Source organism: Plectrocnemia conspersa, unplaced genomic scaffold (assembly GCF_051122295.1).
Source record: "Plectrocnemia conspersa isolate PC_06_02 unplaced genomic scaffold, ASM5112229v1 ptg000002l, whole genome shotgun sequence".
NCBI classification, from domain to species: Eukaryota; Metazoa; Arthropoda; class Insecta; order Trichoptera; family Polycentropodidae; genus Plectrocnemia; species Plectrocnemia conspersa.
This window is the reverse complement of record NW_028277166.1, coordinates 8479281-8623459: the sequence shown is the minus strand read 5'-3', so window position 1 is coordinate 8623459 and position 144179 is coordinate 8479281. Positions and strand designations below refer to the sequence as shown.

The window sequence follows — 144179 nt, the reverse complement described above, 5'->3', positions numbered from 1 at the left end:
ACTACCATGCTAGTAATAATATAAAATATATGACATATTGTGACAATTTTGTAGAAGATGAAGAGATGCCAATCTACGTGTTTAATCCTCTACAGTACATCCATCAATTTTGTTCTTCGGTTGTCGTTTAAATTTAATTTATGGATTACATTAGTAGTAATAGTGTGTTCAATGTTTACTCTTGATAAGAGTCTTATTGTTTTTTAATTATTTTTCAGAAGCAATGATGGAACAATTTGATGACCTATATGGCTACAACATAGAATTGGTATATATAAACAAAGAGTTAATCTTCTCATGTTGAAGTCACTGTCAGCAAGTATTATCTTTTTATAAAGAACATACTACATAAGTTTGATGTAACTGAATATCTTAAATTTGGCTATTCAGAAAGAGGAATTATGGCACAGAACAAAAATTGTACATATTTTGCCACATCGGAATTAAAAATAACCCACTCTTAGATATTTTGGCTATCGATTATTCCAGGTATGCAATCACATATTTATAATCATTGTAAAATGTCGTTTATTAGATAACATCCAAGAAACTATACATTTATAAGCTGTCCGACAGCGCCGATTTGATCGACATTAACTTTCAATCCTCACATACTAAGGATATATTACACGTCCATGTTTAAAACATAACTGGTTAATTTAAAATTCTTAAAATCTAACGTATATATGTATTAAATCGGAAAGCAATGATGATGTTAATGTAATATAAAAGTAAAACTCACTTTTCGGCCTCGGAGCCCGGCGACGGGATTTCAAAATTTGAAGATTTCATTACAAAGATTGTTTTATGATTGTTTATCTAATTTAATCAATGTATTCTTCTTATCCTCAACACATTATGTTAATATTTAATTTTCATAGTTATAACACACCTAGTTAATTTGCAATCCGATTATTTATAAAAGCAAAAACTCACTTTTAGGCCTCGGAGCCCGTCGCCGGGAATTCAAAATTTGAAAATTTCATTACGAAGATTATTTTATGATTGTTTATCTAGTTTAATCAATGTATTCTTCGAATCCTCAACGCATTATGTGTATATTTCATTTTTATTCAGTCAAATGACGAATTAATGAAAATTATTGTCGCGTAGCAAAATTTTATTATTAAATAATAATTATTTAAAAGTGTTGTCACGGTACTATCTATTTGAATTTGAATGCTTATTTTTCATTGGTCGACGCTATTTGAATATTTGAATGCTTATTTTTGATTGGTCGAAACAACAGAACGCATTACCGGCGGCTCGAAAATCAATCGGAGCAAATTCAATTTTTATTTTTATTTTGATTTATTATTATAATTCCTTTGTTTACGTGTATTGTTACACACCGTTAATACAAAGCGATACGATTTACAGAGTAGATAATTGAACGGAGAATGTTTCGTTTAAAGTTATGCGCGTCCGGAAGCGACGACGGCTTAGAACAATTATATATAAGATTAAAAAATCTACTGTCAGACTTGAAATTGTAATTAAAGTAAAAAACATTACATATGGGATTCGAACTTGAGTCTTTCGGGAATTAGTTACTGACTGATACCATTGAAAGAAGGAATAGCGTAGACCGTAACGTTTCAGACTAGTAACTCTTAGGTTGCGCGTTCGAGCCCCGGCAGCGGCACTCAAATTTTTATTTAAAAAATGCTGCAGTGACATATATTGATTACAAAAATTGTATAGTATATAATTATTAATACAGATTTACAGATTTTCAGTCTGGTCGTTATTACTTACTTGTATGTATTCATTATATTCGATTGACTTACTAAGTTGGTGCAGATTTACCCATTTTAACGCATTGGGCTTACGCCTGTTAGGTAACAATGGAAGATTTAATAATATAAAAAAAATTTTGTGCATCCCAAATAAATACAGTGTTCAAAATTATGTTATTGATATCATTAAAATATATTTAATTTATTCCTACAAGATTTTTACTAATTGTGATATAAAATAATGAGAAAACTTATATTATATTTATATTTGTTAATAACAGGTACAATTTCAGTTTTCTAAAAGTATTTATTCCATTATATTTCAAATATATTTTTTTAATATTAAAAAAAAATATATATGTTCGTTGGTTCAAACAAAAAGCTCCCATGAGTCTCATAACTGCAAAATGCAAATAAAACGATTATATGATATTAATAAAATGTACGTAGCGCTTTTTACGACTCTTTTCTGCAGACTTTATCTACTATGTACTCTATATGTATAAAAAAACTTTTTCCGAGAGGGGAAAAGGGAAAATAAATTTGCTCTGAAGCGAAGATAGCCGCGCCAAATTAAAAGTCTATCATAATTTGTATGTCGAACTAAGTGGAATGGTCTGAAAAAAGTCACCCTCACCCTCAGCGTGTGCAGAATTGAATATAAAAAAAATCATAGAGAATAAGGCGGATCTAAAGTGAAAGTCTCCCCCGCCGAAAAAATCAAACGTCAGGGGTGGATGGTAGAAAAAAATGGCAGCAGCAAAAAACTTTCACCCCTCGGAAAAATATGAAAAGGACTTGATAGAGTTGACATAACATTACCTATGCCACCCCCACTCACCCTCAGTAAAATGCACCTTAAGGGGGAAAATAGTACCTTCCATGATGCCAACGAAAAGCCACTCCCTTTTCGTAGTGAATTTTTCCCGCATGGTAATAAAAAACGCGAGAGGTAGCCGATCTGTCGATGTAGAATGACGGAAAATGTATGGGAGGGTAAGGGTGCTTATGTCGTTTTGCTTTCAGGGCGAGTTGGACTTAAAACGTTTTAAAATGGCGAATAAAAAATCGACGCCGCGTTTGGTGGGTAGGTTGGTAGTGGGGGCCGGAAGAGCGACGCGATTGGCTGCTGCCGCCACGTGAGCGACAAGGAGGAAATTGCGGAAAGCGAACAGCACTATGGCCGAACGATGTTTCTGGGAGTCGTTACGCAGAAATTTTTATTTTTTATTTTAAAACAATAATAGATCTTTACCCATAAAACCATTTTCTCTGGTAAATATTATAACTTATTGCTTAGGAAAAACACTGCTACATAGTAAGTCGCCTACAATTTAAAAAGTATTAAAACATCAGAATGCGTTAAATGAAGTATATAAAAAATTAACATATACTAAGTAGTTAGTGAGATACAAAACTAAAATCAAAATCTGTGTATCACTAATATATTTAATTAATTATCAACTAATACTATACCTTACAATTAATAAATTTTATTAAATTATTTATTACAAAATATATCCGTGAAATTAGGAAAATCTAGGAAAACTTAATCGGTGGCGATGATCAATCAAAATTTTAATAAAATAATAATCACTTATTTTGTTCTCCCAGACACGATATAAATTGAGTTCATATGAGATTTGAGTCATCATAATTAGGATGACATAAAAATAACGAGCATACAGATTATTTCATATAGAAATGTATAAAGTATAACTATTTGCCAAGAGTAAATCTATTCATCGACCTTTATAATACTTTAAATTTATTAATATAATTATTACACGAATTTTAGATGAACTTGTAAAATAAATTAATTTTACAGCGCTTTTTATTCTACTACTACTTATTCAAATAAACTAATTAAATTTTTAAGGAAAATTTTATTGCTTCAGTCTTCACAAAGCACGGTTATAAATTTATTTGTGTTAGAAGTTGTATGAATTATTTGCAGCTTCTAATTAAAATCTTCTGAATTACATACTCAAAAAAAAACAAATATGTTTAAGTTGTTTTATTTCGTAGTATTAGTACTCGTACTCAAAAAACGTACTCAAAAAAATATATGTTATGAGAGCAACTATTAGAAGGCTATTTATAAGTTTCATAATTTGAACGGTCATTTTAGCCATAAATTTATTATAAGTTTAATAACTAAGCCAAAACTAATTGATCATGTAGTTTATCTTTGAGCTTTACGAATGCCTTATAAAAATTTTTAATAATAAAAAAGTCAATTCAAGTTCTTTCATTGTATTATTATAATGACACAACACTATTTTAATATACAAAGTAATATCATATGTTTAGATATGATTTGTTTATGCAAACTCAGCAAATGTATGTTTTAAAATAATTTATTACAAAGGTATATAAATATTTAAATTTTTTAAATACAATCAACGCCTTTTTCACCTTTTAAATTTAATCTATATTTCATATTTTTTTATTTATTATTTTATTGTAAAAGTTTGTAAATTTATATTCTGGATTATTTAGGTTTTAAGAATTTTATAATAAAATAGAAATACCATTTTTTTGAAAATCAGTCTTCATATTTAAAACGCCTTATGAATTTTGAATGCTATAAAAATTATATAAAATAATATTCTGTATAATTTTTATACGTCCTTCAAAAACATATATTTTCTAAATAAAAAAAACAACACTGAAATCATGCAAGTAAGTGCTGCATAAGCTAACCCTTAATATATTTGTTTTATATTATGCGATCTGAACTATGTGTTTAAATTTTATTCGTAAAAATAAAATTTATAATTTTAATTTTTTCTGAGAAGATACCGTTTTACAAAAAAATAATATGCAACCAGATGTTGAACATAATTTATAAAAATGCTGCTAAATGTGATGCCATAGTTTGTGGCAATCGCGATCGACCAGTCGACCGCGAAACTATTTGTGATCGCCCGCGTTTTAATATGATATATAATATCTCGTGCTTATACTTTTTTCTAAACAAAATAATAGTTTTAATCCTAAAATAAATTAAATAAATATAATAATAATAATACTGGATTATTTCTATTTATTTTTTTACTTAAAAAAATAAACAACACAATAAAATTTTATATAACGGACTTTTACTGTACTTAAATCAAAGTTTTAAGATGCATGATACCTTTTTATGAAATTAGGTTATTGTAAATAATTATTATTAAAATTAAAAAAAATCCTTAGAGTTCAAAATTTTATAACTTGTCTCTAGTATTGTTATAACATATACATAATATAATTACTTTAGCATTACGCACTTATTATTTTTAGTTTTCAAAAATCATTTCCAATTACTGACCTAGCACGGCCATTGTTTTCTCAATGATCATTGGACAAACCTTCAATTTCAAGATTTTTTTTTAAATATATATATTATTACGAATTTTATTTAATTAAACAAATTAAGTATACGAGAGTTTCTCATACTTAACAATGCAAATTTTAATTTTAAATATAATACCCTGCTCTGTGTTCTTACCGCGAGCAATCCACTGCCAGAGGGGCAACCGAAATGCAAATGTTTGTAAGCACGAAGCGTATTTTTTTTCACCGTTCGTACGCTGCAAGCACTTGATAGTTATTTATTGCGGTTTCGCAATTAAACCCATACACACATGATATATGTACCAATGCTTATAATATGGCAGTAGTACCAATACACTTTTTTCGCTAATCACGCCACCTCCGACCGCATTAAAAATGCATTTGGCTCCGTTACTTTTACGGCACGCGACTTATCACGGCCGGAGATTGTAACGTCGCGTGCTATATAATATTATAATACAAAACTTAACGATATTGTGCCGTTAAGAGGTTAAGACGTATGCGTTTTCAAACAGCTAAACAACAAGCCGACACGGTAATTGCAGAGGTTCAGTACCGCATTGTAATGATTGCGGAAAGGTTTCGAAATTCTGGCGATTGCGATTTTATGGTTGCTTAATCGACGGGTTGCATTGCCACGGTGATTTATGGTTATCATGGCAAAAGATCGCTTTGGGGAAAATTGTTCAGGAAAGTCAAGGATTGGGTGATTAAATCTTATGAGTTTTAATGTGGTTGGTATAAAATTTTCAAGCCAATTATAGACATGAACGATATTCAGAAAGTTGAGAGACATGCCTTGTGTTACTTGATTGCCAACAGTGCTATTTCAGAGTTAGTTTCAGTGTATTGCTTCTTTGGATACATTCACGAAATGTGTCCACGCATTATAAAAAAAACGGTCATAACAGTCACTCCAGCAATCGATAACCCAAGGGTAAAAGAACAATAGTATTGTGCGCAAGATAAAATTTTCGATTTTTTTCTAATTATTGAATATTTTTTTAACTGTACTTATAGATGATTATGGTCTCGAGACTGATGTGGTCCGTGTAATATTTCCAATTATTAACAAAAATGTTTGATCACGTGATCTATCTTGTAACTTTACTTTTGAGACGTGTTTCACTTTGTTTAAACTGCTGGTAAATGGCAAATTTTTCAGGTGGTTGATATTTTTAAAGGACTATTCCTTATTGTCAAAAATATGTTTCGAATCTAAAAAACATACGGTAATAATTTTCGTTATAATGTGCTAGAACGGGGTAAATCTGTAGTAACTGGGTTAGTCAATTAGATATATTGAATATTTACATGTAAGTATTTAACCACCAGAATTTTTAGTCTGGAAATCGAATTAATTAAAAATTATTTTGTGTAATTTAATTTATAATCAAAAAATCATAATTATTTTTATTTATAATGTCATAAAAAACGATTATATCACAAAATACACGTAATTAAGACTTAGTATATATACAGATTAAGTATCATATGGCATTTAAAAATTTATATAAATATTTTTATAATTAAAAATAAAAAGTAGCTTTTAATAAAATGACACATCATTTTTCTTATTCTATGTAATTTATTCAGCATTATATTATATAAGATAGTATCAAAATATCAAAATTAAATAATGTAAATAAATCATTTTTAATTTATTATAGGTATAGTATTATTGCATCCGGTCTTCGCACAAATTTTCGACAATTACACGTATCCCTCTGCGGTTTAAATTACACATTGCATAAAAATACAATAACAATTCTCGAAGGAATACATTAAAAATAATCACAAGGCACTATATCAAAATAAAATAAGTACACGACACCAATTAAACAATTCCAAATTCAGTGAACAATTTCCCGGAAAATGTATAACTAAGTTTTGAATTTCATTAATTATGTTTTGATAATATAATTCTTTCCAATTTTATAGATAAAACACGAATTTATGATTAATCCCATTATAAAAGTTAGCACAAGGATCATTGGAAAAGAGTATCGAGTGTGCGCTAATGGGTTTGTTAAACAGTTTGACAGCAGCGAGATTGCTTTCAAAATTTCTTGCAATTTATTCTAAGATCGCAGATTAAATTCTTTTTACTTATTTCAATATTAATTTCAAGACGATTAGCATACTTATAATTTTATATTATTTTAATTTACATATATTTTTTATGCATTTTTTATTATGTGGTATTGGGATAAACACGGTGCACATGTTTTGATATTAAGACACTTAAATTGCGATCACGTTTCTAGTATTAACGTTAATGCATTAATGTCAAGATATTCATCACGGACAGGTGTTAGTGTCGCTCGACTGTTAAGAAATTGTTTGATGAGAGAAACCTTGTAGATTCGTTTGCCTCATAATTTGCATAGACGACATAGCAGATGTGTATGCAAATTTTATATAATAGGAGATAAAAAAATAGTTTAATGCTCACCTGCCCCCCCTCAGAATGCGCTAATTCGCACCTTTGCAAAAAACATAAGATACTTTCAATTGAGAACTTTGCTAATTAATCGTAATTAATCGACGATAATTTGCACTTTGCGGACGTCGAAATATTGTATCAAGGTCATGCGAATACTTTAAAATGTATATTAATAAATAAATTACACGATTATAATGTATAATTATTAGAGGTATCTGCAGTAAATTATATCATTTATTATTAAATAAATAAACAGTGTTTTAATTTGCATTAAAAAGTCACCAATTTCTGAATCAAAGAGTAATGAAACCAAAAATTTTCAGGTCCGATTAAGAAGTAATGAAAATACCTGTTTATTGAATTCCAATATGCTTCAAAATTTTAGTCTTCAATCGCAAGAATAAAACAATATGTTTCCTTGAAAAGTAAGTTAGTACTATTTGAAGTAGTAGAAACAGTAGAAACAATATATTAATTCATGAATACCCACAGAGGTTCTGGTTAAATTTGGATAATGGCAGCCCTCTACTGTGTTAGCCTGCTAGAATGCTTTCAAAATATCAATAATTAAAGAAACCCTGGCGTCAGACTAAAAACATGAATGCGCTATTCTTTCTGCTCTGATAAACAACCCAAAATCAACTGTTTGGCGTGGCTCAAAACAAATGATAATCCTGGCACTTGACAAAGGAAGGGCTTTCTCAGAAGTAAGTAATCAAAATTCCTTTATACATTATTAATTACGTTTTATTATTTTTCAGTTTTAAAGTGATTCTGAAAAACATTAGAAAGTAGTTTATAATTTAGTACCAAGAAACGTTGTTATCTTGTTTGCCAAATGGTCGCCACAGGTTTATTTGGTTTACTACAATTATTTAATACTGGCAAGAAGTTAATAAAAATTGGTAAGAAATCAACACCAAGACCTGCAGAGTATAGTCTCCGCATATGTTATACAAACATGTCCAATTCTCTTGCACGACAATGCACGACCACACATCTCTTAATTAATTTCCTAAACATTATACAACTAGCATTCACTATACTTATCATATCTTGCTTACAGATCAATACTTGTATGTAGTATATATAATTATCTCGATAATTTCTTACACAGTGAATTTCGAAATTTTATTAATTTCATTACTCTGGAATTTTATACACTTGTTTGCGAATTCACCAAATTTTTTTCTCATAAACTTTATCCTAAACTAATTACTAATCGCTTCTGTCTAACCTATAATCTCAAACTATTTTTTCCTGTAGATCTCTTCTATATTATTTATTAGCAATTTATATATATTTATATATCAAAATATACGATTTCCTATAGTTAAAATATAATAACCTTTAAGTCAAAAGGCTAAATACATAGTGATTATAAAAAATAAGTATAGCAACTTTTAAAACAGCCCAGGTATTTTCCGGAGCAACCAATTGAAGCTTTTTAAACGAGAAAAAAATATCTCCGTTAATTTTCCATTTTTCCTTTTGGTCTCGTTTTCTTTACCGTTTTCACGGGAAATTAATCTTTCATCATAAACCCTCGCTAATGAGGGGTGTGCTATGACGAGAGATTGGAGCATCCCTCTAAAAATCATTTTTAATCATACACACACAGACTTGTTTAACATCTTATACATTAAAATACAGATGTTTTAACACATTTACAAAAATTGTATATGTGAAATAATAATATCTAACTTAGCCCCTTTTAATTAAGTAGGAATATTGTAATATAAAAAAGGAACCGCTGCGGTGGAAAATGGAGCCCGGGGCGACCTTCGAAGGGTACATTTCTTTTGTTTTGCGGCCCATTGCTCCGGAAAATCACGCATGGATCCTTATTTTTGCAATGTTCAAAAAATTTATAAATAGATTCACCCAAATTAGCCGTCATTTTATTTAATGTAGGGGAGAACAAATTAAAGAAGGGTTGAACATAACAATTAGAAAATCTTTAATAATGATGCCAAGGAATATGTTTATGTAATAGAGAAACTTTTTAATAGTTTTAAAAATACATATTCAAAGAATAAATATTACAATTAGCAATATTGCATTATTTAAGTGAATAAGTTGATACATAATAATAATAAAAAAAAATCATAATCTTACATATGAATATTGTGAATATTATTTTGGAACAAGTCAAATCTTAAAATATAATAATAAAATTCTAATAATAAGGTTTTACAGCTCATAGAAAATATCGTATGGATATAAAAAATAATCTTCAGACTTTTTCAATATATCTAGAAGGAAAAAATCATAATCAATCAAAAATTATATAAAAAATATTTTTTTTTATTTTACCTATGAATTTGTTAAAAAAATAATATTTTTATTTTAGATTTCTCACAAAAAAATTATAGTTCTTTACAGTTTATTACTTTAACACAGCCAATACGTTATTAGTAAGAACAATATTATTTTGTTTGTAATATAACATATTTAAGGACAGAATAGCGTAGACCGTAACGTCTCAGACTAGTAATTCCGAGGTTACGGGCTCGAGGCCCGGCAGCGGCACTCGAATTTTTATTTATAAAAATTCGCTAATATTAATCTATTGATTATAAATTGTATAGCACATAATTAATAATAATTAATAATGTAGATAGTCACTATATTATAATTAATAATACTTAATTGTAAGTAGTTAATGTCTGATTGACTTACTCAGTTTGATACAGATTTGCCCGTTGTAATGCATTGCGCTTACGCCTGTAAGGTTACGGCGGAAAATTTATTAAAAATAAATATTATAATTTTCTTTTAATTCGAAATCAATATCATTCATATTTTTATCAGTAACTATGTATTTAGCTTCGTTAAAATGTGAATATATTCTCACTTGCTAATTCCGCAATTTTTGTGAAATTATCAATGAAAGTTACTTTATTGTAGATTTAAATTTTATATTTTAGAATTTTAAATTATGCACGAAAACCTTTATTCGAATGATAATTTTAATACATATTTAATAAATGTAAGTTTTGATTTATTATAATATATAATTCAGAATGACAACAGGAACATACATTTAGATTAAATAATTAAAATAATATTTATCAACCTATATATAGAATTTATTTTAATATGATAAACTTTCTGATTATAGAAAAATCAATTTAAAAAGCAATTTCAGTATGTCTTTGGTGCCACGAAAATTGAGCGAGGGGTTCGCTTCATCTTGTGCAATACACGCACACTTGTGTATGACTCGAGATTAAGATTTCATACACGTAAAATAGCTTGTTATATCAAAGATAAATAAGAAAAACGCCGAGAAAATATTCCATGGTTATGTCTTGATTAACATTTTCCGACAGGGAAATGAAGCCAATCAAGGAAGGGGAACACAATAGAGCGAAAAACCTCTTCAGGTACTTTCCTCAATTTATCCACCCATTGTTATACACTTGCCGTTTGTTCATCATACTTTTGTTATAAAAAATGTATATTTATATACATATATAGAGATAAAATATTATTTATTTAGGCAATCTAAAACGAATGCAATCTTGCCCCATCGCAAATGCGAATCTAGTTAGGAAGGGTTGGTTTATGCAATTTCCCAACTCATCAAAAATTAATCACGTTTCACGTATTCCATATTAAAATATTGCGCATATACATATTCTCTTTAATATGAAATGGGTAACACATTTTCGAGACAGATTTTGTTAAAAGTTTTCTTTTTATTTTCCGTCGTGACCAAAGCAAACTTTCTTCGCCCTAAACTTTTATTATTATAATTCTCCCGCTGTGGGTTCATTTAAATTCAAATATATTTGCAAACTCTCACTAAACCGGGGATATCAAACAATTTTATCTTTTCGTTTTTTCTCTTTCAAAGCCCCCGTGTTACTTAAACCTTTTATGGCTTATTTAAAAAATGTTTTTATATTTAACACAGCATTTATATACATTTAATATTTAACTTCAGATTAACTAATAACACATAAATATTTATCCAAGCTATTAAAAATCACCTCGGTAGTTAATCCATAATATTTTATTATGATATAATTTTAAATGTCTAATTAATTTGCTAATCAAAATTAGGGTATAACATTTTTAATAAAATATGAAAAAAATATGTAATTTAATTTTTTTAATAACTATAAATCAAAATTAAAAAATCTTTGGAACAGAATTAATTAAAAAAAAATAGCAAAACATATGTTATTTTGGTTAAATGACTTGCAAAAATGTATTATTGAATAATTAAATTAAATATAAATATTATTACTTACATATTTATTTTATAATGTATTTTATTAAAATACTAAATAATATTTTAGAATAAAAAAATATTAGAAAAAAAATTATGAATATATTTTCTCATTGTCTAAAAAAATATTTATAAATAAATCAATCAAGTTTATTATATATTTGTACATTTTAAAAAGTCATCGAACTATTAGAATGGGCACATAAGTAATTTAAAAATAATATTAGCTTTAGATAAAATAAAAAATCATTGATGTTACAGTAAATATAAGTACCCTAAATAAATTAAGTAAATTGAAGCGTTTTTCGGTAAGGCAAAAGAGGTGCAATAAAAAATAGTATTTATAAACTGCATATAATAAATTTAATTTAATAGAAATATCGTGAGAAATATTTACTTTAAACATTGCCGAAATATAATTTAGTAATTAATATTTTTTATTTGAATATATATATAGTATGTATGTTTTATATTTTAATTAACATTTTATACCTAAGATTAATCGTACACAAAATAACTATAAATCTGTTTATTAAGATACTAAATAAATAAAAATACAGTTTCAGAACTTGCGCTTCATAAATTATACCGATAAGAGAAGACGCGATTCCTTGACAGAGAACAAGGAAAAAATATGGAGAAAATCATAATCTGAAATCCATCCGAAAGCAGATCTCATTATGATGGCAGAGTCCGTGAGTACGATGATTTATATTTAAATAGCATATTTAATATTAAATAAAATTTATTTTTCCAACATGTTTAAGATGTTTCGTTGTCGTAATAAAAAAAAACTCATAAAATATGAGTTTTTAATCATATTTAAATATACATGTTGACCCAAAAACCTGGCTTCGTACAAAATAATAATATTATTAAAAAAATATTTTAATCTACCTTGTGAACCATTAATATTACATAATCATATAAAATATTTTTTTATAAAGATTATATACTTTATTCAATGATACAATATATACCAGAATTTTCGAAAAGTAAAGATACAAGGCTAAAAAAAATAAAAATAACACACCAGTTGCAATAACGTTGTGTTTAAAGCGTGCGCTTAAAATTGCTGTTTTAATACAAAAATGTGTGGTTTGTTTAGTTATCTGTTTTTTTATATGCAAAAGGAGATAGCTGCTGAAATTTATTTCAGTTTATGTAATGCATTCAAAGCAGGAAAAAGTTACGTTCATAACGAATATATGAGTTAAATTAGTTGTGATTGATAAAATGTTGTTTAGTGATTTGTTATGCATGCTCTCGATATCCATCTTCTTGTTTTTGGGCTTAAAACAAAAACGTTCATAAAAAATACAGGCGGAAGCCATCCAATGTCGCTTATAAATTAATTCGTAAAATTGAAGAAAAAGTAGATTTTGACAAGCGTTAAACGATCGATATTTTTTATAAATAAGATCAGAAAGTGTTTGGAACTGTTTATAAATTAAACTCCCAGGATCATATTATTCATTGAAATATACAGTGAATATAATAAAAATTAATATATTTGTGTTCTAAAGACAATCCCAAAAAATTGCTATTATCCAAATATCTCTTGTAGATTAAAATTTAAGCTTGCTGCATAGGAAATTGCTTTTTTTTTAAATTAATTTGGTGGTTTTGGTTATTTTTTATATACATTGAGTCTCTGGTTAAAATATGGTTAATAATTTACTAAAAGCATTATTAGCATTCAAGTTTTTAAATTTATTTTTTAATACATAATATAAAAAAAAATTTGTAGCATCAATACCACAGTAAAATTCAAAGATATTCTAGACCTCTAACATTTGTACAATTTTATTGCAAACAGCTGGCATACCCATTGCAATCGTACTGTAAAATTTAGATTAAAAATTAATTTAAAAATCTTCGATAACTTTAATAGTTCATGACAAATAGGTCATTTCGAGCAACCTGTATATATTTTTAGTGTTGGTCGTGCAAGTCTCTCCCCTTTAGAGCCACAAGTTTTCCCTTTTCCCTTATCCGGACTAGGGGAGGGTTCACTCCCGCGACGAGGGTGCACAGCCCTCCCCCTCTAAACGAAAAGAATGTCGCCATGGCAACCGGCCATTTCACCAGAGGGAGAGGGTGATCGCCCGTTCAGGATTTTTATCATAAAAATATACACTGAATACAGTCTGTTCGGCGAGACGTGGATCGAGAAAATATTTGGTAAATATATATAATAAAAAATAATTAATATATTAATAAAGGCTATTTCGGGACTTCAGAAAAAATATTAATATATTTATGTTTATTTAATATAAACTAAAATTAAATAAATTTAAATATCAAATGACATAATATATTTTAGATAAATGGTTCTTAATTTTTGGTTTTTAATGTTTGAAAACATATTTTAAAAATTGTGATAATAAACTTACTAAAATTTAAAAATGGGTGTCGCTTTACAAGATTGTACCTAAATCTATACTACAGAACAGAGAACAGTTCGAATGGCTAAGTCCTCTTCAGCAGTCTTTTCAAGTTGTACACGTTGAGGAGATTGCTGCCTCGATGTTGACGTGCTGTTGGAGCCTTGTTTCGTGTTTAGCAGCAAACGTTTTATACATATAGACACATAGGCCAAGATGTATTTCTTTATTGCGAACATACTACGGAGCATTCACAATGTTTAGTTTCACTTTATTTTAATTTCGCACTGTTTGGCACATTCCCAGAGATATATGCCGTAGACCAAAACTGTTTTCAGTATTTGATGATATATCTTGACTTTGTTGTATATTAATAATTAAGAGTTTCTTTTCATAAACCAATATAGCTTTCTATATTTTATTTTAAGTTCTTCTTTTTTATTTGTATATGTTACTTCCATACCAGTTTGGTGTCCAAGGTATCTATCTGTATTTTCAAATGAGATAGTATTACCATTTATGATTTTTTTAAATTATTTTTTATTAGTGAAATTAGGGAATTTTAATTCATTCAACTTTATTATCCATTTTTTGCTCCAACTTGTGATCCTTACAGCAGTGTGTTGTAGTTTTTCGGTAGTATTCGCTACTTCTTACTCCACTGACAAGATTGCTGTATCATCTGCAAATGTTGCAATTGTAACAAATCATACGTTATACAACAAATAAGGTATCGGACCTAGAATACTTCCTTGTAGGACCCAGCTCTTATTTCTCTGAATTTAGAATATTCGTTATTTTATTTAATTTCTAATAATCTGTTGGAAATGTACGATTCAAGTTATTCTACATATTCCTTCTGTAGTATGCTAATTAATTTTAAAATAAGCCTATGTACCATATTCCAATAAAAGCTTGAGCAATATCTGAGAAAGTAGCTGAAAAAATATATTTTTCTTTTAGCACTTTTCTTTTTTTTTCTGTATCATGGGCTTAATTTTTTTCAACAGGAGTTTTTTTCATTGAATGTTTTTCCTGACTTGAGAATCATTATTACTTTTGCTATTTTCCAGGCTCTGGGCTCGTGTTTTAATCTAAACACTGCGTTAATTAAATAAGTTAGTTAAATTATTAATAATAAGTAATAAAGTTATTTTATATAAAATAATATATTTTAATGAAGCTATCATCGAACGCATTATAATATTCACTTCTTTGACATCGCAAGACGCCGTCGTCTGCGGGGGTGCGTCATTTTAGTAGTTCTTTTTATTTTTAAGGGGATTTGACGGGGGTGCAAGTTCAACCCCTTGGCGGTGGTGGCGGAGGTGAAAGCAAAAGAGTGGAATCGCAGAACCAGGCTAGTATCGGTTTTCAGGGCGAGAGAACGGCCGTTGGGGTGGTTCGTTAGGGCTGAGTTAGGGGGTGAGTAAGGGGCACCGCCCCTATGGAATGGCCGCTGCGGGAGATCGTAGGGTAAACGGCATTTTATTTCAGCAAATAAAGCTCAATTTTATATATATTAAACGTCGATTTTTTCACCGTCTTAATTGGCACACTGAAAAAAACGCACCAATTAATATGATCTTATTATTATAATTAAAACGATGATCATAAGTTTAATATTATTATTAATAATAAACTAATTGTTATAATATGTATATATTACATCAAAATTAGTATGCATTAAAATGCGTGCTTCTGAACACGTGTTATGTTTGTTAAATAAATTATAATAAAATTCACTTTGGAGGTATTAAAAGTTCAAGTTTGAAACTTTGCAAAAGTTCACTACTATGTAGTAAGTAATTTCATTACTCAATAGCGCATATGATTTGCATTCTGAATAATTTTGCAAAACTAGCTGTATTTTATTGTATACGTAACGTACATATTATACTTGTTTAATTTATTCTGAATAATATTATAAATTATTTATTTTATCTTAGCATGTCATAGTAATATATAATTTATTTAGTATCCTGGTTCACAGCATATTTTAATTAATGTTTCTATTAAATATTTTATTATTTACGTATGTATATGTTAAATTAGATAAACGCCTAATGAAGATCATAAATTAAATAAAACATATTTATATAGTAAATTTAACTATTTTAGTTTAAAATGTTCATTGATTTTTTATTTTAAGCTCGTAGCAAATATTTTAATGTAATAGCTAAAAAATCTTTGACCCTTTAATATAGAATAATCAATGATTCACATCGAGCAATATTGCAATATATTTATTTGTTATTTTTTTAAAGATTTTTTAGCATGGAATGTTGATTAGCACGCAGGTATGTAGACCAAATTACTAGCTTATTATCTCACCGTTTTGTATAGCCAATAAAATAGACCAAAGATTCGCAATATTTGTTTATATAAAAATATGTAAATTATTTTATGTAATGTATATTTATCTGTTATTGCTTTTATATGTAATTTTAATTTGTAACACAAATTTATATTTATTTATAATAAATGATTAGCAATCTTTTAATGACGTCTCTTATTTCACCGACAAATCAAAATAATTTGCAAAATAATATAGGAATATATTGTATTAATTACAGATTCACAAATAAAAAATATAATATTTTGCTTATATAATTAAGGTGCAGTATTTAATTTTCAACGTACGAAATAAGGAAATTAAATGATAAGATTTACCAAATAGGAGAATAACAGTATAATTAAAAAAATATAGTTAAAATTGCAGTTATTTTGATATTTATTTTACGATTTTTTAAGCCGTTTGTTAAAAATAAAATTTATAATAAATTAAATAATTAAAAATAGTCTTTTAATATGTGGTTTTCGTGTATTTATAACTTTTTTTAAGATGTGATTTTTATATATTATTTATAACTTTTTTAAAAAATTTGAAAGATAAGATTGAGAATTAAGAATTTAGTGTATCAAAAGAAATCTGTATTTTTTTACTAAATTACTAATGATTTGTAAAGCTTAAATATAAATTTTATTTAGAGATATATTTGAAAAGTATAAAGCTATGAAAAAAAAAAGAAAATTGTTTACGTATCATCAAAAAAACTTGTATTTGAATATACAGTTTTTGTGAAAAACTGCTACAGAAAAGTAATAGAAAAATTAAATATAAATTATTTTTAGCGTAGTTGTATGAGTCATAACCATTGCAATTGTCATATAAACTATTTTAAAACTATATGTTTTTCTAAATATACGTTATTTTTAACTATTTAAATATCGAAAAGTAAACGTACAATATTCACATATATTCTTACAGTTATAAAGAATCAAAAAATACGGTTTCAATAATGAATAATGGTTCTTAAACTTAAATTCGTTTAATGCTATAACATCAACTATTCAAACAAATCTGTACAAAGTTGCAATTTAATTAGTAAGTTTAGTTTTAATTCGATCTGCTGCGGAAAAACTACAGTTCAAATATTTATTACTGTAATGATTTTTTTAAACAGATTTAATATTAAACCTAATTTGTATTGATTTAAAAAACAAAAAAATCAATACCAGCCATTGAGAAAGTCCACAGCTGCACAAGATTAATAGAAAAAATGAGTAATTTCTGAAATTTCGACAAATACTAAATATTTTTTAATAATATTTCGTTTGTCGGCTCTTATTGGTTATGGGCATGACCGCATGACTTATAAATAACATAATGATAAGAAGATATATTTTTCAAAACAAAAAAGGCACAAATGAGCTGTAAATAGTACAACGATACATAGAAAAAAAATACTACCTGCGTTGTTTTAATACGCAAAAACTAAAGAAATAATTCACAATTCTGTTTTTATAGCTGAAAATTTATTTCAGTATTTATAGATATTAAAAAAATTGAAAAAATCCACTACAAATATAAACGAATAGTTTGACAAATGTTCGAAAATCTAATAGTTAAAAATATGTGATTATATTCTGTATTCGAATATTAAAATATTTGGATTAGATTGTATTAGTTTATATTTTCTTTAATTGTATTGCTTTATAATATTGTTTTTGATACTATTAAAAAATAAATTATATATAATTTATATTTATATTTTCGATCTTTTTCGATTAGTCACAGAACGTAAAATTTACTTAGGAATTTCGGGCACCCGTATTTATTCTCGAAATGTAGAGGAAATATTCAAACTACGTTGCTACTTTACTTTGTGAATATTTTGAACAAAAAGAGATAAAAAACAAGATTTAATTTCGCCGAAATCTGCAAGTTTCCATATGGAGCAATTTATTGTTATCTGATTATTATTCTAGTTCTTAGATTGTCAAAGCAAAGATTATTAGAGTAGTTGAGAAAAACGCAAACAATTTCTCGCAATTCAAATACTTCTGACATATAATAAATGCTTATAAGAATGCATTCACATTTTCAAACATCTGGCACAGATGCACCCTTTTTATGCAGCGGTTGTAAGATATTTAAAAATATTGCTATTTCGGGATTCTAATCCTAAGAGGTGGATTTTGTCAGAATAACGCAGTTGGAAGCTAGTGAGAATTTTATTAGATTATATTACATATTACAACAGACTATGAATGGCGAGATGTTTTCTCCGAATAGTGGTGGAGTTCTGGTTGGTGTGACTGCCTTCTACTCATTGCTTGCTCACCAATCAGCGATTTTTTGATGCAACATTTGCTTTTTGTATATTATCCAAAGTTGAATTGTGTAACGGAAATTTTGTGGCCTTACGGTGCTATTTGTCTTCCGGTGTTTCGTAGCAAAGAAACATTCATATATATATTTTAAATCTAGTCGTAACGAGAGCCTTTGTGTGATCGCGCTATTGTCTAGTAAATTATTTATCAATAAGGATAAATCCTTATTGATAAATAATTACTTTTGGTCAGAGTAATTTACGCGAGTTTCAAGATCTCCTACAAACGAGTGCAGTATGGTCCGAACAGCTACAAATTAATTTTCCAGCAAAAAAGCTCAACAAATAAAAAAAATGGTAAAATCTTTAAAAATAATTTTTGAAAAGAAACACATGACTATCGGAGAAAAAACAATTTTTTTTTGGGTTGAATTACATTATTAACTCATTTTTTTGTAATGTCATATTGCTTATTTTATAATTTCAATACGTACATATTGCTTATTTATATTACATTTATTGAAAAAAAATTAATCCAACAAAAATTAAAATCCAACGTGATTTTTTTTTTGAAGAAAAAGATGCTCTTTGACTCAGTTTTATGTGATTGTTAAATAAAAAACTTTTAAAGGGAGGGAATCATATTTTTTATAATGCTTGATACACCAATTTAACATGATTTATCTTTACTTTTTCATGTAACATTAATAATTGATTCCATTTTTATCAATGAAAAATACAATGGAAGATGAACTTATTTATTTTATATAATTGTATCTCAAAGGCTTAGTATTTTTAAAACGACTGTTCTGCACATTACAACGATTCAATTTCTAGCAATGGAACATTGATAGAAAAAGCTTAAATTGGTATAAAATTTTCGAAATAATAATTCTTATTTTACATTTAAAAATGGTATTTGTGTTTCTTTACACTACAGCACTTATTGCATTTGCATAATATGTTTATAATTTAATCTGTTTAGAAAGAGTATTGCACATTCGATGTTTCAACTGAATCATTCTATGTATTAGCTATTGTATGATATATACACATGTATAAGGATTTATGTTTTAATTTATTCTTTTTACTATTCTTAAAAAAAATCTATGCGGTCATAATTATATCGCCCAGGCCAGATGTTCTCGTCGCGCATTTGACCCTTTAACGATACTGCGACGCACCCAAAAATCGCACAATGGACCCACCCGTCGAAAAGAATGCGCCAATGAAAATAATAAGCGCTATTTAAATCACATTCCCTGACCCTTCGATGGCCCATAAAGGAGAGCGGATCACCCAAAGGGCACCGTAAACAAACGACCCCGCATTAAAAACCCATTGAAATCGCGCAGCCGAGAGGAAAATGGAAGAGTTCCTGTGTCCCAGGATGTGTTGTTGTTGTTCAACGGACACACACTCGTCGCCCATAATAAATAAAACAATGTGGTACTCTGATGGGTCTTTATCTACGAGCTCCCGTGTATGTGTTGTTTTGTTACGCTAGTTTGCGTTCGTGCGTGAATTTCATCAACCCGCGGTAAACATCAGCATCTAACGTCGTGTCTATTGTGACTATTTTTATTTATTGCACCAAGATAAAATGTGCATTGTGTATTGTATACCTATAAGTTCTTTGTATTACTTACTAAAAAAAAACGGTGTGTAGAATCGGATATTTATTTAACATTGAACCTATCAATTTTCTACTTTGTATGAACGGTGTATAACAATACACGTAAACAAAGGAAATCTATTTAATTATAATTAATAAAAATAAAAATAGTGTTGGCACGATGATTTTGGAGCCTCCGCTAATGTATTCTTTTGTTGTCGATCAATGAAAAATAAGCATTTAAATATAAAGCAAGATGGCTGACAGTAACCTGACAACCGTTTTAAATAATTATTATTTATTAGTAAAATTTTGCTACGCGACAATAATTTTTATTAATTCGTCATGTGTGTGATTTGACTGAATATAAATAATTGGATTACAAATTAACAAGGTATGTTATAACTATGAAAATTAAATATAGACATAATGTGTGTAAGGATTATAAGAATACATTGATTAAACTAGATAAACAATCTTCAAATTTCGAATTCCCGTCGACGGGCTCCGAGGCCGAAAAGTGAGTTTTTCCTTTTATAATACATAAACATTATCATTGCTTCCGATTTAATGCACGTATACGTTAGATTTGACTGAACCAGGTACGATTTAAACGTGAGCATGTAATATATACTTAGTACGTATGAAGATTGATGTCAATGTCGATCAAGCGGTATAAATGCTAATTATACTTTTTATTATAAAAAAGATTATAAAAATCTAAGAAAACCTAATCTTTGATAATCGATCGGAATCAGAATTTTATAAAAATAACTAATTGCGATTTCAGACATAAGTCTAACCGTGTCATTACCGCTTTTTCCTGTGGGGGGGGGGAGGGGTAAAATTTGGTCATTAAGTGGTGGTTTTTTTCAATTTCATTAAGATTCCTAGTATTTCATTGTGGCCAAATTCAATGGGTTCCCTGTTTAGAAGACTTTTTATAACAAAATAACGATAAGTGAGAATCGAATGAAGTATATAAAAACCGAATTTTGACCAATAAGAGAGCGTAAAAAACAATTATTCCTTCTCAAAAGTAAAAAATTCGCGTCAAAAGCCATCAAATTGTGTCGATACCATCGCAGTGAAAGCATTCGCTAGCGAGCGTTCCCACTGCAACGGCACTGACACGATTTTATTGCTTTTGGCGTGAATTTTTTACTTCTGAAAAGGAGAAACTGTTTTTTGCGCCCTCCTATTGACCAAAATTCGGTTTGAATACACTTTGACCAATACTCTCATATCAGGTAGCTAGTATATTTTTAAAACATAGTGTAATATAGAAGTGCAGGCAAACTATGGAGAAATATGCAAAATTCGACGTGTCTGTACTTTTTCTTCCCATAAGAGTTAAATTAGCTTAGTTTGTATTTTAGACTTTACTTCATTAAAGTAATAAAATTATAATTAGTTTAAGAACTTTTATTAGGTTAAGTTGGATGTGTTTAATTTGTGTAGGTTAGGTTTGGGTTTGAACAGCAAATGTACGTTTCGCAACTGTCAAATTGAGTTTCATAGACATCTTAGAGCAGCATATTAGCGCCTATCAGTTAAATTATATTTTCTACGAATGAAAATAAAATTTCACCGAAAAATACACATTCAGTGTAACATTTATACATCACATGTGAATAAATAACGATAAGTATATAAATGTAGTATACATTACTACGTATGGAAAAGTTAAAATCAAATTATTTTACTAACACCTTCCAGATAAATTATATTTTCAATGGTAAAAATATATATCTACTGGTGAAAATATATTTTACATTACAAATATAATTTTACAGAAATGTCATATTTAAAAAAAATATTTCCGCGATATAGTTTTAGATTTTTTTTCAGGGATAACCTGAGAATTTCTGGTTGAGAATCAAAAATGTCATTTACACTTTTTTAATATTTCTATTTCAATTGAGTACGAAGTAGCGTAGTCCGAAACGTATTAGACTAGTAACTCCGAAGTTGCAGGTTCGAGCCCCGGCAGCGGCACTCTAATTTATATTTATAAAAAAATGTGCTATTATTAAAAAACGGCCCCAGCTGCAGTGACATTTATTGATTATAAATTGTATAGATGTCACCGATTCCAAGACTTTAAGTCTGGTGGTTAATATTTACTAGTAGGTATTCATTATGTTTGATTGACTTACTCTGTTTGTACAGATTTGCCAGATGTAACGTATTGGGCTTACGCCTGTTAGGTTAAAACGGAAGATTTAATAATAAATAAATTTAATTAAACGAGGTGCGTTTTTCTGACCAAATTCAATGAAGGAGGGGGGCAAATTCCCCCCCCCCCCCCCGCGTCGCCCTACCAAATGCATTCTAACATACGTTTAGAACCCAAGTTTTCAGGTATAAATTACCGTCTTATAACACTGGTCGACCGTACGTTTTTTAAAATTAGGTTCTTTATTTATTTAACATATATTTTTAGACACAATATTTTTAATAACTGAGAATACTTATTTTATGTAGTTTTGTTCATAACAAATAGCATTAGATTTTAGATACATTTTTTTTAATAAAAAAAGCTCCCAGGAGTCTCATTTTCACACCTAACTACAAAATGAAAGTAAAATGATTAGCATATAGCAGTAATTTGATAATATCAATTGTAGCACTAAAAGCTATACTATATAGCAATAAAAACTGTAAGCTATTTAATAGATTTAAAATCAATGTATAAATTTACTTTTAAAATGAATTAATATATATTTGTGCCAAAAATATTTATGTTAAGTTAGGAAATTAATAAATTAAACTTCAAATTGAATTAAATAAATATGGAAAATATTACTTGACATCTATGAATTTAAAGTGAATATTATATAAAATTATAATAATGTAACATTAAATTCCACCACCTATTGGCCAAATAGCTTACTTTAAGATTTATATGAAAATCTATAGATGTCTCAAACTTGCACAAATATATATTTATTTATACAAGCCATCAACAGATGTCTTAAAATTTAGTTTGAAACTTGACTAAATATTATTTTCAAAATTTCAATAGATGCTGCTATCCATTACAAATTATTTTATTAAAAAATAATATAATTATTATACCTTACTAGCAATGCAATTAGCATTAGATAATTTAAAATTAATTGATTCAAATGAGGTTGCAAATTTTTAGATGATATTTGAAATAGGTCAATAAGTTTGCTTCATATTTATAGAATATTGATTTGTAATACAGCCATATAATAGCAGATACTATCAAAGTTTCAAAATCTGTCCATTCACACAGCCTGTTGAGCCTTCCGACAGCGCCGGCGCTGTCTATACAAAATAGGCTATACGTACATCAAACAAGTACGGAAACGGCACCTTTCAGAGCCGCTTCAGTGCATATAGAGTTTATATTCAGTGGCTACAGCTCCGAACGTCACTCATGCACATCGGAAAACCGCACAGGTCAATCCCGCACAAGGAAAACCGGGAAATCCAATCTGGGCCGTGGGCAACCCGGATGCAACCCGAGCTAGATGCACCCAATGCGCATGACGGTGAAAATTTTCATCCGGGGAAAACGCATCTAACGACTGGCTGAAAATTTTGCTCGTTTCGCGTCAAATCTGAGCGATTCAGATCTGATTTTGCGGCCGAAAACGGCGAGTGATTCACTATTATGTATAAGTGTTAAAAATACAGAGGCGCGTCGCGTAATTTATGGAACACAGTTGTTATTTCGTTTGTGAGACTTTTTTGCGGTTGTAACCTTTATAAATATATCGCCTGAGACGCCGATGTGATTATTTATAACCGTGTTCTACTGTATGTGTGAACAGATCGTATATTTGATAGTCATAATCGAACAATATGGATGATGCGCAATAAGGGTGTGACTATTATAGACCGACGCATTTACTTATATATGTATTCTTCCTATATATTGTAAATATAAATACTATTGCATTAAACAGACTTTATTAGGTTATTAAAAGTAGCTCAATGATTTCTAGATTGGTGTTCATTGTGTTGTATAAGACAAAGTGAATCAACAAGTAGGGCTTTTGAAAGTAGCTCAAATTAATTTCAATATATTGTGTTATTCTGTTCATTAGATTATATAATTAACGAACTGTAAAATATCACTTTAAGAAGTAGCTGAATTATCACAAAATTGTGAGTGTGCGAAGACAAGATCGTGCTCACTGTGTTGTATAATATAAAACAGACTAAAGCAACAAGTGGCTGTTTTTAAAAGTAGCCCATTTTCACTATATATCTAAATAAATATACAAAAATTACTTTTGATCCAATTAACTATAATGTGTTAAGCAACTAGTGGGTTCATAATATTGTATAATTTATCGGAGTGAAGCTATAAGTGGCGCATATAAATATAATCAATATAATGGTCACTGTTATTAAAGATTATTGTATTTTAGTTTGCCTTATTTTATATGTAAGTATTATAATATTTCTACCTAAAATCGTACATCAATTTTTGTCATCAATAAAATAAATTTATTTATAAAATTAGCTTTGAAATATTTGATTGTTTAATCATATCCTGATGATACTGTACATGTTTATCTTACTCGTGTTTTCAATTTTTTTCATATCGTTTTTTATCTACTTCTTGCTCGAAACGCTCGAGATGCTAAAATTGAACAAAGTCTCATTTATATTTTAAGTAATCTAACATGCTCATTTGTATATGCATCAAAATCGTTTACTCAGCTCGTTTTTATAGACGTAGACCTATACACTTGCGACTTGTATGGAGAATGCTTTTATTTCCTCTCGCGCGATACGATTTTGAACCTGAAGAAGTTCCCTTGTATTTAACTTAAAATGCTCTTTTAGTTTCATATATATTAAAATATGCTCATTACTTTTGAGGTTATGATATATTTTTCGTATCGATTCAACAGACGTAGACCTTGTTACTTCAGGTTTTGGTGTCGCTATTTTCTCTTTTTTTACTTGGTGCAAGAATTTGAACCTCCTCCAATTCATTTTTAAAACTTGACTTAAATCACAATGACCATCATGGAAGTTATTTGGTTAGTACTCCATCAGTTGCTTCATTATATATTAGGGTATTTTCTAGTGCCATTTTATATTTTATGTTGGGAAAAAACAATTCAAACTATTATTGGGATCGAAATAATACGTGCACATGATAGATTTATTAAGAGATTATTCAATGTACATAGCGTATAGATATTAAAAATAAGTATTTTACTTATATTCATTATTGATATCGAATTTATAATTCGCTTTTCAATATGTTTTTTAGTGTGTTACAATATTATTCGTATTTTTGATATTTCTGACGGATAGATTCACATATATGAGAAAAGCAAAATGATCAAAAAGCTTATGTATATGTTCATTCTGTGGTACGAGCTATTGATTTTTTGAAGTACATGTCAACGCTTCAGATGGGCATTTTGCGTGTCTGCAATTTAACTGACAGCAGCTTAACTTTAAATTCAAATCATGGATGTTACTTGTAGTAAAATGTAGTAAAAATCACTAAAAAATCAACTAAATAAACTGAATTGTATATCTTGTTAATATTAAATTTTTATTATTGTGCAACATTTTTCCAGAATCCAAGTGCAGTTTTTTTATTGCCTTGTCTGGAATAAAAAATTAAGTTGTTTCGAAGATCGGGTTGAATTATAGATTTTGGAGTTGTAGCTGGACCAGGGATGACGTAAAGTGGGAAGCGGCTGCTTTCTCGGTCTTATTATTCCCTGTCAATGGGCATAGCTCCACTTGGTGCTAGTTCGAATAAGTTCTATTGTTTTCCAAAAGGAAGATATCGGGTGAAAGTTCCGTATGAAGTGCTGACGAAAGTGAAGTATATGCACAACGAATACGTCTGCCTAAAATATTGTATTGCTCGCCCACTAATGAGACGATGGCCAATTACGAAGATTTTTCTGTTTGTTATTGAAACATTTGTGTTGCATAATTGTTGAATTATAAACCAATTATGCAACACAAATGTAATCTAGCTCTTGTCATTTTGCTTTCAATATGGTTTTCAATGGAATACATGTTTTTTTTGTTTAAAATCAATCATTTCTCTTATCCAATCCCTCTATTGACTTTTTGCTTATTGCGCTTTTAACGCGTAATATGTAACATTTTTATCTCATGATCAATAGATAGCAACGTCTCTATGAAGGGGAGAGGACAAATCTGCAACCAAGTCCGCAAGGGTGGTTCAATCTTCCTAGAGTTTATAGTGAGCTCTTAGTTTCTAAAACTCACTGGAAGAAAAATGCCCCACAATATAATTATATTTTCCTTCAATTGTTATGCATAAACTGAATCAATGGATGTTTTGCCTTTTATTTTTAAATCAATATTATGTTTTGACTTGTGTTGTCGCCTTATATGTAAAAATCTGACGGAGCAAGATCTACAGTATATGACGGTTGCTTAAATATATTATTTTTTTATTTATTTAATTTTTTTATTGCAACAATAATGCCACGTGTATTATGCAAAAGACAGCCCTTTTTTATTATGTCAGGTCTGTCTTTTTACAGGACAGGATTTATTTATTTTAATTGTTAAATATAATATACGTTATTTATTAAAAAGCATTACATTGTTTAAATAATTTTATCGGTAAACCTAACTTGTTTAATACCCATATTTGTATTATAAAAACACATATTATTAAAGTTGCTGTCATCTTAGCTTAAAACCATTCCATTGTAATGCAGATGGTTGTTTGATTCAATAATCTCCATAGTTTTTAACGAGAATTAGTATTAATTATGACTTAAAACCTTTCATCATCAGCCTTTCAAGACAACCTGGTTTATTAATAAATAATAATTAGATTGGAATTTAAGTTTATTGAATTTTAGTTGCATCTCTACCATACACATTAAAAATGTTTTTAGGTGAAAATTTTTTTACTCTCATTACAAAATCGAGGTCTCTATATTATTCTCTGACTATCATATATTTTACCTCTCGCATGTTAAAGATATATTTGTCATGTATTAACAATGAAACTCAAAAGTAAATCAATACTTTCACAAAAAAATATATTATATATTTTAATAGTAAAATTATCTTAAAAAGCAAATATAAAAGTATCATATTTTTTCTATATTAATAGAAACCTATTAATGAATTGTTAATCTCAACAATAATAGTATTCATGATATAGATTCTGATGATCATAATATCGAATTCATTTTTTGCTCTTATTTTTTTTTTAATAAATGGTATTTGTTATATATGATGAAAGGTTTATTATTTAATTTGATCCTTTTAACTAACGCATGTTTGCTTCATCTATTAAATCCTTTAGTAAAACCTGATATTTCAGTTTTGTTTTTACAAAAAACTGTTCTAATATAAATTTATTTTATTTTACAACAAATATGATACATAAATAGAGCGATTGTCCCATTCTATAGAATAAGTATTATATACTATATATTATATATATGAATGTATGTATTATTAAGATAACAAATATGTATGCGTCCAGAACGAATCAAAATATTACGGTGGTTCAACTTAAAAAAGCCAGAAAGCTAGTATATTATATATTTGAAGAGGCGTTTCTATACTCTTTACCAATGACCTTACACAGGTGTCAGGGTATTAACCAATTTTTATTTTATGTATTATATGTTATCATATACACCTAAATATAATTATAATATATTGTACCAATATAAATTGATATTTGTAACGAAAGTTTGAAAGATCTACTTCAAAATGACTATTAAAAGCGACAGTGAGCGTTTCTTGTAAACTTATGTAAAAAGTTTAGAATTGTTAATGTTTGTATATCAATACGATATTTAACTATTCGTTATATAATTAGATAATTCTGCAAGAGATTTATTTATGATCTTTGCACACAAATAGTTATAAATGAATGTGTTTAAATACTCCATCATGAAATATTGATTCTATTATATATTGAACACTACAAGTGACACTTGTGAGAAGTAGTGCTCTTTATAAGTACACTAAAAACTTATAGTGATCAGTAAAGACACTTATTCACTACATAATATTAAACGTGTTCGAAGTTTTAAATACCCAGTGGCATTATTTATATATAACTAACCGTGTAATTTAAGATGATGGAATATGTGTAAAGATGGCCAGAAGCGATTTCATCACTTAGACGTACATGCGTCACTCTTAACTGTTCCTACTCTGAAACTTACACTTATAAGGTCGGTATTGCTCTACAAATAATAAAGACATATAATAAATTAGTCTTTTTGGGTAACAACTAGTTCCACGATATTGTGAAAATAATATAAATATTGTGTATGTGCATAAATGTAAACAGTTTACATGTATACGTGCCATAGTGTGAACAGTATAAAAATCTCTGATAGTTTGGCTAAAAAGACGATTAACCAAAATACGAGTTTGATTTCTATGACTCATGTCATGGAGTGATAAATATTGGGAATGTATTTACCATTAATGGCAATGTCTCAATTTATTAGATACTTTTGAAAAAAATCTGATATGTAAAATAAATTTATTAACAAGGTGACCTCTCTGAAATATGCATTATTAATTAATTGTTGATGTTCAGATAGCTCTGTTATTCTAATGGTAGTGATTAAAATATGAAGTCGTTCTCAGAAAAAATATGATATGATATGATTATGCATATGATTCTACATGTCTCGTTTCTTAACACTTGGTTTTTTTTTTTGCTGAACTGTAAATTAATTTTTTTAATTTACTTCTTAGAGTAAAATCTCTGTTACATAAAAGAAAACTATATACTATATATGAGAATATAAATCATTATTTTACTAGCATATTATATTTGTGTTTTCTGATATTGACTTTTCATTGTATAATATTTTGCTTCAGCTTTAACCTTACGTTCTAACGTTATCTTACTGTCACAAAAACTTTCCATTGGCTCGCTATTTTTTGAAACTTTCTAATAAACTTTCATCATTATAATGTTGTTATTTGGAATAAATAGAGTCATAAAAACTACTCTATATTTTACATATATATCTAAAATAATAAATTTCGATTTCTGAGTATCTCATGTCACACCTCCGTTAAAAAGTTTATGTCATTTATATTTATAGTATATATACATATGTGCGATTGATCCGACAAAAAAGCAGGCATTAACGTGGTGCAGAAATTAATTTGTTAAAGTGAGTGGCACTTACTGTTAAGTATATTTTATTTTTATTCGCTATACTATAATTAAAAAAAAATATACAACGTTATATTACTAAAAGCTATTACAAGTAGAGTTGATTTTCTGGCTGTCCAATTAGAAAAATAAATAACGAATATATTATTGAAAAATTAATTATTTATAACACAATATTGTTTGGTAAGCATCTTGGGTTCAAATTTGTACTTAGTTTTGTAAACTAAATTTTAATTCTACGTTTAATATTCTGGCAATAAAAGATAGTATTACGAAATAAAAAATTACTTGTGAAGTTATGTAATATTTTTTTTCTGGTACGTTTTGTGTCTGTAAGCGCACTTTCGTTACTTCGTCACTTATGGTGTATAACAGATTTTGTTTGTGAGTTTTGTGGTTTTTTCAGATATCCATCACATTTTTCTGTGATTAAAAATTAAATATAGTTAATTATCTACTATGTTGAAACTTAAATAATTCATGCAATCACTGCTAAAAATAATTTTAAAATATGAAAAAAATGTAAAAGAATGCTATTAAACTATACCATAAATTTGCTACTAAATCTCACATATCCAAGATATCAAGTGATCCTAAGAAAACATTTCAATATAAATTGAAGAATTTACAGAATGGTATAATTAATTTCTTTTGTGCTTTTTTTTAGTATGATATGAAACAGGTCGTCTATACTATTTTATAAATTTAATTTGTCGACATTTTTCAACGCTTACCACTTTTTACCAGAACTAGAAAAGATCTAGTATTGATAAATAATCTTCGAAATTATGTTATTATATGAACATTTGTTTGAATTTTTTTTTGATAGAAAACAAGAAATAAAAAGGACATTTTGTGTTGCCGTTAATTAAAATCAACTAAACACTTCGAAAGTCATGTTAACAAAACATTATATATGTTTTAAATGTTATATTTACGTTCTGTCTATGTTTACTTGGTTTTTTCAACATTTCGCCAAAAATACTTTTTGAAAGTAATACTAAACAAAAATTCAAGAAAAACTGTAGTTGGACAAGACATTTGATGTTGACATTAATTTGAATTGAAAAATTACTTCTAAAATAAAAAATAATACATATTTTAAGTTATTCAACGCAAGTTTTCTGGAATTCTCTCAATATTTGGCAAGAAATATTTTTCAGCATCATCATAAAATAATTTAAAACGCGTCGTATAATACTGATTCTGAGCCATAGTAAACTTGTGTAACAAAATTAATTTTCCTGGATAAATATGGGCTGCAGAACTGCAGCTCTCCCAGTAAAAAAATAATGTTTTTGTTATAAATATTTTTATGTCAACTTAACTCATTTAATAATTTTAGCCTAATATTTTATTTTGGTTTTGTCATGAATATTTTGTTCAATCTTTGAGCCCTTTCAATGCAAATTTTTACGAACCGACACTGTAATTAATATGTATACACTCTGACATTAGATTCTAATGTTAAAGTGTACACACTACACTACACATAGTATGATTCTAAAATTAAAATTTGTTAAAGAAGCAGTTAGAACCCGCTGCTCTATATAATAAACAATGTACGTATGTCATTAAAATCCTAAATATATTACATTTAATTGAAAACGATCGATCTTCTTTTATGTATTTCTATTAATATTATTATTATATATCGTATGTCTCAATAAATATGAAATTAAAAATATTTTTTAGAGACGGATTCATATGTATTAGAAGCATTTATAAATGGAGGTAATTTTTAAAGTCACTCGAATAATAATACTAATATTAATATATACTAAATCAATTGAGCGAAGCTTTACTGTAATTACACTCCGAATCAACAAGTACGAGCTTAAAGCCCCCACGCAAGAAGTTGATTTAATTTGATAAACATAGCGTGGGGAGGTTGTTCGCATCGTAACATAAATACCGCGATATGTTCTTATCTTTAAAAATAATGCCGCACCTACATATGTATGTGTGCGTCCAAAACAAACCGTAGTATGCGCCTAAAGCTCGCCGCGGGGAAAGCTCTACGCTACGACGGAGCTTTGGGTGGGGGCGAGCTTTTCGCAGAGTTTCCGCGAGTTGAGCGAGTCAGTTTCGTCGCGACCATGGCTGAGGTCGCGTCGCTCGGCCATGGCAAAGCGCGCAGCATGTCGATTTGCGCGGCGGGATCTTCAAGCATGGAGGCCATAGCTGGTGCCGCTGCCCCTCGGCGCCGGCGCCCCGCCGCCAGGTCGCAGTCCGCGAGGGCCCCGGCCGGTAGGCCCTCGCGGCGCCGCCCCCCGAACACGCTGGCTCCTGTGGCCCCTACGGCCCCAGCTAGGTACAGCAGTGAGCCGAGGCTATCTGAGGCGGAGACTCCGCCCCCGGTGAGGCGCCAGGCCTCGGCCAGGAGGCGCCCGCAGCACTCTCCGGCGCATAGACGATCCACGGCCTTCTTGGACGTGCCCAAGACTATGGCTCCGGAGCAAGAGCCGGATGAGGACTCCTACAGGTTGAGGACCTTCAACGTGAACCACAAAGGAGGTAAGAGCTATATTAATAATGCGTGGAAAAGTTTCGTTAAAGCGGGAAACCAAAGTTTTTGTTTATTTGAGATGAAAATGCAAGAGTAAGAAAGAGAGGGATTGTTTTGTGTATTTTTGGGAACATTCAATTTACATTGTGCGTACAAGCGCAAAAGGTCTTTGTGAAATTATTTGTAAATTTATTATGCTTATGTGGGGGAGAGTCGTGAAAGTGGAATCATGTAGTGTACTTTTTTCCAATTTTCTTCTACACTGCTTAATTTTTATTTTATATATAAACATCTAAAATATGCATAAATATAATGGTAAACAATTTTAACACTTATTTTGTTTTTGAAAAAATATTTATAATTGACTAGTATTCTTAAAAAGTTTTTTTTTAATTTTATTTAAAATAATTTTTTTTATACACTATAAAAAGTTGAGAGTGTATGAACAGTCAGGAAAACAAGCCGAATATATGTATATATATTTATTGCATAAACTAGGTTAGCGTTTACTAAATCTGCCGAAATAAAAATGAACAGGTGTCTTGTGAACCGGATTAGTAGACTACGTTGAGGGCTATACAATTCCGGATGATACTCATGTCGCTATAATGAGTTTCTGCTGCCATACATTTGCGAATGAGGTACCAAATTTGTATGGTTTGGTATAAAACGTTTCGGTAGACTTAAGAGATTCATCCTCTTCGTTTATGTATCTTATTATAAGAATCTGTACTTCTTGGGCAGCGTTTGTGGTCGTAAATATATTTGGTTTGGCGTTAATGAGTGTCATTAAGCACGCAACTTTAATGGTAAAGATAGATGCTTTGTTGTATGGAGAGCCACTGCTGCATTGTCTTAAAAGGGTTCGATGTATTTCCGCAACCCGGTGACTGTATGTTTTTTGTAATGGTGCTGATTTATGGCACGTAACGCGAATGCTTATCTCCTTAAAGATAGATAATTTATAAATATGTAAATAATTTAATACGTGGATTTGTGTTTCCGCTTGATTTATGTTAAGCTCTGTCAAGCACGCACTCTAAGACTCGGTGATTTTCAGCTGCAAGCTTTAGAGTCACGATCGCGTCCCTTATTCTTATTCATCGCGGCCAGAATGTCAGTGCTCAAAAACGCGTTATCCAGCTTTTCAACGAGCTTGCCAAACACAAAGATTTTTAGGCTGTATTTGGAAATAAAATGTGCAATAATGCTCATCTATCTTAGACGTGCACCATATTTTTAAACATATGTTTCAATTTTAGTTTAAATAGTAAGCACAATGATGCATTTAGGAAACACGTAAAGTTAAAATGAATAGATTATTATTAAAAAATAAATAAAAATAAATTGTTCTGCGTTCGATTTGTGCAACAGAATTAAATTAATATTTATAAAATAAAAAATGAATGATTACTTTTATAAAATATACCCCCTACTTCACTTTTAATATATTATGTCACAATACTTATTTATAGATTTGTATTGTTACCCCGTTGTGACGCATTAGGCTAACGTCTGTCATGTACCAAAAATGCTTGTTTTTAAAAAAATGTTTATATACAACGCAAAAATATATAATGGGTTCTGTCATGTTTAACACATTTTTTAGTGATGTATGTATATATTATATTTTGCTGTCAGAATATAATTACATAAAAAAAAAATGGTAAATTACACATGGAAAGAGTTACACGTGATAAATTTACACAGCTTCAATTACATATAGAAAGAACTTGATAGTTATCTAATAGAAAATCAACGGCAAGCATAAAATGTCATACATGGTATGTATTTATTTCCTTATATAGGTAATTTTTGTGATTTATTTCAAGTGTAGTTGATGCCTTATAATTTTATCACGTGTAAATTTATTTTTATATCATTTTTTCCACGTGTAATTTATTTCTTATGAAATTTTATCAAGTATATTTTTTTCTATGTAATTTTATAATGTAACTATATATTTTATGGCCGTCATTGATTTTTATTAGAAAATTGTCTCTATCTAAGTAATTTAAATTTAACTTATTATAAATTAATGTAATTAAAAAAAGTTGAATACATACATTTTCGTGCAAAAACGCTACAACTACAAAATAATTATAGTTCGTATATATCTAAATATATGTTATGTTCTTGAAAAAATATTTTCGAACCCTATAAATGTTCTTTGCAAAATTATACATCAATGAATTTAAAATACAAGCTAAACAGTAAAATATTATATTAAAAAATAACATGTAGTGAAAAATTATTTTAAGATAACTAAAAAACAGTACTTAAAATATTTTTTGCTGCACCCTCAATATTACTAAAAGTCAGAAAGGCATGAAATTATAAACGATTCAATAAGTTCGTGATCCGATTTGTTGTGGCATACTCTTACGTTACTTCTACAAGTTTTTTTTTTGCTCGATAACTAGTACAATCGATATTTATTTTTAATCATGACTTAAAGAAATTTTATTGGTTTATTTAAAAACTATTGCGGGGGCAAAAATTTATTTTTATATATTTTAATATTTTATATATTAACTAAAATACGGTAATTTAATATTTTTTTAATTCATCTTCACTGCTTTGAATAGATTAATTTATAAAAAAACAGTTTTTCCCGATAAAAGGGCACAAGAACATCTGTGAAGTTCAAATTTGTGCTCACGTTTTTTTCCATGAAAGGGTCAAAAAATAATTCCATGAAAACATTCTTATAATCTACCATTTTCACTGTACCGCCAAGAAAGTGGTACCTTCCATTCGGTAATAAAAAAGCACCCCCAGATCATATAGTTCTATAAATGACGAACATAGTGCACTCCATCTAACCCATATAAATGAATTTTACTTTAATCAGAAATGTTCTTCAATCCAAGATGATTTCTAGATGTTTTTTCGATTGATCTATTTTATATGAGTTAAAAGCATTTTTTTGTTCATTATTAGTTTTTTTTTTATTTTTACTATTTGAATTATCGCTAGATCTTCACTAAATGTAGTTATTTTCACCATGAACCTTTTTTATTTCACGTATTTCGATATTTAAAAAAAACGTTGAAATAATGATTAGTTTTAAAAACTCCTACTGTAACTTTTGTTTTGTCAAGTACCTAAATGACAAATACACAATAATATATTTGTTTCATTTTGTTTCATTCACTAAATTGTGAACGATTTGTCATTGAAATTTCTGTAAATATAGTCGTAAATAATAAAAAAACATATAGACATATGAATAAGGATATATATAATATATAATTTTTTTGCTCACTACTGACGTTTAAAAATATTTTGAGTAAAGAAATTGTTTACGACTACTTATTATTAGTTCCTGGCACGTATAGATTTGTTATTGTTCTTCAAAGTTATAAAGGTAAATTTACATAAACATATGTTTCATTTTACTGTTTAATTTAATTATAAATATTATATTACCTCTTGAAAGTATATAATACATATTTGTTGAGATAAAATTTTTATTGATTCGGCATTAATTATAACTATCAAGATATGAGTGATGGTTTTCATAGTCCATCAAACTTCATATTTCGGTGCTATATATTGGATAGTAGTTAAGCCTATCCAGAAACAAATAGACCGTACAATTTTAACGATTCGTAGAATATTGCTTTGTAAAAATGTTAGCATACATTTAACTAATTTTTATTCAAGTTATTGTAATAAATACAATAATAAATTTACTTTAATGTATCGATGTGTAGATTATATTTAGTTATAAATTATTAAATTTATGTTTCACTTTTAAGGTATGCTAATAAAAATATTGATGTAATTAAAAAGTATATAAAATAATTTATTATATTCATATAGATAAAACTCATTAATTTTCATTTTATATACCTAATCATAAAAGTTAAATAAATTTGTATACTCAATTTAACTTTTAAAACAGTTTATTACGGTTACGAGCTCCTATTTAATAATTTTCCAATTATGCTACTTTTTTATTATAATATAAATAATAATTATTAAATGTGTACAAAAACCCTAAATTTTATTAAGCAACTAAAAATTTGTTGATTACTAATTTTAAAAAAAACGCGTTAACATCAAACTTCGAAAAAGATTTTATATTACACAAAGTTTACGGAATGTTTCATAAAGTTGTAATAACTGAAATATAAGGCACGAATCTTGGTTGTGCCTTAAAACAAAGTTGAGGGGTATGCAAATAAATTGGAAAATATTTTATATTGATTTAATAAAATTATTTTGGCAAATAAATCGCATTTTATTACATTTATGGTGGAATACAAAGTAATATACAGTTTTATGGTAAAGCAAATAAAGCTTTTCGAAAAGCTTCATCAGCTTTATAGCCATTTTTAACATCGAAATTCAAATTGAAACTCGCGAGTTGTTATACAATGTATTTTAAACTTTTAATTGGACAGTAATACCATATTTCTTACTCAAACTATGTTAATTTAATTTTATAATTCAGTTTAATTTTCCCTTTTATAAAAGATAATTAGATAGCGACAGTTAGTAAAGTTTATACAATAATTTTGCACACAGCGATAAGATTACAAAAGTTTTATAACAACTATAACATTAAAATTTGTGTTACATGCGCAAATTTAACTTAGATTAAATATTATATTATATATTTAGATAATATTACAAGATCTGCGTTTTATTTTCTAATCAATATAAAAGATTAAAACCATTCTTAATTGGGTTCTTTAGTATATAGTTAATCTATAAGCTTAATGAGTATATAGACGTAAAAAGAGTAAGCTTCCTAATAGAACGTGCGTCAATTTTTTAAATTATTTTTTCTAAGCAAAAAATGATTAAGATACGAACAATAAATCATGTATATTTATTTGCACACGCTATGAAAATAACTTTTTACAGAACAGCATGTGTTTTAAGTGTAAGAGCATATAGCAAAAAAATAGTATCAGAAGCGTCTTATATAAACTAGATCGACTATATTTGTAAATAATCACGCGCTTCTCGGTATAGATAGACGTGCGAAATTATATATAAATAATACTAAAACGACTGGAGTTTACGTAAGCTATTACTAAAATATACACACGTTTATGTATTTATAAAAAAAAGAGAAGCCACATGGTAAAAATAAAATCCTAATAATAAATCGATACACATATTTGTGGCCACAAGTAGATTGATGTTGTCATTAATCAATTCTGGATTGAAACCATATTATAGAGTCAATTGCGGTAGTCAAAGGGAAATGAAAAATTAATCTCATTACAGAGCGAATGGGATATTTCAATTTCAAAAAGGTGCTTTATCATTTTGACTAAAAGTGTATATGAAATATTGCACTCTTGCAGCATATATCGTTAATTATATTAACATAGGATTGATTTTTGAATGCATATGAGTTGAACCAGTGAGGCATATATTAACTTAAATGGTCGTTACTTGGATAGTTATTGAGTATCTAGGTCGAAATATAATGTTTAAATTTAGTGTTACGATTAGATGTAAAAGTAAATATTTAACAAATTATTGTTTACAACAGATCGAATAAATTATTGTTTAATACATTTCTGAATACATGAGCCGGTTTTTTGAAAGATGTAGAAGTCCATTTTTGGAACAAAAATAATATCCTTTTTTATATTTATAATAACACTGTCAATATTGAACAATATCATCATTAATTAATCAAAATATGTCAAACTGTCAGATGTTAACGCATGAATATTTATGATAAAAGTGGAATAAGTCATTCGTAATAATTATAATTTCGCTATATTGTACAGAAATAAGATTATAATTTGAATAAGTTTGTTATTATTCTAATTTTTATTATTTAATCTTAGGTAATTTACTTTTCATACTTATTTATTTATAAATTCATTATAATATATTTGCAATTATTCATTTTTTTACATACCTTTAATTTATTTTTTTCATTAAAATAATATTTAAAAAAAGTTTTTGTTTTAATATTATTAAAAAAAAAGCTAACATTTTTATTAATTTGTTATTATTGAAAGTGGTATAAGTGCATTTGTAGTTTAAAAAAACTTTATTTATAATTATATTTTAAATTGATTAACATTTGCTAATATTATTAGGTTGATTCAAATGCAAGCCCTTAAATATTTTAATATAAGAATAAATGGACTTATACCACTTTAAAAAAATACGGCTCATGTCTTCTGTTATTTTTAAGCGTCGTCTTAAATTGGTTTTGTTTATACAAAGGCGATTATTGATGCTTTTAAGACCTAAAATTTTAGATAAATTATTTTTGATTCTAGTCAAAAGTCAGATAGCGATTAGGCAATATTCGTTCTTTTTCAAAAGTGATTTTGTTTTATATGATTTTTATATATTTTTAAAATTCTTTATTTAATTTTTTTAATAAATAACTTGTAAGTGAAAAGGTAGAATGAGCACTATCTAAACATACTATACTTTTTATGTAATTAATCATTTTTTAGTTTACCTCAAAAATAGGTACTATGGATAAAAAGCTACTTATGAACCAACAGCTACTTAAATAAAACGCGGAGGTAAATTATTAATTATTAATGAAAGAGCAAATCGTCATTTTAAGATGAGCTCAAGTCTAATTATAAATGTCGTGTGTTTAATAGAGTTTAACGTCGAGGAAGCAAAAACGTCTGGGCGTATATTAATGAATGATTTAAAATAGATTTTACAAAGGACTTATCCTTCACTGAGACTCTTCGAACCAATGAACCATAAAATATTTGCATGGTTCAACAGGTTGTCTTTACGTTTTATCGTCAGTCGTTGACCCGGTTTTCCGGCTACACGTCATTTTGTGAGGGTCAAAATAATTAAAAAGCCTAATAATTTATAATGAAATATAGGGTGTGCCGATATACAAAGAAATATATAAAAAAATAGCTCAAAAATATATATTATGAAAATGATATATATATTATTATTATTTAATCATTTATTGTACATCTTCTTTTGCAATATGACAGGCGTTAGATCAATGCGTTACAACTGGGTAAACATAATCAATAACTACTAAATAGATACTGAAACATTTAACTATTTTTTTTTAATACATATGTATCATATATTTTTTATTATAATCGAAATATGTCACTATGCCTGATCAAGCTCGTTTTTATTTCAATTAATGAATTAATTAATGAAATTTTTCAGGCATTAGTCAATAGTCTAAAATACATTCTAAAACTAAAACTTCGTGCTAATATATATTATAATTTAATATTAAATATTACTAATTAAAATTAGTTGTGAGCTATTCTGAATTACAAAGCGTCACATTTATAATATTAATTATTATTTAGATAGTTCGATCAACACGTACTAAATAGAGGCAATAACTAATTAATTAATAGCTTTACTAGATAATAGATATTATTATAAAATGATACAAATACAATACAATGGCACAGTGTTAATATAATCAACGTGCATAAGGCGTATGTCTCGTATTGTGAACAAGAACAAAAGTTCCTAATTAAAGTCAAGGGTGTATATCGTGGACAATATAGGAGGGGCTCAAAACATTTCAATTATACCACGTTGTCTTGTTCCTTACGCTATGAACAGAAATAGGGATTGTGTACAACATGTAGGTACAGCATTCATTAAAAGAAATCAGCTTTGTAATTTATTACGTAGCCTTCTCGTAAAATTTGTGGAAAATTATTTTTTCTGATTTTCCGAGTTTGACTAATTTATATTGAATTTCTTATTCTATACAGACAAATTATGTTAAAAAATAAGCATACCTTTGCAAATGCTATGTATATAGTTTTTCATTTTTTTGATAATAATTTTAAATGTTTTTGGGTACTTACAATAGTATTTAGAGGTACAATACAATACATTGCTCTATTAATAGAGTATTTCAAAAATATGTGTTGAGACTAATATTATTATTTTATTTATGGTAAATCTTTTCGTTGTAAAACAATATATACTAAGAAAAATTGTTCTTGCCTTATTATTTTTTTAAGAGTCACATAGTGGGAGTGTTTTTTTTGAGTCAATGATATTAGAATTCAGTGACTTTTTGCGAAGAAAAATTTTACCGCACGTTTGGCAGTATTGTCATAGTGAAGGGGTTGATATTAATTATTTTTGATCAATGCTTTAATTCACTACAATTTAGATAGCTAACAAGCTCTAAAATCATGTAGCTGCTTTTAGAGCTTGTTTTTTTACATGTTTTGTAAACTTTAGCACTAAAAATACCTCTATCGCTAAAACTATTCATTATAGTTTAATAATTACATGTAGAACATTTTAATGAATAATTACACTAGTTCATTTTAATAAATAATTCAGATAAAAATCCTCTCTCAATTAGCCTTGTATTAATTTAAAAAATAATATTCGCCCAATTCAAGTAAGCTACGTGTTTGAATGAATCATCGAAAATGTTAATATTCCTATTTTGTATTCAAATGCTCAATGAATCGATATTTACCAATATTTTATATAGGTTACATTTTTTTAACCTTCTAAAAATTGTGTAGACAGCTAATGGTTAAATTACTCATTTTAATATTTGATCAATTCAGATAATTATTTAATTAAATCCTATTAATCAGTTAAATGCATAAGATTATCTTAAGCGCAACGCTACTCTAAATAATTATATGTCGGTTAATTTATTGTACTTTTTTTAAACTTTTATTAGCCCTATGTATAATATGATGTATTATTGCATTACGGCAATGAATATAAAAAGTATATGAAGAAGCTTAACTTTTGCAAATTTTTGTTATAAAACAAAGTTCATGGATATATTTTACAACTAGTCGTGAAACACAGAAACTCTTAAACTTTTTAACCTGAACTTTAAAATATTATCACTGAAGATGTTTTATAAAAAGAGCTCTTAATTTTCAAAGGTTTATCGTATTATATATCTAATTATTACTTTGACTTTAATATCAAGTCATGATAAATAATACAGTTATTCAACCTATCCATACTCGTATATGTACATATTCAAAAATTGCTGAAAGCATCTCGGGTTTTAGCTTATAACCCTTAGGTTATAAAACATTAATTTGAGTGGCATTACGACTCGTATTCGGCACTAAAAATCTGCATTTTCGTAAACTTGGCAATGTGAAAGCTGTGTTTACAGTTTAAGCATCACGCTGGATTAATTTAGGGTAATTTCCTGGCTTCGAAACAATAATGGTCTGTTTGGCAAAGATTTTGGCTGGAACTGAAACAGTAACAAGTTCAATGGGACAAGGACAACTAAAACCCTGAGATGTTTGCGAATTTTTTTCGGTATTCGAGGTGGGCGTGAAAAATGAATGAGTTTTTCGCACAAAAGCTTAATAATAGATGTAAGAAGACATTTACAATTATTATTACTTATGACTGTGTGATAGGTAGGTCATGTATCTAATACAAAAATAACATTAATATATTATAGACGTAATAGCATTCATTTTCAAGGTATAAAAATTGCAACGATTTAATCAAAATAATATAAGAAATTTATAATCAGATTTATAAACTATTTTTAAAGATTTAAAATACAAAATAATAGACAGTGAATTATTAAATTATGGTAAAATTATATTTATATATATTATCAATTATACATTGGCCACATATTTATGTAACTACCTGTATCTTTTAATATTTAAAACGTGTTTTTTTATAATGTGTGTATTAATAAAAAGCTTACCCTCGTGTTCATTTTAGCTCACAAACATTTTCTCTCCGAGGAGTTATATTTGTGTTGTATCAAGAGATTTATTACTAAGCTCTTATGATAAAATAAAAATAAAAATGAATACAAGCAGATAAATATATATACTGCGATTTAATACGACATTAGAGAGTTAGAAGCTTCATGCCATTTTAAACTTGATAATAAATTTGTGAATGTATACTAAAATGTACACCGCGAGATTCTTGCTATAAATCACGGTTAACCTTTATTTTGCAAATTAAGTATGTATTATAATAAAATTGTATTATGTAAGTCTAAGCTAGAAGAGTAGTATTTTAATTAAATAATCTAAATTAGGTCGAATGGTCATATTAATATCATCATAATAAATGTTAATGTTAGTATCATATAATATATTTTATTTACTGGGATAACAAAACTGTTACAAATAACACAGATCTTTACATAATATATGTTAAAAAAAATAAACTCATTATATTGTATATAATTAAAGTTATAAATAGAACAAACTCGAAAACCAGATCGGGTCACTAACTTTTAATTGATAATTAAAGTTTGCTAGCGTTTAACTTAACCGCGTTAAGTTTATGTCGTATTTAACACATTTTAAATTGGTTAACTTTTAATTTGACACTTTTAAAAGTGGTCAAGTAGGCTTGCTGTAAAACTAATTTATAAATCTATAATTAATTTATAAACCCTAAATTCAAGTCAAGTTCATAACAAAATTAATTAAACGCGTTCTGATTATGAAAAATAATATAAGCGGTTTTCTTAGTTTTCTCATATTAGGTACTTATCCAAGTTCAATATTTAATATTACGTATAATACTTAAATCAATTTCTATATCAATTCACGTCACTTGGAATTGCCGATTCACTAGAGTGAATAATAAATATACGTTTCATCGAATCTAGTCTACATTTATTGCCTATTTGTAAGTTTGTATGAATACATATAGCATATTTTAAAATTTAGTATTTACATATATTGTATTAAGCCATCAGTGTTATGGGTTTCTCCTGTGTCTGTGGCAGATATTGATTTTCTTATCTTCCCATCAAATAACCTGACCACATTGAATTCGTGATGAAGGGTCATTCACATTACAACGTGACAAATGTCGGGTGCATTTTAGATTTATTTGCTTAATTTTTATTACATTTACCGTATGTATATATATTATATATACATATGTGTTATAAACGTTAATTAAATTATTCTATATTCTAGAAGAATTTGTTAGAGCTGAAACCGGAATTTCGAGATAAGGCTTAGTTAAATACATTGTGTATCTTAATTACCTCGCATATAAGTTTGTTTCTCATCTGTAACTAACTAAAGCATAATATTACGAAATATACTGTCTATGAATATTTAACATAATCATTTATAATATCAGTTCCAAATCTGATACATATTTTTCCATTATTAACTTTAATAAGTCTAAGCTTAATACTCTTAAATATCAGATAAACAGTATAAAACTACTTTTGCTGAGATTTTAATTAGAACTTGCGGTATTTCATGAAACACTAAATTCACCAGTGGGTATTACATTACCGGTCTACCGGTGAAACGTTAAACCAAAATCAAGCTTTTTAATTAACAAAATAATTATTACTCAAATAAGTGTTTCGTACCAAATTAAACCCTATATAAGAAAAAAATTATCTGCCATTATTACAATCAATTTCACATCTATGGTTCTTAATAAATGGGATCTATTTGTAATGGCACATGTATACGTTACTTTTCAAGATAATCCATTGATATTAATATCACTGTATATACGACATATTTAAAAAAATCGTTGACATTAAGTATGATTTTTTAATAATGCTAATTTGCTCCGAACATTAAAATATAATATAGGAATAAATGTTATGAAAAGCACCATTATATTGTAAGCAATCGGTCCATTGTCACTGCATCATAAAATAAAGTGTTCCTATAGTAATGAACTTAACAAAGAGTCCATCATGGAAAGTTGATAATTATGAGGTAAATCAATATGCTATGAATAAGCATATCTGAAGAATGTATATTATCTTCATTATAAACAATAATAGCTTATTGTTATTTTATAGATTTTTAATTATTTTTTCATCAAATTCAAAATGATCCAATCACATTAGACAGCATGTTACAAAATGAGAGTAATATTTTTAATGATTTTAATATTTTTATTTTAATATTTACTTTACTTTGATATAAGAAAATATCTTCTTAAAAATATATGTCGTTGAAATATTAATAATTCTTAAGCTGCCATTCTTTAAAGTAATAATGAAATATTTCGCAATATTATTATATAAAATACCAGCAATATTTTTTATCTTCTTATACATAATATTTACATTCTCTCTTTATAGTCTTATATCATCTGGAAAATATTTGTATTCTTTTACCACATTTTTCATTTGCCTCTAAATGATTTCACAGGTAAATTGTGTATTTTTTTTATGAATTTAATTGCAGCATTGGTAAAATATAGACAGAAAAAAATATGTTTTTTTCATTTTCATTAATTACCACTGATACTCAAAATTCTCTTAACCTACAAAAAAAATAACTACGCGATATTTGTCAACGAATATTTTAATATTTAAGTTGTTAGTTTTCTGTACGAATTTAATTTTTTGCTGAATCCTGGAGAATAATATTGACACATTGATAAATCCCGGAAATTTGATGTTATTCTTTTAATTGTAAATGTATAGGCTTGAGAAGCTAAACATTTTACTATACAATTATAAACACCAGCGACTAAGTCGATTTCGGCATGTGAAACATGCAAAGCTTTAGATAAGTTAAAGTATCAGCTATGAATCATATAGATAAAAATTATTCGTCGCAAATCTTTGAAACAGGATAACACTTGCATTTGGAATTTACATCTAAGTTGCCAACAGCAATCTGTTCCAAAACTAGCCATCATTTTGTAATTGGTCGTTTTACTGAAACGATCAGAAAATAAAACACTAGTTCGTACAAACCTTAACTAAGTAGAACCGAGTTCACCAGACCCTAATTCAGACCATTGATAATCGCAGAAGCCGCCGCTTCTCTCTTCGCATACCCTGGTACTGCTTAAAGTTCGGAATCCAGAGTGGTGACGTCTAGAGCCAATGGACGCACATAAGGAAAACTTCACCTATGATTATTATTATATATTATACACAATGTATGTCGCGATTTAAAAAAAATATCAACTTTCCAAACATTTTTTTATAATATTAATAATTCAGTTATGGATATTTTTTTACTGCTTTTTTATTGCTTTATATTTTTTTTAAATTAACGATAAACTATTCTATATTTATCAAAAAATAGTTTCATGATGTAATGGAATACAAGTGTTGGTAGAATCCATAATAATATCTATGATACATAAAGTATGGAACATAAATTTTGCCACTTGAAAAATGTTAGAGGAATCTATCGATTCATTTCAAGTATAAAATGAAAGACAGCTGATGTATGTGGCCTTTTTTTTAGTTATTTTTAGTGTTATAATAATATTATTAGTTTTGTGAACTGCCTCTTAAAGTTCTATAATTTTTTTGTATTCACTTAAAAATTATTATGTTGTAGTAAAAATATTTACAGTAATATTATTAAATTGCAGCAAGATCGCTAAGTAAATTAATAAGACAGTTAATATCCAAATTGAAAAGAAAAACATTAAAAATTGTTTTTATATAGTATATAAGCAATCCTTTATTCATTATGTTTTATGTCCAATTACTAATTGCATATTTAACAATAATATATTTAAAAATATACCGTTAGGTGTACTATAGTAATCTACGTTCTTATCTGGATAGGGCTTAAATACTTTCTCTGGAACCTCGATTAAAAAATTTTAAAGCAAAATTATTATTTTAAATTGAGTCTGCTCACAAATTTTAATGAAATATTTTTATACACTATAATTTACCGTATCTTTAATTTATTAAATTTTTAGGGAATATTTTAAATGCGAATCTAACGGATCATCCCATATCTTAACACAATACGCATTTTAATAATGATGCTCCTGGCTTGTAATTACGATATTGCGTGCTCCCAAGCAATTCAGTATTTGAGTTTATTAGCTCATTAACAATATGAGCTGTCGCACAGTTTTCATCGTCGATATCGCCATTAATTGAATTATCAGCGACGAGCACGTGCTCGTCTATAATTAATCGGTACGTGCCAAACAAGTGTTTCGCTCAAAGGGAACCGCAATTTTCCGACCGATTGTGTCCCGGGCACCCGATTTTACATCGGTCGCTATACATTTTCACAAATGAATTAATTCATACGCCATAATGCACAGGCACCGACTATATTGGTGCTCTACATGCGCAACTGTGTTTAAAATTCTGAACAAGTCCGTTGAGTTTTTATGGTATCGTATTTCTACGTTGGAAAGGTGGTATTGATTTGAGAAGCTCTAATGGAACTAATTAGGTTTAATAAAAAAAATGTTTTATTTGGAAAATAATTATATAAAATAAACATCAAGCGTATATTAATTTATTTTAATTAAAATAAGACCATCATGACCTAACAGGTTACTACAATAAGTCATGAAGGTCAAGCATCATATAAAATAAAAGGAAGAAAGTTGACGAAAGATCATCTCCAAAGAAAAACAAGATCACTTTGTAGATAGAAATTACAAGCAACAGATCAAATGTATCTAAACAATTTTAAATCATTTACATATAGAAGAAAACTTAAATTTATAGCTGCCGTACTTAATGTTTTATTGATAAACGAAAATATATGGCCCAAGTTGGACCCTTAAGGAACTTCCAAAAGTGTATATTATTTTGAATCGACTACAAACTGTGTAAAATCGCTCAAATTACTTCTAAAAAATATATTAAATCACAGTTATATAAAAGTGAGACATTTTTTTTCTAATACCAACATGATCAAGGCTTTTTTAAATCAGGAGCTGACAACACTACGATTAGTCTGTAGTTGATAATGCACAATTTTTCAACATTTTTATGATTATGGGCTATTTTTGCGCATTTCTAAAGATCAAAAAATGCCTTGGGTATGCGATAAAAAATACGCTTTAGAGAAACAGACAGACTGATTTTGTTCCAAACCAGTCTAAGAAAAGCTTCTCGATCTTAACTTCTCAAAGCTATATTTAAAATCAAAGCATTAAATTTTCTTGAAGCGATTGGCAAAAAAGAGTCCTCAAAACATAACGAAAATATTGCGCGAAACTCTGCAATATTTTGTAAGCCGTCCAAATTTTAAGACTTAAATAAATTAACTTATACCAAAATGAATGCCATTTTTTTATTTGTCAGTTGTAACGTTATTAAATCTGTATTGGTTTATACCTAGACATTACATTCCAATATTTAATAAAAATTGAATCACAAAATTTACAATTGCAGCATTTTACTAAGTCAATAATTAATACAAAATTACATGTTATATGAATTAATTTAAAAAATCGGCAAAGTAAGGCTTCTAAAAACATATGTATATAGATTATATAGTGATTCAATAGATATTTGTAAATGTCGAAGATGGTTTAAAAAATTCAAAATGCAGATTTACTTTCCCTTTTGCTCGTACAGAACGCATGCAACGCACGCCCTTATCTTTCACTCACACTCGTCACTTAGCACGCGAGCGAGCGAAAGAGAAAGTATCTCACAGAACGCGCCTGGTAAGAATAGCCCTGGGTGTAGGAAACCAGAAAAGATGGCTGCAGAATTGAAAAAAATACCATTTAAATTATGCCTCAACTGAGACACTAAACCAGTATGATACAACAGTGCATAGACACATTAAGAAGATAAGAAACACTTTGAGATAAAGTGTATGGATTCCACATAAGTCAGACAAGTATTAAATTGAAGAAATGGATGTTGTACGACAACAATCGTTGTAGAATACAGTAATTATTTAAATATCAAGTAAAAAAACCTATTTAAAATCCTGGGCTCACTGTAAAAAAGTTATTTTGTGTGAATAGTTAGGTTGCAAAGGGATTGTGCATTACAAAACTTAGGATTAGCTGGATAGTTCGCATAAGGAATTTATTTAATAGACTTGTACTTAATTACCCTTTCGAATAACATTTATTTCGATCGATGCAATATTACCCAAAATCAAATAGAATATTTTAATTCAAAGCATTCAACATATACTGTTAATGAAATTTATAAAATGACTGAGAAGTAAAAAAATAGTCTTGATTTTATCTAGCCCTTCAACATGCTTGTGTTAGTAGAACGCGATTTTAATAAGTCACGCATATTGATAAGAGCAGTAAGATTTAATTAAAAACAATATTTGACTCAATCCTATTAAAATTATAATATCAGAATTGCCCTTGAGTTTGATTAATTATATTGTGAAATGGTGTGTATTTGAGAAACAGTTACAGCTTTTCTCTATAAATTATATTAATGTAGATCTACATTTTTTACATTTGTGTGTGTGTAATAAAGTATAAATATATATAAAAAAAACGGGTATTCATTATACCGTAAATATAAAACATGCTTTTATATGTCATTGTAATAGTGAGCAGTGTAATTTGCTAAGTTATATATTGTATATACAAAATAATAATAAGAAACAACTCAAGTAAAATAGTATTTTATATACTTGGTCCTACATATAAATTTACCTCAATAATATGATTATAACATATTTATTAACTTCAGTTTCCAAAGTATTCTTATTAACCTTTAAATAATAAATAATATGATACCTTATTCATTATTTATAAATTAAAAATGTATTATTAAAACATTATGATACAACATCAGAGCGGATTGTAAATGTCAATTTGATTAAATATACATTTTCTTATATCTAAAAGGTTAATTAAGAAATCACTTAAATATATGAATATGCATTTCATGGTAGTCTCATGGCAATGCCTTGACTTAATTATACAAGATGAGCAGAACAAATAAACTTTTCATACCAGTGACTTAATTCATTATACCCAAAGAGAACGTTTCTTGATTCAATTTTCCGACCCAACTATTTGGCTTTGGTGACTCAATCAAACTTAATCAAAGGACAAAAGTTATTTAATGGATAAATATATTTTTATTTATTTTACGCTGTTTTTAATACTTAAAATATCACAGAACTAAATACGTAAATTTAAAAAATATAAACGATATTAACATATTTTTTAATAATTTACAAAATGATATAGTAAAATGAAGAAATATAGATTCTATCCCAAGAAAGTATACGTAATTTATAAACAGAAAAACAATTTGAATAACTTGTGTACGTGCAATCAATAAAGTTTATATCGTTCTTTGCATATACAATATTCAACACAAAAAAGTTCTATGGAGTGAATATATTATATAAATATATTAAACTTTTTACATGGATAATATACAATTAGTTGACATGATTATTATTTATGATCAGCTCAATTGGAAATGATATTTTTGCTTTTATAAAAGCGATCGATTGGCATATTTCCAAGATCAATGCAGCCAAAAATATATGACATTTTATATAAACAAATAAGTGTTTATATAAAGTTAGTGTTTCTAATTAAACACATTGTTTGTTTGGATGTAAAAAATAATAATTCATATTATATAACAATGTTTTTCCTTGAAAATCATAGCACGTTACTCGTTATTTACTGGCATAGTTATTATGTGATTATATTATTTAGTTCAACTATGTCGGGTATGCAACACTCGTTTGTAAGATGAAACTTGGCTTTATACTGAGAGCATAAATAAAATGGACACAAAACCATTTAATGGCACGTTACATTGAATAGTGCAATAAATTCTTACATAAAAGCTTATGATGAGTATAATTTTTAAAGTACTAGAAAATTAACGATTTTCTATAATAAAGTATACTATTATATGTAGTTCGTATTACTTAATTAAAATATAGTATATGATATAAATTTTTTTATATACATATTTTATATTTATTTCATTTAAGTTTGTTAATCCAACTAATATATAAATGTTATTCACCAATAGCGATATGAAAATTAATATATTTATTTTTTGTAAACATATTTTCTCTCTACTAAATATTGTACAAAATAAATATATTTGTCTTTTAGTTTGTTAGCTTCAAGAATGGTATATTTTTAGGTCTCGCAAAATTTTCAATCTTTCTTGAACGCGATTGGGGTTGAGATTTGAAATACATTTACGTTCACTTAAACCGTTTTTCCTATGTTTGGTGTTGCGTCCTTTGCCGTCGCTCTGTAAAGATCAAAGTAATACAGACGTCTCTTATAATGTAAATAATAGTAGAGAAAATTTATTACACGGCCAATTTTACGAACGATATTGAATGAAAGTCGTACGTTGAATTTCGTTAAAGCAACATGACTTTGAGTGAGAGTCAAAGGATTTTCATTAATAGATAAAATACTGATTAAAGAAGCGAGCAAAAGTATGGAACTTAAATATATACTAAAAAGGATAAAGATGAGATTAAATTTATATTTAAAATACAGTTTTTCATAACATAAATCATATCATATAAAGAAGCAGCACACTAATTAAATTTTATTATTTTTTATAAATTAAATTATATACAGATATACATGTAATAAAAGTAGTAATTGATGTTTTAAATGTAATTACAATTTTAAAATAATAAATCAAAATATTTAGGTTAATTGCCTCTGATTTATTAAATCGATGTGTATATTACACTTAGTAAACAAGGTTTTAGTGTTATGTTATAATGTGGCCTATAAATATATTTTCTGTATTTATTGTATTAAGTTTCAAATGTATCAAAGTGTAAAAATGTCACGTTTTCATATAGTTTCCAATTTCATACTTATTCTAGATAGTATCCATTATTTTATTTATGGCAGTTTTTTTAACCTAACAAAAACATGTATTTTAATATAAAACAGCATTAATTTTAGGTAATCCCGAAATAAATGTCGTTTTTTATTTGTAATGCTTCCTCTGGGAGATTATTTTTATATTCATTAGCATTGGACGCTTTAATTTAGAATTTTTGTCTGCGTTTAGATTTTTCCGTCAATGTAGTGTTGTATCGATCGAAATAAATGGTAATCGGAAGAAGCAAGGTCTATAGAATAAGGTGGATAAGAATAACTAAAACCATTTTTAACATTTATGAATATCTAATAAATCATCTTCCACTTCACAAATGTTTATAGTGTCCTTAGATTTTTTTAATTAAAATAACATCTTATTTTGTATAAATAAATAAACCTAAAAAAAAATCTGCCATTATAAATCTTGGAGCCCATTTTTTAATATAACGGAGTGTGAAGTCCAGATGTGCACCAACACAGATACTTAAATAAAAAATACGAGATTTATTTCAGGATTACTAAATATTATATATAATCATAATTATATTATATTATTTTAGAAGTTGCGATTTCAAGTTGAAAAAACGATTTTTTTAATTCGTGATCATTGCATTTGCATCACTGCAAATATGTCGAACATTAACCTTTTTACCGCGGCTGATATTTTTTGCGTGGCATTTAAAATTTTTGTAACATGTGGGGGCATCTAATAACGCCATATTTTTAAAAATAATATGGCTCAATAAATTCAAGTGATTTACAGTCTTAAATTATATTAAATAATCATACTATTAGGCTCAAAGGTTTAGATGGAACTTTTATATGCCCAATGAGTACAGGCCATTTTCTTGATGACTTTCGCAGTGAAAGGGTTAAGTCTTAATTTACTTTAATTTTGACAACGATATAAGCAAAATACAATTAATTTAATAAAATATTTTTTATTCTAAAACATATATATTTATTTTTTTAAATTAAAATTAAATTTATTTTGTTGGTAATTATGTAAATCTAAATCTCATTATATTTTATTTGTAACAAAAAAATATACAAAGGGACTGAGAGAGGACGCGATCTGCGTCGCGTCGCTTTGCACTCTATATGACGGCTATGGACGCTGTGTCGTATTCGCCCCTGCTGCCGTCACAGAAATTAGGATAATTTTAATTAATATGATTTTATGTAACTAGTACTTGATTTCTTAGAATACAAGCCTTAAACTTTTTGTCGAATAAATTTATTCGAATTTTACGACCCTAAAAACCAAGGGTTGCGTACCACTGTTCTGGAGCACTATTCTCTCTCGAAGGCAATAAGCAACCATGTGCTAAAGCAACACCAATTTCTCTCGCTCACACCGATCCATCTTGTGTTTGAGCACTATTTTTTATTGCTCTTGCCAATTCATCGTAAAATAATTTTATTGTTTGCATAAATTCACTATACGCTTAAGTCCTATCCACTCAAGTAATAACACCAAAAGCCTCGGATGAATATCAAGATCAAAGTTTCAAATTCTGGTCAAATTTATAACAAAATCTTTAACAATCAAATGCGCAATTATTTTGACAGGATTAAATAGATAAGGTGGATTATAATAAAATTTTACCATATTTTTCTTTAGTGTATTTTGATTTAGAAAAATGCTTTTGCGCTTAATTTTTGTTAAACGTTTATGCAAAACACTTTGTCGTAGCAAAAGATTCACATGCCATTGATTGTGAGAAAACGATTAAAAATATATAATTTCCGTTTAGTTCGTGCGACACCCATTTATCAGGCTTTAATATTTTTTTAAGCTGGTAAATATTATAAATATAGTCCAGAGCTGTCAATTTGCAGCTCTAGAATTGTTGTGCGTGGTTCTGATACAACTAACGCTTTCAGTTGGTCGTTATCAACCGAAAAAATACTTTTTTAAGCACCATGATTTTTTTAAAACTATAATTGCACCGTATATTTTTTAATCGTATCTGCACAAAAGCTTTGTTTATGAATTATACGAAAAGTTTTTATTTTATTTTTTTACATATTTAAATCATATGTTTAATTAAAAGCAAATAATAATAATATACAATAAGTGATAATCACATTTTTATTAAAAAAGTGTTAGTTATTTATTGTTAATTTATTCTAGTGACTATGAAATTTTATACATTTTTTAACTGTAAATAAGTTTTTAATGCCAACATCATTAATTTTTTTTCAAAAACCCAACGCATACAGTTATCAATAACCTAATGTGTTACCACGACCGTCGCAGTGAGAACACTTGGTAACGAGCGTTCTCACTGCGACGGCGACGGCACGATTTTATTACTTTTGACGTGGATTTTTGACTTCTGAGAAGGGATAATTGTTTTTTGCGCCCTCCTATTGGGAAAAATTTGATTTAGATGTACTTTATTCGATTCTCACTTATCGTTATATTATTGTAAAAATTCTTAATATAAAAGCTTGATAATCAAGAAGTTTTATTGCGATTGCACTATTTTATTGATTTTGACATGCACTGAAAGTTAATTATATGGCAACTCTGAGCAGCAAAAAAAAACATGACTAATTACCAAGTTAATATTATGAATAGATATTTTTAATAATTTTTATTTTGTATTCCTATATTGAATAAACTAAAAATAAATAGCTGCATTTATGTTAAAGCTCGTTTTCAACAATAGCTTTCATATTATTTTTATATCTCCGTTATAAACAGCACGTTATTTATATCGTTCATATACAAATTCGATGTATCATCATCGGGCCGATTGACGCATTTGAGCCGATTTTGAGAACGAGCACCTCACAAAAGCTCTCCGACCTAATTTTATTGTACACTTTGATTCGCACGGCCGATTTGTGCGGCCCACGCGAATACATCATTCCACACCGCGATGCGTTGTTCGACACGAAACGGCCGTTCGATCCGGAAAATTTATGGATAACGAGGTGGAAGTCGTATAATTATAACACCTTCGCAACGTTTACCAGATCGAATGCAAACACATCTGAACGATCTTGACCCGAATAAGATTTTAAACGATTTAGTGGGTTATAAAGTTTAAATTTAGACCGTTTTCCAAATTAGACGTGTGATTTAAAGATGACGAAAGACGAACAAGGTATTGACCTTCTAAGCATGTTATTTTTTAACCTAAACTAACATGAAATATCAACTGAGATATGGATAGGTACTAAGACTTTTTATTCGATATGCGGACGAAACATCTATGAATTTCTACAACATCAAAATTTATAATCTGTTATGGGTTATTTAATAAAAAGCTACCCAACACATTTTTAATTATAAGTTTTGCAGTTTACATATGTAACTATATAATAGACAGATATAACTAGATTTTTACAAAACAATTTTAGCAATTTCATAAAAAAATTAAATTATTTATAAAAAAACTTTGCTAATTTTTTTATTATTATTGTATGATAATTATAGTTAAAAATTGGTTAAAAAACATACCGAAAGTAAATGTCTGTACAGTGTAAGTGCCTGTATTTATACCTTAAAAATCTTCATTGTAAACACACATACTAATACCCGTAATAGCGTATCCATAAAGTGCATGACTTTAAGAGCTGAACTCAATTACAGTTTTATTTAAAATTAAGATATAAATCAAAACACTCATCTAAGCTGTATAATGTATATTTTATAGTAACTCTAAAAAAATAAATAAAATGTTAATTGAAGTTGTATTAAATATTATTTTTGTTGTATTTTTATTTTATTGGATTTGGGTATCTGTAAAATTTATTTTTCTTTATATTAAAAGAATCCTTACAGATTCATTGGTGAATTTAAGATTGTATATTCTCCGGTTTTCTTGGATCTTTACTCAATTCAACGTAAGATTGAACATTTTTATATATACAATATATATGCAAATATTTAGCCGCAATAGGAAATATTACATTATGCTGAAGCCAATCATGCTTGTTAACGAGAATACTGTCTTGTGGCACTGTACACTTTTCTTAAAAGTTCAGATGATAAAAATAAAATTTGTTGTTCCTTTAAACGTTAAGAATACGAAATGCTTCTTTCTAATGATCTAGTTCAGTAGAAATGGTAATTTTATAAAATAATAAAATATTATAAAATTATTTAACACCTTAAAATTTATATTTTTCGTTAAATAATATTAAATTGTATATTAGCGGATTAAATTGTAATGGCCACGTTTTATGAATAATTTACTATTAAAAGTCTTCTAAAATTATGTCACTTAAAATATTAAAATAAATATAAAAGTTTTAAGTTATTCATACAAAGGATAAACTTCGAATTTAAATTATTCTAATATCACTTTTTTACTAGCTCAACGACTCAAGATGGGTCTTACTTCCTTATTTTTAGTTTTAGAATTTAATAAAAAAGTATTTAAAATAAATCATACAGATTCACCAATTACTACTTCAAGTTTTAATATCGTAAAAATAATTAAAATTTATATTTCGCTTGATTTTGCCATTCACGATAAAGTTAAATAAATGAAAAAAGGTCTAGCGGGCCATATACCTGCACAATAACTGTATACATTCATTGCAAGTCGAGTCGATAATTATTTGTCAATTTAATGAAACATTACAGAACAAATCTAATTATAAATTCAAAATCAGCGTTTTATTTTAGTACAAAATATATGTATATCCTACGTATGGGGATGGGGAGCCATACTTTCATATGTATGTAATAATTAATAAATTATAATATTTTTATTGTATAATCATTTTAATCGGCATTACGCTCTGGCTCATAAAATACTAATTTACCGCCTATATCTCGTACTTTTTTATTATTTGTAAATTTCTCACAATTTACTTATATTTTGGATACCTAATTCCTAAAATATTCATTACTTGATTTTCTCCTAGTATTTTTGTGCTCTTATGATGTGCTCTCTTTTGTCAAACGCTCTTATGACTGTCTGCGCATTTGACGCACGCTATTTTGTTACAGCGCTACTTTGGTAAACGCTCTTATAATGCAGTGCTCTTTTGACGCACGCCCATTTGTCCGCGCTCATTTGTGACGTTGCCATAACGGTCGCATAGGCGAAATTGAACAATAAGACTTTCAATCCCAGTTTAACACTCTTTATATTAGCTAGTAATGTTCGGACCGAATTTAACATACATACAGATTGGATCCGTATCGGCCTTTGTTTAGTGCGGATTTGCATATATATTTTAACTAGAAATAAATTAACTGCGATCGAACTACTAAACTGACGAAAATAAAATCTTCGCGAGTACAGCTTACGCGTATGACGGTGTATATAACGCAGCACAAAACCGGACTAGATACACTTGACTTTCTGATACGCATTGCCGCTCAAAAAAATTCTGTATTTTAAATATCTTTCGGAAATCGAAATCGAATCTTAAAGCAATAATGCGGGAAGATTACTATAAATAATACTGTAAGATTTACAATATTTGACATAATATCTTTTTTATCTATAACAAGCTTTGAATATCGCCCCAGTATTTCTAGGCATTATAATTTGGATGATAAAAATTGACATAGAATTTTGTGGTTTTTAAGAAAAATATTAAAAATAATCACCAAAATCGAATAATAAAATGTTTTGCAATCAAATAATTACACTTACATAACAGCTCAACAAGCACTTATTACAAAACCCGATACCTTGGAAATATGAAAATACTGTTATTCCATAATGATATTTGAAATTAAAACCATATTTGGACATATCAAAATATTTAGGAATTTATTTAAACAGTTCTTAAAAAATAATTAAATTGATCATAAGAAATGATTTCATTAAAAGATTATTGAAACTTGTACAAGATTTAAAATTGGTAGAAATAGTCTTAGCGTGAACGTGTCTAAAGCTGACGTTGAACGTTCGTTCAGGTCGTTGAATCGCATTAAATACATATGAGAAATTTGATTTCCTACGATGTATGATACTAAATGCCCTTGCTGCACTATCAATCCAGAAAGTGTATAAAATAAATCAAATTAAAAATTAAAATGAAAATTATAATAAAACAATTGTAGAATTTACAATTTTAATAGTGGACCATTTATAAACTTGTTTTAGAAACAATATTTTTATTAGCTTACAAATAATAATAATAAACTATTATGCTAATCTCTCTTAGTAAATTGATTAGTGTTTTTATAAATCGATATATTGTTCTATAGTTTCGGGTCTCTGGGTATCTGGGCAGTAAATGGATCTCTTGGTGCAGAGGTATTATATTATATACCAATTAATTGTCATAATATTTAAGATTATAATAAGATTCGTATTTATTATTTGCATCAAATATTGGCATAATCCATCTTGTTTTAAGTGGTTAGATATCATTCCTACTACTATTACTGTCACAGTAATAATAACAAGGTTAATATCAAATTCATCGTCACTTTCTTAAACATCCATTATTATATATTTAGATAATTTGTAAAAATAAATCAATATATGTATTTATAAATAATTAAGACACAGATTACAATGAAAATATTATTATTTATTAATTATTACGTACATACAATATTATGGCTCCCTATCCCCATACATATCATATACATCAGTGGCGTGCGATGACTGAAAAGGGCATGCGGTTAGGAGGGATGGGAACAAAAACTATATATTTTTTAATTTATTTTTTTTATTTTATAAACATATGTATTTATTTTTAAAAATTATATTGAAAAATTGTAGAATTTACCATTTTAAAAGGGGACCATATATGATATAAACTTGTTTTAGAAAGAATATTTTTATTAGCTTACAAATAATAATATTAAACTATTATGCTAATCTCTCTTAGTAAATTGATTAGTGTTTTTATAAATCGATATATTATTCTATAGTTTCAGGTCTCTGTGTATCTGGACAGTAAATGGATCTCTTGGTGCAGAGGTATTATATTAGCTTAACAATATTTACTTGGCGCACCATACCAATTAATTGACTTAATATTTAAGATTATAATAAGATTCGTATTCATTATTTGCATCAAATATTGGCATAATCCATCTTGTTTTAAGTGGTTAGATATCATTCCTACTACTATTACTGTCACAGTAATAATAACACGGTTAATTTGAAATTCATCGTCACTTCCTTAAACATCCATTATTATATCGTCATTTGTAATTATATGGATAATTTCTAAAAGTAAATCAATATATGTATTTATAAATAATTAAAAATCAGATTACTAATTCTTAGTAATTTACTAGCTCGAAAATACATGAAATGTGTAGAGACTAATATTATTATTTGAGTTGCCGCTAAAAATGTCGATACTCAGGTCGATGGTTGTCGAGCGAGATAGCGAGCTCTGCTTACATCTCGCTCTTTTTTCCGTCATACTAAAATCGTTTTTATTTCATAACAGACACACAATATTAAGTAACAATTATGCCCAATTAGAGCATATAATCCCGTTTCATCCTATATCATAAAAATATAGATACCCTTTGAAGGAAAAAATCAGTTAAAGAGCAATAGTAAAACTGTCAAGTATGCGGTCGCGTTATGTGGTCTTAGCACGGCGCGAAACGTCCATGTCCAACTTTACAATAAACTTACACTCGTAAATTGAAGATTATTGAGTTATTTGCATAAGTTAAGAATTGAATATTACTAAAATGTGTTTACCACAAGTTTTTTTATCATTAATAAATTGAAATTGGCAAAATTAGCTCCAACACAAAGCCAATAAATGCATTTCAAGTATTGTCGACATATGAGTGCAACGCTTGGAATACACTCAGATGTCGACTTACGCGCACAAAGGGTTAACTATATTCGAAAGACACATAATAGAAAATGAATAAAAAGACATAACCTTGACGTGACGGGTAGCGGGGGCCGCGTCGCGTCAGCGTCGGTAAGGACGCCAGCGCCAGCGCCAGCGCCACGCCGCCGGTGCAACTAAACACTACACTAATTTTAATTATACACTGCTTAATTCTAACACATACACTGAATTACACTATCACTTTATAATTAAAAACATCGAAAGGGATATTATTATAAAAACACTTATTCGACAAACAACATTGCAACACGACCGTCAATGACTAATGTCACATAGCTACTGATTTTTTTTTAAATATTTCGTGCATAATAAACCATAAGGATTAAAATGTCGTGCATCTCAGATAACAAAAAATATATTTTTTAACAAAGGTTGCCAATTTGTCTAGTTTTAAAATATTTATCTCTCATTCGATTTATTTTAATGCGAGAGTGTTGTTGTTGTTGTTGACCTAAAAGTATAATGTCGATGATTTGAAGTTTATTTATATGAAAAATAATATTTAAATCTAATTTATATGTGCGAAATTGACGACATTTTCAAATGACGTTCTTCCATTGAAAATAGTTAAAAAAATATATTTTTATTACATATTGATAATATGGTATTTAGTGGCGTGCGGCGACTATGAAACGGGGCATGAGGTTAAGGGGGGGGGGGAACAAAACTATATTTCTAAATTTATTTTCTTTATTTTATAAACATATTATGTATTTATTTTTTGAAAATTAATTTTATTCGACGCTCCTTCTTACAAAAGTCAACAATAACCGCATAATATAATATATTGTCTTTCTTTAATTTGTCTAAAAGTTTTTTTCGATTGATATCAATGCAAGAGCTGACAATCTATTCTCACTTTGACTATTTCTATTGAATGTTTTAATTTTTTCATTGTCAAAAATGATCTTTTTAAAGCACTTGTCGCCGGTATAGTTAAAATTAATTTTATTAAATTAAATACTTCTGTTAATGGCGGCCGGTCAAAAAAGCGTGCATCAAATGAGCGCTACATTATACGCTTACCAAAGTAGCGCTGTAACAAAATAGCATTTCATTAAATTGCCAAATAATTATCGACCCGACTTGGAATAAATGCGTACAGTTATAGGGCAGGTATATGGCTCGTCAGACCTTTTTTTCATTTATTTTAGACAACTTCACTGTATCGCGAATGTCGGCCGAGTACGAATATTATATAATATATTCTTCTTAATTAAACGATCAATGTTTTATATTTAAAACTGTAAGAAAATGTATATATTATTAAACCCACACATATGATATATGTTTGTATATCGAAAATTTTTATATCTATGGTCAGAAATGGGCCAAGACCTTGGGTTAATTTAGTATTTTAATTAATTATTGTGTTTAGTATACATATACATATGTACCAATTAGTTGTAATGGATCTTCTCCAGCTGCTGGTCAAGCTTTTTTTAGTTGAATTTCTCCAAGTATTTTTGCGCTCTTATGACACGCTCTTTTTTGACAAGCGCTCTTATGACTGTCTGCGCAGTTGACGTACGCTATTTTGTTACAGCGCTACTTTGGTAAACGCTCTTATGACGCAGCGCTCTTTTTACGCACGCTTATTTGTCCGCGCTCATTTGTGACATTGTGACGTTGCAATATTAGATAGATGTGCATATTCATTTCCATAATTGAATACCATACCAAATTCAAATTGATTAAGGAATGGATATACAAAATGGTGTATTTTTAATTATTAATATTTAATGGACCTTACTTTTTTTATTTAAAAAAAATATAAACTAGATTGATAATAAAAATGATTTTTAATATCTAATTATTATAACATATATTATTATTTGGTAATCTAGGACTAAATCTTATATCTGTGTTGCTGCAATACTTTATAGACGGAAACATATTTGGAACCAAATTAGAGAACTAACGAAATATTTGGAATCAAAGCCTCTAACCTTTTATGTTAATGGAGTAAAAAAATGACCCAGAGGCGAGAAAAGATTATTATTATTTTTTTCATTAAATAAACAACATTCTCTTTGGGATTACCTAATAAATTGATTATTATTTATTAAAAATAGATACTTGAAGGTATCGATTGTTTCTCTGCTGTAACGCGCTGTAAATATTTACAATAAAAATAATAATAATTAAACAGTTTATTTACTGACAAATATATTGTAAAGCCTTTCAGTACATAACGCAGGTTAAAAGGTAACACAGGAGACTGAAATAAACAATGTTAATACGGTTTGTGTGTATATATGTATATAATGGCAAAATAAATAAAATGGAATAAGATAACAGCGTATCGGCGATGAGTGAGCATATGCGCGAAAGTTCCAAATAAAAGCTTTGATGTGTAATGTGATTTTTTTGGGACGTGTCAGGAGCAGAATTTTAATATTGTAACAAATAAATATTTTGGCATTTGTTAATATAATGACTAAATATGTATGTACATACGAATAAGCAACAGAGTGGTTAGAATATTTAAGTTTAATGATATAAATATGATAATTATTTATTATTAAACATTTTCTAAATTTCTATAAAAGCAATAAAAATAATTAATGTTTTATTTTCGCTTGTATTCTAAAGCTTATGTACATAGGTACAAAAATATGTAAATATTTTTTTCTGTGCCTAATTTGATTCCCGATAAATTGAAAATTAATATATTTTAATATATGCGATAAAGAACCGTTGAAAGAGAATTATTGTAGCAGCTTGGAACTGTGGCAAAGTGTTCCATGTATAGTCACCGCAATCGCGTCGATATTGCGTGTACTCGGACCTTTAAAAGAGCTTTCGGGTCTAAATTGGACATAGGCTGCCCAAGAGCTATGGAAAGAGTTTGGGGAAGCAAATGGACACAAAACCGCTAAAAAAGCGACAGTATATGATAACGTCAAAAACATTGCCAAAGGTAGATCTCTTTTTTTCAAATAAAAACACCAATAAACCATTATATATATTTACGACAAAGTTAATACAATATAATATAATATATTTAATAATATAAATTCTGTAATGACATTTATTTTATTTATAGTTCAAGTTATATGTTCATCAGTAGATATTTATATAAAAACGATAAGCTTTAATCAGAAAATATATCCAAATGTATGGGGCAATTATAGATACTCATAAAAAATAAAGAACTCGGACATGGCAACGTCACAAATGAGCGCGGACAAATAAGCGTGCGGCAAGAGCGCTGCTTTATAAGCGCTGCGTCATAAGAGCGTTTACCAAAGTAGCGCTGTAACAAAATAGCGTACGTCAAATGCGCAGACAGTCATAAGAGCGTTTGTCAAAAAAGAGCGCGTCATAAGAGCGCAAAAATACTTGAAGAAAATCAAGTAATGAATATTTTAGAAATTAGGCATAAAAAATATTATATAAGTAAATTGTGAGAAATTTACAAAGAATAAAAATTCACGAGAAATAGGCGGTAAAATTAGTATTTTATGTGCCAGAGCGTAATGATTAGGCAATGAAAACATTATTATTTATTAATTATTCCATACATACAAAAGTATGGCTCCCCAAAAAACATATTATATTTTTTACACTATTTTCAACGGAAGAACGTCATTTGAAAATGTAAATTTGGCACATATAAATTAGATTTATATAATATAAAACTTCAAATCATCGACATTACACTTTTAGAAGGTCAACAACAACAACAAATGTGACCTTCGTGTCACACTCGCATTAAAATAAATCGAATGAAAGATAGATATTCTAAAAATAAACAAATAACTTCCATTAAAATAATTTGAATTAGAGGTAAATATTTTAAAATTAGACAAATTGTCTACCTTTAATAAATTTTTTTTTTTTTGCAATCTGAGATGCACGACATTTTAATCGTTATGGTTTATATGAACATAACATGAAGCATAACCTTGAACTCGTTTAAACTTGTTTATGCATCTCAAAATATTTAAAAAAAATCAGTAGCTATGTGACATCGGACGCGTAAACTGTTTCGTTACATTTTTGTCGAATAAGTGTTTTTATAATAATATCCCTTTCGATGTTTTTAATTATAAAGTGATAGTGTAATTTAGTGTATGTGTTAGAATTAAGCAGTGTATAATTGAAATTAGTGTTTACAATAGTGTTAGTTGCATCGGCGCGGCGTGGCGCTGGCGTCCTTCGACGCGCCGCCACGCCGATCACGTCAAGGTAATGTCTTTTTATTAATTTTCTGTGTCTTTCAAATATAGTTAACCCTTTGTGCTCGTAAGTCGACATCTGAGTGTATTCCAAGCGTTGCACTCATACGTCGACAAAACTTGAAATGCATTTATTGGCTTTGTGTTGGAGCTAATTTTGCCAATTTCAATTTATTAATGGTAAAAAAACTTGTGGGAAACACATTTTAGTAATATTGAATTTTTAACTTATGCAAATAACTTAATAATCTTCAATTTACGAGTGTAAGTTTATTGTAAAATTGGACATGGACGTTTCGCGCCGTGTTAAGACCACATAACGCGACCGCATACTTGACAGTTTTACGGCGTCAATTACTATTGCTTTGTAACTGATATTTTCCTTCAAAGGGTATCTATATTTTTATGATATGGGATGAAACGGGATTATATGCTCTAATTGTGCATAATTGTTACTTAATATTGTGTGTCTGTTATGAAATAAAAAGATTTTAGTATGACGGAAAAAAGAGCGAGATGCAAGCAGAGCTCGCTATCTCGCTCGACAACCATCGACCTGGGTATCGACATTTTTAGCGGCAACTCAAATAATAATATTAGTCTCTACACATTTCATGTATTTTCGAGCTAGTAAATTACTAAGAATTAGTAATCTGATTTTTAATTATTTATAAATACATATATTGATTTACTTTTAGAAATTATCCATATAATTACAAATGACGATATAATAATGGATGTTTAAGGAAGTGACGATGAATTTCAAATTAACCGTGTTATTATTACTGTGACAGTAATAGTAGTAGGAATGATATCTAACCACTTAAAACAAGATGGATTATGCCAATATTTGATGCAAATAATGAATACGAATCTTATTATAATCTTAAATATTAAGTCAATTAATTGGTATGGTGCGCCAAGTAAATATTGTTAAGCTAATATAATACCTCTGCACCAAGAGATCCATTTACTGTCCAGATACACAGAGACCTGAAACTATAGAATAATATATCGATTTATAAAAACACTAATCAATTTACTAAGAGAGATTAGCATAATAGTTTAATATTATTATTTGTAAGCTAATAAAAATATTCTTTCTAAAACAAGTTTATATCATATATGGTCCCCTTTTAAAATGGTAAATTCTACAATTTTTCAATATAATTTTTAAAAATAAATACATATGTTTATAAAATAAAAAAAATAAATTAAAAAATATATAGTTTTTGTTCCCATCCCTCCTAACCGCATGCCCTTTTCAGTCATCGCACGCCACTGATGTATATGATATGTATGGGGATAGGGAGCCATAATATTGTATGTACGTAATAATTAATAAATAATAATATTTTCATTGTCTTATCATTTTAATCGTCATTACGCTTTGGCACATAAAATACTAATTTTACCGCCTATATCTCGTGAATTTTTATTCTTTGTAAATTTCTCACAATTTAACTATATTTTGCATACCTAATTCTTAAAATATCCATTACTTGATTTTCTCCAAGTATTTTTGCGCTCTTATGACGTGCTCACTTTTGTCAAGCGCTCATATGACTGTCTGCGCATTTGGCGTATGCTATTTTGTTACAGCGCTACTTTGGTTAACGCTCTTATAACGCAGCGCTTATAATGCAGCGCTTAAAATGCAGCGCTCATATGACGGCGCTCATTTGACGCACGCTCTTTTGACCGGCCGCCCTCGGACATATAATATACAGTGTTATTAGAAGCTTCGTTAACGTTAAAACAAGATAAAAAACGACATTTAATTATTGAACGGAGGACGTCGACTTATTTACGTGCCCGAGGATGAAATTTTCTTCTAAGCTTGTTTTTGTAGGCGTTCAAGTAATTGTATTTTCATATAATTAAATACCTTAACTATATAAAAATACAAGGATAAGTCTCCGTTGTTGTTGTTTTATTAAAAATATACTTCGATAAAGTTGTTTTTTAATTATCTGAAACTATTTTATTATATGAATATATTATATTTACGTTTACATATCAGAAGCGCAAAATAATATTGGCAAGTAAAAATAATAGTAATTTTCATACACCGTTAAGTTTTTACAATAATTTATGTATTATTCAAACTTATATTTACAATTTCTTGCATATTTTCAAAATGTAAATTTAATGTTTGCTAATGTTCTATAAATATAAATTAAATATGAATTGAAAAGGCTTTTATTATACGATAGGTTAGATAAGTACATAGTGATTGAAATATTGGGTTTTAAATAATGTATCGTATTTAAAATATTATTGATAAAATTTACAAAAATAAGTTTAATGAAAACTATAAAAATGACGTTTTACTTTTCTGTAAAATGGCAGTAAAACGCATAGTTTGAAAAGTGAAATAGCAAAAAATGGATAACCTTTTAAAATTATCGATTATTAAAAGTTCAGTATGGTGAAGCATGTATGTTACTTCTGCAAGTGTACTATTGGACTAAAAATATCAATTTTCTTTCCGTTTGAAAAAAACACATATTTTCTTATATATTTAAAGATTTAAAATAAAATAAAAGTCTCATTAATCCTTTGTACGCTTAAATCGACCATAGTCCCCTGATTCAATTTTTATCTTTTTACGCAAAAATCAGTAAGAAAATGATTTCGAAGAAAAAACTTTTTTTGCTGAATAAACATAAAATATAATAAAAAAAAACAAAACATTTAAACACAGTAACAAGGTAAAATTTGCATTCATTAAAATCAATTTAATATTTATTTTTTTATTATCGCGTTGAATGGGTTAAGCAATATCAGGTGGAAAAGAAAAATTATCATAAAGGAACAGCACACATTAGCATTTCATGTAGCTATCTTTTTATCTCTTTACAAAGTTAATTTTACAAGTCAGTATATACTGTCATATTGTAATGGTTTGACCCTTTGGGTGGGCACACAGCTTGTGACGGCCGGGTGAGCAGTTTCCGACCCCCCTTCCCCCCGTAGTACTAAATATGTTATAGGCGATTTATAAGTTTTTCTCCCGAGCGCTCAGGGAGACGCATAGGCTCTCGTTGCCTATGCGACATTGTAATTGCATTGCGTATTATCCTAGTAATAGCACCATGGGTGCTTATGCTACCTCAGCCGCAACACTAATGACAGTTAATATATTACCACAAAAATAATTGTGCATCTACTATCTTCTTTGTGTTAAACCGCAAAGTGTTTAGCCTCCTCTCGTAGTACCTTGCAATTTTTACCTCCTCCCTGAATTAAAAATTCATCATTAGTATTTTTTGTTATTTTTTTTACTGTTATTCGATATGGCATGGGAATCTTCAGGTGACATGGTCCCCTAGTATTCGCACAGATTGCATTCGCTCACACGTGTCTAGTCATTCTTCCTCTTTCAGACTCGGGACACTAACAGCTCCCATATGTCGAATGCTGGCCGTTGTACGTCCTCCGAGAATAGACCCGATCGCGTCTAAAATAAGAACCGGCCGTTTGAAGTGTTTGCCGTACGCTTTTGCCGGCTCTCGACTCTCACAAAGAGATTCTCAAATGCATATGCGGATGTTGTCTGTGTGTTTCTGCCACATCTGATCTGCGATGGAGATTCATCATCGTAAAGCTCGAGTGGTTGCAACACGTAAAACACGCTCGCTTTCACGCAATGTGAATTTTATGTTCGAAATAATGGGATTTTTATTTTATGGATATTACGTTTTTCAGGAATAATACCTATTAAATTAAATATAAATCTTAATCGAATAATTTATAAAAAATAATATTCGCCAAATAGAATATTTTTTTTATTTCTAAAATACTATATGATATATGGAACATATAAGCCAGAGAGATAACAAGGATAGACGCTTTTAAAATGTGGTGCTGGAAAAAGGATTAACTTTGTCTCTTTGAGAGAAAAGAAAAACATTATCTTTTGATTAAGAATGAACTATATGTTTATTTTGTGTTGCTTCCTAGAAATATTTAAATTTGATTAAATGAATACCGCAAATTGAATTCTTCAACAATCTAAAAAAAAAGGTAAATAATACCATAAGAAAAGTAAGATAAGTATACTGTATTTAAATACAATCTTGTTTTATATATAAACTAAAACGATAACTTACTTAAATGACTTTTGTAAAATTACATTATATTTATTATATTATTTAAATAATACATTTTAACTTTCACACCACAATGAAACGTTATACAAATTTCTTAATGCATTAATAATATCATCTCAGCGCTAAAAGCTTCTCGGCATAAAGTTTTGTCTTATAGCCGACTAACTTGAGTCAACTTAAACATTGATGATAACGAGAAACGTATTGAATTGTTGACATCTGATACAAAAACTTTTTAGTTTATTATATAAATAATATTCATAAAAAGAGTTGTTATTATATATTAATTAAAATTATAACTAGTTATTCAGCTTATTTCTTCTCTTTTAATAGAAATTCGGCTAAACATGGAAGGTTTAACTGTGAACCAAACTTTTTGATTTATTCTATCTCGATGCTTCGTCGCTGGTTTGAGTTTCGTATTTTTTGTTAGAGGGTGTTCGTTTGACTTAACTCCATTTGACACATGTTCAGAATAATTCAACTTTCAAATAGCGACTTTTAAAATAGCTAGAAAACATGTGCACAGAAACAAATAGTATATATTGTAATAAATATAAATATTACATTTAATTTAAAATAACTTATTTTGATGGGACTGAGAACATTATAAACTTTGTCAATGTTACTAACTTGCAAAACATACGTCAAATTAGCACCATGATAACTTACGGACTGACATCTACATATTATAGCATTTCATTACTTAGCTTTACATATATATTACTTTTATAGTTGTACATTTTTATTAAATAAATATATTTATATTTTAGTCGAACGTTTTAATTTGAATAATTATTAACTGCAAAAAAATTCAATGTTTTATATTTTTCACAACTCGCCGTGTTTAAATGGTGTGACACAATTTCCTCTCTTGGGCCGTAGGCAAAAAGAAAAATTAAATTGAATTGAATACTTTGCGAAAAGCGAGTCAAGAAAGTAGTTCAATTTTCCACATTTTTTTCACGAAGGTACAGTGCGTCCTTTGGACGTTTGTTCAACACTTTTAGCCGAAGATTTATACGAAAGCCCTAAGGGACTAGCATCGGAAGTGGAACAACGATGGCGATATAGTGTGTCGCCAAAAAGAATAGAGCGCGAAGGGTCGCAAAATACACAATAAAAATATAGATAACGTAAACAAGTATAAAGAAAATGGAATGAAAACCGTATGAGAACAAAGTGTTTTATATAAAAATGTGTACATATTTTTATTATGATTATACGTGAATATATTTGAGCCAATCGTAAAGATAAAATGGCAGTAAATATAAAATAATATGAGTAAAACAATATTACATTAAATGTCCTTATTCTTGTAAAATAAAAACAATTATAGTAATATATATATATAATTTATATGATTATTTGTAATAAATGTTATTTTTTCTGTGAATTTATACACACTGTGAAGCAAATAATAAGGTTAAATAAAAAAATAACCAAAAGAGGCGGCAAATCGATACAGCCAGCACTTCCAGAATGAATTTGCAAAGCAATTGGGTATACGTCAATTTATATACATAGTATATTTCTAAATTATGCCTTTTTATATTTTATATGAAGGATCATTACAATTATTTTGTCACTTTTCAGTATTGCTTTCCGCGACAATAGAGTAGTCCAATTTTCTTTAGACGCTTTTATTATTATTACTTGTTATTTTATACATGTAAAATGCTCATAGAATATATAATAGAATGGCGTAAGAATAATATTATTGAATTTCAGGAAATATAATTGCAACATTAGAAATATTATATATTTCATGTTTTAATTTAATTAAATGTTATCTAATACAATATTAAATTGCAGTGTGAATATTTAACTATTTAACGTTTAATAACTATATTAATTCAACTGTTTTTAAATGATAAATGCGTATATTGTATGGTCGGATTTGCAAGCGATGCAATTGGCCAGCCAACATCAGCATCTGTGATTCTAAGTATGAAAGAAATTTTGTCACATTGGGACACGATCAATCGATTCAGCGTTGATAAAATTATATTCCGCTTTAAAGTGACCATTCAAATCCATTTTTTAATATCTAATAATAGTTCTAAAACTAACAAGAGTTTTTGAACTATTATTAGGTTGTTTCGCTTAGGTTCGGATTTTAACAGCAAATTTATGTTTATCAACTGTCAAATTGAGTTTTATAAACATTATGTTGATCTTAATTATGTTAGTCTCTGATAATGTGGAAAAACGTGTACCAGATTTTCCGTTTGTAAAAAAATGCAGCTTTACTGATACTAAATAGTAAAAATATTATTCAATTGTTTGATATATTTTTACTGGCTGAGTTAGTGAAATTATATTTATACTATTTACATTCAATGTAACATATGTATTATATATACTGAACTTACACATTTGTAAATATACTATAATAAAGATCGACTTTAAAACACATTTAATTTTTTTAACATAGTCCCCATAAATCTCAATACATTTAATGAGCCTAGAAACAAAATTCTCAATTTCAATGATTTAGTATTATCGCGACTGGTTTTCAATAATCTATAATTTTTCTAAAAAATTCTGAATATTGTGAATCATAAAATATATAATAAAACCAAATGATCAATCAAAACAACGAGTTATTTATTGATGATGTCCTTACTTACCATACATATTTAATACATGTAATTATTTTAGCTACCTTTTTTCCGGTAAATATTATTTTTTTGAATAAATATATTTTTATCTTTGTATTTGAATATATCGCTCATCATATTTATAAGTAGAGAGAAAGCAAAATTACAGGTTCGTCATATTTAGTCCAAAAAAGGTAGATTATTATTTAGGGGGAAAAGAAAAGCCTGCGAAAAGGGTCGTTGTATACCATAAAGAGAAAAAACTAAAATACCTTGAATTTCGGAAGTAAACCCGGAAACAAAGGAGAGCCAGCTATTGAAGGAAAAGTGTTTCTCAGATTGAGAACGAGGGGGAAATAAAAAATCCAATATGTGCATGCAGAGGCGAAATGGATCCTTTGACACGAATCAAGGCAGCCTTTTATTGTAATGAAAATATGGTTTCTTTACGCATGAACGCGCTTTGTTTAGCTGAATAATGGATAAAAGGTCCTGATTGTGGTTTGAGAGCCATACGTCCGACTCTCAGATCAAAAATTATATTTTTTATCAGTGGCGCAGCATGTTTTTTGCATATTCACATTTTGCTTATATTTTTTAAATAATAAAAAGTTAATTTGACGTTATTTATTTCATTACATCAGGATATCTATTTCTATATGATTCGATAGATAAAATAAAATACACATTAAAACTAAGAAAATATAACTTTTAACAATTAAGATGTTTTTAGATTGGTTCTACAAAAGTTCACCGTGTCGTTTAAAAACGCACTAATTAAGACTAACGTATGTATTCAAAGTGGAAGACTGGTTCCATGGTATATTTTATATTACTTATTTATTAATGTTTAAGTCTAGTTAACTTTAAATTTTATGCTTTTATCAATTTTAATGAAGTAATTCTAAATAATTCTAAGAACAACAAAAACACTGAGTTTTTTTTATTATAGATTTTCAACGTCTGTTTTTTATGTAGAAAATATAGTATATTTAATTTGTCTCAACACTAACTAACAACTCATCCCTATAATAATTAAATTGCTTATACAACAATATAGATTTCTCTTAAGATATATTTAATGAATCAAGAACTTAAGTAAATCGTATTGCTTTATATAAACTGTGTATATATTGTAATAATACACGTAAACAAAAGAAATATATTTAATTATAATAATAAAAATAAAAATTGAATTTACTTTATTGCTTTCCGAGGCACCGGTAATGCATTCTGTTGTTTCGACCAATGAAAAATAAGCATTTAAATATAAAACAAGATGGCTGACATTACCGTGACAACAGTTTCAAATAATTATTATTTAAACAAAATTTTGCTACGCGACAATAATTTTCATTTTTTCGTCATGTGCGTTGTTCGAATTGACTGAATATAAATATACGGATTGCAAATTAACTAGGTATGTTATAGCTATGAAAATGAAATTAATACATAATGTGTGTAAGGATTAAAAGAATACATTGATTAAACTAGATAAACAATTTTCATAATGAAATCTTCAAATTTTGAATTCCCGTCGACAAGCTCCGAGGCCGAAAAGTGAGTTTTTCCTTTCACAATACATAAAAATTATCATTGCTTTTGATTTAATGCACATATTCGTTAGATTTGACTGAATTTAATTACTCGAATTGCAAATAAACCAGGTACGTTTTAAACGTGAACGTGTAATATATACTTAGTATGTATGAGGATTGAAAGTTAATGTCTACCAAACCATATAAATGCTAACAAAACGTATTTTTTTATCTATTGTTATTTGGGAGACTATCTTTCACGATGATCGCGTTGCGTGACAATGATTGTGATGCAGTTGATTATTTAGCTAAAGAAGTGTGGTTCAATTTTTTTATAGTAATTTTATTGCTCTCTATAATTGAACTTTTAAATTAATTTTATATTTGTCCTACAATGTCAGTCATCGGCTCTCGACTTTTTGATTTTTACGTTGTTTGTGACAATATTTAGGGTAGTGAGTAAGTTGTTGTATACACCAAGGTATATAAACATAATAAATTAAAACCATTATTGCAGCAAAAAAATTCACCTAGATCGTTTCGTTCCGAGCGACGACCCGCAATATATCAGCCAACGGACAACTCATAAATGTTATCAAATAGACGACATTTTACAATGATTAAAAATATGTAATTGCACACCTGGAATATTCGATAGCCAAAATATCTAAGAGTAGGTTATTTTTAATTCCGATGTAGCAAAATGTGTATCTACGTCATGGTTTTTTATCAATATTCTTCTTTGCAATCATTTACATTAAATCTTTGTAGTACGTTCTTTATAAAAAGATAATACTTACTGAGATGACTCACGACAACTGAAGAACAAAATTAACAGAAGTTACCGTAGAGGATTAAACACGTAGATTGGCATCACTTCTCAAACGTCGTATTTATATTGTTTGCTATCAAATTGATCTCATCCAGATACTCGCAGTTGATAGACGCATTGTGGTATAGCTGCTATTATATACATTATAATCTAATTGTTACTGTAAATATTTTTTTATGTATTGTTTTATTTTTGTGCATGTTGCATTAGTATTAAGCTCTACACATACACGTATTTAGATTAATAATTTACAATAGTAACTAAACATGTAGCTAAAAATATTGTCTTTACAGAATCATTACACTTAATTCTCTTTTTATTAAAAAATCATTATCGGTTAAAAACGTTGTTCAAATAGAATATTAAAAAATAGAGCAACACTAATAATAAATTATTTTCACATAAATTTTACACATTATAAAAATAAGAAAATAGCCAGTTTAATAATAAAAACAATACAATCAATAAATAAATACTTTGGTAATTGAGTAATTGTAATTAACACCGTTCTATTTTTTTGTTTTCAGGCATTGTAAACCGAGGCGACTCGTTCAGAAGACGAAGATCGAGGTCCAACAGTTTGGCTCCCTCTCCAGCTGGAAGGGGTGATGTAGGAGGAGGTGGAGGTGGAGGTGGTGGTGGTGGTGGAGGTGGTGGTGGTGGTGTTGGTACTTGTGAAAGTCCGGACCATCCACGTCGAACATCTCCACCGACTTCTGCTCATAAGGTAGCAATTATGGGCGGTCCAGGTGTTGGAAAAACCGCTCTCGTCAGTCAGTTCCAGACTTCTGAGTGCATTAATGCTTATGATGGACAAGGTAAATATTATTTAAAAAAGTATCTTTTATAGAAAAATCATTTTATGCTTTCTACTTGCTATTAAGAAATATATATCAATGTCGGAGGGACTTGCTTCAAATTTTAACGCTCTACGTTAAAATTGTTACTTTGTAAATGTAGAATTTAATTAAAAAAATAGATATTGAATTTGCTCAATTTTTTTATTACAAATTTGATCATCTTAACTTGATAGATTTCCGCGATGCAGCATGATGAGCATTAAGCAAACATATAGCAAGTAATTGCCGTAAAATCTATACATTATTAAATAAGTTAGATAGAATTATTTCCTAATTAAAAGATAGTGCTTTCACTATTCAACTTAAATATTATTTTTTGTCGATTTCAAGATAATTAATAAATTGATTAAAGATAATTAAAAATTTTAATAAGATATTTCTAAATTCTAACAAATATTGTATTACATATTTATAAATAATATAAGGTAATCCTGAAATCAATTTTTTTTTTAAATTAAAAAAATCAAAATGGAGACAATGTGAATATTTGGAATCAACTTGAACATCAAAAATTTATCTAGAAGTTATATCTTAAAAAGTAAATTACTTTCAAATCAATAAAATGATAAAAACTTTTTAGTTTAATTACAAAAATCGACATTAATTTCACGATTACCTAATATGTATAATGAAATATTTATTATGAAAATAAAAATAGTACTTAATTATATGGTAATAAAAAGTTTTAAAAGGCGTATAATTTGGTCATTTCAATTATTGCTGATATACATATTTCATCTTAGATTTATCAGATAACTGTTTGGCACAGATTCAGCCAACATAATTTATGGGTTTCAGGGCATTATAAATTAATTTATACTTATGCAAGTAATATTAAATTTTAACATAATTAGTTTTACAATTTAACTCTTTGTAAAATTTTGTCTGTACATTTCATAAGAATGGTTTTAAAATAACAAAATTCTTAAATAAAGTTAAATAAGCAGTATTAAAAAATATTTTTTCTAATGCCCTAATTTTATGATACAAATGTGGTTTATATATTTTTATTTTATTACAGTGCTTAGGCTATATTAGGTACATTAATTATAATATCTTCTAAACGAAGTGAGAGGGGAACAAAAAACCGATCTTAGAAAATGTTTTCCATCAACGTCCGAAAGCATTGGGGCTTAGATACGCGACATAAAACCAAGATTACATTAAAAATCCCTCGTAGGCCCTTTGCCAAAATAAGAAACGGGTAACAGCATTACTTTTTATGTTTCCTAGAACAAAATTGTGATAATAAAAGAGCATAATTTGCTGAGTAAATAACGCGCTTCTGTGTTATTGTAATTCTTCCCACCCAGAGAGACTAATCAAAAGATACAAATTACTCTATTAAACTTTCGTCGAACGAAACATGTTTTGCGCAAATTTCAACAAACAATCCCCTAATGAAGCTTCTATTATTGTGCTATTAAAAGACAACATTCTGGGAAGTTGCCTTCAATCAAATATTGGAAGCAAAATATTGTATATTTGTGAGTTATTACGCTGTGCGTCATTACGTTGATTGCTATTGATTGTGTTGTGAGAAATTCAAATATTATACTTAATACAATTCATATCTTTTCTGTGACAAATGTTATACTTTTAGATCTTTGGAAATGCATATGAGTGACTTACGTTTACTAAAAATAAGATAAACGATTCTTAGTAACTACATTCCTATAGCTTAATACCAAAATAATTTTTATATAATGTAGACATATGTAGTCAATAACTGCAACCACTTTTTCGTTAATCGATAACATGGATTTCTAGTTGATTGTTACTATTATTGATGGGGATTTTATATGCACAACAGCAAAATTTGCAATATGCTCGGCTTAGTTTTTTGCTAGGAGCATGGAATTACAATTCAATGCATTCTCAGCGTAGTAAAGTTGATAAGGGGCGGTGTCGACAACCCGTCAGTTCTCGGTGACTTTAGAATGCCCTGTAATCTCACGATCGTGTTCCTTATTCTTGCCATTTTAAAAAAAAAATATTATATAAAAAAATATGGAAAATTTTTGTATCAGATTTAAAATTTTAAGATACGTTTAATATTTTCTAGTCTTGTTTAATTTTATGTAATTTTTTTTCAATTATAAATTTAAAACTATTGTATTTATAATATTTCAATTTTATTATAACTTAAAATTAATAATAATTTGAAGTAAATAACTCTTATTTATACCTCTATGAAAGATTTTATACTCTGAACTTTGCCGACGACAAAATTTACTAATTTATATTATTATAAGCAAATTAACAAAAATCTACTAAGAATTGAACTATTATTTTAAGCAATAAATATAGCTTAACATTTTTTTTATTGGGCTTACTTTATTTATTAGTAAATCACAATAATAAAAAATAAATCCATTATTTTCACGATCGACTACTCTCTGACATAATTATCAAAGGCTTAAATCGAAGGTTTTGTTCCGTTCCAATTTGAAATGTTTTCTAAAGCTCGGTATACATTCAAGGAGAGCTGCTGCTGCATCTGTGTTTAAACCTAATGAAAATATACTCCAACACAGACGACTGTATTTGAAGTAACATAGAGTTTTAGTATAATATAACTTTCGCCAAATATACACAGCAAACCTTGGTTTAAATCTGAGCTATATTGTTTTTCATCTGGAAATCCCAAAGGAAATTCCAAGCATATTCACATAATATTTTGCGTTTTGTGATTAAATCACTATATGTAATCCCAGATGGACTCAAATTGTATGCATATTATATTTTAAATCGTCTGAATATAACTCGATACTTATTTAATAAAGGTTCGTTAATAGTTAATAAGTACATATTAAATATTTTTTATTATACCCATGATTTTTATTTTTTATATTACATTAAAAGACCATGTCTTGTATTTTGTCATTCTTTATATTCAAAGTGTAAAATATCATAATTTTATACATTATATGCACAGGTATTGATGTAAATTGTGCAAGAGAAATAATCATAATAGAATCTTAAAACCGAGAAAATCCACTTATACTTTGCTTGAGCTTATTAAAAGTTTAAATGGTTAAACAGGAAGAAAAAATACAATGAATAAGATAAAATACAAGCTTTTATTTTTAGGGACCAAAAGAGTATTACGCCTTTATTTTTTCGCTCAATACGTATAAAATTTAAATAACACAAAGCTAATGGAATTACTCGAATCGTTTTCGGCAGCTTTCAAGAGATTTCAGTCAAAATACAAACAAAACGAAGGTGAACTCTCGGATTTTGTGTGTACGAATTATTATTGTTTGGAATCCAAATAAATTGAGAGTGAAAGTTTTACTAAAAATAATTATTGTTGATTAAAGAAACGCGCATACATTTCGCTATACCTATACAAACATATATGATCTATTAAAAAAATCATTTACCCGAAAAAGGGTCTCAAGGGTAAACCGGTACGAGATGTTCTTCTGGTAAATTAACTACGACAAAATCATCTTTATCTATAGAGTAAAATATATATGAAATATTATAATATATAATGTAATAATATTTATAGTATATTAAAATTATATTTAATAATTGTTTTTATCCGCAGAAATGCCAGTAGACGAGAGAGTATCGATCATGCTGAATGGTGAAGAATCTGAATTGTGCTTCTTGATCATTAATAATTCAAAGGTAAGTCAATTCATATTTAAACACAATGCAAATAAGTGAAATATTATATATTTTTTATATATTTGTTATAAAAATATATATTTCTTATATTTCTTAAAATATTTGTTAAGAAACTTTCGAAAAAATATGTTAGCACAGATCTATTGTTTGTTATCAGTACCAGATTAATTATTTTACATAAATATATTTTTATTCAGTGATTTCGATACGATACAGTTTCGATACAAAAAGTATAATAAAATAATAATACTCAAATATATGTAATATAAACATCTTTTACAAAAAGGATGATAAAATCTCTCGAAATATATACTCAAATATATGTATTATAATATAAATAGATATCTCAGAGTCTTTTGATACAGACAACCATTCAATTTCAAAGTCTTATCAAGGTTATTTTGTAACTATTTGTGAAAAAAGTAGACTTTTGAAAGAAGTATCAGCAAATATATACCCCTAATAGTAACCTTTGATTTTTTTACCAGCAATTTTTCTATTTTGCTTTGTCTATCTATTTTTATGTTAATATCTCAATCTGATCATATTTTAAAATACTCAGTTAGCTTTATATTAGTTCGGTTTATTATTTTAAATTATTATGTTTTTAAAAAGTTATACGTGCTAATAAAAACATAAAAATGTTTTTATCAGTAATTAAATACATACTAAATCATGCTATTGAATCTTACAAAATAATTATTTATCTAAGCAATTATAAATTATACTTTTTCATACGAAATTTAAAAATGAATAAAACGTACATATTAGTTTATAAATAATTAAATCAGTTTACTTTCCTAAAAAAATATTTGCCAAAATTAATATTTATGAATTTAGAATTTAATAGAATTTCTAAGATATTCAGCATTGATATTAAATGATAATCGACTTTAACCAAAATCTATTAAATAGTTATTATACCTCAATAATTTTAAATACATATATGATTTCATAATATCAAAATCTAACAGAAAATTTAATTTGAAGCTTTATTAATATAGTAAATTTATTTTAATTACGATGCTGTTCATAGATTAATTAATGAAATCGACAGAAACACGTTTACTAATTGATTTTATTGAAAACCGTTACGAAAACGTTACATTTTATGAAACGAGCCTGATTCACCAAGGTTGGTTGAAAATTAATTAATTCCTTCACGCTGTTTGTACACAAATTTACCATTTAATATTTATTATCATTCGCGTAAAGTTGTTTGTGAATTTTAAACAAATACAAAAATAAAAATCAACGTAAAAATCGATTTTATTGCTCTCGTTATATTATTCATGTGAAAACTTTGTAATTGAAAGCTTCGTTTTTCTACATAAGTTTGCTAGAATGTATACAGCAAAGTCTCTTTAAATAAGAAAAGTAAGCTCATATTATACTGTTTAATTTCGCTTAATTTAATATTTTAAAATAGAATTGTGCAAGCAAGAGATTGCCATTGATGTGTACTTTTAGTGACTCATTTTGTATTATAATATGATACATGTTTTTAAATCCAAAGACAAATAATGTCTTAAAGTAACTATTGTTAATAGGGATTTTGTTTTATCTGACTCCAAGTTACAATTATTTAATATAAATATTGTTATAAACATTTTAGAACTTTATTTTCTAATTCAAATTTATTGAAAAAACATTACATTAGAATAAACAATATAATGAGATCTTAAAAAATGTATTTAAGAATCATAACATTAATGGAGGGCGACCGGGTTCGACTTTAGGCCATCTGCAGTGGAGTCTTTAATGGGGGATTCCGGTCAAGGACGAGAGCTTGGCAAATGGCGGAATATTTCGGCTTTTGCCACTTACAGGTCTAATTGGAAGGACGACAATCTAAGGGCTTATAAATGAACCCATGTTTCAGACCAAGTAATTGCACTATTCTCTCTGATCTAGTTCACAACTCAAACTTCACTGTTTGGCGTGACTAAAAACAATCTCTGGCGCCCGACAAAGGGAAAGGATCACTTGAAAGCACTAGGAAACGTGTGATAAGCCAATTCTTTTTTCTCATGTTTTTCTCAGTTTTAAAGTGCTTCCGAGAATCGTTGAAAAACAATTCAAAATTTATTTTGAAGAAATGTCGTGATCTTTTTGGTAATTGGAAGAACCGCGACATATTAAATTGTAATATTCCTAACTGTGAGAGTGCAAAAAAATTATAATTAAAAAAATTATTTTATCTTACTAAATTATTATCAGACAAATTTAATAAAAAAAATGAGTATCGATTTCCTGTAAAAATAATATATACTACTTCCAGTTTAAGGTTTGCATGTAAACTAAAATATATATTTACCAGTGCAAGAAATTGTACAATAAGTCATTGATTAATATCTGAAAGACATGGGCTCGAATCTCAAATTGAGCTTAATGTTTTTAAATTTCAAACGTTTCTGGAAGATCAAAAGTAGTGATTAATATATTAATTTAATTTAAATTAATTATCACTAACTAGCTTTTCTAAGATGTTTTCTTATCATATAGTAGAATAACGTAATAATAATAAATAAAATCGATTTAAATCGTGCATAATGACATATTTTTACTGTAAGCTGTAGCTTTAGTTTAATATTAATAAATTAGATTGCACAAATTTTGATTTTGATTCAATCTGGTATCTCACTACTTACTTAGTAGTTGTTAATTACATTGTCACGACTTTCATGTTGCAAAGATAGATTTACATTAAATAAATGAATATAAAAAGCAATAAATCAATCATGCATTCACACACCATATTCTTAATGTCTTTTTTATTGTGATGGCTTTTATCCCATTGATCTCGTATCATTTTAATAAATGAGCAATTTCAATTGTAAATATAAAATATCTATATACGTACACACAAAAATAAATCAGAGAATCTCTTCCGCATTAGTCGGTTAAATCCAATTCCATAAGTACATTTCAATCTCTTGCGGTTTTTTTTTTCTTTATACTCCTTTCTCCTTAAGCTCAGCTCCTTTTAAGCACGTCTTTTTGATAATACATAATACTCGTTAGGTATTTTTCACAAAAAGCGTGCCTTTCTAATCCCAAAATTATCCTTACGCGTGTACGCTTGCCCGGTTCAGGGCTATCGACCGGAAAATGTAATTAAACTGAAAGTGAAGGGCTATTTTGTACAAAATCACCCGTATATTAGTCTTTTTAAAGCGACACACGTGTCGAATACTGTGAAAGTCGTAACAAATTTAAGGCTCGTGTCGTTTGTTTTCATTAAGCTTTCGAAGCTATAATGAAAAGCTTTCGCTCACGTGGCAAAACACATTTATCATACGTATACACAAAAATATTTTATTTACATCATTTAATTTTAAATTAGCTTAATTATCATATCAATAGTTTTAAACTTTTCAATGAATGTAAAAATATCATAGTTTTTTACATTATTTCGTATATCAAAAAGTATGTATAAAAAATACATATTTGATACATGGATAGCTTATTAGTTATATTGTGTTATATTATTTCCAAAACGATTATACTTATTAATAGAAATTATATATTTAAAATGATATGTTCTCTTATATAAACATCCATATATACATATACCTAAAAACAAATTGTATATATAATCAAGTAGGTAAACAAATCTGACTATGAATGGATCTGCCTACCGTTGGCTTAGCTTTGCCATTGCATAAAGGATGCAGCTAATGACTAAGATAAAGCAGCTACATCTGGCTGGCAATGACGTAGCGAATTGTTGGTTTGTATTTAATGTTTTAAAAATATCAAGTGATGAAAGTCGGTAATTATGGGTTGATGCTCTTTTAGAATTTAATCAATTAAATTCTTTCTATTCATAACAATGTATTCAATCTATTGGTTAATTTAATCAACTTACAATTGTAGGGCATGCTATTTAATTATAAAAATTATCATGTGATAAAGAATTTTAAGTTTAAATAAAAATGCGTTTTTTTATTAAAGTGGGATAGCACACTGAGAAACCTTTTAGCAGCTTAAGTCACAAAGTATACGTCATAAATCAGAATCAATTAGGAGAAACATTTAGGATTGCCCTCAAAACTGCCGTTCGTAATCTGCTTTGATGGTCATTAGTAATTTGTTTAAAAAAAAATTGCTGTTCTACTAAAAAAAGGCGGAAAACAGATCTATGTAGGATACTATGGATATAAATAATTAAAAATCTCTCGGAAACTTTAAGGAACTTCTCTTTTTAGAGACACTTCTGCTGACATTCACACTTGAAAATCAACTTCAAAGTGTTTAAGACTTCATATCTACAAACAAGAATCCTCCAACTTGAACCCAACTTTAGCCCAGCGAAGATCGCAAAAACAGCCGCTTCTCTCTTCACATCCACTAGTTCAGCTTGATGCCCGGAATCAATAATTCAACTCGCACAATTTTTTTTTTCAATTGATGCACAAACTTTGTCTTAACAAAAACAAACCTCCTGACACATAGATCAAACATTTTTTTTCTGTTCTTTAGATATGAGGGCAATTTACCAATTTGGTATTTTTTAAGGATCGTATTACATTATAGTCTGGAGAGTATGTGGGAATGCTGTAAAGCTTTCCTTTTAATGTCAAAAGTTATTTTTAGTGATAAATGTCTAAACGTGGCCTGGCATTATCGTGGTGAAAAATAATGTCGTTTTTGTTCAGTGCTTGACTTAAATTATACAATTGTTGACTTGACAACATTTGATTTTAAAAGTACAGTTTCGATTGCGTCTCTTATTAGTATCCATAACCTCAACACTCGAGAACGCTCCTTTTGCACGAGCCATCCAGCTTCGCAATGAACTTGTCAAACACAATGATGTTTTCAGTGATAGCTATGAGGAGCTAGAAAAAAATATGTGAAATAGTGCTTATATTTATTTTTTTATATTTTTTAACATGACACATTGGGTAAACCTGTCAAGTCATAATCGTAAAATTTGATTTTTTTATTATAAATAATACGCCATACCTGTAATATTCTACCACATATTTAAATAACCTGTTATTCTGGTATAGTTCTCCTTTGCAGCTAGAAAGAAGAGTTGTCTTATTATTATTAAATTCAATCCCTTTTTCATCACCCGTTACGTTGTCAGTATACCTAATAAATTATTCTGTGATAATTCATGTGATACCCAAATACAGGGATTAAACACGATTCCTAATTTATTTAGATGTCTCTTAGCGTTTGATGGATCAACCATTCTGCAAGTTATTTTGAGATCAGTCAAGAATCATTTCTTGTATTTGTTCACAAGTCTGAGGCTAGCCTCGTCTTTCAAAAATATTTTTTTGATCAAATCTTACTGATCCAAAATCGACACGTTTGAGTTTTTAACATAAGTTTACTATACAATTAATATATATTTCTAGTCGTGGTAGTTGCATTACTTCCTTCTTTGAATCCATATATGATACAATGTTGAATATTAATTTTATTTTTTCTGCTATTGTTAAATACTGATAAATACACAAAAAATATTAATTTTTGCAATAATATTTTAACTTATTATATATAAAAATAACTAGAGTGAAAATCGTATATTTCAAAGCTATAGTAAACTTATGAAAAAAAAATTATTTTTGATGTACAAATGCTTATAAAAACAATATAGGTCAGAATTTGTGTAAATAAGATACATTTATTACTTTGTCATATATCGCGAACTTTAAATTTTTTTTTTAAATAACATATATGTTTAATATAAATTCAAAACATGTTTTATATATATACATATAGTATATGGTTAACGATATTTCGCGGAGAAATCTACTTCCTTGACATAAAAGTATGTATATTATCTTTATACAAATTAATTACAACTTCAAAATAATCGTTTGATTAATTCGTTCCCAGAAAATTTGTAACTCGTTACAGCAAAAGTAATAAATCATAGGCGGTACTCAAGCCTTCTGTACTAGATTTTCTGTTATACAACAAATGAACGAGTATTAAGAAGGATCTTGACGTGATCCTTAAGGATCAACCCTTCGAAACCGGAGGAAGATTGCTTTTATCTATTTTACGCAAGACGGCGCTTTTAATCCTTTCTTGGAATTGTGAACGAATGATCAGACGTTATTTATTACAAACACCTTAACTAAACTGAAAATATGTAATCTTACGATCTTGACCTTTGATATTTATATAACTTTTTTATAAAGTTTCAATGAAAGTTTTATTTTTATTATAAATGATTAAATTTAAATATTCAAGGGTCCTGTTTTTGGGCTTTAATTTCCATACATCGATGACCACTCGATTAATATATTAAATATTTATATATATTATTTATAATAGTAGTATTTTTTATTTTTATATATTTTTGCATATAATAGATTTTTAATATTAGCTGTTGCAAATAATAAAAATACAATACAAGGTTATATTGTTCGCAGTAAATTATTGTCGCAATATTACAAGTTGCATGCACATTTATCTTTTAACACGTCGATAATAAAATTATATAATTTTATCTCACACGTCAGTGCGTGCTTTCATGTGGTATTTTTTTATTTTGCCACGACTTAAAAGTGGGCTATTCCTAAATAAAACACGGACAGTGATGGAATAATGACCTCTCGTGCAAAACATATTTAGCGATACATGCGTAGATTATTTTTAGAATTTTAAATAAACATAATAATATAACCGTGTTAGAATATTAACATTGCTTTCCTTTTACTTCTACTGAAAACCATTAGATCTTTTTGATTAATTTTTATTTATATACATTAATTAAAAATATCATTATATATATATGTGTATTAAAACAAATGTCTTTAAAAGCACAATAAATAGCCTAATACAATACAATTTTCTTGATGCGGTGTAAGACGGTGCATTTTAATAGGGAAGCAGTTAATGCTATTTTTTGTTAATCAATATCTTTAACCCACATTTAAAAATATATCAGTCGGCGGACTAAAGTCAGAAAAATAACTTTTTGTTAAACTTAGTTCTACGAAAAAAATTTACGGAACATATTATTTACACAAGTCTAGACATTGATGGAATAATGGACTCTTATGCCAAGCCCGTTAAAGCACTACAACTGCGTTTCTCGCAAACAAGTAGTTTATTATTAATTCTGGTAAACACGCCTTGAACTGTGCACAATTGCGTCCTTGAAATATCTTGGTCGAAAACAAAAATTTTGCAAATTTGCCAAGATTATTTAGACTCATTATAGAGAGCCGTGAGTGAAATGAGGATAAGGAACGGGAGAGAGGTGTGGGTGAAGTACGAAAATATCACAAATACAAAAATATCATATGCGTTCGGCGAAGACATTGTGAAATGAACGAAACGAAGTCAGAAGAAAAAAAAACTCAGTAAACAATGAGCTTTCATCGCGTTGAATTAACGGACGTCGGGAATTTGAAAACGGACGTTTGGAATGAAGCTGTATTATGAAAACCGCAAAACAATGTTCGATATTGCATACTTGGAATGCCCTGTATTATTTCAGCTATGCACATGAAAGTGTGTTTTATGGTAAATATTAAAATTTCATAAGTTAGAGTACTGCAGTGTGCTTTAAAATAATTTGAGGTACATATATACACATGTACATTAAAATCTTGCTTACTTTTCAAAATCATATAATACCCGTATATTTATTTATATCAATTCTCTCTTTTTACAAAACAATAATTATTTTATACATACTTCATAAACAGTTCTAGACACATTTTAAATAAGTAATAAAGTTAATCGATCATTATACGAATTAAATTCTTTGATGACAGTGAATAGCTTTCCACTTGAATTATTCGCAAAGAACAGTAAATCTTTCTACTATAAATTCTCGACACTATTTTCCTGTTGCATCACAGATACAAGTTAGTCATTAATATTAACAGCAGCTTCTCTTTTTTCACAAAATATTACATTAATTATTCCTTTTTAAAAATAAAACTTGACATGAATAATTTCCTGTATAATATTTTATCCATGTTAATAAAAACTTTGCGTTTTAAAAGTGTAATAACGTTCAATTTAACTACAACTTCTACTAGACTCATTATCAACAATGAGGGCAACAACTCGGAATGAAAAAAAATACGGTCGAGATAGTCGTTGACTTGCGTATAATTACATGTGCTATTTCGTATTTTTACATTTTAACTGCAGTTTTTACTCAAATGCTAATTAGTACATCTGACAGTTTAAATAAAAAATATATAAATAAGTAAAACCTTTTTCTATATTTTTAAGAACTGTAATATTTACTCTAATTAACCTGTATAAAATATTAAACACATTTTTAGAAATTAATTTTATATGAAAATAAGAAACTCGTTGTTTTCTAAAATCAATATTAAAAACAGCGATGTTATAATTAAAATCAAGCTTTTTAGGAAAAACAAACAATGTATTTTGTTTTAATTATACGCACGATGTTTTATTATACATCAGTCTATAATTAGTTATTTTCTTGCTTTTTAATGCTTAGCAATATTAAAAAATATTTTGATTTGCCTGTAGTAATTATGTTATTATTTATCAATATTTTGAAAATCCAATATCCATAAAAATAACTTTAAACTAAATTAAATATGAACTGTGTATCATAGTATATTTTATAAAAATAAAAATACGTCATTTGATGTAGAAAGCTAAGCGTCGGACTATCTACGGCGGAGTCTTTAACAGGAGCGATTGACCAAGAACGAAAGCTTGGAAAACAGCGGCACACTGTGGCATTAGCCTGTAAAGAACTTTAATTTGGAGCGAAGATGACAAGCCTTGGAATAAATAAACCCCGGCGTCGGGCCATCTGCAGCAGAGTTTTCAATGGAGCCGCCCGGCCAAGGACGAAAATTTGCCGATCATCATGGCATTGCGACCTGATTTGATTTGAATTACTGTACTGAATTACAGTAAAAGGCTTAATGAACACTGGCGTCAGACCAAGAACAAGTCTCATCTGTTATGGTCGACGACCTAAACGTGTCTTAAATATTAATATTTCTGGTGCCTGACAACTCATCACGCATATCTTTCTGAAAAAATATGCTTGTATTTTACATATTTCTGTTTTTAAAAGAATAACTAAAAAAAAAGCATTTTTTTTACTTGAATTTCTGAATTTTGCAAATATTTAATTATTGAAATCAAAGTCTGCTTTTTTCGATTATATAATTTCTCTTTAATTGCCCATTGAAATTTTGAGCTTAGTATAGTATTTATATTTTCCAATTGTTTTAACGAAATATTTAAGGCCCTTCGGCTGTCAATAATAATCGTGATACAATTCTCAATAACAGCTGTTGCTACTTTACAAAAACAATATTAAAAAAACCTTTTTGGATTATCGATAAAGAAAAATAACCCTAAATCGTTTTACATTCTGTCGATTCCCATGCATAATTAATTCTTATCGGAGTGGATTCTTAGATTACCAAAGCAAAGATAAAACCGCCGGCCGGTTAGAGTAGCAAAAAATCGTAAAAAATTGTTGGTCATTCAAATACTATTGATCTTCCGAGAAAGTATGCAAATTTTTAAGCATCTGGCACAAACACATTGGGAAAAATTTCATAACTGAGTGTCTTATGTTATTAAGCGAGTTCGTGTGTTCAAAATTTGTAAACATTTTTTATGATTTCCAGACCCTTTCATGAAGTATGCATATTTAACATGAACCAGACTTTACCTATACAGCGTTATTAAAAAGGCAGTAGTTGTTAACCTTTTAAAAATATTCGTAAAATTTAATTTTCATATATAATAAAAAATGTTTTATAAAGTGAGAATTGTCGATTTGACATTTTTCTCGAGAAATAATTTTCGAGAAGAAATACTAATTACCTCCGATGATTAATGGATTCTTTACAATAACCAGATGAGATCAGAACAGTGATTAGATGGCAAATATGTTTCGACACATGTTCCGAAATCGAATTTTACCCGAAAAAAATTTTGGTGACAGTATGGTGGTATTTAGATATAATTATTTATCGATTCATTTTTAAGCCAGGCGAGACTATTACACTGGAATAATTTTGAAAGGAAATTGAAGCCATTCAAAAAAATATATCAATAAAACTTCTTACGTTGGTAAACAGACTTAGAGCAATATTGCTTCATGATAATGAAAGACCTTATATTTTTTAGGCAAATCCATAAGTATACATTATTTTCATTGACTGGTTGGGGAATTGTGAGATCGAAATGTATGTAAATATTACCAGACTAGAATCGAAGAATAGTTCATGACACCCAGTGTAGTATCTTTATAAATTAAAATCACTCGTGTAAAATTTCAACACCTTTCAGCTGACTTATGAAACCAAGACATATTTTTAATTTGACGTCACTCAAGTGTGTTTCATTTTAATAAGTGTGATGCAACCACTTCCGTGACGGCAATTCGTTACGTCTCAGACAAAAGCCCTCTGAAAATAGCAACGCACAAAAGCACAGCATGCACAAGCGGCGCCAGCTGCAGGTAAAAATACACTAACTTACGCGTATATTGCGCAAGTCGAAAACGGTGCCGTGCACCTGTAGTACAAACGCGCCGCTTGGCACGCACTCGTACACACGCGCCCGTGACGTCAGACGCGACGTCACGGCAGTCGAATAGGAACTATTCCCAGTTTGATTACGGCGACTGGTCAGGCACAGTGCCAGACACGAAAACCGAAACAATCGCTTGCCCCGGAAATCGGTCACATTCACCCGGGACTGGGAGATTAATAAGATTGAGCTGTATTTGCGAATTTGTTGATTTCCGATCGAAATTTTGGCCAGTCGAGATTTTGGCAAACGTCTTCAAAGTTCTACTAGAGCGAAAGATTTTTAAGTGTCGCACTGCATGAATGCCATGTACAATATTTATTTAAAATATTATTGATAGGCTATGTTAGTCTTTATTATAATAAGACATAGTATTTTGTTCATCATTGCCATTGTGCAACGATTTCAATCATGTTCACGCACATTGTTTGAGTATACATGAAGTTCTCATATCTGCTTCAAAGTCCAAAGGATTCAGTGGTCTCTAAACTGGGTCAAACTATGCGGCGGCTTTCTCGATCTTCTCCGCCTGTCAATGATCGACAACTCTACCTTGTACATGTTTATGCAAATTTAGGGAGTCAACTTTGAAGAGATCGATTGAAGTTTTTTATGATATTGTCGGAAGCGAGTCTTGAACCAAAGTTAATTTGAGCGCACTGTATTTGTTTTTATACACATAGCCAGCCTAATGTAGGATTAGTTTTTGCCCACTTTTTTCTGCTTCAATTAATTATAATGATCTAAGGGTGTAGTTGTATTAGCCTATTTTATTACTGTTTTAAATAAAGTTACAACCTGTTATTTAAATATTTTTTTTTTTTTTTTTTTTTTTTTAATTTATTAACATAATTCCGCATGAGTATAAGATTACTCATTCTACGGTTACATTTAGTTTACAGTTTCATGTCTACATACACATATACATACATCCATACATATGCATATATACATATAAATGTACAAACAATAAACATATATATACATTTTTTTTTTTTTTTTTTTTTTTTTAAAGTTCTATGAATTTTTTTAAAAAATAATTTTTAATTTCTTTAAAGTTATTTTTGATTGATGCTGGTAAATCATTATATGTTTTGAAAGCTATATATTTTAGAGAATTTGTTCCAAACTTTACAGAAAATGGTTGAGGGATGTGTAGATCATATGCAGATCTAATTTCATATTTGTGTAATTCTTTTCTAATATTAAATTTTGTATTTATAATTGATTTTCCCTCTAACATTTTTTTTGTTATAATTATTAATTCATATTTTGGAAGGATAGTTATAGGTAAACTTTTTGTTTTTATATATATGTCTTTAGTGTGAGTGTCAAACGGTAAATTCAATAAATTTTTTATGGCACTATTTTGAATCACCTGAAGTGATTTTATTTTGAACTTACTTGTAAACCCCCAGACGCAAGACATATATGTTAGATGACTATGAATGTGTGAAAAATAAATGCTTAATCTAGTTTTATATGATAAAATATTTTGAAACCTGTATAAAATTTTTGACATTGGTAAAATTTTTTTTATTATATAATCAATATGATTATAAAAATTTAAATTTTTATCTAACAGCAGACCTAAGAATCTTATATTATCACTTTTTTTAATTAGAGAGTTATTTACATTAAGAGAAATGTTAACATCATCATTAAATATCATATAATTTGTTTTTTTTTCATTAATTGTTAATTTGTTTAGTCTCATCCATTCATTAATATGGATCAAATCATTCTGCATGTTGTTTTGCATGTCTTTATATGTTTTAGAGTTATATATTAACACTGTATCAAGTGTGAGATCTGGCAACTTACCGACCTGTTGTTTTAGATATAAAAACACTTGCAGATGGTCTCAAATAGCTATCGTGGTACTTTTAATTTGATTGGATACTGCCGATACCGCCTATTGGAACGCACGGTCTGCATCAGCCGAATTAAAAAAATCTTGTCTGAGCATAAAACTAATATATAGATTTATGACGCTCTAAATGGTTAAAAAGTTTTCTTTTTCATGCTCATTTAAATATAAGCTTTTGTAAAGGTTATGCTTTAGATTTGTCAATGTACGCTAATGGACTTGCAGGTGTTTCACACAGTTAGCCCCAATGTATCTTTATAAATGTGAAATACCAAGGGATCTCAACACGAGTATACGCAGTTTTTATCATGTTTTCTAGTACTCTATTACTCGAATCATTTCGTCGAGAAGTTCGAGTATTTATATGTGAAATATTAATCATAGTATTTCAAAAATGTGTTTCATGATACTGGAAATATTAATTTTGTGACAGATTTATTTGCAGCTTGCGAGATTCATCCAGCTATAAAAAAAAGTATTGGATGAAACAAAATATAAATCAAATTTACATAAAAATGTTAAAGACCAAGAGAGAGAAACATTGTGTTTAAAAGCATTCTGTGAAACGCGATAGAATTCCCTAATTCCAATGATCAAAAGATTTTTAAAAATTAAGAATTCCACAAATAAATCACTGGTAGAAATTGAGACAGACTTAATTCAAGAAGAAAACGCACGGGTCTTAGAATAAATTTTAATGATCACAGAATCGATTGAATCGGCGTTAAAAATAATGAGTGAAAATAAATTTAATATATGAATATCAGATGGAATATTTTGTAAGAATTTATGAAATAATAATGCGGCACAGTCACTTGAATTTCTGGAAAAATTTAAATTCGTATAGAAGAGCGACGAAACAAGACTGCAATTTCACTCTTGTATTTTCTACAAATAGGAGCTTATCCGAAAGCCAACGATATTTTCTCATATTCGAGCAAAAGCACAATAAAACACTGTGCAAAAGTATTATGGAATTGCCTGTATGGATATACAGAAGTTAACGTCGATGAAAATGTGGACAATTTATATTTAACAGAATTGAATCAATCCATAAACTCATATATGTCGGTGAAAAAAATACAAGAAATATTAATAATTTAGACAAACTCTTTAACTCTAGAACAAATTGTGAAAATTTTAAATTTATTTTTTCGTTCAAAATATATTTTATTTTAGTTTTTTTTTATCCTGATGCAGCAATGGTACAGTCTTATATTTTTTTTAGCCAGGTCACTAAAACGCTGTTACTTTGCACGAACATAGGATAAAAGTTTTACCGTTAAATTTACCTTGAACAAGTTAATTGAAACGTAGCGGTTATTAGTGGTCGATATTTTGTTAAATATAGGGATTGTGTACATTTTTTTTCAGATTTAAGGATTAAATTTAAATAATAAATAAAAAATGCTTTTAACTTTTTACTTAATAAAAACAATCAACACATACTAGCTGTCGGTACCTCACTATCGTGAGGTACCGATAGCTAGCGAGTGTGCGAATACCGGACCCTCAACTTTTTGGGTTTTAAATATAATTTTTGCTTCGTTCTGATTTTTTAAAATATTTTTTAAAATTTAATGGTTCAAATTGGACATTACTATTTAAGATTTTCAATGATAGACAAAATAGTTCAATCTATAAAAAACTACTTAACATTTTCAATTCATTTGAAAATAGGTTTACAACTTGACTAAATATTTCCAGAAGAAAACATTTTATATTATTTATTAGATTTACAACGTTAGATTTTATCGTTATATTGAAACTTAGATATTTAATGATAAATCTAAATATTGTATATCATTTATGAATAGGTTTAAAACTTGGCTAGATAATAATAAATTAAAAATTGTACTATGAAATTTCAATACAGCTAAGCTCACGAAACCAATGAATAAATTTTGGTGTACTGAAAATTCGTTATATTGAATGTAAGGAAGATGATATATTTTTATTTTATTTTTAATTACTATATTACTACAGCATCAAAATAACCTCTTATAAGGTTGACAGATCGTTTTTTGTTCTTGTTTAAGGAAAATGTATGAAACACAATAAAATTTGTGAAAAAAATGTTTTATAAAAAAAGTTTGAGGGTTAACGAAACACCTGTAATGTCGCTTTTGAACACATCTGGCACACGCCAAGTCAATGATGAACTAAATTCTTAGAAATATTTTTTCAAGTTATAACGTCATTCTTAAATTCGGAGCAAGATTCGTTATACTGGGAATTTCGTTATTTCGGTATTCGTTACAAAAAAATATCATTGTATTATTTTTTAAAATAGGTTTGTAACTTTACTAAAAATATCAAAATGTTTTCAACATAAAAAATAATATTAAAACGTAACATTTTGTATCATTTAAAAGTAGGTTTACAGTTTAATAAATAATAATAATAAATAGCATCGGTTACACATCCGCTCAAAAATATTACTGATATGAAAAAAATATTTTGTTACACCTTACTAACGCAACAACACAATCGATCATATATAGTTAGTGCAATGTGAGTGATTATAAGTAATTGATCGTGTTTTAGCGTATTTTAGGTGTTTGAGTGTCAGTTTTAACGCTGCATAACACAATTTTATCATAAATTTAAATTTTCGTAACAAAAAAGTTTTTTGGTGACACCATAAGTTACTTTATAATTAAAAAAAATATTTCTATGTTTTATGTGTAAATTTAAAAGTCAGTTTTTATTTACATTTACTAATTAGAAAGAAACAATAAACTAAAAATATCAAGCATCTAATCTGTTACTTTAGACCAAAAGTGCGCTTTAAAAATATTAATAATTTTGAAACCTTTGTCTTTTTTGATTAAAAAATATTTTGATTTACATCTTTTTTAAAGTAAATGTTTTTCTGCGCAGCATTATATATTTTAATAATTAATGAGTGTAAAAATTTTTCACTATATTTAAAATTAATAATAAACTAAAGATATTTAAAATCTATAATAAATTATTAATATTTAAAATCCATAATAAAATAGAAAATATTTTTAATGTTGAAAAAAATATTTTGAATAAATCTTGAAATTTTATTCTGAAACATTATAATTTAAAAAATATTTAAATTAGTGTTATACATTTTTGTGTAGTTTACTTTCAAAGGCGTCAGTAAGAAGGATTTTTGCAATACTGTGCGCTTAGTAGTTGGTTGGTAATGAATAGTACTTATTTTGAAACTTTGCTTCTTTTTATTGAAAATATTTTTTAAAGCAAAGTTTTACAAATTCTCTAAAAACTAAAACTTTAAATTGCCAACGTTCGCCAAAATTTAGGTACATATTTTTTCTGTATAGAGAAGCTAATACATATCCACATTATTTATATTATATTTTAAATCTATAAACTAAAAAAATATTTTAAAAAACATTTTTTTTAGTATTTTATGATTTTTATACATATTTTAATATATGTTATACAATTTAAATCGTTAAAATCAATTTCGTTCGTTAAAATCAATTTAGTTCGTTCTCAAGCGCGGGATTTCCCAAATTTGCTTACATCTGACAGCTGTCACATCTGGCACGCGCTCGCTGTGCCCGTTGCATCCGCTGCGAGATATGTTATAATCGCGGCACTTTTCTTAAAAAGTGACAATTGAAGATGATGCAAGTGATACAGCATTTGAAATTATAGACAAAACTATAAATTGTGGGTGTGCCAGTAAGTGTTTGGTTATAAATGAATAATATAACACGGTTATTCTAACAAAATTACTATTGACTTTCCAGGATCTAATATTAAAAGACAAACAGCGGTGATTTGGCAATTAAAGGTATACATACCGAAGTTAATTAAACATATTACCATGCTAGTAATAATAAAAAATATATGACATATTGTGACAATTTTGTAGAAGATGAAGAGATGCCAATCTACGTGTTTAATCCTCTACAGTACATCCATCAATTTTGTTCTTCGGTTGTCGTTTAAATTTAATTTATGGATTATATTAGTAGTAATAATGTGTTCAATGTTTACTCTTGATAAGAGTCTTATTGTTTTTCAATTATTTTTCAGAAGCAACGATGGAACAATTTGATGACCTATATGGCTACAACGTAGAATTGGTATATATAAACAAAGAGTTAATCTTCTCATGTTGAAGTCACTGTCAGCAAGTATTATCTTTTATAAAGAACATACTACATAAGTTTGATGTAACTGAATATCTTAAATTTGGCTATTCAGAAAGAGGAATGATGGCACAGAACAAAAATTGTACATATTTTGCCACATCGGAATTAAAAATAACCCACTCTTAGATATTTTGGCTATCGATTATTCCAGGTATGCAATCACATATTTATAATCATTGTAAAATGTCGTTTATTAGATAACATCCAAGAAACTACACATTTATAAGCTGTCCGACAGCGCCGATTTGATCGACATTAACTTTCAATCCTCACATACTAAGGATATATTACACGTTCATGTTTAAAACATAACTGGTTAATTTAAAATTCTTAAATTCTAACGTATATGTGTATTAAATCGGAAAGCAATGATAATGTTTATGTAATATAAAAGAAAAACTCACTTTTCGGCCTCGGAGCCCGGCGACGGGATTTCAAAATTTGAAGATTTCATTACAAAGATTGTTTTATGATTGTTTATCTAATTTAATCAATGTATTCTTCTTATCCTAAACACATTATGAATATATTTAATTTTCATAGTTATAACACACCTAGTTAATTTGCAATCCGATTATTTATAAAAGCAAAAACTCACTTTTAGACCTCGGAGCCCGTCGCCGGGAATTCAAAATTTGAAAATTTCATTACGAAGATTATTTTATGATTGTTTATCTAGTTCAATCAATGTATTCTTTTAATCCTCAACACATTATGTATATATTTCATTTTTATTCAGTCAAATGACGAATTAATGAAAATTATTGTCGCGTAGCAAAATTTTATTATTAAATAATAATTATTTAAAAGTGTTGTCACGGTACTATCTATTTGAATTTGAATGCTTATTTTTCATTGGTCGACGCTATTTGAATATTTGAATGCTTATTTTTGATTGGTCGAAACAACAGAACGCATTACCGGCGGCTCGAAAATCAATCGGAACAAATTCAATTTTAATTTTTATTATTATTTATTATTATAATTAAATATATTTCCTTTGTTTACGTGTATTGTTACACACCGTTAATACAAAGCGATACGATTTACAGAGTATAGAATTGAACGGAGAATGTTTCATTGAAAGTTATGCGCGTCCGGAAGCGACGACGGCTTAGAACAATTATATATAAGATATAACAAGATAATTTATTTAGACAATAAAAAATTTATTTTTTTAACGGGAATGTGATTTTGTTTATTTAATAACATTTATTTAATCTCAGATAATCTTAGATTATTTATTTGCAAACTAAATTTTTTTCTGAATATTTAACGAAATTCATTAAAGAAAACAACTGCTCTAAAAAATACAAATTAGTTGATTCAAATAATATGTTTAGCAAAGAATTTCTGTAATTTAATATTAGATTTTTAGTTTTATCTTATACTTCAGTACTACTCATTTATTTAAAATGTTTACACAGTTTATTGGATATTTATTTTAATGATGTAGATTTATTAAATTTGTCCAAAAGATCTTTTTTTACTAAATTAGTATTATTAATACTTTTAACTGTGTTAATAAATTAGTACTTTTAACTGTGTTTTGCCTTATTGATATTTTAATTAAAATATTTTGTATATCAGCAGATATTAAATTGATGTATAAAATATCTTGCTATATTTGTGACTAAAAATTATTTACTAGTAATTGTATTTCATCAAAACAAGAAAATATATGTATATTATTTTAACAACTCTTTTATTCCAAGATCAAATACAGACAGCCTGCATCTGCAGATCAATAATACGTTAAAAAAAAAGAACGATAGAACAAAAAATTAAACCGCAACGAAAGGTATTGAGGAGATTACCGATTTCCGACCGAGCAATTCTGAACCACGCCATAAAAAAATCTTATAAAGAAAAAAGTATCCAAAGCAACTCTCTTTACGCTCAAATAAATCTGATCAACTCACTTTAACATTTACATTGTAATTAATATTTTCTTTATTTACTTCTAGCTACGTATACTGAATGTTTGCTATTATATTTGTGTTCGTATTTGCTGAAACGAATTTAATAAACAAACTACGTGGGGATTTTAACTATGCGTGTAAATTCAACGTTTCCCGTGTCGCATTTTGTATTTATCTTCCGCGTTATACATGCCTCACGTTTCATGGCAAATCTGGAATTTCGCAGAATTCAATAATTGCGCTGTAAGGATTTCTTTATGAAAACAGATGGTTTTAATATGGGTTGATAATAGGATTGAGAGATTTATCATTGACATATATTGTCGTATCATATATATTTTACTTCATTATTATTAATTAAATATAAGCAATTTTATAACAAACTATTTTTTGGTGTATACAATTATTTATTTGAATTGAAATTGTAAAAATATTAGATATATATTATTATCTGGGAAATTTATTGTAATATTATGTTCATTTAATAATACATGTGTATATCAGGTTCTGGTAAATTATAGAAATTTGTAAAATTTTAAGGCTCGTTAGTATTCGACTGTAGACTATGAACTGTCGAGTGCTTGAGTTTTTGAACACCCGACTTAATTGACCCAAGTAAATAATGCATCGAGGGTTTGAATTATTCATGATTTAATATTTTAAAGCTTTCGATACGGTGGTAGCGTATTTACACAGAATTCCCATTTTACAGAGGCGCATGATATAAAATGTATATATACAAAGTACGAGGGAAACTAGCGTGGAAAATAGATCGATGTGGGGTGAATCCTACAATGAACGTCACACACGCGATGTAACCATGTTTGATTTTGAAAGAACATTAAAAAATGCATTAGGTTATATCGAAATATTTCGTGGTTGATGAAAAATACTATGTGTGTGAAAAATGTGAGACACGTTGAGTTTTCGGAAGCTGTTTCTTCACATTTATAATAATAGTTCATGAATAGATTTTTTAAAATCATGTTAGTGTCTGCTTTCATCTTCGTATCTGTTACATTCTTAATATATAAATAAGATCAACAGCGATATACTAAGTATGTATCACAGACGAGAATACAGAATTATTATATATAACTTTAAAGAGTCATAGGTTTTAATTTTACATTTGTATCAATTCTTATTTGAGAGCTTATGTTCTAGCTTTTATTGGATATATTATTTAAAAAATAAAATATAATTGTCTGAATAAGTGAAAGTTGAAGGGAGCAAGGTCTGGAGTGTTTGGTGAGTGGTTTTTTAAATAAATGTATATATTTAAAAAAATGAATGTTATATAGTTTTTAAAATGACATGTAATATGTTAATTGTTTTTGGCTTTAGTTGTCAGCCTTCTCATCTTGGGTCGTTGAGAACAGAGAAGACAGCGCACTTTCTTCTCTAAGGACACCTGCTTTTTTTAGTCCTTGGCTTGTTAGACCCTATAATAAGCCAATATTACATTGGGTCATTATTCACCAAGCTTCCGTCCTTGGCCGGTCACTCCCATTGATGATACCACCCCAGATGACCTGACGCTGAGCTTTTTAATTTTCCCATTCAGGTCCTATTTAAGGCATCGCCCATTAAAAACCACTGAGACGACAGTCTCTAGGCTGCATCCACAGAGTGAGGCCCTTTATAAATGCAATTGATAAGAGCGCATTTTCACATTTCATTTCTCGTCTCCTAATATTTTTCTCATGCGTTATCTAAATTTTAACTGCATCGATTTTGTCTTGACTGTGTGGCTTTTTCGGTAAACATAGAGTAAAGATAAGGTTTTAAAAAAATATTTTAAACTTTTTTAAATTGATTTTTAATGCAGTCGCCATGTATATACATATATTTTTAATCTAGAAGTGAGAAGGTTATGTTTAGAGCAATACTTGATATTATAATAAATATTATTGTGCTAAGCTAAAAAAAAATCGTATTATAAATTGACCATTCGTCTACATGCGCACCTACTAAATTATGTGGGACAAAGACGGATAGTATCGCATAAACGGTTTAATTAAAAATTACTGTCTTTCAATTATTCACTTATTTCTGCAATAAGGATATTATTGTCATCACCATAAAACATATCAAGCTCAAAATAATTTTAAGCAGGATTTTCTCTTTTCAAAACCTCGCATTTATAGGGATTAGAAATTGATAAGGATACTTTATCACACTTCAAGCACAACGTTGCTGTGATTTATGTCTGGTAAAATGGCCAAGTAATATTTTATAAATAGCTTTGTATCATTACTATTTAAAATATATTTTTAAGTGTCTTTAAAAATTAACAACATATGTATTGTATGGATTTATATAACCAATACTACCCAAATTAGCATTATTTTTGTCTTCATAACAGATTACTAAATACCACTACGATGTACACCCACCACATTCCTTATCCTTATTTTATCCCTCAAGAATACTTATAAGGGTATTTTTTACATGTTTTACTCTGCGTCTATTTTTTTCTGCTTCTCGTTATATGAAGAATTTAAAAATCGTACTGGGAGAGAAAAGACGCTCGTTCGCCCGAAGGAAGAAATCGTAAATTTATAATTGTTTTACGACCCGGGGGGTGTTTGTTTTTGGCCGAAAATACTGAAAATGCAAATTAGCCAAGTCCTGGAGTCCATTCATTTTACATGAAGGCGTCTTTGGATATCTCTCTCGGTAAATAGTGTGTGTGACTTGTTAGAAACTACATATTTAAAACCGTTTTAGTCACTTTGAATCGCATTGGAATCCCTAAGGTTTTCGTATAATTTCATATGCCGTTTTAAGTCACCGCATTCCCCGTGTGCTCTGACTTTTTTCTTATTTTATACAATATAAAGGTATATTTATTTTATTTTGCTATGATGCGAATAAGTAACCCTTATCTTTTTTGGTTGATAGATAAATTTATGTACATACATATATGGTAAATAATTATATTTTTAATAAAAAAAATAATATATACCATCATGTCAAATTTTTGACCGCAGAAAAAAATCATATGTGTTTAAATCCAATTTAAGTTTGAGAATGGCTTATGGGGATTACTTCAAATATATTGAAACTTCCAGAATGATATCGAATAGAGACATTTTTAACCAGACACGTTACCAAATACAAAGAGTGGTATTAATGTTATATATTAAAATATATTTTCAATAGTAGTTTTATAAATCTTAGTCTTTTATAAAAGTCTCACGGGAATTAAAAGTGAATTAAAGCAATAAGTGACCGTAGTCGGCAAGTGTGTTGAGAGTCATCTCTTATCTACTGGAGTTGTAGACAAGTTAATTCTGTTAACTGGACCTCCCGCTTCGTGCAAACTTAACATGACATGTCGATACCAGTGGCCTACAGAGGTTTTCCAACTCTTAATTATATATTTTATCCTGGTGTTTGACGGAAATAGTTGTACAAATATCAATATTTCAATTTCAAGTTGAATTATAGCTTGACATTTGACCGAAACTCGATAACAGATATTTTAATAAGTTAATTAATATAACATCAACCGTCATGCTACCCAATTGGGAATAAATCTAGTTTTGGAATAAAATTCTGTATTTTGAACAAATAGCTAAAGTAATAATTAAAAATATATTTTATTAATTAATTCAAAGTCAACTGTATAATATACCTTTACGTTGTTTAATATTTGTCAATGTGTAAAATACACAAGTGAGAAGTTGTAACAAAAGCTAAGCTTATGCATATTTTATGTATGTATAGTTGATATACATAATATACGAGTATATGTAGTGATAGATTGCTAACAAAACTTTATTGACATTTACTTTGTGTTATTAATATTGAGTATACATAAAAGTAAAATAGTTTTATTGTATCAAAATGTATTATAATCAAATTAAATTTGACTATTCTTTAAAACGCAATTTTTAATATTTACCATATATTTCAAAGGTATAACCATTGCCAAAATAAATATTAATATCTCTCTAACCCGAACAATTTATGATACCTTTTAATCATTAATACGTCATTTTGTATGCCATATGTTTGAAAGGTGTAACCATCGCCAAAATAAATATGAGACGATTTGTATATAACAGCAATTCTTTGGTCTTTTTTTTTATTATTTACGGTAGATTGAACAGTTTTACATATTACGTTATTCACCTATGTACATATTTAAAATATAATCTAACCTAACCATCAATATTTAGATTTTATTTTCATTTAAATATTATGGTTAAAAATACAAATGCTAATTAAAATGTTTATTACAATAATCAGGCTTATTAAAATGACATTTACACATTAAAAATTCTGAACTGAAGTTACAAAGAGAGTGGACGATTAAAACTGTTCTATTTTCTATTTTCTATTCAATTAATTATTTGTTAATAAATTTCTTAAGAAAATATTACATGAAATAATGTAGTATGTGTAAATTAGAGTTACTACAATTAATTTTAAATGATTTATTTTAACTAAGTTATACTTTGTTATACTTACTATTAAAACTAAAAACAGAATATGTATACTCGTATATTATGTATATAGAGTACATAATGTACTGCATGTTAACTCATATATTATGAAATATGTTGGTAATAAAATGTTTAAAAACCATAATAATCGTATAATATGAGCTCAAAGCCATTGCTTTATTACTTTATGACTTCAAAAATAATATCTAACACACATAAAACAAAAACCTAAATAGCTTTTTGCGTGTTTATAATCGTTTCGTCGAAAACCGCGTCATCGGTTTTTGCCGAAAATATTCGCGTGACTGTCAGTGTCAATTTTTTTTATTGACTGTTACACTAACCCAAGCACAGGCAACCTAAAATTCGTGGGTATTGATTATAATTTTATATGTTCCTGACCTCTTAGTCAATGGGCTTATTTTATTAAGACAAAGATTATTGTTATTTTATTTGTTACGAAGTAAGTTCGCTCTGGATGCGAAGAGAGAAGCGGCGGCTTCTGCGATTTTCGCTGGTCTCAGATATCATGTTCAAATTTAGATGCTAGTAGTATTAAAGAAAATTTTTGAGAGGTAGTGCTCAGACTATCCGAGGTGAAGTGATGAGTGGACTTATCAATAGTAGATTTTGTTATCCGCTCCTTTTTTGATAGGACGAATAATCACAAAAGGATGACATGATATTTATAAAACATATTGGCATTAGCCGCTGAGGCAGGTCAGAAACGGTGGTTTTGAGGATGAACCTGATTGCACGGGTTATTTCGTATCAAGTCGGCGTGTATTTTAATCTCATGATTTAAGACGCGTACCTTGTGACTTAATCCGTTAATAGATTTTCCACGGTGTCCCATTTAGAATTAGCCTTATTATGATTACTATTAATAGTTATTCCTTTTAATTTTGAATAGAGAAGTGGTTCAATTAATAAACCGACAATATTTTTGCAAATTAAAAATTCATAATTAGTAATACAAAATATTTTCGAATATATGTATATTAAAAATTTAAGTAATTTAAGTTTGGGAGATTTGTAACAGCTGGTATGTTTATTATTATTTTTTCAGTAATTTTGTATTTTTTAACGTATATTAATGAATAAAAACAATTTACATAACTGCAGATTACTATTTTTATTATCAGGATCAGCTAAACTATTACCCAATTTACATAGTTACATATTTTATTACTATAATTTACTTTTCGTTTATAAACAACATGGGTTTCGAAGCTAATTTTAAATATTTAGATTACTAGATTTTTTGTAGCTTTATTGAGAAATCGACAATTTGTAGTTTGTAGTTTACAATACTCAAAATCTTTCATGCTTTGAAAAGCTGCAAGATTAATATTTTATTTACTGCTATTTTTTTATGTTTATAAATAAACACATGTTTGTTGAACTGTACTTTTAATTTTTTATTAATGAAGTGAGGACATAAAAATATATTAAAACAATTGCTGATTTTTTATCATTACGATAATAATTAAATTAGTTGTGAAAATGGGCTTTTGTCAATTATTTACCAATCTGCAATCTTCTCAATACTTGATAGTGAAAAAAACGCCATAGCTTGTGATGTCACACTTCGTACTTTATATAAAGCATACATACATAATTAAAATAAGAAATTTAAATTCGATAAAATATTCCCTATATATATAAAATATATTTGTAATTAAAAGACAGTGACTATTTTATTTTTAGCATACATTGTTACCATCTTAAAATCTTTTTAACATATCATATAATTTTTTTTACTTGAGTTATCTAATGGATTATACTTTCTAACCTCTAGTTTTTTTGCTAAAATGCTCTAGCTCATGCTTTGTGATATTTACCAAATCAAACATATTGTTTTATATAATAAAATTATATCATTACATAGTTTGGCAAATAAACTTCACTTAATAAACTGTGAGAATTCTAATCAAGACCGAAAGGGAATTCTCGCAAGGGAAAAATATTCATAAGCAATCAAATCAACAGTTATTTGATAACGTTATAAAATATATGTAAACTTTATTAAAAATTTAGTGTTATAACTTTAGATCAAAATTGTATATGGTAATGTTCTTTAAAAAGTACATTTATTTATGACTAATGACTTTTTTTGAGGGTTTGTCTGTAAAGAACCTTGCTCAAAAAAAATATTTTTATGACCGATGATATGCACTTAAATAAAATAATATTATTTCTGTAAAGCTTTAAATATTACAGATAGGGTGAAAATCATGCAAGATTCATGTGCTAAATTTACGAAAAAAAGTCAAGGCCATTCTTATTTAGTCAAAAATTTCTCTCGTTGCTAAAGCAGTATAAAATGTTTTTTTTTTCGATTTATAACTTGTCACGATATATTGAATTCCCTTAACATAGAACTCCACTTGAATGATATTCTGAGAAATATGAGAAGCGTTTTCTAGAGAGATTGAATGGTGACTAATAAATAAAGACGTATATATAATAAAGAAATTTTTCAGGAGTTAAATTTTTTTATCTCGTCTGACTTTATTACTTATCCATCTTAAACTAAAACTATTATATGCTAAATTTATTTTATTAAAAGTGAATTTTTAAATATAATTCTTTCAATATAATACTATTTTAAATATAACAGAATCGTTAAATTTTTAATAATAGAGCAATTAGGATTAAATTTTACAATGAAATATTAAGAACATATACTTATATTATATATTATATGTATATAAAGCGACTTTTGCCCAACCATAAACGACATAACTGTATTATTTTCTTTATGCATTGACGTCAATCTGTAGGTACTGAAAATATACATTCATACGAAATAAATAACACAATAGTTGATTGCAGACCGACCCGCTAATTAAAACTGAAAGACAAATATGACCCACGAGACTGAAAGGTTGCCAGCCCTTACACTAACCGATATATTTACATAAAAAAATACTTTGCTTTATATAGTACATACATACATATGTACATTGAAATAGAAAATATTTTTTTAATGCCGGTCTTTGAGATTCTCCCACGGTATAGGATTCGCATAATGGGGGTAGATGGATTGTCAACCACAATGACATGGGGAGATGAAACGTAAAGAATGGGGTGGAATATTTGAATGAACATAAAATTTTGCTGTTTGACAGTGGAATAAATGAAAATGCGAATAACCGCTGGGGCACACATAAAAAAATAATTCGATTGTCAATAATACGATATTACTAATGGTGAGGTTTCATAGAAATAATTATTGTAGTTGTACTAATATTTTTTTATATATTAATTTTAATAAAAAACGTACACGTGTTTTTTATATCGCAATTAATGCCAAATAACTTCAATATAAACAGGTTTAATTTTACCACAGCTTATATACGTTTGATGTTTGGTTAAAATTAGTTTATAGTATAGTAAATCTTTTAATTTATATTTGTATATAATAATATATACGTTGTTGCGAATTTAAATCATGCATATTTTCTATTATGATATCATAATTTAATTTATAAGTAAAGCTTAGCAATTTAGTTATTATTTTTTAAATATATTATATATAACTTTTTGTTGGTAACATCGTATTCGATAATGTAATTAAATTTGATGAATAAGCTCTAGCTTTAATTTTAACGAGGGGTCCAATCGGTTTCGTGTTACAAATTAAACACAAATTTACTTGGCTCAAGTATAATATTATGCATTGAAAGCAAATGAACTGCAGAGTTGCAGTTTGTTTTTTTTATACAGAGTTGTAAAATAAAAATCGTTGTATCAAATTGGTATCAAAATTTTGAAATTAAGCTGAAGCATATATCATTGAATACTATTGAAAAATTATCAAATATATTTTACGTTTATATATCAAAACATCTGTAACTGCTCTCAGACAAAAATAATATTTATAGAGCAAATCTATCTTGAAAACCTCTTTTAGAGCACAGGCTTTCAATAAATGTTCCTCAGATAAAGTTTTTGAATTGTGCCTATGTCTGAACATAGATTATTTATCTGTCACAACAGCTTATTCTGTGAGAAATTAAGGTGCTTTACACTGCACCCATTTAATGATATCCTTTTTGAATAAAAAAGTGCATAGCAAATCCAAATTAAAATATCACGTATCACCGGCTTTAAAAATGTTTCGTGGTTGAGTCAAGTTGGCTATCTAGCAAATATATTTACAAAATTTAATAATGTTTCTCTCTTTTCGAAAATATGTTGTTATCAACATACGTGAGTATTGACTATTTATTTTTTTAAACAGATATCAATATATCATACTTAAAAAAAGTATATTATCTAAGTATATTTACTACATAAGATTTTCTGTTTTTTTTTTAGATAAATATGATAAAATACAAAAATAATATAATTAAAAATATCACAACAAGAAAAATTGATTTATTGTGAAAAGTATATTTTGTCGATGCGAACGTTAACCGTATTTCAAAAATATGAAACTCTATAGATACGTGTCACCTATCCAATGCTGCTTTCTAGGAACATCCTAGGAACTGCAAAACATATAAAATCTGTAGAGATAGGTATTAGCCTTGTGTAACTCGTTAATCCGTATTATTTTTATTTATGTTAAATTAAATTATTTTTTTATGTAGTATCAAAAAAAGTTGCCGATTCTTTCAGGCACAGGAAATAATCTAAAAGCGTATTGAAATAAATAATAATTACTTATATCGGTTAGTGCCAAACCTACGTATTTTGGGTACGTGTGCGTATGTGAGTCTATATTCACATGTGAATATGGCACTAGCGCATTCACCGAATAATTCAAATATTGATACTTTTATTTGTATCATATTACTTATAATACGATCGGAAGAGTTTGTTAACAGATTTATTTTGATTGTATAGATCTTTTTCATCGTAATTTAATATTTTTTAAACAGTGAAATGTATATTTTGATTATAATGAGCATTTAAAATAAAATACTTAAAGACAATAAAATAGTCCTCACGTTACGGAAAAGCCGAAATTGAATGCCGCGTGGAAAAGGTTTTTATTTTGAAGTAGAAAAACGGGAGTAGTATTAAAAAAGTAAGACGTTGATTATAAAAGTGTTTCTTTGTAGGTTTATAAATATAAGTTGAAAAAAAATATATTAACAGATTATTTTTACCAACTTTAAATAATACATACAAATGTATACAGGTTTAATTATAAAAATATAGATTTATGAGTAGCTACCTAGGTGTAGTTATGAGAAACGAAGAATGGCTAAGAGGATATTTTACGGAGGCGTGAATTTATATAATTTTGTAATACCGCCTGGATAATCTGTAGAAGTAAGCTTTGAATTATATTTACTTATATAATATACATTTTTGTATTATATTTATTTATATGTTTTTCTTTTATATTATATTTTAATTTATATAATATAAAATAGTGTGATTTTTTTTCATAAATTTACAAAATAGTAATTAAGTGTAAGCCTGTGTGTTATTGTGGTGCAAAGTCCAAAGGTTGCTAGTTAACAATTGATATTCGATTGGACTTGACGTACTTTTTTTATTTGACTCTTTAGGGCCATACCACTGAGATAAATCAACTTATTTAAGTTTAGCAACTTTTTTTCATTTCGCCACCGCCAGTATGTGAGCTATAGCATTTGTCGCTCCGATGAGTATTTCGCTCATTCTAGAGTACCACATAGATTTGATCAAAGTCCTCTGCTCTTTTTACCTTTCATCAATTTTCGAACAAGTTGTCTTACAGTTTAAGCGGAAGTGGTCTAAGCAAAAATACTTTGATCGATGACTTCGAACAGGGTTGAATATTTTGTATGCACATCGCCTAAGTTTGCGATAAGGTGTCGATAATGCTCGGATTCGTTATGCGGAGCGCATGACACTTTGATAATTTATTGTTATTTTCATTTTTTACGATACGCTTAGAATATGGATATATTTTCTGGAATATAAGTGAAGCAAAGTACTTCTTATTGTCAAAAAAAAATTGAAAAAATCCAAGATATCTCTTTAAAATGTAGTACGGGTCGTATCCATGTTTGTATCCTACTGTCTTTTTGCTAGGAACGTTGAGATATTCATTGCATTCTCAGTGTAGCGTCTACTACTCAATGAAGCATTTTTTATAGTTGTTATTGGGCGGTGTCGACAACTCAACAATGCTCGCGACTTTCAGCTGCGAATTTTAGAGTGACCTAGAGAGTCGCGATCGCGTCCCTTTTTCTTACCTGTTGCGGTAAGTAACACAAATATATAGTTTTGATTTTAGCTATGAAGAGTTGGAAAAAATATATATCTACAGTTATTATTCTTAACATATTATTGTTTATATTATGGCCATGATTATACATTAGAAAAACTGTTTTTTTCCAAGACGTAATGGTCAGATATGTAATAAAAAATAAAAAATATAATAACCACACATTAATAATTTGTTTAATCTGTTATAACGCATTAGAGTAAATTTGGGTTATCAGCAGCTTTATTCAAACAATTGCGCAGTATATTCTTTGCGAATACTGTTTCTCTTAAATATTATTAAATATTAAACAACTTTAGCTGTTATTCGTTTTATGCCTTAAATGTCACTAAAAATTGCTTTGAATATACCGTACGATAAAAAACGATAATTACGGCAATCTAACTAATAGTATCATAGTTAAACTATAACTTAGTACAATGTCCCTAATATTTTTACATATTTATCTGTAATGTTTGAGGCCTTCAATTCTGCTTTTTTCTTCAATATTTGCCGTTTTCGCGTTCCTATAAATAAACAATCAATGTTAAAAGCCTCATATAGTATTTGCACCTCACTGCACTTTTTTAATTTTTAATGGAAAATGCAATGCCAATTCTTTGTTCCGCCATATTCAAACAAAATCACTGAGCGTATCTATAGTATTGAAATAATTTGTATTTCAATCTCCTTAATCACCGCCATAATTGAAATCTAATTGAATATTAACACAGTGACTTAAGTACTTATACATCTCTGCAAAGATTTAACTGAAATATTTTAATTAGTCGGGAGAGCCACTTCATGCCCAGATGCTAGCGTCTATCTCAAAGCTACCACTAATAATCCCTTAATATCTGGAGGCATGTGTGCTTAAGCTCAGTGCCGCAAGCTACGTCGCAAGTCGTGTCCCAACAGTGCAAATATCGAGAATGGATGTAAACGAAATTATGAATTCAACTTGTGTCGGACACAGGAGCTTTGTGAAGCTCGGAAAACCCGCATGTTACGAGAGTAATGCATTTTGCTGGGTAAAATATGCAATCAGAGCCGATGTCATAAACCGTGACATGGTTATACCAAAGCCTTGTTGTATAATATGGGCATAGTGTCTACTTTATACACACATGTATACGTATTATACCAAATGGTTAATCCTTGAAACTAGCACCTTTGGTAGACAAGTTTATTAATAAAGTGATTTATTTATTTTCAAAAACATATAAGTAGTATATTATAAATAAATCGTACAAAATTTTTTCATGGTTATAGACTTGATTAATTAACAACTGACCCAAACCATATTACGAGACATAGAGAAGTAGCTAGTATGATATTGAAGTGGTGAAGTGTAATTATTCATAAACTTTGATAAAGCTGTATGTATGCTTCTCACAGCTCTAATTAAATTAAAAATGAAAAAAATATATCATAAACATAATTTATATTGTTTTAACCTAAGTTTTTCATTTTCATTTTATATAAAACAGAGTAAATTCTTTATAACTTATTTTAAGTCAGTCCAAGTACAGTTTGAAAAATATTTTCTATATATACGCGTTGCACCTGAAACCGCCAATCTTATCCGAAAATCGAGTTAAACTCTGGATTCTGTACGACGTAGGTGAAGCAATCTTGATTTGAAGAGGGAAGCGGATGCTTTCTCAGTCTATTTTATCTCTGACGATGGTCGGCGTAGTTCCACATGGTTTTGAGCCCATTTGAATTCTCGCGTGTTCCCAGTTAGAAGACCAGATTCTTGGTGCAGTTTTGAATGAAAGTGACTGTGTGTTAGCGGAAGAAAAAACTGTGTGTTAGCGGAAGCGAGTTTCGATGAAAGTGTTTCCGTTCTATACGTTATGATAATTTATAACGTCCTTAAATATGGCTTCAATGTTTGGAATCTCAGTGAATCGAATTGCTTCTTATTGTTAAAGAGTGTTAAGATATTAATTCTGTCTGTTCAATGAAGTATTTTATGAAGTTGCTAAAGAGTGGTGTCTATAATATGGCAATGCTTTATAATTCTTGACCATCTGACATGACCTTGATACAAATCAAATCGGAATATAAATCAGAAACACGTCAATATGACGGGTGGTGTTAAGAACGCTCCTCATACACAAGTCATCCAAATTTTTAACGAGCTTGTTAAAAAATGAAAAGCTAAGCAATTTATGTAAAATAGTGCTTCTATAAATTATGTAATATTTAAAAAAATATTTATTAATATAATTTTAACATTTCTTATGGATTTTTAAATATAATATATATACGTATGTGTATAAAGTGTTAAATAAAAGTAATTTTTGCATAAAAATCATAATGACGCATTGGAGAAACTTGTCAAGGCATGATGGTTAGATTTGTATTTGTGATGAATTTAGAAATACTTTTAGCAAATATTTTTTATGTCGTTTGTTAGGCATAACAAATACCTAATAATTTGCCACCGTATCGTAAAGACTAGTGGCATTTGTTTATGGCGCTTTTAGCACGTTTTTTTATGGACCTCGCACAATAATATTTTTAATTATTTTATATAGATTTTATAAATTTTTAAAATAATATTTACAGTTGCTGTTTCTAAAATTGATTTTGATCATAAAAAAGTATATCTTGAGTTGTTGATTTTTCAACGGGTACAAAACAATCAAGTATAATTAATTAGCACTTTATTATATAAAGCCGGGTATATTTTCAATAATGTTTAATTAAAAACAAAATTCTCAAAATATAATTTAATCTTTTGTTGTTTCAATACATATTTTTTGTGTTAACTAAACCATTTTTAAGACTTTGAATTTAATTAATTTTATTAAACTTACTGTTAAAATCTATGGTTCTTAACGTTTCAATTCTTACTCTGACAATTGGATAAATATATAAAACTAAACTTTGCGCTCTAGATTACATTAATAAATTTTCAAAAATAATATAAAAAGGCTGCAAAAAATATTTTATATATATATATATCAATACCTAATTTAGTTTATATATTTGATATTAAAAAAACATAATCTTCCAGGTTCATTAAAAAAATGATTTTTTGTTGCAAAAACATTATTATCATGTATAATATAAATAATATAATGTACTTGCATAATATTGTACATTAAATTTTTAAACTTGTGTAATTATAATTTAAAGAATTCGAAATGTCTATTTTTTAATAACTATATTTATAGTAACAATTTGTTTATCATTTAGCTTTTATTAAACTACCATAAAAACTGCACAATAGCCAGTTTCATTATAAAAGTGCAAAGCTTTGTTTCCATTATAAAGCACTGAAACGAGCAAGCAATTTTTTATTTATATTGTATATGCATATATATTATATAAAGAGAAAAAAAAAATATATCTATATGAGCGATAGATACACATTCAACCCAAAATGTATGTCAATTTATCACCGTGTTGAAGTGTATCAAAATATAACCATTTATAACAGCATACGTAAAAAAATGTTTTATACTATCATATTACACAGCCTAAACCCATTTTTTATAAAAATCTTACCGCATAATATTTTAATATATCAATTATATTATTTAATACGCAAATAAATATTTAACGATATTTACAAACTTGTGTTTTTAAAAAAAATTTAAAAGTCAAGTTTAATATAAGCACTGAATATTACATATTAATTAAAATGTTACGTCATGTATAATAACGTACGCTAGGTCGTGTGTGTGTAAATTAGTACATACGTGTGTACAGAGTGTCCCATGATTTTTTTTAATGGGCAATATCCACTGCTGTACTAGAATTACTTTAATATATATTAATTTATTATGAATTAATGTGCTATATTTGCATTAATTGACTGGATAATTGATTTTGGTAGTCAATTAATGCAAATATTAAAACGACTTAATTCGGTGATTAATCCCTGAAAGACCAAAGTTTGAGGATCTCTAGTTTTATTATTATATCTGGTAGATTAAAATTAGTAATTATTACATAATTATATAATAATTCTCATTGATCTTTACAGATTATGTATTCATAGATTTTTCAAATTTCTTGGATGAATATCGTGATGTTCCACTACTTTATTTTTATATTATATTTACATGAAACACTCTGTAAGTGACATCATAATATTAAGACGGTTATTAAATGCACTTCTCAACTAATAGACGACGTGCTAGCGCAAAACTTGAAAGGACGATTTTGTGCAAGGGTTGTATAATTTAATAATAAAATTTCTCCCTTTCGACCTAAAACTTGAGTTTAACTTTACCTGGTGTTGGACCCAACTAAGATTAAATCTTCGAAGCGTGGCAGTAATCTAATTTTCTTGTAACTGAGAACAATCAGCAATTTAATTTACATTGGCATATATATTTCAACTTGATCGATATTATCCTAGAAGCTAAAGTTAAGCTTAACTGGACCAGTGATTGCCTATTACATACTTGATGGGGCACATTGCGATGTGCAAACACATTAGGATATTATAAATCGATTGGGTAATACGATACGTATTTTATTTAAAATTTAACTCACAATAATGCAAAATCAATTTATGATATGCAAACACATTAGGCCTTTAGGTACAGAATGGTAATATATACGTATTATATTTATGATTGAACATCTTCTAATGCAAAATCAATTGGTGAAGATGTTATTTATTTATACCCGCGAAATACAAATCATAAAAATTTTATATTATTATGTATAAAGCATATCAATAATATTATTTTATTATAATATTTATTATATTATATCTAAAGAAAATTGTCTACTGCATAATTTCCTTTTTGTTTATATTATAATTATGGCACTTAACCGAAATTTGAATTGATATCCAGGGACATGGAAATTCAGTTTAACTTGACAAACGAACCCTTTGAACCTGCTGAATTTATTATTAAAGAAGATAGCCGGTTTTTGTAATGAAATAAATGGGCTATATTATTGAGTTGAGGAGTTTAAATATATATTTATTTATATACGGTTTATTCACGGTATCATGTATTAAATATATTAGGTCTACTAACAGTCTACTTTCTTAAGAATTATTATTTTTCAGATTAGGTTATTTTTTATCTAGAAATTTTGTTAGATAATTTATACTTAAACCATCGATTAACATAGTTGAAAATAGTTGTTTTTTCTATATTTTTGGTCTCTTAAATAACCCTTTTTAAACGCATAATAATTATAATATATAAAATATGTGTTGTAAATAGCAAGTATTAATTTTAATTATTTTTTTAGTTAGCATATTGCAATCCATGTAAAAATGTAACGTTATCAATGTATCGCATTGACTTTTCCCTTTCAGTATATATTTTTTTTATTACATGTATTTTATAAAATATTATAAAATAGCTATATTCTTCAAATATATATTTTGTAGTATTTTTATTATATTTTTTTGAATAGAAAATAAAAGTTTAATATCGATTTACCTGTCATTGTTAATTCATACTTACATATTTTACTTTGCATCTTAAGTGCAAAAATATTAGTTTTAGATACAGAATATAAACCATTCTACACATTTTCTTTACAAAAACGATTGTATCTAAATTTAAATAGATTCTATAAATATTATAAAATAAATAAAAATATGAATCTGATTTTAGATTTCATATAATATTAACAAATTCACATAACGAAAGAAGGGCATATAAAAATATTTTTACGTTTTAATAATTCATACCGTGATTGGATACTCCAAAAGGTAAACGCGTACATTAAATTGATCCAAACCTGAACACATTTCGACTAAAAGCCTGACTCTGCCACTTATGATCATCGTATAGACAAATGCTTACGTTTGAATGTATGAAAGGTGTGTCAAATTGAATAAGTGATATGGGTGCGAACCAGTTCATGTAAACGGTCTAAATTAACTAACCCTCGACTGTTTATTTAGTCACGTTACTAAAACGATAAAGATTGATACCTGTAAATTTATCTCACACATTCAATTTTATGCGTGAAAATTACATTACAATACCGGTCACTAATTTGAGCAAAATACTCAATTGCAATGGATAACATATGACGGGTTGCCTTTTTTTAGCTCGAAACAAAGTTAAATTCTGTAGAAGTAGCTCATAACAAACTATGTCAAATGCTTTTTAAATTTCGGTCTAAGCATAAACATAAATTGACCAGAATTTTAGAATTAGTGGATTTTGTCACATACTTTGAAAGGCGCAAGAGGTTAGTGACCATGGAACGACGCGGACGAAACCCATGTTTATTCCACACATTCTGGTTTGTAAGAGCACATGAAACAGCTAAATATGAATTAATTTTTGCATATTATACTTGACTTACAAAAACGAATTCTGCTTATTGACACATGTTTAGTATATGAACATAATTATAATTGTAAAACAGGAATTTATGTAGTTTTTCACAAAGTAGTGTTCGTGGTAATTTATAAATATTTATTTTGGTTTTTCGATATTCTATATCAAGCTTTCTCCTGTTAGATTTTGTTGAAATATTTACCTAATTTTGCATCATCTGATCATTCAAAATGTTTCTGATACATACATATAGCTCTGTTGTTGCTATAAATTGAACTATAATGTTGTGAGGTCTAACTTTTTACCCTATATTAACCTATTTTATGTGTTTTGTGTATATAGGATTAATACTTGTTTTGATTTCTATTAATGATAACATAATATTAGTTGAAGTGTTTAACAACCATTACTAAAGCACATATTTAAAATCAGAAAATATTGATTATAAAATGAATAAATAACAATTATTGAAGCATTAAAAAATGAATATAAAATAATTTAACACCCACACATATATAGATCTTTCATTATTAATAACATATTTAGCAAGATATCCATATTTTTTAGATCATGCTGTAGTTATGATAAAACATTTTTTTATTCAACCGTTTCTTTTCAATGGAAAATTCTAAAGAAAGTATCGAGCTGCAATATTGAAATACTCGCTCGTTATGAGAATACCTCCTTTTGTGATACCACAATACCACCATTGTTCCGTCAAAAACGGCATAGCAAGATGTCCATTTGCATATGTGAATGTACTCCAAAGTGCCATCACATAAACAATGCCTTACTGGCATACAATGGTTTACGGATGCATTCCGGAATTAAGGCTTTCGCGGCGGTGTTCTATGGTGTCCCGCGGAAAGTTTAACATACTGACACGTCCCTTGGCCAGCCTGGCCGGAATGACGTCACAAACGACGGTTTCCCTTTGTTCCTACGCTCCGTGGTATTTTGTGTATAAGGGGATTACACGAAGGCTCGATCGGCCGACCTAAATGCGGTCTGGATATTTCCAACGCCAAAAATTTTCCGTCGGATAGAGAAAATTGGGTATACGCGATAAGACTGCGGGTTCTAAAGTAAAAATATAACAAGATGATTCCCAAACAAGCAAAATTCGGTCATATATCTATATAAGAAAATGGAAGACTGGAAAATATAAATATTTTGAATATTTTAAGAGGCTATATTAATATTCATTTTATAAGACAGAAAATTCAGAGTAAACTCCAAATATTTCTCAAAAGTTATGTATAAGCGTGTTTTGATTAGTAGATTTAAAAACATGTTTGTGTAATATTTTCTTCGAAATGAACGAATAAGTTTAATATGAATTATATGCCGTAAAGATTTTTGATAAACGTATAATTCAACTAGCAAGTGTTTGTGTTACATTATTTCTCATATAGACTGACTTTATGTTACAATATGTTACAAATTTCAACGGCTGTTTTTGTTCATTTAATTCATGTTTTCAGTTGTTAAATTTGAAACGAACAGAATATATACAGTGGCGTAGCTATGGGGGGGGGGGGGCGGTTGGGGCGGGCCGCCCCAGGCGGCACTTGCTTGGGGGCGGCATATTCGCGATGGGATCGTCTAGTATGGTTCTTAACTCTGAATAATGAAACATATATAAATCGACGAATAACAAGAGCTTAATAATAACCAATTTATTATTTTAAGAAATGCTGATTTAAATGACCCTACAAAAAATGTATGGGGGGGGGGGCGGCAATTTTAAGGATCACTCTGGGCGGTACATACCCTAGCTACGCTTCTAAATTTATCTTTCAATCTTCAAAGCACCAACGGCGTTTTATTGCTTTTCCGCCAAAAATGTATCAATGATTTCACTGTTAATTTACAACTCATAAACTGGAAAATTTGCTAACGCTTTGTCGATCTTGAAAAAAATTGTAAATAGTTATGGTAGTTCAAAAAAATTACAATTTCAATTTCTTTTCCATGTTAAGAATGATTTTCAATTTCTCTGAACTTATCTGTAAAGATTCGCATAACTTCACATACCTGATTGTTTAAGTTGATTCATGTTTTTAGGCAGTTTCTACGTTTTTTCGACAATCTCTCTGTGACAAATGACAATTATATATTTACAATTATATATTTTTAATGTCTTTGCGTCCTTTTCTAGATTTATTTCAAACCAAGACACCTTATATCTAATAAGCTTACAAAACTTTTTGATTTTATGCGGGGTCAATTAAGGTAATGTTTGCTTCAAATTTTTTTTGAGTTTCAACTTAAGTAGATTGTAGTCCGAGTCGCAATCTGCACCTGGAAAAGTTTTTATATTTAATTTACATATATATGATTTCCATCAATATTAATCATTATATAATTTATTTGATTTCAACATCCATCTTCAAGTAAAGTCCGTTTATATAAACGTCTTATATATAGTTTAAGTCATATATTCATACATAATAAGGAATTTATTTCATAGGAAACTCTTCTCCTCTATCGTTTTGGATGTAATATTTTGTCTATGTGAGAATTGCCATCCATAATTGCTCACATTTTATATTATATTTACACGTGTTTTTGCTTAATTGTTGGTATATTATACAATTATTTAATATCTAAATATAAACATTTAGAATTAAAGATCAAATATATTAGTAATATAAATAAATTTTAGCCTAAGTGATTCTTATAAAAAATATACTGATATGATCTTTTGAAGGTACAAATTATTATTGTGGTATAAAAAAATGTAATTTTTGTGTAACATTGTATATGGGTATAAAAGGCTCGGATCTAGAGCCTAGATGGCAGATCGTTACAACATCTGATTATTTGAGAGCACGTCACGACTGACAGTTTTGCCTCAGATATTCCTTTAACCAGTTTCATTACTCTATGGCTATTACTAATTCGATATAGGTGCAGCAAAGAGCCAGCACGAATCTTCGATCTCCAGCCTGCTGACGACAATATACGACGCACCGACCTGCTGACCTTTCGACCTGTCGATTTTGCGCAGTATATTTGATGTCTATCTTAACGAAGCCATCACTAGCGGAACAACCATTTGTTAAATGTAGACATTGACTACTTTTAATAACCGTTAAATTGAACTTTTATATTCATAAATATACCAGATTGTGTTTTTTACCAATGAACTACAAAAATATGCAAGCATCAATTTGCACACTACTGATTACAATTTGTCATAATCAATATCTTAAACAGACATCTTAATAAAGCAAAAAAAAAACACAAATGACCACTGTTAAAATTTAAAACCATATTTAATATAATATATACTAATATATATAAAAACAGATAACGGCATATTTTAATCAATGCGAACATGTATATATAAATAGAACTTTTGTAAAATATTTACATAATATTGTTTAATTAAAAAAGAATTCGATACAGACGTGCTACGTGTTCTGAAACTTTACAGGATTTATTTAATCACCAATCATATTGTTCAAAAGAAATCGACAATTTTTAATACTAAATGATGTAATACAGCCTTTTTAAACCAAATGCAAATGGGCAGTGAGGGTATCATTCTCTATCGTTTTCCTTCGATCAATAAATTGCATTGTTGTCCCTAGAGGGAAGATTCCCCTTCACGTCTGCAAAAGTATGTCGGTATTGACATTGGATATTTTCTTGAAATTTTTTCGATTTAATTCGCGGTGAGAAAGCGGCGAACGGAAGCTCTCGAGAGCTTTTATTATGAACGTGAGCGAAATTTACCGAACGTTTTAAAAATAGTCGTCGCACGTATTATATTTATGTGTTTTTATTTTATTTCAAAATCCGGATATTATGTGTACCTGTGTACTATATAAAGTCTTAAAAGTGCCACTTAAGAATTCTTTATCTACCTTGAGTTATGATTACAGCATTGTTCGTGTCGCAGCACGAACTTGAGTGTACTAGATTATTAAATGTCCCACTGCTTGAATGTTTTAAGCTACGAAAGTACAACATTTTCATGATGATACTTAAACACACATTAAAAATAAGATAGAGAATATGTTATTAATGTAAATTTTGTACCCCAAATATATCAGTTTAACATTGATTAGGTTTGAATATAATATTGAAAAAATAAGATAATTATTAATTTAAAACATATGTTTTTTTTAACTTTAAATCTGATTTGACAAATTTGGTCGATATATAAACAATAATTTTATCAATAAATATTAAAAAAAATCATTTTTCCATTTCCTCATAGCTATCACCCACCAAAAACATCTTTGTGTTTAATAAGATCGTTGAGAAGCTGGATGGCTTGTGCATGAGGAACGTTCTCTGGCCGCGATAAACAAGAATAAAAGACGCAATCGCGACTCTCCGTGGCACTCTAAAACTCACAGCTAGAGTCTCCAATTCGAGTAATCGAGTACTCGATACTCGAGTATTTTTGTCTATTTTTCAAGTACTTGATAATCGAGTATTTTGAAAATTACTCGATTAATACTCGAAATTAAATTTTTTTTAAATATTTCAGAAACAAAAATAACTTTAACTCGGTCCGGTAAAGGTTAACGTCTTGCTTTTATTTAGCGTTTATGCCGGAAGTCCCGAGTTAGAGCGGTTACTATCAGGTATAATTTTTTCATAGTTCCATAGTTGCATAGTTCCGGTCGTCGGCTATGTTAGTGGGTACGACGGAGAAATTTCTTTTGTGTTTTTTGTTCGACAGTCCCGCCTTATCTAATTTATGGCAATGAACAATATGAAATATCAACAAAAATTTTTTTTAGGTTTTATGACTATGCAGTTGTAGCGTAAAGTGTTGTAAATTGTTTATACTGATCCCTCAGCTTAAGATATAAATCAAAACAATTGTGTGTTTTAAAGGCATTTAAAGTAAAGTCAGTTCTTTGCGAACCGTTTAGCTTTAGAGTGAAAGGGATTCACCCAAATACATCTTCGAAGGATATAAATTTAAATTCTTCGCATTAATCAGAAGGAGTAGAATATTGTATATTGTTAAGAAAAAAAATCTATTCAAGAAGAATTACAAAATGCTATTTTGTCAATAGTCGAAGGAAATAAGAGAAAAGTAGAGAAGGGAATTAAAGAAGAGAACATAAAAAGAGAGTTCAAAAAATTGTATATCTATAAAAAGCGAACAGATATAAATAAGAAGCCTTATCCAACGCGTTAATGACAATAAGACCAACATCAACAGCAACGGAAAGGGTTTTTTCCATAACGGGAATAATAAAACCAAAGGGTAGAAGTAATATTAAATTCGAGACACTTTTTGCATTATTGTTTTTAAAAAGTATGTTCGTGAAGTTAAGATAATTGTAAAAATTAACATACTAAGTATTTTATTTATTTATTTATATGTGCACGAATTTTAATAATAGCTATTTTGGTACATTTGGTAAATACTCGAAAGTACTCGAGTACTCGAGTATTTTAAAATTTTATTATTCGATACTCGAGTAATTGATGGTTCGAGTAATTGGAGACTCTACTCACAGCTCAAAGTCGCTGAGCATTGACAGATTGTCAACACCACCCATTAGCAACTTGAAAAGGTGCTTCGTTGATATATTATTATTAAATATTACTTAAAAAAATGCAATATTAGGTATTTAATATTGAAATAAAAAATTATAAAATATTTGTATATTTTCCTAAATTAAAAAATATATGTATGATATAGTATTTTTCAGAGAGCCTCAAAATATAAATTTATTTTAATTACAATTAATGATGATTACGATTATATTTTTATCAAATATGCTATATAGCATTTATTATGATGGTAATTCTAAATATTCATTATTGGTTGTTTGCTGAGTTTCAGCGAGTGTAAATAATTTGCGAAACCATTAAATCGGCTATACATTGCGAAATGAGTTTTTTTCAGAACTCAAATTTGATATTCATTTAATCTCGTGATTCTAAGAACACGTTATTCTGAGAAAATAAAAACACGTAGGTACATTAAAGTAAAATCGTGTCAGTGAAAGATATAAGATAAAATAAATTATTAAACGTTTCAGTAACTTTTCATGTTGTTCTTCTTTACTATATATTATTTTACACATGTACACGGAACCTTTTTATTTGATACATATTTACGTGTTAGTAAATGTAACGTTAAATTTATATTTTCTATGCTGCGTTTGCGTTCCAACAGCGGCGCATTTATCCAAAGGCAAACAGTTAATAAATAAAAATTGTGTTCACTAATTGATACCAAAGATCGAAGAGAAATCACGTTTTGAACATTGTCACTATAGTGTAAATTTTCATGAAGAGATGTTTACGGTTTTACGTTAAAATTTAACACTATACCTCATAATTTATTTAAAGTAAATAAAATTATAATTTTCTAATGTTTATTTAATATAAATCCAGATTTTTTAGAGCTTATAAAGAACTTTTAACAGCTATTCTATTGTAGCAAAAAAGTTTCATATTGGATTTGTTTATTAATCATTATGTTAAATTACCCCATACAAGTTTTATATTTTAGAAATAACAAACTGTAACGCAAACCAAACCTATCTAAAACTTTCCATCGGAGCTTGCCAAGAATATTTACTGTATCTGCTCCATTGATCGTATCAACATTTAAGACCCGCTAACGACTATTTTCACGCTTGAAAAAGTGTTTGAGAACCTTTGGCATCTTTCGTCAATAAGTTCAACAAGCGGTCTGATGAAAACTTTTCTCATACAAGCGTGGCTTTCTAACTTTTAACACTTCGCAAAAACACTCGTTTATGTTTTCGTCATGACGATGTGAATTTTCGCACGCGAGCGAAATATTTCAGTTGTTTGTTTTCCTCTAGATCTAAATCACTAACATATATTATTTTATAAAAGAAAAACATTTTTTCATAATATAGGTTAAGCTGGTTACGAACGGATTAGTATATTTTATAAAATATGTAGCTTTACCGTCATACATTTCTCCAGTAGCTTAATAATTAAACAATATTTTTTTATTCCTTTGTAAACACTGTCAGCTTATTCTCTCATATGCTATATCTTTCAAAAGCAACTCTCGTAATACCCTTGAGATAGTGTGGATAATGGGTTGTATACAACATTTCAATTGTTGCACCACTTAGTATATATATTTATTTGATATGTCTGATGTATTTATATTATATTTTGTTATATTATATAATAAAAATAATATTTTTAGCTATAGACGACGACGACAAAGACAAAGGGCGGCACGCACTCGTCGTTGTCGTGAAAATAATATCTACGGTTATCTTGACCTTAGTGTCAGAATGCTTAATATTTACATAAAGAAAATTTATTTAATTATAAAGTATTGATATTGTTCAACATTTTTTTTAGTGCATGTACAGTTTGGGTGATTATTGTTAATACTTAATGTTCTATACTATATCTATATCAACGCTTAAGAATCCAGTCGTCTCCGAAGAACACGTTGAACTATACATTTTGAATGTCGTAGCTATACCAGGGATGACATTAAGAGAGAAGCGGCTGCTTTCTTAAGCTTATCAGTATTTGTCGATGGTCAGTGTAGCTCTACAAACTTTCCTGTGTCTCAAGTTTGGTTTCTTGATAAAGTGTAGATGTTTGCACTTATATATGCTAGTCTGACATAGGAAACTTGCTCAAACAATTTAGCTGCGACGGCCAATTACGAAGATGTGTGACTGTATATTTATTTTTCACTGCTTTCTCATCAAAATATTTGCATTGTAAGATCGTTGCGTTTTAAAATATTGATTCAATAATTTTTCTTCTGCTTATTAATGATATTTATATATTATTTCGTAATTCCAAATTCCTACTTTTTGCTGACGACCTTAAAATATTTTTAAAGATCTTATACAAATTTAATTTGACATATTTTACAGCAAAAACACCACTTAAATTTAATTGTAAGACAGATAATAATGCGTTTCATTGCACAGTAGTGGTAAATGATTTGGAATTATTATTTCAAGAGGACTACAAATTCCATTAGAAAATAAAAAACATATAAAGCCTCAAAGATGAACAGCTTGAGGGCACTGTGTACCTTGTATAATGACCTACTGTGCAGTAGGTGACAGTTTTTTGTCAAATAATGCAAATTACACTTTTTATATAAATATTATCCATTTTTATTTTTCACAAAATTCAATATGGGTATATGCTGGGATATGATTTCTTTATGTACTTGAGAAAGCACTAGTTTCCGTTAGTGTTTATTTATTTTTCACAATCCAAAGATTCTTGAAAAACTTTTTTAATACGTTATTTCAATAATATAAATAATTTTACAAACATAAGTATATATTCTACACGTTACTAGTTTATAACAATTTTCATGTTTAGTGTTCGGGGGAATATAAATATTATCTATTTTATTTTCATAAACTTCCTACAAGGTATATTGGGATATGGTTCCTTAAAGCCGCATCGACGTGTAGCACTTCTTTAGGTTGCTGGTAGCGAATATTTGCAAGATTGTATTAGAACTTAGTTTTTATGTTCCACCTAATTACTGGCGCTTGCGTTTTCGAATCAAAACGGAATTTCTCATAGTATACCTGAATAGTATTAGCCTTTTGGCTGCTAAACAACGATATAACGTTGTTTGTGATAACCATGTGACTTAAAATTTACTGCTTTAGTGTGTCAATACCATGAAACATTATTATAATAAATTATAATCTTGTTGAGAATTATCTGTCATATATTGATGAATATGTAGCAATGTAGGTCTTGAAAAACACCGTACCTGAGAGTTTAGTATTTAAACTTATAAAACTTTTTTTCAGAATTTTATCTATATTATTTAATAATTATTAAAATTTAACCATAAATTAAATTAATTATGAATAATATGAATTTAGAAAATAAAAAGCGCAGTAAAATTCTACACACCAGATTTATTTATTTTTTTTTAAAAATAACTTATTAGTTTCTTTTAGCAAATTTTTATATAAAAACAATTAAGTATTTTTTTACATTTTTAATAATTCAAAGTATTTAAAACGTATGTATTTATTAATGATGTAATTCTGTATCCACATGTTTCTCTGTAAACAATTTGTGTATTCAGAAAATTTTATGTAATTTAAGTATTGGTTTAACAAACAAGGAAAAACACATATCAATCGGAAAAATATGATCGAAATCAATCAAACTGAAATGTGTACATATAAAATCTTTTCTAATAAATGTCACACTGCCGAAATTGTTTGTTGGATTGTGCTATAATCTAATATTTTATGAAGCCTTTATTAACACGCGTGCACAGCGTGTATATAACAAATATAGAAATAAACTAATCTCATTGTATATAAATTAATATAATTTATAATATACTTATGTATATGTTCATATGTATATTTAACACAGTCACAATTGGAAAAAATTCAGGTACTACTACTAACGGTATTTAGTATTATAATATTTTTTTAATAAGAGTTTACAATCACAATCAAATAAATTATTTTATTTATAATATTTCTATACTAGATTACGAGCAAATACAAACTGTTTTTTTTTAATATTGCATTAAAATAAAAAATATAAAAATTATCTATAGTATATTTATATATATATATATCAAATATATAGAAAAATTCTATATAAAGAAAAATTCTATACCAAATATTACATTTTAGCTGAATACATTCTTGATTGTGTAAATCAATAAATTCATAGATTTTTATTAAATTTTATATTTTATATAACAGCATAATCAAATTTATATTTACTTTATTTTTTTGTAAATAAATATGTATTCGAAGCGCATCTTCCCTTCCTTATTGAAATTAATTGATTAATTCCCACCCGTTTGTACCTGTCAATTCCACAGATCCGCATTGGTGCCGACTTAACCACTTATGTCAATCGAAAAAGCTATACGTAATCAGTCAGATTGATTAAGGTTAAACGCGTTTCTAATTTGAATATCGATCAATTTAAGTACGTTAAATGTTCACGGATTATAATTTTTGTAAGGCTATACAATTTATTCATGTAGTTTACGTAAGCGATGAAGGGTTGTGCATTTTACATGAAGGGGTACAGTTCTTACAATACAAATATTATTTCATATTATATTGCGATAGAAAACTGATGGAAAATAATTAATAATATATATAAAATTCACTTGGCACTTACATGTGATCATGACTTACAAATATATATTAATTAGTAGCACCGACCATTTAGGCTTCGGTTATTAACTGCTATTACTTTTTATTTGTCTTGGTTTATATTCAAAGGAAAAGTTCAAAGGAATATTTAATTATGGTAATACACATTATTTTTTATTGTCAAACTTTACCTTTTAACATTAACAACATTTCAGTCCGAAGAAGTTCTGGAGTGGGTCCGTTCCGGGGTCTAAGTTTATATTTTACGGTGTTTCGATCAATTTTTGTTTTGCCTTTTCCGAGCGGAAGTCTAATTGAAAGCGCGCAAGGGCAACGAAAGCCCACTTAAAAGAGCCCTTAAGCACAAAACGGGCGGTTACAAATCTATTTAATCACTGTTTTTCAAGACCTGCGGTAATTTAAGGTCCTAAATTTTCTACAGGCTATTCCACTATCCGAAAAATGTGTATAAAAAAGCAGCGTCAACGTAATGGATTTAAGTGTATATATACACATATTATATATAAAAAGAATTTGAAACATTTGAGGTCAGAAGGACACCTAGAATTTTGACCCCACCATTAGTATACGGTCTGTTTAACAATGCAAATCTAGACTTATCTATTATTCGTGTCTAGTTAACCTGGTATGAATGTTTGATTTACTTTTTGCGAGTGAAGGTATTAAAATTGAGTAGCAACATCAAGATTTTTTTATGTTAAAAAGGGTTGATTTTATGCAAATTTTATTACAGACTTTTCGTTTCATGATTATGCAGAAAAAGTTATGTGTAAACATTTTCTTTATTATAAACGAAATTTTGCTTAAATATGTATTATTAATGATAGTAAATAAAATGGTAGCATAAACATTAATCTGAAAAACATGTTGAGCTTCGTTCGCTTACTGAGACGGTTTAATTTAGGAAATAACAAAAAAATAATCCTATTATCTGATTCACAGAATTTAAGTACAAATAATTATTATTCAATGAATCGCTTTCTCTACTACTTTTTGTAATTATTATTAGCATTAATCATAAAAATAATACTTTTCTATATGTTTTGATATTTAAAAATGCTTAAAAAGATTGGATATTGAATAAAATTTAATATAGTAGAGTAAATATTTTTTTTGGTTCGACTATTGCAGATATGCGCCTGATTAATGTCAGACATAGAAAAAGCATTTGACACGTGCTAGCATGACACGAATAAGTAATAGAAATATGGCATTCCTTAATACGAATAATAAAAGAAAGGTCGATTGGTTGAAGGTGAAATATCATCTCAGCGAATTTACCCAAAGACGTCTCAATAGAATTTAATGGGTACATTTATTTTAATATTATTCCAAAATTGCTCACTTTGCGGCTTAAATTATTATTTTAATATTTTATTTATTCGTGTATTGATTGACGCTAAGCTGCGCTGTAACTCTCAATTACAATTCTACATATCCGATAGCTCTTTTTATATTCAACATTTTAAATTTTATCTTATTTAATTTCATCTCGATTTATTATGATTGAACGCGTTTTAAAAGTTCTCGTGTGTACCATACAATGGGACATTTTTATCAAATAATCACAGAATCGCGATACCCGCGAGCCTAATAGCTATGATTTTCTTATCCTGACCAATGTACATGGTGGGGATACGGCAGGTCCGCACGATAAAATCATAGCTATTAGGCGAAAGAAAGCTAAAGTATTTTGAGATATCACGTAGAGCGCAATATGTAAAAAATAAAAATACTATAATAAAACATATGATCTTATATTATTTTATTTTTGAGCAACATAATAATAATTGGGTCACATGTTTTCTTCGAAATATATAATTAAGGGAATGTTTAGTCTTTATAATAACATATTTTTACTACGCTTTTTATTTCACATAAAGATAATATAATATCACAAATATAATTTACTAGAATAAGACAACGGACAATAAATGTAATCTTAATATCTAAAATAATTTATATTAAATATTATTTATGTACAGATATATACATCTATATATTTATTTTTATACAACGGTAACTACGTAATACAATATACATTTTGATACCTTCGCATGGAGCGAAGAAGTAAGAAAAACACGCGAAGTTAAACTGACATCCGTGAAAGGAGCGTGCATTTTTCACGTTGCGAATTTGACGTAAAAAAAGATGCCTATATATAATATATATAAAGATAAAATGAAACATGTATGTTTGCCGTGCTTGTATTTATGTACTTTTTCATACTTCGTTTAAGACAAATAAGAAATTCAGAAGATGCGAGACTTGCTTCCGAGAATGATGTTATGAATAGACGACGTTCTCTCCTTTGAATGCACTGGGTGTATTATAAATCTTGGCTGTCTCTCGTTAACATAGTATTTCCTCTGTAAGTTTCGCTTGAAATCTGAGATTTAAAATATTATTAATATGCTGCGTTTCAGCAGAAAATAAAATAAAGTTAAATGTAAATTTATTTCACGGTTAAATTAGACTGACGCTTTTAGAAGCCAGCTCACGGTTGAAATGAACATAATTTAATTTAATTAAGTAATGCTTTTAAAATAATTAATTTGAATATAGTTTTTTTTAGTCTGACGTGTTACAAATCCCATCTGCAAAATTAGGGCTTGGCTTTAAGATTTCTCTTGGGTCTTAATTATAAAGTTAAGTCAAGATGTATAATGACTCTTCCTATAGACCTTTATTTTTACATTTAACTTTACTGTAAATACAGATTATCAGCGAGAAGTTTAAAGTCAAATGTTTAGCTGTTCCAACTAAAAATGAATCATCTAATTCGCCAGAAATGAGCAAACACATAATAATAAACGTGCGGTGATCGTTTCGCTGTATAAATTACTTTCGACTTACCTCTGAAATTGTTATACAAGAAAAATAAAAATATGGATTAGGAAGATATTATTATTTTACTAATCCCAATTATCTTAAGATATTTTACTATAATAGATATTTTTTTATTTCAGGAAGAAATCGACCGATCAGATCCACCAGATGCTTTCGTCATCATATATTCAGTAGTCGACAAGGCCTCCTTCCAAAGAGCTGAACAGGAACTTTCTCGGCTGACGGATGCTGAATTATTAAGAACGCGACCAGCTCTCTTAGTAGCTAATAAAATAGATATGGCAAGAAGTAGAACCGTATCGACACAAGGTAACAGCCTCTTTTCCTTATCATTCAAAAAGGTTATAGTATCTTTCAAGCAATCAATTCAATATTTCAAGTACTTTTTCAACACTTTTCGAATGCATAAACCTAATAAATATGCTCTATACTTACTGAAATGACTTTCTGTATAATTTATTTAGAACTTAAAAAAATATTTGATAATTAAACTATTTAACCATTTACTTATTTTTATTAAGGAGTTGCGAGATATGACCGTATGTGGTACTCCTATTGCTTTGCATTTCGCTGTGACATTCGATAGCCTCTTCAGTGCCCCGAATAACGCTTTATGCGATATTTTATTACCCATGGACAGTGGCGTAGCTAGGGTATGTGCCGCCCGGGTCAATCCTTAAAATTGCCCCCCCCCCCTCGTACATTTTTCTGCAGGGTCATAAAATTAGCATTTCTTGAAATAATAAATTGATTATTGTTAAGCTCTTGCTATTCGTAGATTTACATAAATTTTAGTTTATTCAGGGTTTAGAACCAAACTAGACGATTCCATCGCGAATATGCCGCCCCCAAGCGAGTGCCGCCCGGGGCGGCCCGCCCCCTCCGCCCCCCCATAGCTACGCCACTGCCCATGGATATTCGTATTGTCATTGTCAAAGCCAGAACAATATACAATATATTATATGTCGACTAAGCACTCGACACGATATTCACAATTTGCAGAAAAGTTTAAAACGGATTTTTTTCACAATAAAACGAGGCTGAAACTAAAATCAGTTCACGAGTAGCTTCTTTATTTGCTAATGAAATAAAGGTATGCACCGATAGTAAATAAATAAAGTCGTGTATGATTATTGCAGCCGAAGAAAAATAGTGTCCCGGAAAAATAGATGTATTTAAATCTATTACCTTTTCGGTAAGAATAGTTACTGGAAGTGCTGAGCACATTGTGAGTAACATCAATAGCCAATTTAATAGCAAAACAAGTAATTTCTTTGGTTCCACTCGTGGCTTCCAAATTTTTTCGACCCTCGGCACCTTTGCTAAATCAAGGTTTTGCCGAGGCGCGCCATATAAAATTATAATAAGTGCACTTTGCGAAACAGCAAATATTTTGCATAACTAAAGGGTTATAATATAAATAGTAACAATTTTTAGACTTATGCAAACAGTTGGTTACTAAGTAAGTTACTGGTTTACACTACATTGATTTGTAAAAGAAAGTTATAAATGTATCAACAAATGATCTAAAAGATTATTTATTGTATTATTCATTAACAGGTATTTTGTAGGAAATATATCAATCTATCATGTGTTATTGAACCAGTTGTGTCAGCGGTGAACTTAACCGTTGTCAGTTCCATGACTATCAGAAGGCAAATACTCTTACATGGTTTAATACAGCCGTTCGATGGCTCAGTCATGGTAATGTTCTATTGAGATTTCTTGCCGCCCTTGGCTTAAATTCAGTATTCTAATACTAAACGGCTTGTGAAATTAGCTTTTGCTGCGATTCTTAACAAAAATATTTTAAAACTATAGTGAAAAACAGTAAAAAAAATGAATTTAAATTTTGCTTCCTGGCGTGCCGAGCCAAAAATATTTCCGACCTGGCAAAAGTTTACTGAGAGTCGCGATTGCATCCCTTATGCTATTATTTTCTTTTGCATATATTCTTAGTCGTATGTTCGTTAAGTAAAATTTGGAAAAAACTTGACATTGAAGTTCTTTATAAGAAGTAAGTTTTTGGACAATCTTAGGCAAAATAGTTTAATTTAATAAGTAATGTGCAATCTTAAAAAATAACTGTATTGAAATTTTTTATCGACCCCGTAGTTTTTTTATTCACTCACATATAATTATCTAATCATTTAATCTTACTTTTTCAGACGGAAAGTGTCTAGCATGTACCTACCGTGCTAAGTTCATCGAAATATCCGTCGGAATCAACCACAATGTTGACGAGCTTCTAGTCGGAATATTGAATCAGATACGCCTCAAGCTGGAATACGCAGCCTCTTTGGGATCAAGGGAAGGTTCACCAGCACAGTGGTATAAATCTAGAGGGGTAGTTAGGGCTAGTATGAAGGCTCGGCAAATGCTAACATGGATCTTCGGCAAAGAGGATTCGAAGTTTAAGAATTGTGAAAATTTACATGTACTCTAAAATAAGGTAGTCTTTTATGTATATTTTACATATAATGTTATGTGTTTCATTTGGTTTTACTTGTATACTTTAAAAAAACGTATGTACATAATATTATGTTGTATTGATACTAGGCCATAATATGAAATTTTATCAATCGTTTAACGTTACTAGTCATTCATTACATGTTTGTAAATGTACATAAACGTTTTTATTTAAAAAATATGTGTGTAGTTAGATATCAAAGTTGGGCAAGTAATGATTCGTAATGATTCGACTAAAGCAGAACATCAACACATTTTATTTTTTTTATTTAACGTTTCATGGAAAAAATATATAAAAACTTTTTCTCTATAGCTGTTTAAAAAATACATAAAAAAATAAAGGAAAAAAATATTCTTGTTGCGCAAACTTATTTTAGCATTTTCTTTACAGATTTAAACAGTTCTTGTGTGAAATTACATAATTTTTGCAATGCGGCCTAATATTATAAATCAACATTTTCGTTTATTAAAAATGTATGTTTCTTACTGAATTTATATTAGAGTTTAATTTCTAAAGCATAAAGTATCGGCATAACCGCAATATAATAGCCATCCACTAAAATATGAGTATGCAGTATGAAATATCAAAGTTCCGTCACAGACTCTAACTAGGTCAGGCTCACTAATTTTTTCAAAGAAATTCGTGCACTTGCAGAACTAATTAAAAAAAACTATTGTGTGGTACAATATTAAGAGCCATTTTGCATATGAATAGTTTTACTAGAGAGCAATATAAGTTGAGATGTTTAAAAAGATAAGCTCGAATAACTTGTTCATAAAGTTATTTATTTAGAAAGCGTATTAACATTAAAATTGATAAAATTCAAGTTTGATATCTAACGACACATAAATATATAAATAGTTAAGGTTTAGATTATAACTTGCATTATATGCAATGGAAACGGGACGCATTAGTGTGAGGATTTATATTATAAAATATTTATAAACAGGATTTGATTAATATCATTAAATGTATCTATAATCCTGTATAATATATGTGTGTTATATAAATATATATGAAAATATTATAAAAATATATATATATATATATAATTATAAACCTTTGTGTGCCCCCCTATATACGTATATATTATAAATAAAAATATGAATTTTATTTTGGCTACAAATTATTTATAAGACTTGTGAGCTTCTCGTCATACATTGAAACATATTCATCTTGTTTTCTATTTAATTCATGGGTCCAAAATTTAGTAAAATATACTTTAATTAGCCCAATGATTTTACTATTATTTACAGTGTAACACGAGCTGAATATTTTCAAATAGTTAGATTTAATACGTGCCTTTTTAAATATTTTTTTTGTAAATGTTTATGCTTCATACAATATTATAAAATTTTCATTATCATATCACTCAATGGATTTGCTTAAGGAGGACTGTATTTTTGACGTTTGTTAAACTCAATATGCCAAATTCAATGTTTCTATTTTATTATATGACTGAATAATATCATCTATATATCATGTATTTCCCTGTGTAAAAACACATTTAACCTGTACAAGTTCGGTCCAATGATTATTATGAATATTTAAAAAGTTTGTGATATTAAAAAACATACATATATATATTGCATAGCATTTGTAGCAAAATGCGTATGTATATTGTTTAAAAAAATTCTGTCTATAAATGTACGTTTTGTGGATATTATAACATTTGTATGCATTTCTTGTTCCTTGTTTCATAATAATAACTCGATATTTGTATGATATGATGACTTGTTCTTAATATTGGAACGACAATAATAAGTGTAGTTCAATGATAAACGAGAACTGTTAGTTGTTGAGAATAATTTTAAATAATCATAGCCATTCTTGTATTCAGTATAACTTGTATAAATAAATAATTACGTTAAATATTTGTATATATTTATTTGTAGTGTGTAAAAATCCAGAGAAAATATGTCACGAGTCCGGAATAAGGATCCTTCGATAAAGAAAATGACTCGTCAATGCCAAAAAAAATAGGCAATGATTGTAAGCATGTATAGTTTTCTTTCAGGCAAACTGCAGAATTTAATTACATAAACTAAACTAAAATGTATGTTAAATATAGAGATACAATAAATATTATATGTACTCTGATATATTCTTGCAAGTGCATAAAATAATAATAACCAAATATTAAATATAACGAGCTTTGGTCTTTTGATTGAAAATGATATAGTATATGTTATGTGTGAAGTTAAAACTGTCTCCATCTAGCACATAATCATGGATTGCATTTAGCACTTTTGAATGTCCTCTATGTTAAAAAGAATAAATATTTTTTTATAAATATAAAATTATATTATAATGATGATCAATATATTTAAGATACTGAAAATGATTTATCATAATATGAAGATGTGAATAACGTATATGACTCTAGTGTTAAAAAGATACAGCCCATAGATGTATGGATGCTAAAAATAATAGGAAAAATAATTACAGGTATTCAGAAGATTGTTCGAGTATATAATATGGCTTGAATTAGAAATTATGTTTTACAAAAATAGGTACAGGAACTTAAAACCAAAGAAGTTTTCGCTGATTTTAGACTTAAAATAAAGATATAACGACGATATTATGAAGAAAGGTTCTAATTAGTTCAAAATATTTACATTTAGGAAATACAAATAGTGATTTCGGGTTTGTAAGCCGAATGATGTGACTTATTCAGCCAGTTAGATGCAGAAAAGAACTATTCGATCACACAAATAAATTTAAATGTATGTAAGTATTATATGGCGATGGAGATTCTAACTTGATCCAAAAGACTTGTATGAGGCGTGTCTGAAATTTTATATTTAACTCTGGATAAACTCACAAATGGTTGCACGTTAGCTGTGTCCCCCACAGGATTTAGATGACACTACTATCAATATCAGTTGTTTCTGTATAAAATTCACCATTTTCTTCCAGTAATAGTTGCCTTTAATGAATAATATTTGAATCAAGTAAGTGAATCGTCATCTTCATATTCAGAAAAATTTCCCAAAGACATTATCTCGTGCCATTTTTATTGATGATAAAACTAAAAATAATATTTTCGAAAAAAATAAATTGGTTGATAGACGAAAAGATGGAAAAATTACAAACCTGTTTTATGTATCGAAATTAGGATATGCAACCACAAATATACTACGGAAACCATGTTATCAAATTTTTTGAATACGAATCACTTATAATCGAAATTATCTCAGAATAGTATACACCAGGCGCGGGCTGTGAGATACTTTCCCTCTCGATCGCTCGCATGTTAAGTGACGAGAGTGAGTGACTCATTCACTGTCGTCACTTAACATGCGAGCGATCGAGAAACAAAAAATTTCACCGCCCGCCCCTGGAATACACGTATCAGTTACAATGGAGTATTAGCTAAAATTGAAAACAATCATTCTTATGTACATTGCCAATTGTATAAGGATTATTTTAAACCAATTACATTTTGGAATCGATCTTATTGGTTTATATCTAAACAATGATAATGTTTATGTTCCTGGGCGTGGACAGGATTCGTCATTTGTGTTGTTTCAAAATAATTTATTTTCTTAAAATTTATCGACCATAATTCACCGCCAGCAATTAATCACTAGCAATTTACTGCCGCATCAATTGATCACATTAACATTTTATAGCATACAGATGATCGCCATTATATTTTACCATCTATAAGCAATGAGATGTGTTTGTACAAACTCAATTAAAAAATAAGTAAGAAATTTTTTCTTTAAAAATGTATATTTTGCAATCGCTATTTGCAGGCTTTAATTATTTTTAAATTTTAAAGGTAATTCATTCCAGTGTATATAAATATTTCAAAATAATTTTATATATTTGGTAATAAAATTAGACATGCGTCATTGGATTATTTGCCCGATTTAAATACATGTAAAAAAAACTTTGCATAAAAAAAAATTATTATACTTAAATAGTATACAATTAAATTTGTTAATTGGCGCAGTAGGTCTTTTATCAAAATATACTGTGGCAGGATATGTGTTTATATTATTTTATTTTAATAGTGTGGCGGTTTTCAGCCATCTGTGCTATAAGTCACAATTTAGAGGTCACCATAATGACCACTTGAACACATATCACACAGCAGAAAAGAGATCTCAGTAGCAGAAAAATAACCCTTTGTATGAGAAGACGCGCGCCAGACAATATGTATATTACCATTGTGCTTCGAATTCTATGATTAACTATCGCAAAAGTAGCCACTTGGACAGTTTTCACTTAAGGCGTGAATGCATTTTGGAGGTGTGTTTAAAAAGCGATGCAATTAGTTATTAAACATAAGGTGACCAGACATCCACCTTTGAGAAAGATTGTTCTCTTCAAATATTTTGTCCTCTTTTGTCTTCGCGAACAAAAATGTCCAAGGTGATTCTAATTATTAGCTACTATTGCATCCCTAAATAAAGAAAATTTCCAAAACGACCTTTTTTAAGCTCCTGCATCTCCAAATGAACAAAAATTTTCGAGATGACTATTTTTACCGAAAAGAGCTTACTACAGCTTAACCCTTTGAACGCGGAAAGCGACTATAGTCGCCCAATTGATTTTTTTATCTCTTTACGCAAAAATCAGTAAAAAAAATGCTTTTCAAGAAAAAACTTTTTTTTGTGAATAAACATTAAATATCATTTTTAATGAATAAAAATTAAAAAATCAGAACATTTAAACACAGTATCAAGGTAAAATTTGCATTTTTCAAAAAAAACAAACAATAAAATATGATTTTTGATAACGCGTTCAAAGGGTTAAATAAACTTGTAAGTTAATCATGAATGTATTGTCATTGTAATTAATTCTTTAGAAATTCTTGACGGTTAAATAATCTAAACTACCTTTTTGATTCACAAACTTTCAATTTTATTCATTTTTAACAATATTTAAATCTAAGCTATAACATGAGATTTAATTTCTAAGATGAATTTTTAAATACTAATTGTCCTTTCGGCTTCAATCGCCCGCTGATGATTTTCGCCTTTTTGTCCTCTTCCGCTTGCTTTGTATCAATAAATCTCTGTTTAGCAAATTCGATTTCTTTATTCAACGTTACAATTCTTGATATATAATTCCTCTGTACCATCGCACGTTTCACTTGATTGCACTATATTTTAAAATATTGCATTAATTATCACAAAATCAATAAAAATATTTTTTATTATTATTAATAATTACCCCCAAAGGCGTAGGTCTTCCATCTAAAAATGTATAATCAGCCAAATCTGTCAATGGACCGGCAGAAGTCTTATTAGCAGGTAATCCTTGTTCTAATCGCCAACGCTTAGGTATGCCAGACCTTTTGTACGAATAACATCTCTGAATGACTGAAATAAGATTAAAAAAAAGATAAGAATAAGTAAAAGGCTAAAATAGGTACACTACTTTAGGTTTATTCGGTGTTTTTCTTGCAATAAATTATTTTTGGAAAACATAACCGCAAAATGAACATTAATTTAGATTTATATGCCAAACTATAAAGTAATGATTAAATATAAAACAATAGTAAAAATTAAATAAGATTAGTGTATTAAAATACACACAGCTTATAGGATTTAGTGGACGAAGTAACACCATTTTGACACTTGACGCCAGACTTAACCTCAATATAATAGTTGTTGCCAGATGGAAAAACTTTTTGATTCGTAATATTGCTTAGAATATTTAAATATGCGTATTAGTTATATTTATAACATGATAAAAATGTACATATTATTTTATTGCATATTTATTATTAATTTTTGTATTTAATTGTGTTTGGGGTAATATCGAACAAATGTATAATACTTTATAATGTATTACTGTTTGATGAACTAGAGTAAATAAATACTTTTAGCCTATTTTAATTCTGTTTCTCACTACAAATTATAAAAAACTGTTTACTGTATTAAAATACTTATAGAAACCATCATTTCTCAAAATTATTTATCATTTCAAAAAATAAGCTGTGTAACGATAGTTATTTTATATATTTGGTAAATTGTTTAAAAAAGTATGTTTTATATTTTTTTTGTCATAACAATAAGACAGAATAAGGTTAAAACATTATTGGACCAACAATTTTCCAGTCACATTATATTAATAAGAAGTGTAATACAAAATTACAATTATTTTTGTATTTCGTGCGCTACGCATAGTTTGTGTTTGGCCACGTATTTACGGTGCATTTTGTCACACTCGGCGATTTCTTTATTTTAAAACAATCTGGACAGAGAATTTGCATTACATTTTCAGATAAAAATTGAATAAATCACAGTGAAGTCGTACAAATGTGTGAGAAAGCTTTTTGCAAAGACACTGCTTAAACGAAGATAAAAAATATAATATGTGTCAAAACCTTTATTTTTCATCAGAAACAGCATTATATAAAAAATTCTGTTAATTATTAGACGATGTCGCTGACGGGCCAGAATCATGGTTAAAGAAAGCACGCTGGAGAACAAAACAAAAAGGCACGTCAAGTTTGATGGAATGTCAAGGTTCTCGTTGCTGTTTTCTTTGATTATAGAGAAGTAGCTTACTGCAAATTCTTACCACTAAGACTTACAAATAATAAACATATCATTACAGTTTTACGTCGTTTGCGTGTAGCAATACGACCAGAATTGTGGGCAACAACTTTTGGGGCTTGCACCACTATTACGCACAACCTCAAATTTTGCTTAAAAACGATCCTGTTGTGATTACGCAGCCACCATAAATTAAACAGGTAGTGCATACAACTTCCTGATACTGCAGATACATGGGATTTTGAAATACATCGTGTTGCTATCATAGAAGTGATAAAAGCAAAATCTCTAAGCGAGCTGAAAAATATATCAACTAGGGTTAGAATAAGCTCTAGATTGTATGAACTATGCTTTTTTTTATCATAGTTATTACAATCTGCTCACAAATAAGGCAGCCCTGAATATAGTTATTATTATTTTAATAAGCTCTGATACTTATTATTTCAATAAGCTCTAATATGATTTAGCAAAAATAGTACTTTTGCTGTCTATTATTGAAAACATATAAATGGTTGAATCATAGTATAAATTTATCCACATCTGTTTGTCTAGAACAGAGGTCCCTAAACTTTTTTGTCTCGTAGACCACTTGCAATGTTTTTCGGTTTTGGGTAGACCCCCTGCTTGCTTGATATTGATTTTTTGCAAATTCATCAACTTCAAATGTGTTTTTGACAGCTGGTATCGTTCTACTCACTTTGAAAGATTTCTACTATCTGTGTATGTGGATTATTCCATTCATTGAAAGCCAAAAATAAAGTCACCCACATTTACATCTCATGGATCCCCAATTTTATTTTTCACTGACATGGACCCCTTGCAGGTCGTCGTCGAGCCCTAGGGGTCGATATAGACCACTTTGAGAATCACGGTAGTATATCATTATGTGCAGGTTTTTAGAAGTTCAAAATGTATTGCGACCACAAAGCGAATGCCTACATCCTACAACTTACACAATTTTATAAACATATATAATAAATTTTTTACTTCATAGGTACTTTTATAAATAATGTATATGTCTTTATTTTATAAGATTGTAATGTAAGTAGATAGGTACTATCAGTGGTTGTTGAGATCCACTTCAGTGGACCCCCATTTTTATTTCATGGACCCCCAAATTTTTTTTCGCTGAGGTAGACCCCTGGGGGTCGATATAGACCACTTTGGGAATCACTGGTCTAGAACAAACGGTGTATGAATGATAAATAAATAATCGTGAAATTCTTTGAAAATATGCTTATAAAGCTCAATTTGCTTATCTGGCTCCTTTATTCGACAATATTTAATTTTTTAAAGCTGGAAATCGCTTAACAGACTTTTACTTTATTCATTTACAAATTACTATATATTCAAGAAATAATTTTAAATATAAATTATGGTACTAACTTTGTTGATATACTATATTTTAAAATACTTAATCTAAATCCAGAACAACTTAAGACATCAGGACGTACATCACATTGTTTATTCTGCTCTGGATGGCTGACTGAGCTTAAGTTGATAATTTCGTTTCCTGATTACGGTACTTACTGAATTGCCTTACATGTCAATTCGAAATGACAAAGTCAATTAATTAATCTAGGGTGCTTTAATTGAATTAGTACGCTCATTTCAATAATAATCAATTCAACACATTGACGGCAGTAAGTGCTCTTCTTTTCAGTTTGTGCCGATCGGTGATTTAGTCAAACGTGGAGTGATGAGCGGTGAGCACACGGACAGATGGTGAACAATCGCAATGGACTTCGATACAATATTGAACGACGTCGGGGATTTTGGAAAGTATCAAAAGCTGGTTATTTATCTGGTGCTTCTGCCGGCCGTGCTTCCGTGCAGTTTTCATGCCTACTCGCAGTTGTTTATGGCTGCGAAGCCGGATCATTGGTGCAAAGTACCTGAATTGCAAAAGTGGGACAATGAAGAGTTTGCTAATTATGCAAAAAACATCAGGTAAAACTGAGACTTAAATAAAATATGTTATTAAGAATTGGACTGTGTTTGATAGTGTAAAATACCGTGCATCCAATTTATTTTCCTAAAATAAGAAAAAAAATTGATAGCTAAAAAAATATGACAGCAATATACCTTCTATAATATATTGTTATAATGAATCTATTATTTTAATACATATTTTCAAAACTTAGCTTAAAAGTAATACATTGCATATTCCGCTAACTAATCTATACAGCACTTCAATCTCACTTTATAAATTAACTTCTAGATGAAATATTTCAGTATCCCTCCTGTTTTTCGTGATGGCGAGCTACAATACTCGCAATGTGAAATGTATGACTTGAACTACATGAACATATCAGAATATAGAGGAATTCAAGACATCAAAGAGATAATACCAAGTGACAAAATTATCACCGAGTGTAAAAATGGATGGGTCTATGACAAATCTTTATACATTAATACCGTCATAACAGAGGTACAGATAAATCATTAAAGTGTATGAAAGATATGCAATTACTATTATTTTTTCAGTGGAATCTTGTGTGCCATAAAGATTTTTATGGAACACTCGGATTGGTTATGTTCGGCGTCGGTGGTATTATAGGAAATTATATATTCGGATATCTTCAAGATAGTTTGGGAAGAAGACCTTCGTTTTTCATTTATCTATTAATTGAATGCATCTTCGGTGTTGCTACAGCCTTTGCTCAGAACTATACAACTTGGCTTATTTTTAGAATCGGTGTCGGATTCACTGTGCCTGCAATTCTAGCTACACCGTATGTATTAGGTGAATATAATATTAGGTTTTATGTTATATGTAAAGATTTTCTAAATGTTGATTTTTGTATTGCAGCAATTGAATTGGTAGGTCCAAGTCAAAGAACGTTGTGTACTGTAGTATCAAACATTGCTTATTCATTGGGTTTAGTATTGTTGGCTACAGTTGTGTATTTAATACGTGATTGGAGAAATCTTGCTCTTGCAACCACTCTTCCTTTTATATGTTTCTTTTTTTACTGGTGGCTCATGCCTGAGAGTCCTAGATGGTTATTAGCCAGAGGAAGATTTGACGATGCTGAGCGTATATTGAAACTCATGGCAAGGTTTGTTAAATTATTTTTACTTTCTTACCCACGAGAGAAGCATTTATATCTCAAGTGAATTTATATCACTGTGACTTATTTGTTATCATAGAGAAGATAAGGGGAATTGGAAATTATGGTCGCCTGAAATAAAAAGGCAGTTCGCTTGATGTTATAAATATAACTATAAAACATAATACTATTAATACAATATATGTTTGAATTATTCATTATTTTAGAATCAATGGAAAAACATTACCTGCTAACTATATGGTACATTTGAAACGCAAGTATGAAGACGACCGTGCTAAAAAGGATATGAATAAATACAACGATCATAGATATGGTGTTAGAGATCTGTTTAGAACACCAAATTTACGGAAGAAGACTTTGATTATAACCTTCATATGGTTCACTAATACCAGCGTTTATGTTGGATTGTCGTATTATGCTCCTTTGCTTGGTGGTGATGAGTTTTTAAACTTCTTTTTGGCTGGAGCTGTGGAATTGCCGACCTATTTATTTTTGTGGCCATCTATGGAACGACTTGGAAGACGATGGACGTTGTGTTTAAGTATGGTCGTTGGAGGTACAGCTTGTTTAGCAACATTTTTGGTACAAAACGGTACGTATAATAACTATGAAAATAATAATTTTATGGAATATCAAATATAGTATATTCATTTCTTATAGATACAGTAATAATGTTGGCATTATACTGTGTTGGAAAGATGGGAATATCTTCTTCGTTTGTAGTCTTACCTTTGATGGCTTCAGAACTATATCCGACTGTTGTTCGTGGACTCGGAATGAGCATCAGTTCTGTCGTTGGAATGTTAGGACCCATTTTCATCCCATTAGTGAATTACCTGGTACGATTTATAGCTTAATATCAATAAAATAATTGAATTACTATGTTTATTATATTATCTCTTTTTAGGGTGCCGATATGATGGTGTTACCGCTGTTAATCATGGGTGTATTATTAGTAACTGGCGGAGTCACTAGTCTTCTATTGCCCGAAACATTAAATCAACATCTTCCACAGACGTTGCAAGATGGTGAAGAAATGGGTATCGATATTGATATTTGCTGTCAACCGCCAGTCAAATCAAAGAATATTTTAACAGAAGTTACACAAGATTCTCTAGATGCTAATACAGTAGATGTTGTTGAAATGGAAATTCATTGTAATTGTGCTTCTGAGAAAGTTGAGATATTAGAAGCTGAAAAAAATAAATTGCTTATTATATCAGAGGATGCGATAAATGTTGATGAAGTAAAAACAGTGAGCAATAATCAAAGAAGTATTCGTTTTTCAGATAATGTATGAAATATTTAGTGATAAGTAGATTTTTGTTGTTATATTTATTTAAAGAAATATATTTATTTTAGTTTATTTAAACAGTTTTTTTTTTTGTTTTTAAGTGTGAAGTGACAAAACAGATATTATAAGTTAAGGTAGGATAGTTTTAAAACTAAATCTTTCATCGACAAAGTTCAAAGTTTAAAACAGATTTTTGCGCTGCGAGAACAAAGCCGTTGTTTGTCAACTAGGAATGAAACTTATTGTTTAACAACTTTTATAATTGGAATTTTTTATCGAGTATTACTACATTCTATAGTTATAGGTATATAATATATATTTCAAAAATAATTTATATTTTTTTTTATAAATATGCGTGTTATTAATCATTTAAATTATATAAGAAATAATAGGTATAAAAATTATAAAGAGATGGCACTAGTAGACAATAATTTCTGAATTAGGAAATTGCTAAATACTGATTAATCTACACTATTTTACAAAAGTAATTATATATAAAATAATTATGATTTATATATGGAGTATAATTAATTACAAAGCCTCTCAATTTAAAAAAATTAATTATCATAAAAAAAGGTTTGCAGCTTTGCTAATTTTAATTAATTAATTTATTTTAAAAAATAAGTTAGATTAGAAATTCTATTGTAAGTAATTTCTAAGAATTATCGAAACTATACATAATAAATATATTTCAGAAGGTCATTAATATAGATTTAAAAATAATTAATGTGAAATTAAATAAATATAATAAATATTTGTAATATAATTATGATCAAGATTATTTACGTGCTTTAGTAAGAAATAAGGACATTTTTTTATTATTGTTGTTTAATAAAATGTATGTGTGAAACAGTATCTAAATTTATAAAAAAAACCCACAAAAATCCACGTGTATCATATGAAGATAGTCGTGAGTAACATAATATTTTAATATTGGCTATATTTATTTAATATAATATATGTATTTCTATATTATTTTTCATACATGTAGATATATAATATTATATTTATACACAATTAAAAATTCTGGTAGACACTTAATGGTTAAAAGAGGTCATTTGAAGAAAATTAGGGTTAATGTCGGCTGATGCTTAATTGGAAAATTAAATTAAGGTGGACAGGGAAAGTTTGTAAAGAGCAAGATAAAATGGCTAGTTTTTTAATAATACTACAATATATATTATATAAATTATTTTTAAATTTAAATATGTATTATGAATAAATTATATTTACCATGGATAATAAATATAACAAACTTTCGCTAAATTATTACTACTTTGATGAACGTCACGTTGATTTAAATTGTTTTTATTAAATTCAAGCTTGTTTATGATTTTTTTGGTGTACAAGAATACTTTACATAAATAAGGGAAAAAAATTAACTAGTCAATGGAGAAGTTAATTATACATCCAAATCTACTTTGTTTTGCTTTTAAGAAACATCATAGCAAATAACGGATTAAAACCACCGTCATGCAATGACAGTTTTGTTGACGCAACACAGAAAAGGGTTACGTCTTAGTCCTTAGTACTGACGTCGGGGCTTTGCCCTTGGCTTGTAAGCGAATTACCGCTACGGCGCAACGAAGGCTCAACACCGGGGCATACATGTCTCACTGCTCTTTTAGAAAACTTCCGATATTTTTAAATATATGAATGTCTTATTAATACAACTATTCCCAGAAACAAATTGGATAAAAATATTACACGTAGGTCACAATAATAGGTTTTATTTTAATTTCCTGCAAACTTTCGTTAACAAATAATAACATATATTTGGCATTATTCACTTTTCGTAAATCCCAGATTCATGACGTAAGTCAGTCGTTCTCAAATTCTTCATTTTGTTCAAATTTCTTATTGTTAAAAATATCTGTAATGCATGGTTTCATGCGAATTTTAGAAATTGTAGATATAATAATGGTAGGATACTTAAAAAAACATTTTTTGCCGACTCGTTAGCTGTCAATATTATTAAAAAATATTTGTGCAAGATTCTAAGAAACGGCGTTTTAGTTGACTGGTTAAAAGGAATCCTAGGAACAATAGAAGTTCAGCTGTAAGCAATAAAATCAGAGCATTACAAATCATCGTTTGCTTGGTCCTTCACTAACTACTAGCAAATATAACATAAAGGCATTTAGTAGCAACGAGTAAAATTTTTAATATTTAGCTGTAAAGAAATTTTACAAATTGTAAGATCATTGTTGTTTTTTACATACTGCAGCACCCTAGAATCAATAAACTTTCAAGGCTTTATATTTCTTAATATATTTTCAGTCTCTTTCAGCAAAACGTCGATGAAACATTTAAGCGGCCTACTCATAAATAACGCAAAATAAAAACACAGCATACATAAACACAACATTTTCTCTTTGAGAATGCGATTGTATCGCACCCTCTTTTAGGACTGCCCAAAAGCAGACACTAAACTGTCCGCTTGCGCGTGTGTGCACCACCTACATACACATATGAGTATACATTTACGCGCGAGATAAAACACGGCCAGAATAAAATATGACCGCCGAACGATAAATATCGCGTTCGAGAAGAGCAAAACTCGCGTTCCGGTCCGTCTTCGGGATGTTTCCGGAAGTAAAGAAGAGTCTTCATTCTCCTCAAGGAAGTTTCCCAGCTATCCCTGCTGAATAATTCATCCGTACGCGCTGCCGTCTGTTCAATTACGGTCCCTTACTCTGCTGCTTCTTGTTTTTGAGAGAACAATAATATTGTATATTTTTGCTGAAGCACTTCCCGGGTAGCTACTCTACTGCCAAATGTGTCATAGTGTCCATTGATGGACCATGTTTTGCTGAACGATCGGGTGAATGCACCATAAACTCTCACTTGAGCCGTGATTATTCTCGTGCCGTATATGGTCGAATGTTGGCGACAGGATTACTTTATCAAAGTGACGCTTGAAAGTTTTGTTAACCATTCATCTTGTTTACACTACAGCAGAGCTGTCCGACATATGGCACATAGGTCACAGTCTGGCACGAGAGGACATTCAATCTGGATAGATAAGCCATACATAGTTTGCCCTGAAAAATAATTAGGATTATTATTTATATTTAATATACATTTACTAGAAATTAATATCAATATCAAAAATCTTTACATTTTCTTATAAATAAAGTTATTAATTTTACATATTTTTATATTAGAGTAATTTATGAAATGCTTCGCGGGCCGGATCCGGCCCGCGAGCCGCCGTTTGCCCAGTTCGTGGGCATAGTTCGCGATACTTCAAATTCGTGTCTAGCGTATCTCTTGACTTTTGTTGTATATGAATCGCTATAGTTATTATTTTTGAGCAAAATTTAGTCTTCTAATTATAATTAAAATATTTAATACTAATTATGGTCTGTTAGATATTATATAAATTTAAAAACAACGAAGCACATGTGTTTTTTTATTATTTATCTCCATTTAAATCAAGAATTCTGATAATTGGATATATTGAATTAATGTATTATATTTTTAACAGAGTACTCTATTTATATTATTGTTAAAAATAAAGCCCACCGAGGGTGAGGCAGGCATGATACGGCCACCAAAAATATTTTCAGATGACCTTTTATGTAGCTCGCAATATAAATAAAAAATATCTTTAATTGCTCCGCGCGCAATATTCCCTAATTACGCCGCTGAATGTAAGTAACAAGAGTTAAAACATCAGCGCGTCATCAATTATGATTAAAGCGAGAATAAAAATCTCAAATAATTATTCACTGTCTTGGCTTTGACATTTAACACTTTTATCGTTTCTGACATTTCAAAGTAAACGCTAAAAATAATTAATCATTTTTAATACAAATTACTGTTCAGCAATGTCACTGAACACTTATAAATTTATAATTATCGCAATATATCACCCCTAATGTTTCATTATTTGATTAATAATTTCATATTTGTTTACCGCTATGTATATTTAATTGGGATAATTAATGGCACAAGACGTTCTACATAGCACAATCCCATAATTAACCGTCGTGCAATAAATACAAAGCTAAGTAGCGAACGTGTTCTCATTGCCTATTCCGGATCCGGAAATATTTAGATCCGACAAATCCATCTAGTATTTGTTGATCCGGATATCTTATTTCATTGAAGATGGCGATTAAGCTTAAATGCCAAGCCCTTCAGGGAGGGCCAGAAAAGACGAGAATTATGCATATTTTATATGAGGATTTAGCGCAGGCTTCAAAAGACGACGGCGTAAAAGGGTTAACTTTTTTGCGCAAAAAGTTAAAGGGATAATAAAAATTGAAATACAACAATAATTGTCTCGGAAGCGAATTAAAATAATAAATGTCCAAAGGGTGAACAATGCCTAAGGGGCACTGGGCTCAATTTGAAAGTATAATTAATTAGTGGCTAATTCAAAAACGGTCGGTTATTTTTATTATAAAAAAAAAGAAAATTTAATTAATCATTATTGGTCAAAGTTTTTTTAATTGCTTATAAAATCATTATTTTATTGGATATAATTTTTTGAATAATTGTATATTCATATTACAACCATTATTTAATATTTACAATAAATTTATTATGAATAAAAAAAAAAGATAAAGGATAATTTAAAGGTTAATAGAATATATGAAACAGACTTTAAAAGTAAAAACAACCAAATAATTATGATTTTTAAATAATGTACATATACTAAAACGTATATAATTTTTGATGACAAAATTTTTACAATTTGTCTTTGACAATTTTTATTTTAAATTCGATTGATCTGAAATATGCCCAATAAAACGACAAGGATTCTCCTTTAGCGCTTCTCTTATTTTATTTTTATAATTTTATCTTATATAAGACTTGGTATTGTGGTTAGTTTTTTAAAGTTAATGCTGTTCATTTTAAGTGTGTGTTAAAAAATCCTAATTTTATTAATTTTTTTTTAACATATTATTAGAAAGCAAACCTTCGGTGGTGTATGATCAACGGTTCTACAGTTAATAAAATACCATAAAATAAATAGCCAACTGAAACGCATCAATCACAAGAATTACCTCACTCGATCAATTATAGACTGTCAAAATGTCTGAATAATTTGCATCACCCTTTTATTGGGAAAACAAAAAATAAGTGTGTTGTGCTCGCGAAAAGCCTTTTTATATGACAAATATCCAGTGCATGTTTATTTTGACTCATTGGCCGCTGCTTGTACACTCTTGGACCATCTAAAGCATTTGCTTTCTTTGACTTGCGGGGAATGTATTCTAAGAGGTGGTCAGCCATAATGACAGTGGCCATTTATAATTGTATGCTGCTTAGAATGAGTTTTTTTCGCTGGTATTTCCACGCGTACATTGTTTTTAGAAAAACAATGATATTGCAACGCTTAAATACCCTGTATATATAAAATGCCTAGCTCTTGTATTGTCAGTTTTATTAGCAGATGTGTTTAGTCGACAAATTTATTAATTAACGTTATGTGGATTACCACAACACAAAATATTTAAATTTTCTAAGGAACTTAGAGCAATCAAAGCTGTGTAGTGAATGTTTTGAAGGTATTGGAGACATGTTAATAAGGCATCGATTTTGACTAGTGAATTTTATTAAAAAAATATTATAATAAATTTTATATAAAATTCATCTTACAAAAAAGCTAAATTTACTGCTACTAATTTACACTCGTTGAATATTTCCTTTCATGTCTAGTATTTTTTGAACGTTTAAAAAGCAATAAAGTCAACAATAATTTGGAAACAAATTTTAACGCAAACGGAGCCACGTCAAAAAACTACAATCTGTCTCTTTGAGTAAAAATGTTTATGGTGAAAGTACTACCTAGAATGTGGGTGCTTTTGAAGGCAATGTTCCCCTCCTTTTATTTCTTTAAGTATAAAAAAGACTGAATGAACTTATACCTGAAATTCAACAGTACATATATCTCAAATAATTGTAATTCAGACCAAATTCATAATTTGAGGTCGGTTTTTATTTTTTTAATACATATATTCTTGCTATGTCTCCCCTCCTCCCCTCAGCAGGTGTGTATATAACAAAACTTCAAGTGAAAAAAAATTGTTAAAATTATTTTTTACATATATTCTTACTATGTCTCTTGCTATTATTATAAACGGAAATTAGCTGTGTTTTGTGTGAATAAGTGTGAAATATATGGTATAGTTATTTTTAGATTTTTCAGTGCTGTTTTCGGTGACAAAATTTCTTAAAACGCTTTTTATGATGACATGCTATTCAGAAAATAAGA

The 144179-nt window shown here is 28.4% G+C and overlaps 3 protein-coding genes and 1 long non-coding RNA gene across 5 annotated transcripts; 3 read left to right on the top strand and 1 right to left on the bottom strand.

Annotated features, from left to right (window-relative positions):
• Positions 1-31632: 31632 nt before the first annotated feature.
• Rgk3 (Rad, Gem/Kir family member 3) lies at positions 31633-127180 on the top strand. The gene is made up of 5 exons (XM_088206092.1): positions 31633-32065; positions 72206-72496; positions 76098-76180; positions 124714-124903; positions 126763-127180. The coding sequence occupies exons 1-5, from the start codon at positions 31648-31650 to the stop codon at positions 127038-127040; spliced, it is 1260 nt and encodes a 419-aa protein (XP_088062218.1). The 5' UTR covers positions 31633-31647; the 3' UTR covers positions 127041-127180.
• Positions 91488-93871, top strand: LOC148237542 (uncharacterized). Of its 2 annotated transcripts, none has more exons than XR_015812702.1 (3): positions 91488-92252; positions 92333-92376; positions 92458-93871. It is a non-coding gene; the product is annotated as an uncharacterized LOC148237542 (long non-coding RNA). The 2 variants fall into 2 exon arrangements; XR_015812701.1 differs by having other exon boundaries at positions 91488-92264.
• A 4735-nt stretch (positions 127181-131915) lies between the features above and the next one.
• Positions 131916-132702, bottom strand: mRpL52 (mitochondrial ribosomal protein L52). The gene is made up of 3 exons (XM_088205670.1): positions 132617-132702; positions 132252-132400; positions 131916-132180 (listed from the first exon to the last, which is right to left on the bottom strand). Exons 1-3 carry the CDS (start codon positions 132648-132650, stop codon positions 131992-131994), a joined length of 372 nt encoding a protein of 123 aa, XP_088061796.1. The 5' UTR covers positions 132651-132702; the 3' UTR covers positions 131916-131991.
• A 2558-nt stretch (positions 132703-135260) lies between these two features.
• LOC148237539 (beta-alanine transporter-like) lies at positions 135261-138020 on the top strand. Its single transcript, XM_088205497.1, has 7 exons — positions 135261-135532; positions 135818-136013; positions 136070-136328; positions 136395-136644; positions 136863-137248; positions 137317-137495; positions 137564-138020. The coding sequence occupies exons 1-7, from the start codon at positions 135321-135323 to the stop codon at positions 137954-137956; spliced, it is 1875 nt and encodes a 624-aa protein (XP_088061623.1). The 5' UTR covers positions 135261-135320; the 3' UTR covers positions 137957-138020.
• Positions 138021-144179: the final 6159 nt, after the last annotated feature.

Excerpts from the sequence above, each read along its gene's own strand:
- Rgk3 (XM_088206092.1), top strand. The coding sequence starts at position 31,648 with ATGGCTGAGGTCGCGTCGCTCGGCCATGGCAAAGCGCGCAGCATGTCG. Across the intron at positions 72,497-76,097 it reads TAATGCTTATGATGGACAAG|AAATGCCAGTAGACGAGAGA; the intron begins GTAAATATTATT and ends TTTTATCCGCAG. Across the intron at positions 76,181-124,713 it reads TGATCATTAATAATTCAAAG|GAAGAAATCGACCGATCAGA; the intron begins GTAAGTCAATTC and ends TTTTTATTTCAG.
- mRpL52 (XM_088205670.1), bottom strand. The coding sequence starts at position 132,650 with ATGGTGTTACTTCGTCCACTAAATCCTATAAGCT. Across the intron at positions 132,401-132,616 it reads TCCACTAAATCCTATAAGCT|TCATTCAGAGATGTTATTCG; the intron begins GTGTGTATTTTA and ends ATCTTATTTCAG. Across the intron at positions 132,181-132,251 it reads GAAGACCTACGCCTTTGGGG|TGCAATCAAGTGAAACGTGC; the intron begins GTAATTATTAAT and ends TTTAAAATATAG.
- LOC148237539 (XM_088205497.1), top strand. The coding sequence starts at position 135,321 with ATGGACTTCGATACAATATTGAACGACGTCGGGGATTTTGGAAAGTAT. Across the intron at positions 135,533-135,817 it reads AATTATGCAAAAAACATCAG|TATCCCTCCTGTTTTTCGTG; the intron begins GTAAAACTGAGA and ends GAAATATTTCAG. Across the intron at positions 136,329-136,394 it reads AGCTACACCGTATGTATTAG|CAATTGAATTGGTAGGTCCA; the intron begins GTGAATATAATA and ends TTTGTATTGCAG.